The sequence below is a fragment of the Scyliorhinus torazame genome, chromosome 4 (assembly GCF_047496885.1).
Source record: "Scyliorhinus torazame isolate Kashiwa2021f chromosome 4, sScyTor2.1, whole genome shotgun sequence".
NCBI lineage: Eukaryota > Metazoa > Chordata > Chondrichthyes > Carcharhiniformes > Scyliorhinidae > Scyliorhinus > Scyliorhinus torazame.
Genome location: NC_092710.1, coordinates 54,040,313 through 54,184,491, shown reverse-complemented (window position 1 = coordinate 54,184,491; position 144,179 = coordinate 54,040,313). Strand labels below are relative to the sequence as shown.

General features: G+C 51.9%; 2 long non-coding RNA genes across 5 annotated transcripts; both read right to left on the bottom strand.

Annotated features, from left to right (window-relative positions):
• Positions 1-26,999: 26,999 nt before the first annotated feature.
• Positions 27,000-137,888, bottom strand: LOC140410216 (uncharacterized). 4 transcript variants are annotated; one of them, XR_011940569.1, is made up of 5 exons: positions 137,780-137,888; positions 121,957-122,007; positions 48,940-48,990; positions 39,438-39,512; positions 27,000-27,105 (listed from the first exon to the last, which is right to left on the bottom strand). It is a non-coding gene; the product is annotated as an uncharacterized lncRNA (long non-coding RNA). The 4 variants fall into 4 exon arrangements; XR_011940567.1 differs by lacking the exon at positions 27,000-27,105 and adding an exon at positions 31,393-31,596; XR_011940568.1 differs by lacking the exons at positions 27,000-27,105; positions 121,957-122,007; positions 137,780-137,888 and adding exons at positions 31,393-31,596; positions 64,775-64,883.
• Positions 109,387-112,516, bottom strand: LOC140410215 (uncharacterized). Its single transcript, XR_011940566.1, has 2 exons — positions 112,341-112,516; positions 109,387-109,590 (listed from the first exon to the last, which is right to left on the bottom strand). It is a non-coding gene; the product is annotated as an uncharacterized lncRNA (long non-coding RNA).
• Positions 137,889-144,179: the final 6,291 nt, after the last annotated feature.

Below are 144,179 nucleotides of genomic sequence, written 5' to 3'. Positions count from 1 at the left end.
CAGTGTGAAACCCCGTACACAGCGGGTAGGATCCTGATACACTGCTGTTGTCATTTTACAGATAAATATGATCCAATCGAGTTAACGCACAACATGTTTTGTTGCAAAACATTTGCCAGTTATTCAAAAACAGTTTCAAGATATGTTTGCTGCATTCGGTGAAAACTCATTTTTATAGTTTGTTCAGTTTCAAACAGAAATTGGTTATTTAATGTGCTGGATATGGAATTTACTGTAGCTCACATTCAACCATGAATTAGATTTATCTCATAACTGGAATTATTCTTCACAAGAACAACTTGCGTGTATAGTGCCTTTAAACTGCCCCAAGGTTCTTCCCGTGAAGGTTATCAACATTTAAATGATCTGGAGAACGATTGACTCTTTGAAATCTGTGCTGTCTCGTGGAAAGAGCTGTCAGTTTTATTCCACAGTCCAACTTCCTCCACCGCCCTGTAAATAAATTCTCTTTAAGCTCCTGTGGAATTTGATTGTACCACCCTGTCAGATTGAAAAGTAAAACAACGTGAATACTGGAAGGGAAAGAAATGCTGGAAATTCTCAGAAGGTCAGCAAAATCTGGGGAGACAAACAGAATGAAGAATTCAGACCCATGGGGTTGCATCTGAATTGAAGAAAGATAGAAATATAACAGGTTTTAAACCAGTGGAGTGAAGCAGGGAGCAGGATGTGCAAAAGCTGGACATTTGTAAGTGAGGAGGGAATAAGAGTAGGTTTAATTATACAAATTCCAAACTATCAAATTCCCACACTGCAGGAGGCCATTTGGCCCATCGAGGCTGCACGGACACTTTGAAAGAGCACCCTATCTAGGCCCACTCCCCTGCCCTATCCAGTAACTCTACCTAACCTTTGGGGACTTGGGGGTAATTTAGAATGGATTATCCATCTAAGCTGCACATCTTTGGACTGTGGGATGAAACCGGAGAGCCCGGAGGAAACCCACGCAGACACAGGAAGAAATTTGCAAACTCCACACAGACAGTTCCCCAAGGCCGGAATTGAACGCAGGTCCCTGGCGCTGTGAGGCTGCAGTGCTAACCACGGTGCCACCGTGCTGTCTCTTGTTAGAATGTTTATAGTAAATAAACAAAGGATGTGTCCAACCGTCCCAATGTAACATGAAGGAATAAAAAAATGGCAAAATCAAACCAGCAAAAAACAACATGGAAGCAGCAGAAATTGTTTATTTAATGTGCTGGATATGGACTTTACTGTAGCTCACATTCAACCATGAATTAGATTTATCTCATAACTGGAATTATTCTTCACAAGAACAACTTGCGTGTATAGTGCCGTTAAACTATCCCAAGGTTCTTCCCGTGAACGTTATCAATGGAAAATGGTGTTAAAATGTTGGCTCTGCCCCATGGAAAGAGTTATTACGACAAAAGCTTGGTCAAAGACAAAGTTTTAAATGGTCATCTTAAAGGGAAGAGGCAGTGATAGATAAGGGAATTTTAGGCCAAGTCAGCTGAAAGCTCGGATGTCGATGTTCTTGAGACTAAAATTCAAAACCTCCAGGATATCAGATGGTCAAACCAGATGGTCAAACGGTAAACTGGACACGAATTCAGACAACCTCCATCCGATAAAATCAATTTCAATGGATGAAGCAACTTGTGCACATGGTTGGAAACTGTCCAGGTCCTTATCTGAAATCTCAAATAATCAATGTCCCAGGTGAGGTGAAGGATATGCTTCAAAGTAACTCTGAAGTTCTCTCTTTGAAGCTCGGCAGCATTGAGATCAATAAATGGCAGGAGCTTGATGCCAATTGTTCAGAATAATACAAATTGTCCATCAATCTGCCTGAAGCTTTAGGTCTCAATGTCTTCCTGCTGAGGCAGAACAGCAGCAGAGAAATACATTAAAAATAAACTAATATGTTCTTCAAGTATCTGCGGATCAAGGAGAGCCAAGTCAGTCACATAGAGGACCATGGCAGAAAAACATTAACCTGAATAGAGGTCAATCTTGGAATCGAAGGACATCTGACGATGCAATTACTGAGTCAAGAATGAAATATTGTGACCCTTGTTGAATTGAGTAAATGCCGAGCCAATTATCTTCTTGGTAGCCACCCAGTCAAATCCCCTTGGGATTTTATACTTTCCAATATAGATAATGTCTCCTTCTTCAGATTGGGCTATAGTTCCAATCTGTTCGATCCTCAGTGGGATGCAAAATAGGTGATGGCCCATTGGTGAACCTGAGTTACATTAACTCAACTGGTGTATGACCACGCCCCCTCCAACAAACACAACACACATTTCAGCATTTCAGGAAGTATCGATCTTCAATTCCTAACGTATTCGGAGTTAGCTGACCCCACCAACTTGTGCATTGATTCCCATATGGACATTGCAGAAAGGAGCTTTATTCAATCTCCAGTCATATTTCATTAAGTTAACGGTTCTCATCTGGCTTTGTGCCAAGCTCTACACATGCGGTCAATACTGACAGAGTTCACGGCTCTCGCCCACTGTAAGGCCAATTCCTCACATAGAGCAAGGAGTCACAGACTCAGCACCGTAGCAATGCTGTTCACTAATTTCATCTGTGGAAGTTGGTACAAATGCAAAGTTTTCCCTTTATAAACAAGAAATTACAGATAATTGACAGACTAGCGGGATTTCATGCAAATTCATTAAAAAGACACTGATTTGAGCCCACAGTTTAGGAACATGGTTTGCATGTCACATATTACAATAGTTCTCAGCAGTCTATTAAATCTTGGATATAATTCCACTCGCACACAGCAAACTCTAAGCAAACTTCCAATAGATCATGAATCGCCTTCATAAATCTACAAGATGCTCAGTCACTTTGGGAGTGGAACTGGCTGTCAGGTGGAGTACCAAACGGGCGACACAATTAACATCACCAATATTGTGTTGCAGCAGACCTAATTTAATCCCAGCAATATATGCCGAACAATATATGCCTGACAACAAAGTTAATCTGGGAACTTTTTACCCTGTATGTGAATGCTGTATATTGACCTGTAGGCTGACTCTGCCTTGACTCAGTGATGCTGCCGCTCATGCCTCACAATCATTATTCAAACTGGGTAGAGGGATGGCAATAAATATTTTTGAACAAGACTTCCAACAGACATATATGTACCACACACGGTACCTCAAAATTTGTGTTACAGTTCAGAAGTGTGGAAATTGAGCTCATTTTGCACTGCTGTTGAAGAGAAATGTATAACCCATGATGCTTTGTACTTGAATGCACAGCTTGTGAAACTAGATCAGAATGACAGGAATTTATGTAATCATAGAATTTACAGTGCAGAAAGAGGCCATTCGGCCCATCGAGTCTGCACCAACCCTTGGAAAGAGCACCCCACTTAAGCCCACACCGCCACCCCATCCCCGCAACACAGTAACTCCACCCAACCTTTTTGGACAATTAAGGGCAATTTAGCATGGACAATACACCTAACCTGCACACCTTTGGACTGTGGGAGGAAACCGGAGCACCCGGAGCAAACCTACGCCACACGGGGAGAACGTGCAGACTCTGTACAGACAGTGACCCAAGCTGGGAATCGAACCTGGGATCCTGGAGTTGTGAAGCAACTGTGCTAACTACTGTGCTACCGTGCTGCCTGGAATAATTTTAGCCCTGGGGTAATGGTAGATTATAATCAACCATTGGTTTCCCACCTCACCGATTATATTCATCATTGACTTTAGTGGAATAAAACTGGTCGGAAAGTTGCTTTTTAGTGTGTGTCTGGTTCCATGTTTTACCTTAAACCAACATTTTTATTCATCAAGTCATAGAATTAAGCTGCACATAATGAGGTCATTCGGCCAATTGAGACGGTACTGGCTCTTTTGAGTGCCTATTCAATTTGACCGTCTCCCCACCTCTCCCCAAGTGTTTGTCCTTCAGGTGTTTACCCAATTCTCTTGAAAGTTGAGATTGAATTTGCTTCCAACAGTCTTTCAGCCTGTTAATCCTCGGTCATAACAACTTGCTGTATAAAATATATTTTAAAAACTCCTCGTCTCATCTTTCGCTTATGTCATTTGTCCAAAACCTATGCTCTTTACACAGGGTCCCTTTGGTATATAACATAATTGTAAAGATAAAGGTCATCCATTCATTCAGTGGCGATTTCAGAAAACACGTCTTCACACCAGAGTATTGCAAATATGGGAATTGTCAACCACAAAAGCTGTTGAGACTAGGGGTCAATTGGCTATTTAAAATAGAGATTGGTACATTCTAGATTAGGTGAATTGGACATTGAATTCTCCCTCAGTGCACCCAAACAGGCGCCGGAATGTGGCGACTAGGGGCGTTTCACAGTAACTTCATTGCAGTGTTAATGTAAGCCTACTTGTGACAATAAAGATTATATAAAAAAGATAGAGATAGGCTATCACCCAGGTTAAGGAATGAACACATGTTGATGGAGCCAAGGTAGATTATTCCTTGTCAAGTTGAATGACAAAAGCAGCGGAAGGGCCCAAGTCCTTTTTATATCTATGTATTCATTATTTTCTTCCTGATGCAAAACATTACTACTTTTTTGACTAAATTCTGAATTGAAATATTTACCATCAGTTTGCAGGACAGCAATCTGACACCTGCTTGCATTGAGGTCGGCATTCAGTGTGAACTAATCTTTTTTCTTTCTACAGATGCTGTCAGACCAGATTTTCCAGCATTTTCTGTTTTTGTTTCAGATTCCAGGATCCGCAGTAATTTGCTTTTATCTTCGTATTTGACAATACTCTACCTGGACAGAAATAAATTCACAGGCTATTGTGTTCCTGGTTTGCGACATCTCTTACTGAGCAGCAAAAACAGGGAGCTGTTTCAGTGAGTACAGCTGTTAGTGTTCAGTTACTAAATATAGCAATCGTGTTATGGACAGCGATCCTGTTATGGACAATGTTAGGAATTAATATGAACAACACATTCTTCTGCGGTGCTTCGCCAATAGGATGATATGTTGCACCTAGTGCCTGTGTATTCCTCTTGCGCGATATTCAGATCCTATTGATTTACACAGAACAATGTTAACATAATACACTGGCTGCATATCCAATGAATAAATGAAACATACCGCCACATCTAATATTGCTCTCCACCAAAAGCAACATCTAAACTTGCGTTGGATATCAAATCAACATTGCCTTTAATTACACCGATTGTACAGTTAATTTTGCTGACAGTGGAACTGAATTTCGGGTGGAGCATCTCATTGGCGCCATTGTACCTCTATCAATGATTTCATGGCTTGTGGGCACTGCTGGCAAGTTAATTTGTGTTGACTTTGTTCCCATTTAGATTGGCCCTTCGTTAATTCCCTTTAGATTGACCCATTTAGGGGCTGTTTAGCACAGGGCTAAATCGCTGGCTTTGAAAGCAGACCAAGGCAGGCCAGCAGCACGGTTCAATTCCCGTAACAGCCTCCCCGAACAGGCGCCGGAATGTGGCGACTAGGGGCTTTTCACAGTAACTTCATTTGAAGCCTACTTGTGACAATAAGCGATTTCCATTTCATTTCATCTCATTTTTCAGATTGTGTAGAACCGCCTTCCTTGAAAAGTCCATCTGGTGTATATACACCCAAATTTCTGTGAGAAATTCTGTGAGAAGGGAGTTCAAGACATGAGATCCAGTGGCAGTGAAGGGACGCAATATAGTTCTGAATTAGGATCTTGTGTGACTTGGTTATACATGAAGGCCCTCATGGTTATACATGAATGCCTTCTCAACCTTGCCCATCGCCTGAGGCATGGTGATCCTCAGGTTAAATCACCAACAGTCAACTCTCCCCCTCAATGGGGAAAACAGCCTATGGTCATGAGGAACGATGGCAACTTTACCTGTGTGACTTGGAGTGGAGCTTCCAGGTGGTGTTGTTCCTATGCGTTTTGCTGCCCTTGGCCTCCCAGTGGTAGCGGTCACATATTTGGAAGGTATTATCAAATAAAGCTCGGGGAGTTGCTTGTATACATCACACAATGCTGCTCTGCCACTTTGAGCCGGCGGTGGGGGTGGGGGAAATTAATTCTTGAAGTGCAGCATTGGATGCCAATCAAATGGGCTACTGTGTTCATACATGTTGCTACATCGGCACTCATCCAGACGAGTGGAGACTGTGCTATCGCACTGCTGCATGATGCTTTGTAGATCAAGGAAAGACTTTGTGGAGTCAGGACATGAATTACTCGCCACAAAATTTCCAGCCTCTGAATAGCGCTTGTAGCGATAGAACTTATAAAACTAGTCCAGCTACGTTTTCTGGTTTATGGTGACTCTCGGGATCCATATTTTGGACACTTCAGTGATGGTTAAGTTGTTAACTGTCAAGGGGGATGGTTAGATTTTATTTGGTTGGAGATGACTGGCATTTGTTTAGCATGAATGCTACTTATCAGCCCAAACCTGAATATTGTCCAGGTGCTGCTGAGAATGGCACAGAGGGCTTCAGTTTCTGAGGAGTTGAGAATGGAACTGAACATAATGCAATCATCAGTGAAAATTCAGGCTCCTGATCTGTGATGGAGGGAAGGTCATTGATGATGCACCTGAACATGGTTGAGAAGGATACTACCCTAATAAATGCATGCAGCTTAGATAGTTGGACGCAAACAAGCACAACTATCATGCTTTGTGCTCGGTATCACAACAACCAATGGAGATTTTCTGTCTTTCCTCCCCCTTCCCCCCCGCACTTTGAGTGGACCAAGGTGAATATGACCCTGCTAATTTGACTACCTGAATGACAGTTCTTCCAAATTTAGCACAAATCCCTGGATGTTAGTAAGGAGGACTTGCAGATACACAGTCCATTTGGACTCTGCATGGAGCACAAGAGGACAGATCAGAGTCAACTAGATATCAGGTTCTGGAGTCACTTAGAGGTCAGACTGGGTAAGATTGGCAGCTTTTCTTCCAAATAGGACATTTGTGAATCAGATTTTTTATGACAATCAAGGATGGCTTTGAGGTCATCATTTCTGAGACTATCTTTACATTCCAGATTTATTAATTAATGTAATTTAAGTTCCACTGTATTGTGGGATTTGAATTCTTGGCCTCTGGATTACTACTCAGTGAGATTACTACCATGCCTTCATATTGTACACCCATCCATGAATGTGAGTCCGTGAATGTCGACCTATGAGGTTCTGGCAGCGCTGATTTGAAGGCAGAAGTTTAAATCAGTTTGATCCCCGTCTGCTGTTTTCCTATAGCCCTTTAGATTGAGTTTCATTAGGAAAATATAACATTGCTTTTTCTTTGCAATGTTACACATGGCTTTGTCAATTTGGGCTATGAATTAGTTGTCTATTTAGTTATTTATCTCTGTCTCCGCTGATGGAGGAACAAGTTCAGTTCAGATTGACAAAAGCAGCTCAGATCACTGAGAGAATCAAGGGCTGGACTACGAATTTTTGTTTGATCACAGGCTCAAGGAAATTATTGTTGTTTAGACCCACTATCAAAGTCTGAAATGTATTTTCTAAAGTTCATTGTAAATAAAATGTGATATTAAATTGAATCTAAAAAGCAATTTATTGAAATCCAAAATAAAACTTGAAATCTTCGAAGTAGAAGTGGAGCAATAATGATTATCAAAGAGATAAAAGCAATATTAATCTAACACTTCCTGCTGGAAAATGAGAATAAGGCACATTTTACAACCGTCGGATTTTACTCCACATTATGGGAAAGAAAATGGGCAAAATATAAAACCTGTGCTCCAGTTGATCTTTTCAGGATCCTGTCCATTGATTTACCTTAACATTAGAATCATTTCCATACACATTTTGGATTTGTATCCTTCAAAAATTTCAGACAATTACATGCTTTGATACTGGACCAGGCCCCTCCCCACCTGCACGTTCTTGGTGTGATTCAGTTGATTTTTGTTTCAAGTAGACATTAAAGTTTTAGATTCAAGATATTTCCTAAGAGAATAAAGCTATAAGATTCCAAAGTTTTTCAACACACAATCTAAACTTTACTATACAAGTTCATAAAGATACAACAATTTACATCTATCTTGAACTCCAATATTCAGGGTTAACATGAGGCAAATATGAATTAACAGGCAAACTGTGGTCTAACACCCACATTATGCATTTAATAGCAGACGTGACCAAAACCAATCCCATGAATTTCTAAGCAAACAATCCAGACGTTCCAGTAAACACAGTCACTAATCTCACTAAAACTCTGTCGCTCTCAAGAATGATTCCAGTCTCCAGCTTTGAAGATCAAATTTGGAATTCTCTCTGAATCGGGTTGCCTCAATAGCTACTCAGCTCGTAGGGTTTTATTTTCTCCTCTGGAGACTCTGATCTCCTGGATTCCCAAACCTGCATTCCAGCACCAATTCACAGGCATGACTTTAGCGCCCTAGCTGAACTGATCAGAACAGTATTGCTTCAAACTCTGCTCTGCAGCACAGAGTCACCAACCTTCTGCTACTTTCTTCAATCTCCTGGGCTTCTAACTTGAACGGCAGGGTAGCACAGTGGTTAGCACTCTTGCTTTGTAGAACCAGGGTCCCACGTTCGATTTCCAGCTTGGGTCACTGTCTGTGCAGAGTCGACACATTCTCCCGTGTCTGTGGGTTTCCTCCGGGTGCTCTGGTTTGCTCCCACAATTCCCGAAATACGTGCTAAGTGAATTGGACAAGCTGAATTGTGATGACTAGGGGAGTTTCACAGCAACTTCATTGCAATGTATGTAAGTCTTGTGATAATTATAAAGATTATGATTACTAGAACCATCACTTCTTATCGTTTGCCAACCGCTGTCCTTTTTCTGCTCGGAGCCTCTCTCTCTTCCTCTCTTTCTTCTGAACTTGGACTTCTTCCTGTCCTCTTTCCCCACCCAATGTCTGGCACTCATGTCAATTATGGCATGCTGCTGGGGACAATGATTATGATTTTCACATCATATTTAAATTTTTATACAAGCAGATTGGGCCTGACCTCCAGCCCAAAGAAATATAAAATGACAGATTGTGCGTGCACCATGCACTCCCGACCCACACGGCACAACAACTCTCCATGTGAGGACTGAATAAGGACTGGATTTCCCAGCCCCTCCGTGCTATGTTTGGATCTTGTAACAAATGTCTTCTATGATGAACATGCAGAAACATTCCCTTGTTTGCACGTTCTCCCCGCGTCTGCGTGGATCTCACCCCCACAACACAAAGATGTGCAGGGCAGGTGGATTAGCCACCCTAAATTGCCCCTTCATTGAAATAATTAATTTGTTACTCTAAATTTTTTTAAAAATATTCATTGACTGACGGTGAATACATTTATTAAAGAATGCACGGCCTCTGTGTAGCCGTTAAATGAGCCCCAGTCCTGCCTCATTCCCTGTAAATTCAAATTATTATTCTGGTCCTGCTGCTCCTTAAATCCTATATTGTGTGGGAATGGGGTTCAATTCCTGTAATTAAAAAATAATGTGTGGCAATTTCCTTCACTTTATATCCTGTACTATTTCTTAATCTGTATAAAAACTCAGGGTGAGTAATATTGCGAAACAGTGTTAAATGCTGTTGTAAACTCTGCACCTCACACCAAGGATTTCATGTGACAAGGGGAGCTGATTTTGTCCCATTCAAAGTTTCCCATGTACCTGCTCCCTTAGTTCATAGGGATTAGTGAGCTTCTCAGTTTGCTGCTCATTAAATGGGCTCTTCACTACAGTGATTTCAGGTTGAATTGTCTGGGAGGTTTTTGTAAAATTTCTGGAAATTACTTTTCCAGCAGTACCTCAAACATAGAACGGACCATAAGTTGTTCCTTGGTTCACTGCCCCTGCTTTACTCAGGAGCCGCTTGCTGTCTGCGCAAGGCCTTCCCACTGACTGGTGTGTGTGTGAGCATCTTCCTGATGATGGCGCGTGTGTGTGAGGCTTCACCACTGACTGATGGTGTGTGTGTGTGAGCTTTCACCTCTGATGGTGTGTGTGTGTGAGGCTTCACCACTGATTGGTGTGTGTGCGTGTGAACGACTTCACCACTGACTTGTGTGTGTGTATGAGGCTTCACCACTGACTGGTGTGTGCATGTATGTGAGGCTTCATCACTGATTGGTGCTTGTGCGTGTGAGCGACTTCACCACTGATGGTGTGTGTGTGAGAAGCTTCCCGCTGACTCGTGTGTGTGTGTGTGAGAAGCTTCCCGCTGACTGGTGTGTATGTATGTGTGTATATGTGTGTGAGGTTTCACCACTGACTGGTGTGTGTGTGAGGCTTCATCATTGACTGGGGGGGGGTGTTTGTGAGAGACTTCACTGACTGGTGTGTGTCTGTGTGTGAGGCATCACCACTGACTGGTGTGTGTGTGAGGATTCACCACTGACTGGTGTGTGTGTGAGAGGCTTCACCACTGACTGGTGTGTGTGTGTGAGAGGCTTCACCACTGACTGGTGTGTGTGTGTGTGAGGCTTCACCTCTGACTGGTGTGTGTGTGAGAGGCTTCACCAATGACTGTTGTGTCTGTGTGAGAGACTTCAGCACTGACTGGTGTGTGTGTGAGGCTTCACAATTGACTGATGTTTGTGTGTGTGTGTGGCGTCGCCACTGACTGGTGTGTGTGTGAGGCTTCACCACTGACTGGTGTGTGTGTGAGGATTCACCACTGACTGGTGTGTGTGTGTGAGAGGCTTCACCACTGACTGGTGTGTGTGTGTGTGAGGCTTCACCACTGACTGGTGTGTGTGTGAGGATTCACCACTGACTGGTGTGTGTGTGTGTGAGGCTTCACCACTGACTGGTGTGTGTATGAGAGGCTTCACCACTGACTGGTGTGTGTGTGGCTTCACCACTGACTGGTGTGTGTATGAGAGGCTTCACCACTGACTGGTGTGTGTGTGGCTTCACCACTGACTGGTGTGTGTGTGAGAGGCTTCACCACTGACTGGTGTGTGTGTGTGAGGATTCACCGCTGACTGATGTGTGTGTGTGAGGATTCACCGCTGACTGATGTGTGTGTGTGTGTGAGACTTCATCACTGACTAGTGTATGTGTGTGAGGCTTCACCACTGATGGTGTGTGTGAGACTTCACCACTGACTGATGTGTGTGTGAGGTTTCACCACTGATGGTGTGTGTGCGACTTCACCACTGACTGATGTGTGTGTGAGGTTTCACCACTGACTATTGTGTGTGTGTGTGTGTGCAAAGCTTCACCACTGACTGGTGTGGGTGTGTTACTTTTTTTTTCATAGAATTTACAGTGCAGAAGGAGGCCATTCGGCCCATCGAGTCTGCACCAGCTCTTGGAAAGAACACCCTACCCAAGGTCCACACCTCCACCCCATCCCCATAACCCAGTAACCCCACCCAACATTAAGGGCAATTTTGGACACTAAGGGCAATTTATCATGGCCAAACCACCGAACCTGCACATCTTTGGACTGTGGGAGGAAACCGGAGCACCCGGAGGAAACCCACGTAGACACGGGGAGGATGTGAAGACTCCGCACAGACAGTGACCCAAGCCGGGAATCGAACCTGGGACCCTGGAGCTGTGAGCAATTGTGCTATCCACAATGCTACCGTGCTGCCCACTGACGCTTCACCACTGACTTGTGTGTGTATGTCTGTGTGAAACTTCACCATTGACTGCTGCGTGTGTGTTTGAGGCTAAACCACTGACGTGTGTGTGTGTGTGAGAGAGGGTTCACCACTGACTGGTACATGTGTGTGTGTGTGTGAGGCTTCACTGAGAAATGTGTGTGTGAGGCTTCACCACTGACTGGTGTGTGTGTGTGTGTGAGGCTTCACCACTGACTGGTGTGTGCGTGTGTGTGGTGGCATGTATTAGGGGTAATACGGTACCTGTGAAGCCGAGAGGCTATTGGCTGACGGGTCCCGGGTCCTGGTTGGATCTGTCGCCTGCTGGCTCCGCCCAGAAGGCGGAGTATAAGAGCTCGAGTTCTCCCAGCAGCCTCATTCTGTAACTGAGCTGCTGGGGAACAAGTCTTGCTTAATAAAGCCTCGATTGACTTCATCACTTCTCGACTTGAGTGAGTAATTGTTGCGCTACAATTTATTAAGCAAGCTTAAAAAGACAATGGAGCTCTGGATCGCCCCGGTGTGTCTGCGAATCAGCCCCCATGCAGCAAACTCGGCGGCCGTGTTTAAACACTGGCTAGCATGGTTCGAAGGTTACCTTCGAACGGCCCCCGGCCGGACATCGGAAGATCAGAAAATGCAGGTCCTGCATTCCAGGGTGAGCCCGGAGATCTACACGCTCATCGAAGACTCGGAGGATTTCCTGACGGCGCTCGCCATGCTGAAAGGAGTCTACATTCGGCCCATAAACCAGGTCTACGCACGCCACCAACTCGCGACGAGACGGCAAATCACCGGAGAATCGCTCGACGAGTTCTACAGCGCACTGTTGATTTTGGGAAGGAACTGCAACTGCCCGTCGGTGAGCGCGATCGAGCACACGGAGCTACTAATCAGAGTTACGTTTGTGGCAGGTATGACCTCTTCTCAAATTCGCCAAAGACTGTTAGAGAGAGACTCGTTAGGACTCACAGAGGCACGGGGCCCTTGCGGCCTCCTTCGACGTGGCCTCCCAAAATGCCCGCGCCTACGGCCCCGACCGCGCGGCAGCCCCTTGGGCTCCGTGGACCCCCGTTGCGACCGACCCCCCCGGCACCCCCCACCTGCAAGGCTAGAGCACCAGACCATCCCGGTGGGGCCCGCTGCTATTTTTGTGGGCAGGCGAAACACCCCCGGCAGTGCTGCCCGGCCCGCTCAGCTATTTGTAAAAGCTGCGGCAAAAAAGGGCATTACGCAGCTGTGTGCCAGTCCCGGGGGGTCTCCGCAATCCCCGGGGGAGAACGGGGACAGCAGACTCAACCCCCCCCCAACGATCCCCCCCGCGAGCCATTTTGGGTCCCGGACACCACGGGGGGGGGATGGGCGCCGCCATCTTGTGACCCCCCGGCCACGTGCGATTCATGGGGGCGGCCATTTTGTCCACACCAGACCGCGTGCAATCCATGGACGCCGCCATCTTGGCTGATAGCCAAGGACCCCAGCATAGACGGCTCCACGGGGTCTGAAAAAAACGCTGCGATGCTACAACCACGACTGGCTTCGGTGACCCTGGACCAATCGCGGCCCTGGACCTCCAAACGGCAACAACAACGGTGCTGATCAACGGGTACGAGACGCCATGCTTGATCGACTCTGGGTGCACGGAAAGTTTTATCCACCCGGATACGGTAAGACGCTGTTTTCTTTCCATTCGTCCGAGCACCCAAAAGATTTTCCTGGCAGCGGGATCCCATTCCGTGGAGATCAAAGGGTTCTGTATCACGAACCTAACGGTGCAAGGGAGGGAGTTTAAAAATTATAGGCTTTACGTCCTCCCCCAACTCTGCGCTCCCACTCTATTGGGGTTAGATTTCCAGTGTAACCTCCAGAGCCTAACGTTCCAATTCGGCGGCCCAATACCCCCACTCACTATCTGCAGCCTCGCAACCCCCAAGGTTGAACCGCCTTCTTTGTTTGCGAACCTCACCCCGGATTGCAAACCCGTCGCCACTAGGAGCAGACGATATAGAGCCCAGGATCGGACGTTTATCCGGTCCGAAGTCCAGCGGCTGCTGAAGGAAGGCATAATCCAGGCCAGCAATGGGGGGAAGGAAATAGTGGTGAGGGGATTGGGGGAAGGAATGGTGGTGAGGGAAAGGGGGAAGGAATGGTGGTGAGAGGGGATTGGGAAGGAATGGTCGTGAGGGGATTGGGGGAAGGAATGGTGGTGAGAGGGGATGGGGGAAGGAAATAGTGGTGAGGGGATTGGGGAAGGAATGGTGGTGAGGGAACGGGGGAAGGAATGGTGGTGAGAGGGGATTGGGAAGGAATGGTCGTGAGGGGATTGGGGGAAGGAATGGTGGTGAGAGGGGATGGGGGAAGGAATGGTGGTGAGGGGATTGGGGGAAAGACTGGTGGTGAGGGGGGTTTGGGGGAAGGAATGGTGGTGAGAGGGGATTGGGGGAAGGAATAGTGGTGAGCGGATTGGGGGAAAGAATGGTGGTGAGAGGGGATTGGGAAGGAATGGTGACGAGAGGGGATTGGGGGAAGGAATGGTGATGAGATGGGATTGGGGGAAAGAATGGTGGTGAGAGGGGATGGGGGAAGGAATGGTGGTGATGGGGGATGGAATGGTGGTGAGAGGGGATTGGGAAGGAATGGTGGTGAGAGGGGATTGGGAAGGAATGGTGGTGAGGGGATGGGGGGAAGGAATGGTGGTGAGGGAATGGGGGGAAGGAATGGTGGTGAGAGGGGATTGGGAAGGAATGGTGGTGAGGAGATTGGGGGAAGGAATGATCGTGAGAGGGGTTGGGGGGGAAGGAATGGTGGTGAGAGGGGATTGGGAAGGAATGCTGGTGAGGAGATTGGGGGAAGGAATGGTGGTGAGGGGATGGGGGGGAAGGACTGGTGGTGAGGGGGGATTGGGATGGCATGGTGGTGAGGGGATGGGGGAAGGAATGGTGGTGAGAGGGGATGGGGGGAAGGAATGGTAGTGAGGGGATGGGGGGAAGGAGTGGTGGTGAGGGGATTGGGGGAAGGAATGGTGGTGAGAGGGGGTTGGGGGAAGGAATGGCGGTGCGGGGATTGGGGGAAGAAATGATGGTGAGAGGGGATTGGGGGAAGGAAATAGTGGTGAGGGGATTGGGGGAAACAATGGTGGTGAGGGGATTGGAGGGAACTGGTGGTGAGAGGGGATTGGGGGAAGGAAATAGTGGTGAGAGGATTGGGGGAAACAATGGTGGTGAGAGGGGATGGGGATGGAATGGTGGTGAGTGGGGATTGGGAAGGAATGGTGGTGAGAGGGGATGGAATGGTGGTTAGAGGGGATTGGGAAGGAATGGTGGAGAGAGGGGATTGGGAAGGAATGGTGGTGAGAGGGGATGGGGGGGAAGGAATGGTGGTGATAAGGGATTGGGGGAAGGAATGGTGGTGAGAGGGGATTCGGAATGAATGATGGTGAGAGGGGATGGGGGAAGGAATGGTGGTGAGAGGGGATGGGGGGAAAGAATGGTGGTGAGAGGGGATTGGGGAAGGAATGGCGGTGAGGGGATTGGGAAGGAATGGTGGTGAGAGGGGATGGCGGGATGGAATGTTTGTGAGAGGGGATTGGGAAGGAATGGTGGTGAGAGGGGATGGGAGAAGGAATGGTGGTGAGAGGGGATGGGGGGAAGGAATGGTGGTGAGGGGGATTGGGAAGGAATGGTGGTGAGAGGGGATGGGGGGAAGGAATGGTGGTGAGAGGGCATTGGGGGAAGGAATGGTGGTGAGAGGGGATTGGGAAGGAATGGTGGTGAGGGGATGGGGGGAAGGAATGGTGGTGAGAGGGGATTGGGAAGGAATGGTGGTGAGGGGATGGGGGGAAGGAATGGTGGTGAGAGGGGATGGGGGGGAAGGAATGGTAGTGAGGGGATGGGGGAAGGAATGGTGGTGAGAGGGGATGGGGGGAAGGAATGTTGGTGAGGGGATTGGGGGAAAGAATGGTGGTGAGAGGGGGTTGGGGGAAGGAATGGCGGTGAGGGGATTGGGGGAGGAAATGATGGTGAGAGGGGATTGGGGGAAGGAAATAGTGGTGAGGGGATTGGGGGAAACAATGGCGGTGAGGGGATTGGGGGAAACTGGTGGTGAGAGAGGATTGGGGGAAGAAAATAGTGGTGAGGGGATTGGGGGGAAACAATGGTGGTGAGAGGGGATGGGGGACGGAATGGTGGTGAGAGTGGATTGGGAAGGAATGGTGGTGAGAGGGGATTGGGGGAAGGAATGGTGGTGAGAGGGGATTGGGAAGGAATGGTGGTGAGAGGGGATTGGGGGAAGGAATGGTGGTGAGAGAGGTTTGGGGTAAAGAATGGTGGTGAGAGGGGATGGGGGATGGAATGGTGGTGAGAGGGGATTGGGAAGGAATGGTGGTGAGAGGGGATTGGGTGAAGGAATGGTGGTGAGAGGGGATTGGGAAGGAATGGTGGTGAGAGGGGATTGGGAAGGAATGGTGGTGAGAGGGGATTGGGAAGGAATGGTGGTGAGAGGGGATTGGGGGAAGGAATGTTTGTGAGAGGGAATTGGGAAGGAATGGTGGTGAGAGGGGATGGGGGATGGAATGTTTGTGAGAGGGAATTGGGAAGGAATTGTGGTGAGAGGGGATGGGGGGGAAGGAATGTTTGTGAGAGGGAATTGGGAAGGAATGGTGGTGAGAGGGGATGGGGGATGGAATGCTTGTGAGAGGGAGTTGGGAAGGAATGGTGGTGAGAGGGGATGGGGGGAAGGAATGGTGGTGAGAGGGAGTTGGGGAAGGAATGGTGGTGAGAGGGGATTCGGAAGGAATGGTGGTGAGAGGGGATGGAGGGAAGGAATGGTGGTGAGAGGGGATTGGGGGAAGGAATGTTTGTGAGAGGGGATTGGGAAGGAATGGTGGTGAGAGGGGATGGGGGATGGAATGTTTGTGAGAGGGAATTGGGAAGGAATGGTGGTGAGAGGGAGTTGGGAGAAGGAATGGTGGTGAGAGGGGATTGGGGGAAGGAATGGTGGTGAGAGGGATGGGGGGAAGGAAATAGTGGTGAGGGGATTTGGGGAAGGAATGGTGGTGAGGGAAAGGGGGAAGGAATGGTGGTGAGAGGGGATTGGGAAGGAATGGTCGTGAGGGGATTGGGGGAAGGAATGGTGGTGAGAGGGGATGGGGGAAGGAAATAGTGGTGAGGGGATTGGGGAAGGAATGGTGGTGAGGGAACGGGGGAAGGAATGGTGGTGAGAGGGGATTGGGAAGGAATGGTCGTGAGGGGATTGGGGGAAGGAATGGTGGTGAGAGGGGATGGGGGAAGGAATGGTGGTGAGGGGATTGGGGGAAAGACTGGTGGTGAGGGGGGTTTGGGGGAAGGAATGGTGGTGAGAGGGGATTGGGGGAAGGAATAGTGGTGAGGGGATTGGGGAAAAGAATGGTGGTGAGAGGGGATTGGGAAGGAATGGTGACGAGAGGGGATTGGGGGAAGGAATGGTGGTGAGGGGATGGGGGGAAGGAATGGTGGTGAGGGAATGGTCATCGGCAACAACATCATTTTATTAGACAAGGGGGTTCAATGGGATTTTTCACTGAAATCCTCTGATGTCAATTCCTGAGATTGGAATTTATAAAGAAACAATTTGGATTCTATGAAAACGGTCAGTTTGATAACCCCAATGTCCTGACTGCCTCACGTCCTGGCACCCTCACACCATCACACCCTCATGTCCCCTAACCCTCACATCCTGCCCACTCACGTCCCCAAAACCTCACATCCTGACCCGCTGTGTAACTCTTTCTCTGTGTGTCCCTCACTCTCTCTGTGTGCCCGCCTCTCTCTGCCCCTCTCTGTATCCCTCTCTCCCTCTGTGCCCCTCTCTCTCGCTGTATCCCTCGCTCTGCCTCGCTCGCTGTGTCCCTCTCTGGCTGTGTCCCTCTCTCTGGCTGTGTCCCTCTCTCTGGCTGTGTCCCTCTCTCGCTGTGTCCCTCTCTCTGGCTGTGTCCCTCTCTCTGGCTGTGTCCCTCTCTTTCACTGTGTACCTCTGTCTATCTGTGTCACTCTCTCTGTGTCCCTCTCCCTCTATGTGTGCCCCTCTCTCTGTGTCCCTCTCCCTCTATGTGTGCCCCTCTCTCTGTCCCTCTCTGTATCCCTCTCTCCCTCTGTGTCCCTCTCTCTCGCTGTGTCCCTCGCTCTGCCTCGCTCGCTGTGTCCCTCTCTGGCTGTGTCCTCTCTCTGGCTGTGTCCCTCTCTCTGGCTGTGTCTCTCTCTTGCTGGGTCCCTCGCTCTGTGCGCCTCCCTCTCTCGCTGTGTCCCTCGCTCTGTGCGCCTTCCTCGGTCTGTGCGCCTCCCTCGCTCTGTGCGCCTCCCTCCCTCTGTGCGCCTCCCTCGCTCTGTGCGCCTCCTTCGCTCTGTGCGCCTCCCTCGCTCTGTGCGCCTGCCCTCGCTCTGTGCGCCTCCCTCGCTCTGTGCATGACCCTCGCTCTGAGCGCCTCCCTCGCTCTGTGCGCCTTCCTCGCTCTGTGCGCCTCCCTCGCTCTGTGCGCCTCCCTCGCTCTGTGCCCCTCCCTCGCTCTGTGCATGACCCTCGCTCTGTGCGCCTTCCTCGCTCTGTGCGCCTCCCTCGCTCTGTGCGCCTCCCTCGCTCTGTGCGCCTCCCTCGCTCTGTGCGCCTTCCTCGCTCTGTGCGCCTCCCTCGCTCTGTGGGCCTCCCTCGCTCTGTGGGCCCCCCTCGCTCTGTGCGCCTCCCTTGCTCTGTGCGCCTCCCTCGCTCTGTGCGCCTCCCTCGCTCTGTGCGCCTCCCTTGCTGTGTGGGCGTCCCTCGCTCTGTGCGCCTCCCTCGCTCTGTGAGCCTCCCTCGCTCTGTGCCCCTCCCTCGCTCTGTGCGCCTCCCTCCCTCTGTGCGCCTATCCTCGCTCTGTGCGCCTCCTTCGCTCTGTGCGCCTCCCTCGCTCTGTGCGCCTGCCCTCGCTCTGTGCGCCTCCCTCGCTCTGTGCATGACCCTCGCTCTGAGCGACTCCCTCGCTCTGTGCGCCTCCCTCGCTCTGTGCCCCTCCCTCGCTCTGTGCATGACCCTCGCTCTGTGCGCCTTCCTCGCTCTGTGCGCCTCCCTCGCTCTGTGCGCCTCCCTCGCTCTGTGCGCCTCCCTCGCTCTGTGCGCCTCCCTCGCTCTGTGCGCCTCCCTCGCTCTGTGCGCCTCCCTCGCTCCGTGCGCGCCTCCCTCGCTCTGCGCGCCTCCCTCGCTCTCTGAGTGAGTGTGTAAAGCAGTGAATGAGTGTGTCATAGAGTAAGTGTAAGAGTGAGAACTAGTGTGTGTGAGTGTAAGAGTGAGAGTGAGTGAGTACGAGTGAGTGTGTGAACAGTGTGTTTGTAAAAGAGTGACTGAGTGTGTAAGACTGAGCGTGTGAGTGAATGTGAATGAGTGTGAGTCTGTGGGAGTGAGTGTGGGAGTGTGTATGTGAGTGTGAGTGATTGCAAGTGTGGGTGAGTGTGCAACAGTGAGTGAGTTAATGTGTAAAAGTGAGTAAGTGTGTGTGTAAGAGTGTGTGCGTATGTAAGAATGTGTGAGTAATAGTGAGTGTGAGTGAGGGTGTGAGTGAGTATGTAAGAGTGAGTGTGAGTGTGTCAGATCATGTGTGTCAGTCAGTGTGAAAGAATGAGTGAGTGTTTGTGTAAGTGTGAGTGTAAGAGGAGTGTGCAAGCGTGAGTGAGTGAGTAATTGTGTGTAAGTGAGTGTGAATGATTGTGTCTGTGTCTGAGAGAGAGTGATTGAGTGTGTAAGAGTGAGTGAGTGTGTGTGAATGTGTAAGAGTGAGTGAGCGTGTGAGTGTATGAGTGAGGATGTGAGTGTCTGAGTATGTGTGAGTGAGTGTGAGTGAGAGAGTGTGTAAGAGTGAGTGAGTGTGAGTGAGAGAGTGTGTAAGTGAGTGTGAATGAATGAGTCAGTCTGTGTCTGAGAGTGATTGAGCGTGTAAGAGTGAGTGTGTGTGAGTGTGTAAGAGTGAGTGAGCGTGTGAGTGTATGAGTGAGGATGTGAATGTCTGAGTATGTGTGAGTGAGAGAGTGTGAATGAGAGAGTGTGTAAGAGTGAGTGAGTAATTGTGTGTAAGTTAGTGTGAATGAGTGAGTCAGTCTGTGTCTGAGAGAGAGTGATTGAGCGTGTAAGAGTGAGTGTGTGTGAGTGTGTAAGAGTGAGTGAGCGTGTGAGTGTATGAGTGAGGATGGGAGTGTCTGAGTATGTATGAGTGAGTGTGAATAAGAGAGTGTGTAAGAGTGAGTGAGTAATTGTGTGTAAGTTAGTGTGAATGAGTGAGTCAGTCTGTGTGTGAGTGAGAGTGAGTGAATTCAAACTGAATTCAAATGACCTCCTGCGAATTTAATTTCACCCTCCATATTTATGTCTCGGCCTAAAACACAGGCTTCATTCCAGAATTAAACCCGCTTCAAGTTCAGGGACTTTAATTCCAGGCAATCGAGATTACTTTACAGTCAATGGATTCATTTTAAAAGTGACCACACTATCGTTAATTTTGTGAATTCTGCAGGCAACCTGGGCACAGGGAGAGCCCAACAAATGATGACCACTTTCAAAATTGAGTTCAGAGTTTCTGATCTGAGATTTCTCTCTCTCTCTGCCAGATTGCAGAGTGAGTATGTGTTAGCGTGTGGGAGTGAGTGTGTCAGAGTGACAGTGTGTAAGAGTCTGTGTGAGAGTGAGTTTGTGAGAGTCAGTGAGTGTGTGAGAGTCAGTGAGTGTGTGAGAGTCAGTGAGTGTGAGAGTCAGTGAGTGTGTGAGAGTCAGTGAGTGTGAGAGTCAGTGAGTGTGTGAGAGCCAGTGAGTGTGAGAGTCAGTGAGTGTGTGAGAGTCAGTGAGTGTGTGAGAGTCAGTGAGTGTGAGAGTCAGTGAGTGTGTGAGAGTCAGTGAGTGTGAGAGTCAGTGAGTATGAGAGAGTCAGTGAGTGTGTGAGAGTCAGTGAGTGTGTGAGAGTCAGTGAGTGTGAGAGCCAGTGAGTGTGAGAGTCAGTGAGTGTGAGAGTCAGTGAGTGTGTGAGAGTCAGTGAGTGTGTGAGAGTCAGTGAGTGTGTGAGAGTCTGTGAGTGTGAGAGTCAGTGAGTGTGTGAGAGTCAGTGAGTGTGAGAGTCAGTATGTAATAATGAGTCTGTGTGGAAGAATGAGCGAGTGAGAGTTTGTGTTAGTGTGTGATTGTGTAAGGTTGTCAGTGAGTGTGTAAGAGTATGTGCATATGAGTGTGTGCAAGTGAGTGTGTAAGAATGAGTTAAATCTAACCCCTCGATTAGATTGCACATTGTATCGCACTGCAGTGTATCTGTAAACAGCGAGTGTGTGTAAGGGTGAGTGTGTCTAAGAGTGAGCGAGTCAGTGTGTGAGTATGTCAATGTGAGTGACTGTGTAAGTGAGTTTGAGTGTGTGAGCGAGTTAGTGTGTAAGAATGAGTGAGTAGGTGAGTGAGTGTGCAAGTATGTAAGATCGTGTGTGTGTGTGAGTCAGTGTGAAAGAATGAGTGAGTGTTTGTGTAAGTGTAAGAGGAGTGTGTGAGTGAGTAATTGTGTGTAAGTGAGTGTGAATGACTGAGTCAGTCTGTCTGAGAGAGATATATAAACCATCCTGAACCCCTCGATTAGATTCATGTCTGTAACTCACTCCAGGGTATCTGTTATTCTATATATAAACCATCCTGAACCCCTCGATTAGATTCATGTCTGTAACTCACTCCCGGTTATCTGTTATTCTATATATAAACCATCCTGAACCCCTCGATTAGATTCCAGTCTGTAACTCACTCCTGGGTATCTGTTATTCTATATATAAACCATCCTGAACCCCTCGATTAGATTCATGTCTGTAACTCACTCCCGGGTATCTGTTATTCTATATATAAACTATCCTGAACCCCTCGATTAGATTCCAGTCTGTAACTCACTCCTGGGTATCTGTTATTCTATATATAAACCATCCTGAACCCCTCGATTAGATTCCAGTCTGTAACTCACTCCTGGGTCTCTGTTATTCTGTATATAAACCATCCTGAACCCCTCGATTAGATTCCAGTCTGTAACTCACTCCTGGGTATCTGTTATTCTGTATATAAACCATCCTGAACCCCTCGATTAGATTCCAGTCAGTAACTCACTCCTGGGTATCTGTTATTCTGTATATAATCTATCCCGAAGCCCTCCATTAGATTGCAGTCTGTAACTCACTCCCGGGTATCTGTTTTTCTATATATAAACCATCCTGAACCCCTCGATTAGATTCTAGTCTGTAACTCACTCCTGGGTATCTGTTATTTTGTATATAAACCATCCTGAACCCCTCGATTAGATTCCAGTCAGTAACTCACTCCTGGGTATCTGTTATTCTGTATATAATCTATCCCGAAGCCCTCCATTAGATTGCAGTCTATAATTCATTCCCAGATATCATTTCTTGTATGTATTAACCAACGATATGCCGGACTGAGATGAGGAGGAATTTTGTCACTCAGATGGTGGTGAATCCTGGGAATTCTCTATCCCAGAGGGATGTGGAGACTCCGTCATTGAACCGGCTCTAGACTGCGATTGATGGGTCAGTAAGAGGCACGGGGATAGGGCAGGAACACGGGGTTGAAATGGAAGAAGCTCCATGATCATATTGACTGGTGGAGTGAGCTCGAAGGGCTGAATGGTTCAGTCCTGCTCCTATTCCTTGTGGTCCGTTATTGCTAATTATTTCTATGTTTATCTATTTAAGATTATCCGGAAAAGTGGGATGGGAATGAATTCTGCAATGTTTTTGATTTGGATATTGGAGTAATCATTATTTGGGGTAAGTTATGCTATGTTGATAATTCCCTATCTTCTTTAAAAATAAAACCCTTCCTTTGGAAACATTGCCTCATTCCCTCGACTTGCTGTAAATAGCCTGGCAGCTTCTGTTCTGGAAATTGTAGAGGAACATTTATTCCGTCTGTAACCCCATGCTGAACCTGACCTGGGAGTGTTTGCTGGGGACAGTGTAGAGGGAGCTTTACTCTGTATCTAACCCCGTGCTGTACCTGTCCTGGGAGTGTTTGATGGGGACAGTGTAGAGGGAGCTTTACTCTGTATCTAACCCCGTGCTGTACCTGTCCTGGGAGTGTTTGATGTGGACAGTGTAGAGGGAGCTTTACTCTGTATCTAACCCCGTGCTGTACCTGTCCTGGGAGTGTTTGATGGGGACAGTGTAGAGGGAACTTTACTCTCTATCTCACCCTGTGTTGTACCTGTCCTGGGAGTGTTTGATGGGGACAGTGTAGAGGGAGCTTTACTCTGTATCTAACCAGCACTGTACCTGTCCTGGGTGTGTTTGATGGGGACAGTGTAGAGGGAGCTTTACTCTGTATATAACCCCGTGATGTCCCTGTCCTGGGAGTGTTTGATGTGGACAGTGTAGAGGGAGCTTTACTCTGTATCTAACCCCGTGCTGTACCTGTCCTGGGTGTGTTTGATGGGGACAGTGTAGAGGGAGCTTTACTCTGTATCTAACCCCGTGATGTACCTGTCCTGGGAGTGTTTAATGTGGACAGTGTAGAGGGAGCTTTACTCTGTATCTAACCCAGCACTGTACCTGTCCTGGGTGTGTTTGATGGGGACAGTGTAGAGGGAGCTTTACTCTGTATCTAATCCCGTGCTGTACCTGTCCTGGGAGTTTTTGATGGGGACAGTGTAGAGGGAGCTTTACTCTGTATCTAACCCAGCACTGTACCTGTCCTGGGTGTGTTTGATGGGGACAGTGTAGAGGGAGCTTTACTCTGTATCTAACCCAGCACTGTACCTGTCCTGGGTGTGTTTGATGGGGACAGTGTAGAGGGAGCTTTACTCTGTATCTAACCCAGCACTGTACCTGTCCTGGGAGTGTTTGATGGGGACAGTGTAGAGGGATGTGTGATCTGTATCTAACCCCATGATGTTCTTTTGATAACAGTGTTTGAAGGAGATTCTGAATCTTGAATTAATGTAGTCAGTTATTCTCCCCATCTTCTCTATCTCTGCATCTCTCTATCTCTCTCCTGGGAATCTGTCTAAACAAATCCACGATCAGCAGTCAGCCATTTTAAGTTACTTAATGGTGGCGATTAGACATGGAACTACTGGCGGACGAGGGTGTATGCGGAAGGGTGTGGGGATGTATCGAATGATGCCTGGAGGTTAATGACGATGGGGAGGTCCAGGTGGGGGTAGTATGGGAAGCGCTGAAGTCGGTGGTTAGAGGAGAGCTGATTTCCATCAGAGCCCACAAGGGGAAGCAAGAAGGTAAAGAAAGAAAGAGATTAGTGGGGGAAATTTTGAGGTTGGATAAGAAGTATGCGGAGGCCCCAGTCGAAGGGCTATACAGGGAGAGACGAAGATTACAGACGGAGTTTGACCTGCTGACCACGGGAAAGGCAGAGGCACAGTGGAGGAAGGCACAGGGGATACAATATGAATATGGGGAAAAGGCGAGCCGGCTGCTGGCCCAACAACTTCGGAAGAGTGGGGCAGCGAGAGAGATCGGAGGAGTTAGGGACGAAACGGGAAAGATGGAGCAGAGAGCAGGGAAAGTGAACGAGGTGTTCAAGACATTTTATGAGAGGCTATATAGGTCCCAACCCCCGGAGGGGAAAGAAGGAATGATACACTTTTTGGATCAGCTAGAGTTCCCGAGGGTGGAGGGGCAGGAGGTGGCAGGTCTGGGGGCGCAGATTGAGGTGGATGAGGTGATCAAAGGAATAGGGAACATGCAGGCAGGGAAGGCCCCGAGACCAGATGGGTTCCCGGTGGAATTTTATAACAAGTATATGGACCTGCTGGCCCCGCTTTTGGCGAGAACCTATAATGAGGCTAAGGAAAGGGGGATATTACCCCCGACAATGTCGGAGGCGACGATATCGCTAATTCTGAAACGAGACAAAGACCCGCTGCAGTGCGGGTCATACAGGCCCATCTCCCTCCTAAATGTAGACGCCAAACTGCTGGCCAAAGTGATGGCGACAAGGATAGAGGATTGTGTCCCAGGGGTGGTACATGACGACCAGACAGGGTTTGTAAAGGGGAGACAATTGAATGCCAATATACGAAGGTTGCTGGGGGTGATGATGACGCCCCCACCGGAGGGGGAGGCAGAGATAGTGGTGGCGATGGATGCCGAGAAGGCATTCGATAGGGTGGAGTGGGACTATCTGTGGGAGGTGCTGAAGAAATTTGGGTTCGGGGAGGGGTTTATTAGATGGGTCAGACTCTTGTACCGGGCCCCAGTGGCAAGCGTCGTTACAAACAGGCAAAGATCGGGATACTTTCGACTACATAGGGGTACAAGACAGGGATGCCCCCTGTCCCCGTTACTGTTCGCGTTGGCAATTGAACCATTGGCCATAGCGCTGAGGGACTCTAAGAAGTGGAGGGGGGTGCTTAGAGGGGGAGAGGGACATCGAGTGTCACTATACACAGATGATTTACTGTTATATGTGGCGGACCCCGTGGAGGGGATGCCAGAGGTAATGCAGATACTCAGGGAGTTTGGAGAGTTCTCGGATACAAATTAAATATGGGAAAGAGTGAGCTTTTTGTGATGCACCACGGGGAACAGGGCAGGGGGATAGATGCTCTGCCGCTGAGGAGAGTGGCAAGGAATTTTCGATACCTGGGGATTCAGGTGGCCAGGAACTGGGGAACCCTGCATAAACTTAACTTGACGCGACTGGGAGAGCAGATGGAGGAGGACTTTAAGAGGTGGGACATGGTGCCCCTGTCATTGGCGGGTAGAGTACAGGCGGTTAAAATGGTGGTCCTCCCGAGGTTTCTTTTCGTGTTTCAGTGCCTCCCCATACTGATTACAAAGGCCTTTTTCAAGAAAGTGGACAGGAGCATTATGAGCTTTGTGTGGGCTGGAAAGCCCCCGAGGGTAAAGAGGGGGTTCCTGCAGCGCAGTAGTCTGAGTGACTATTATTGGGCCGCCAACGTGTCTATGATATGTAAGTGGATGAGGGAAGAAGAAGGGGCGGCGTGGAAAAGGCTGGAGATGGCGTCCTGTAAGGGAACAAGTTTAAAAGCACTGGCGACGGCGCCGTTACCGTTCTCCCCCAAAAAATACACCACAAACCCATTGGTGGTGGCGACTTTGAAGATTTGGGGGCAGTGGAGACGACATAGGGGAGTGACGGGTGCCTCGGTGTGGTCCCCGATAAGGAACAATCACAGGTTCGTCCCGGGGAGGAAAAATGGGGGATTTCAATCTTGGCAGCGAGCAGGAATTGGGAAGTTGAAGGACTTGTTCTTAGACGGGACATTCGCAAGTCTGGGAGCATTGGTAGAAAAATACGAGTTGCCACCTGGGAATGCCTTCCGATATATGCAAGTGAGGGCATTTGCGAGGCAACAGGTGAGGGAATTTCCGCAGCTCCCGGCGGAAGGGACCAAGGCCAGAGTGATTTCGGGAGCATGGGTCGGTGAAGGTAAAGGCACCGATATATACAGGGAAATGAGAGACGAGGGGGAGACGATGGTAGAGGAGCTGAAGGGTAAATGGGAGGAAGAGCTGGGGGAAGAGATTGAGGAGGGGCTGTGGGCAGATGCCCTAAGCAGGGTAAATTCCTCGTCCTCGTGTGCCAGGCTTAGCCTGATCCAATTCAAGGTTCTACACAGGGCGCATATGACGGGAGCAAGGCTGAGTAGATTTTTTGGAGTGGAGGATAGGTGCGCGGGAAGCCCGGCGAACCACACCCACATGTTTTGGTCATGCCCGGTATTGCATGGGTTCTGGGTGGGTGTGGCAAGAGTGATCTCAAAGGTGGTGGGGGTCCGGGTCGAACCAAGCTGGGGGTTAGCTATATTTGGGGTTGCAGAAGAGCCGGGAGTGCAGGAGGCGAGAGAGGCCGATGTTTTGGCCTTTGCGTCCCGAGTAGTCCGGCGAAGGATTCTACTTATGTGGAAAGAAGCTAAACCCCCGGGCGTGGAGGCCTGGATAAACGACATGGCAGGGTTTATAAAATTGGAGCGAATCAAATACGCACCAAGAGGTTCGGCTCAGGGGTTCACCAGGCGGTGGCAACCGTTCCTTGACTATCTCGCAATGCGATAAGGGAAAACAGGAAAGACAGCAGCAGCAACCCAGGGTGGAGGAGGGGGGGGGGGGGGGGGTGTATTCTGTATTTGGGGTTTTTTGTTTTTTTCTTTCTATGCTAGTTGTTTATATTTATTGTTTCAGTATTATTATTGCTTTTTTCTTGTTCTTTTTCTGCACTTGTTGTTAGTTTAATATATTGTTTAAATAACGGTCAATGTACATTTTGTTACTAAGTTGTAAAAATGGAAAATTCTTTTTGATCGAAAAACTTTAGTAAAATGTATTTTTTTTTTAAAAGGAATCTTCTCGTAAAATGGAGGCAGAAATGAAGTTGTGTTTAACTCACATTCTGCGATTTCTTGCTGGTTTTTACTCATTCTATGGAAAGCCTTCCTAAGGCGACAGACGAATGGTCATTCCAAACATGTCAGAAACTCAGAGGGAAACATCTGTCAAACAAAGACAGAAATAATGACAGGACATTGCTGAATCTCTTGTTGACTGCTGAATTAACATAACCATAGACAGGACAAGTGTCTTCCTTAGCAGACACAGGAACCACACCGAGGGGGACATTCCTGACAGAAAGTCGGGGGTAGGGTCTGCACACAGGTCACTGAGGAGATCTCAGTCCAAACTGTTTCCAATCATTTCCCAAACGTTTGACATTTGTGGCTCTTCCAACATTTAAGATACTTTGCTGTCTCTATTCTGTGAATCCAGCTGTGAAATATCTTCACTTCAATGTCTTTTCCCCAACACTATCCCCATGTCCCTTTATGTCTTGGGATTTAGAAATCAGTCAATCTCTGCTTTAAACTTGGTCAATATCTTTCCATCTTTGAGAGTGGAGAAATCACCAGGAATGTGGGATTTGATCTCCAGGGTTAGGTTGGAGAAACAGGGCTCGTTCAGGCCCTATTGAACCAATCTCTCCTCCTAGGACAGTCCGGCAATCTCACTATCAGCCAATTGACCCTCCGCTGCACCCCCCTCTCTACTTTCAGTGACTGGTGTACAAGCTCCCTTTGTACATCCACATTGCCCAACATATCACCATTTAAATTTGACTCTTTCCTTCAGTTTTTGTTTGACACTAACTTGGACAACTGTCCGAATTGTCTCAGTGTTGTGCTCACATAAAATGGCCACCATTAAGTAACTTAAAATGGCTGACTGCTGATCGTGGATTTGTTTAGACAGATTCCCAGAGAGAGAGATAGAGAGATGCAGAGACAGAGAAGATGGGGAGAATACAGAATACATTAATTCAATATTCAGAATCTCCATCAAACACTGTTAGCAAAAGTACATCATGGAGTTAGATACAGATTACACATCCCTCTACACTGTCCCCATTCCCAGGGCAGCTACAGTACGATGATGTATACAGAGCAAAGCTCCCTCTACACTGTCCCCATCAAACACTCCCAGTACAGGTACAGCACGGGGTTAGATACTGGGTAAAGTTTCCTCTACACTGTCTCCATGATCACTCCCAAGACATGGCAGAGGCAGTACAACGTGGAAATCACCATCCCTCTGTATAGTCTGAACAGCGCTGTCGGAATGTAATACATTTCAATCAGAGCTCACAGAATCATAGAATATACATTGCAGGAGTAGGCCATTTGGCCCATCGAGTCTGCACTGGCCCTCGGAGAGAGCACCCTACCTATGCCCACGCCTCCAGCCTCTCCAAATAACCCCAGTAACACCACCTAACCTTTGGGTCACTAAGGGGCAATTTAGCACGGCCAACATCTCCTCTCATCCTTCTCGGCTCTAGTGAATACAGGCACAATCATAGAATCCCTACAATGCAGAGGGAGGCCATTCTGCCCATCGAATCTACACCTACCCTCTGACACAGCATTCTATGTAAACTCAGTCACCCGCCCTATCCCAATAACTCCTTAACCTAATCTAAACAATCTTTCTTGGACACTAAGGGGTAATTTAGCAGGACCATTCCACCTGGCCTGCACATCTTTGGACTGTGGAAGGAAACCGGAGCACCCGGAGGAAACCCACGCACACACGGGGAGAAACTGCCAACTCCACATAATCAGTCACACAAGGCCGGAATTTAACTCGGGTCACTGTGAGGCAGCAGTGCTAACCACTGTGCCACAGTCAAACCAATCTCTCCTTGTAGGACAGTCCGGCAACCTCCCTATCAGCCGATTGACCCTCCGCTGCACTCCCTCTCTGGCAACTATATCCTTTCTTAGTTAGGGCGACCGAAACTGTACGCAATACTCCAGGTATGCTCTCACCAAGGCCTTGTGTAACTGCAGTAAGACATCTCCACTTATGAACTCAAATCCCTCTTTCAATGAAGGCCAACATATCATTGGCCTTCTTAACTGCTTGCTGCACCCCCCTCTTCACTTTCAGTGACTGGTGTACAAGGACAACCAGCTCCCTTTCTATATCCACATTCCCCAACAAATCACTGTTTAAATCAGACACTTTCCATCAGTATTTTGTTATACCAGTGTGTACAAATGTCAGAAATGACTGTGCTGTGCTCACCTAAAATGGCCACCATTAAGTAACTTAAAATGGCTGACTGCTGATCGTGGATTTTGTTTTGACAAAATTCCCAGGCAGACAGAGAGAGAAGCAGAAACAGAGAGATGGAGAAACTAATAGAAGACATTTATTTGAGATTTTGAAATTCCGTCAAACACGACCAGCAAAGGTACATCATGGGGTTAGACACAGATTCCTCTACACTGTCCCTGGCAAACACTCCCAGGACAGGTACAGCACAGGGTTAGATACAGAGTAAAGCTCCCTGTATACTCTCCCCATCAAACACTCCCAGGACAGGTACAGCACGGGGTTAGATACAGAGTAAAGCTCCCTCTACACTGCCCCATCAACCACTCCCAGGAGAGGTACATAGGAACAGTAATGGGCCATTCAGCTGATCGAGCCTGCCTTAGCGACTAGACCACCTTAATCAATAACCTATTTTAATAATCCGATACAAAGCCCTGGATCAATTTATTTCCTGGCAGCATCAGTTGCTGTAAATGCTGCTCTACACTATGTCTGAAATATTATTGCATTAGAGAATGTCATTGTGAATATTATCTTGTAATATATAACCGTTCTCATCTCTATTTAAACACATTAGCTCCTTTCCCAGTGATCACTGCAGTTAACCCAGTCACTGTTTATACTATAAGCTCTTGTCCCAGTTAATACTACATTACACCATACTGCTGTGGACACTACAATTAACCCTTTTGGAGAGCTGACTACCATGTAGCCAGGGTAAGAGCCTGTGGGACTACCATGTATAATAAGCTTTATTGTCACAAGTAGGCTTACATTAACACTGCAATGAGGTTACTGTGAAAAGCCCCTAGTCGCCACATTCCGCCGCCTGTTCGGGTACACGGAGGGAGAATTCAGAATGCCCAAATTACCCAACAGCACGTGTTTCAGACTTGTGGGAGCAAACCGGAGCTCCCGGAGGAAACCCACGCAGACACAGGGAGAACGTGCCAGGAATCGAACCCGGGACCCTGGAGCTGCGAAGCCACAGTGCTACCCACTGTGCTATCGTGCCGCACAAAGAGTCACACAAACAACGCCCCCCCCCCCCCCCCCCCCCCCCCCACCCCAGACACACAAACACGTATACAGACAAACACAAACTCACACACAGACACAAACTCAGACAGGCTGGGTCAATACATCTTTCAAATACATATTTCAGGGCAGCACGGTAGCATTGTGGATAGCACAATTGCTTCACAGCTCCAGGGTCCCAGGTTCGATTCCGGCTTGGGTCACTGTCTGTGCGGAGTCTGCACATCCTCCCCGTGTCTGCATGGGTTTCCTCTGGGTGCTCCGGTTTCGTCCCACAGTCCAAAGATGTGCGGGTTAGGTGGATTGGCCATGATAAATTGCCCTTAGTGTTCAAAATTGCCCTTGGTGTTGGGTGGGGTTACTGGGTTATGGGGATAGGGTGGAGGTGTTGACCTTGGGTAGGGTGCTCTTTCCAAGAGCCGGTGCAACTTAATGGGCCGAATGGCCTCCTTCTGCACGGTAACAGCCTCCCCGAACAGGCGCCGGAATGTGGCGACTAGGGGCTTTTCACAGTAACTTCATTTGAAGCCTACTTGTGACAATAAGTGATTTTCATTTCATTTTTTCATTTTCATTTTTCAAATTCGATGATGATCTATGAAATGGAGCGAGATCCATTCTCCACCTTTAACTTGGAGAGGTGTATCTGGCCTGTGTGTGACCCAAGTCACACGCTGACTCTGAACATCCTCACAACAGCTTGCGGACAGACTTTTCTAAAGCACTTTTCATAACCTTTGGGTATCACAAACTGCTACACAGGCAATGGAACCCTTTTGAAATCTAGTCAGTGGTTATTTAGGAAATGGACCAGCTAATTTCAGAGAGAGAGAGACACACAGAAACAGGATGAGATTGTGCTGTGCATGTTTCACAGCTGACACTGAGACACACACGAGACGTACAATATCAATTATTGTTCTGAAGCATGTGATTAAATCACCCCTTAAACTAAATTCCAGTGTTTCAGAGTGAAGCTTCTTCTATACTGTCCATCAAACACTCACAACCCAAATACTGTCTGGGCTTAAATACAGAGTCAAAATCCCTCTGTCCTGTCCAAGGAATTTTTCATTGCAGATAGTTATTTTTATTTTTTGGAAAAACAGAACTCAAATTGCACCGAATCCCAGGGTGGACTCATGTTTATTTCAGCCCTTCACATTTAAACATGAAGTTTAAGCTCCGATTACAGGTGTCTGCTTGTCTCTGTTTGTATATTCTCTGTTACTGTTGTTTTGTTACTTGTCTGAAGTATTTGAATAATAGGCCTTGGTTAATCAATCCTTTTTCTCAGCACATGGAAGTTGTGAATCTTCAAGGCTGTCAGTCTGATGAAGATAACAAAAAACGACATGCTTTGATCATCAATCCATTCCCCAACCCTAAATAGACCTCACACATTTCCATAATGCAGGATTATCTCCATCAAAATTTCTAATCAGTTCCCAATACTCTTGTTAACACTTGCCTGTATAACCTAAATTCCACTGACAGATTCCAAAAGCTGCACAGAAAAATGACAGGTTATTTTAAACTTTGAAACAAAACTATTTGAACTTATGCTTCAATCCTATTATACAGAAATGTTGTCCTGTGGGCTGACAGTTTCTCAGTAAGACTGAAACATTGAGGTACGCCTTGCACTGCACTGGACAACATTTGTGGCACTTCCAAAATCTACGACACATTGATGTCTGTATTGTGTGAATCCAGCTGTGAAATATCTGTCCAGTTTAAACTTCCACTGTTTCTGTCTCCTCATCATTTATAAAGATCACGGTTCTATTCTTTTTAAGTCTAAAATACATCATCTTGTCATGATATTCAAACACACACATCATGATGGACACACTAACAGGCAAATCAGAGTACACAACACCACAACCAATCACAGACAAGAACACCAACCACATAAAAAGCACGAGCACGACACCTGGAGGTCAGTAGGTCTGGGGAGAAGGAAGCATGAAAGAGCTGTTGAAACACCACAAGCAGGGAGCCCCCCACGTGCAGAGTGCAAAGACCAAGTTGTAAATAGTGAGTTTAAATAAACAAGCGTTGTACCATATGCAACTGTGTTGGCTCTTCTGTGTGTTAGAACACCCAACACCACATGGTACAGGAGTGGATCGATACCTGCCTACCAACCTGCCATTCTGGACATGGACCACACCGGCAAACCGCAGCCGATGCAAGTCACGGGGAACCTAGGCACCAACTGGAAGCTCTACAGGCAGCGATTTGACCTGTACATCCGTGCCACCGAAAAACAGAATGTCTCGGATGATTCGAAGATTGCAATGCTCCTCTTCTACGCAGGCCCCCACCCAAATGATGTCTTTAATTCACTGGTGTTCGAGGAAGGCGAAAACCAGGCCAAATATGACACGGTCATCCTCAAAATGGACCAGCACTTTCAAACTGAAGTAAACGAAACTTTCGAAAGATACATCTTTCAGCAACGCCTGCAAGGTAAGGAGGAGCTTTTTCAACCCTTTTTGACGCACCTCCGGATTCTGGCGCAGTCCTGCGGTTACGGCACCACCACAGAGTCCATGATCAGGGACCAGATTGTTTTTGGCGTTGCCTCCAGTGGCCTACGCCAGCAGCTTCTTAAAATAAAGAGCCTCACCTTAGCGTCTGCTGTGGAAGCCTGTGTCCTCCATGAGAATGCTGCCTGCCGTTTTGCCCGATTTCAGGCGTCCGAGTTGGCACGGAGGGGGTCCCCAGCCGTCGAATCGGCAAGCCAGGCCGCCCACGACGTTGAACGCATCCAGGCCGTCGATTTCCTCCCGCCCCACGGCCCGGACGACAGCGGCCGCTTCCCGCGCTTTTCGCGGTCTCCCGCGCAGGTGCGCGCCAAGAATAACGGCCACAACGAGGGACGCACTGCGCAGGCGCGCCCACCGCAAGATCGCACTGCGCATGCGCAGTGGCGCAACGAACGCCGTGACGTCATGACGTGCAGCAAGTGTGGAGGTCTACACTTAAAAGGGCAATGTCCTGCAAAATACCAACAGTGCAACAGATGTGCCATGATAGGCCACTACGCAGCCCGCTGTCGTGCGGCTCAACCCATGGATCCGGCGCATCCTCGACAACCTCGCACACGAGTCAGGACCGTCCAGCCCACGCATCAAGACTTCCAGTTAAGTGATGCAGATGACCAGGATGACTTCAGAGTTGCCGTCATTGATGTCAACAAGGTCAATGCCATCAATCCAGACGATGAGTGGTGTGCCACCCTGACGGTCAACCGATCGCGCGTCGCCTTCCGTCTGGACACCGGCGCATCCGCCAACCTGATTGCTTACTCTGCAGTCCAGGCCATGAAGGTCAAACCACTCATCACACCATCCCGGCTTAAGATGGTTGACTATAACGGGAACGTTATCCCGTCCGTAGGATCTTGCCAGCTACAGGTGACTCACAAGAGGTACACGGCCACACTCCCCTTCGAAGTTGTGGGCTCATCAAAGGACTCGTTACTGGGCGCACAAGCGTGTAAGGTCCTTCACCTGGTACAGCGCATCATGTCTCTCTCTCCAGATGAGATATCCGACTTCCCGGATGCTGAGTTCCACGCGAATCTCCATTCCCTCCTCGCTCACAACCAGGAGGTTTTTGAAGGCATGGGGACATTGCCACACACGTACAAGATTCGACTCAGACCGGACGCCATCCCTGTCGTTCACGCACCTCGCAGGGTTCCTGCGCCTCTCAAAGACCGCCTCAAGGCACAACTGCAGATTCTTCAGGACCAAGGGGTCCTATCCAAGGTCACGGAGCCCACGCCATGGGTCAGCTCCATGGTCTGTGTAAAGAAGCCCTCTGGCGAGCTCCGTATATGTATAGATCCAAAAGATCTGAACAACAACATCATGCGGGAACACTATCCCATCCCGAAACGAGAAGACCTCACCAGCGAGATGGCGCGAGCCAACATATTCACTAAATTGGATGCGTCCAAAGGATTCTGGCAGATCCAACTGGACCCGGCCAGCCGAAGACTATGCACATTCAACACCCCTTTTGGCAGATTCTGCTACAACCGGATGCCATTCGGCATCATTTCGGCATCTGAAGTATTCCACCGCATTATGGAGCAGATGATGGAAGGCATCGAAGGGGTACGTGTATATGTGGACGATATCATCATTTGGTCCACCACTCCGCAGGAACACATGCATCGTCTTCGACGTGTCTTCACCCGCATACGGCAAAATGGCCTGCGTCTCAACCGTGCGAAGTGTGCTTTCGGCCAGACGGAGCTGAAATTCCTCGGGGACCACATCTCAAGGTCCGGGGTCCGTCCCGATGCAGACAAGGTTAGCGCCATCACAGCCATGCCACGACCGGCTGACAAGAAGGCTGTCTTAAGATTCCTGGGCATGGTCAACTTCCTTGGGAAGTTCATTCCCAACCTGGCTTCTCATACAACAAACATGCGCCATCTCGTAAAAAAATCGACGGAATTCAACTGGCACCAGTCGCATCAGCAGGAATGGGAGGAGCTCAAGCACAAACTGGTCACGGCACCAGTGCTGGCCTTCTTTGACGCGACTCGCCCTACAAAGATCTCAACAGACGCCAGCCAATCTGGTATTGGAGCGGTACTCCTGCAAAAAGACAGCACGTCATCATGGGCCCCGGTTGCGTATGCCTCACGAGCCATGACCCCTACCGAACAGCGCTACGCGCAAATCGAAAAAGAATGCCTGGGCTTGTTAACTGGACTGGACAAGTTCCACGACTATGTGTATGGCCTGCCACGATTCACGGTCGAAACTGACCACCGCCCCCTGGTCAACATCATTAACAAAGACCTGAACGACATGACTCCTCGCCTCCAGCGCATCTTACTCAAACTCAGGAGGTACGATTTTGAACTGATCTACACTCCGGGGAAGGAACTCATAGTGGCGGACACTCTTTCCCGAGCAGTGAGCACACCACCAGATGCGGAGGGGTTCGTGCGTCAAATTGAGGCACACGTGACTCTGACAGCAGCAAATATGCCAGCTGATGATCCTTGTCTGGCCCACATACGCGCAGAGACGGCGACTGACCCTCTGCTGCAGCGAGTGATGCGCCACATGACGGAAGGGTGGCTAAAAGGGCAGTGCCCCCAGTTTTATAATGTGCGAGATGATCTCACCAATATAGACGGGGTCCTTATGAAATCGCATAGGATCGTCATTCCACACAGTGTGCGCCAGATGATTCTTCGTCAACTACACGAAGGCCACTTGGGTGTCGAAAAATGCAGACGAAGGGCCCGGGCGGCGGTATATTGGCCGGGTATTAATGAAGACATAGCCAACATGGTGCTCAACTGCACAACCTGTCAGAGGTTTCAGCCGGCGCAACCTCCGGAAACACTTCTACCACACAAGATGGTGACGTCCCCCTGGGCGAAGGTGGGTGTTGACCTATTTCACGCGCTCGGCAGAGATTACATTGTTATTATAGACTACTTCTCAAACTACCCGGAAGTCATGCCTCTCCATGATCTGACGTCGTCCGCAGTCATTGGGGCCTGCAAGGAAACGTTTGCTCGCCATGGCATTCCAAGGACTGTCATGTCAGACAATGGACCTTGTTTTGCCAGCCGTGAATGGTCGTCCTTTGCCGCAGCATATGGTTTCACTCATGTGACATCCAGCCCTCTGCATCCACAATCGAACGGGAAGGCTGAAAAGGGTGTCCACATCGCAAAGCGGCTCCTGTGCAAGGCGGCTGATGCCGGATCGGACTTTAACCTTGCCTTGCTGGCCTATCGATCGGCCCCGTTATCCACGGGCCTCTCGCCAGCGCAGCTACTAATGGGTCGCTCCCTCAGGACGACGGTACCTTCCGTCCTGGCACCGACAACAGACCATGAGGCGGTTCTTCGGGACATGCAACTGCAGCGTGATCGCCAGAAAGGTCGGTACGACACACGAGCGACGGACCTGCCCCCCCTGTCCTCCGGAGACAAAGTACGCGTCCATCAACCGTATGGTGGCTGGTCAGCACCGGCCGAAGTCCTCCGACAAGTGGCTCCCCGCTCGTTCCTGGTTCGCATGCCGGATGGTTCCGTGCGTCGCCGCAATCGGCGCGCCCTTCGCCGACTTCCACGTTCACAGCCACACAACACGCCAGATCCTCAACAGGCTTCCGAGGATGACTTTGTGGAGCTGCCGCACATCACGCCCTTTCCATCGCCACCCATGGCCATGCCTGCACAGCAGCCGGTGGTTCTTGATCCACCCTTAAGGCGGTCAACCCGAATTCGTCGCAAACCCATTAGAATGGACTTATAATACAGTTCATATGTTTAATAAGTTGGACAATTTTACATGATAACCTGTTGTTGTTTATCGTTCCAGATGTCGTCTGACTGGACAACTGTTCAAAAATTTTTTTCTTCTTCTCTCGTTCGCATTTCTGTTATGTTATGGTACAACTGGATTCATGTGACGCACTCGACATCGCCCCATGTACATAGTTCCGTCATAGACACATGCTGCACACGACACACACACACTCTTAGATGCACTCACGTCACGATCATATTTATTACCACGTAGGCACATATCTTTGTAAAAAGGGGGGATGTCATGATATTCAAACACACACATCATGATGGACACACTAACAGGCAAATCAGAGTACACAACACCACAACCAATCACAGACAAGAACACCAACCACATAAAAAGCACGAGCACGACACCTGGAGGTCAGTAGGTCTGGGGAGAAGGAAGCATGAAAGAGCTGTTGAAACACCACAAGCAGGGAGCCCCCCACGTGCAGAGTGCAAAGACCAAGTTGTAAATAGTGAGTTTAAATAAACAAGCGTTGTACCATATGCAACTGTGTTGGCTCTTCTGTGTGTTAGAACACCCAACACCACACATCTTACATTTCCCGACACAGAAACACGTCCACAGTTCAGTCAACTGCCAAAGCGATAATATTTCCCTGCAATTTGATGTTTCCAGCTGTGCTGTTTACAACGCTGTCTAATGTTTGGTGTCATCGGCAAACTAGGATGTGTAGCATTCTATCAAATTGTCTTAAATGGCTAATATATATGTGTCTATGCACGCATGTGTGTGTGTGTGTGTATGTATCTGTTGCCGTGTATGTATCAGTCAGTGTGTGCACGCGCATGTGTGTGTGTATCTGTGAACTTGTGTCTGTGTACGCATTTAAGTCTCAAAGGAAAATATGAGCAGGTGTAGGCGATTTGGCCCATCGAGTCTGCTCCACCATTCAAACAGATCCTGGCACGCACAGACGCACGCACACTCACACACACATTCCTATTTTATTATACACAGTCGAGTTGTGTCTGGAACATGCTCAACGATTGAGCTTCCACAACCCTCTGGATCAGAGAATTCCAAAGATTCTCCACCCTCTGAATTAAGAAATTCCCCCTCATCTCAGTCTGCAATGGTCCACTCCTGATTCTGAGCATTCGCGTCAAGAGGGCGACAATACAAGACCGGGGATGTACTTCTGAGGCTGTATAAGGCTCTGGTCAGACCCCATTTGGAGTATTGTGAGCAGTTTTGGGCCCGGTATCTAAGGAAGGATGTGCTGGCCTTGGAAAGGGTCCAGAGGAGGTTCACAAGAATGATCCCTGGAATGAAGAACTTGTCGTATGAGGAATGGTTGAGGACACTGGGTCTGTACTCGTTGGAGTTTAGAAGGATGAGGGGGGGATCTTATTGAAACTTACAGGATACTGCAAGGCCTGGATAGAGTGGACATGGAGAGGATGTTTCCACTAGTAGGAAAAACTAGAAGCAGAGGACACCATCTCAGAGTAAAGGGACGATCCTTTAAAACAGAGATGAGGAGGAATTTCTTCAGCCAGAGGATGGTGAATCTGTGGAACTCTTTGCCGCAGAAGGGTGTGGAGGCCAAATCACTGAGTATCTCAAAGACAGAGATAGATAGGTTCTTGATCAATAAGGGGATATGGGGTTATGGAGAGAAGACAGGAGAATGGGAATTAGAAAAATATTTCATAGAATTTACAGTGCAGAAGGAGGCCACCCGGCCCATCGAGTCTGCACCGGCTCTTGGGAAGAGCACCCTACCCAAGGTCAACACCTCCACCCTATCCCCATAACCCAGTAACCCCACCCAACACTAAGGGCAATTTTGAACACTAAGGGCAATTTATCATGGCCAATCCACCTAACCTGCACATCTTTGGACTGTGGGAGGAAACCAGAGCACCCGGAGGAAACCCACGCACACACGGGAGGATGTGCAGACTCCGCACAGACAGTGACCCAAGCCGGAATCGAACCTGGGACCCTGGAGCTGTGAAGCATTTGTGCTATCCACAAGGCTACCGTGCTGCCCTAATTCTGGCATATCAGCCATGATTGAATGGCGGAGCAGACTCGATGGGCCGAGTGGCCTAATTCTGCTTCTATGTTTATGGTCTTATGGTTTGAGACTGTGCCCCCTCCCCCTGGTTCTAATCTCACCAGTCGGAGATCATCCAACCGACATCTATCTTGTGATGCCCCGTGTGAATTGTGTATGTTTCAAGATCACCTCTCATTTTTCGGCACTCTCGGGAACACAGGTACATTTTCCTCAATCTCTCCTCATCAGACAACTTCACCATCCCAGGGATTCGTCTGGTGAATCTCCATTACACTCCTTCTACAGCAAGTATATCCTTCCTTAGATATGGAGAACAAAACTCTACACAATGGTCCAGGTGTGTTGTGACCAAGGCTCTGTACAATTGCAGCAAGTCATCTTAAACCCTGTACTAATAACCCCGAGCGATGAAAGTTAACGTACCATTGGCCTTCCTGATTGCTTAATGGACCCACACGCTAGCGTTTAGTGACCCATGAATAAGGAGTTAGATACAGAGTAAAGCTCCCTCTACACTGTCCCCAGCAAACACTCCCAGGACAGGTACAGCACGGGGTTAGATACAGAGTAAAGCTCCCTCTACACTGTCCCTATCAAACACTCCCAGGACAGGTACAGCGTGGGGTTACAAATGGAATAAATGTTCCTCTACAATTTCCACAACAGAAGCTGCCAGGATATTTACAGCAAGTCGAGGGAATGAGGCAATGTTTCCAAAGGAAGGGTTTAATTTTTAAAGAAGATAGGGAATTATCAACATAACAGAACTTACCCCAAATGATGATTATTCCAATATCCAAATCAAAAACGATGCAGAATTCATTCGCATCCCACTTTTCCGGATAATCTTAAATAGATAAACATAGAAATAATTAGCAATAACAGACCACAAGGAAGAGGAGCAGGCCTGAACCATTCAGCCCTTCCAGCTCGCTCCACCAGTCAATATGATCATGGAGCTTCTTCCATTTCAACACCGTGTTCCTGCCCTATCCCCGTGCCTCTTACTGACCCATCAATCGCAGTCTAGAGCCGGTTCAATGACGGAGTCTCCACATCCCTCTGGGATAGAGAATTCCCAGGATTCACCACCATCTGAGTGACAAAATTCCTCCTCATCTCAGTCCGGCATATCGTTGGTGAATACACAGATTAAATTATATCTGGGAATGAATTATAGACTGCAATCTAATTCGGGATAGATTATATACAGAATAAGAGATACCCAGGAGTGAGTTACAGATTGCAATCTAATCGAGGGGTTCAGGATAGTTTATATATAGAATAACAGATACCCAGGAGTGAGTTACAGACTGGAATCTAATCGAGGGGTTCAGGATAGTTTATATATAGAATAACAGATACCCGGGAGTGAGTTACAGACTGGAATCTAATCGAGGGGTTCAGGATGGTTTATATATAGAATAACAGATACCCAGGAGTGAGTTACAGACTGGAATCTAGTCGAGGGGTTCAGGATAGTTTATATATAGAATAACAGATACCCGGGAGTGAGTTACAGACTGGAATCTAATCGAGGGGTTCAGGATGGTTTATATATAGAATAACAGATACCCAGGAGTGAGTTACAGACTGGAATCTAATCGAGGGGTTCAGGATGGTTTATATATAGAATAACAGATACCCGGGAGTGAGTTACAGACTGGAATCTAATGGAGGGCTTCGGGATAGATTATATACAGAGTAACAGATACCCAAGAGTGAGTTACAGACTGGAATCTAATCGAGGGATTCAGGATAGTTTATATATAGAATAACAGATACCCGGGAGTGAGTTACAGACTGGAATCTAATCGAGGGGTTCAGGATGGTTTATATATAGAATAACAGATACCCGGGAGTGAGTTACAGACTGGAATCTAATGGAGGGGTTCAGGATGGTTTATATATAGAGTAACAGATACCCGGGAGTGAGTTACAGACTGGAATCTAATCGAGGGGTTCAGGATGGTTTATATATAGAATAACAGATACCCGGGAGTGAGTTACAGACTGGAATCTAATCGAGGGGTTCAGGATGGTTTATATATAGAATAACAGATACCAAGAGTGAGTTACAGACTGGAATCTAATCGAGGGGTTCAGGGTAGTTTATATATAGAATAACAGATACCCGGGAGTGAGTTACAGACTGGAATCTAATCGAGGGGTTCAGGATGGTTTATATATAGAATAACAGATACCCGGGAGTGAGTTACAGACTGGAATCTAATCGAGGGGTTAGATTTAACTCACTCATACACACTCACTCACACTCTTACAAATATACTCTTACGCACTCACTCACTCTTACACAATCACTCACTCACACACACTCACTCACACTTACACACCCTCATTCACTCTTCCACACTCACCTGTACACAGAAACTCACTCGTACACAGGCACTCACTCATTCCTACACTCCCTCAGTCTCCCACTCACTCACACTCTTCCACACTCACTCACACTTAAACACTCACTCTTACACATTCGCTCACACACACTCACTCTTACATACTCTTACTCACCTTCACACTCACTCACATGCACTGTCACTCACACACTCATTCACTCACTCTGATACACTCACTCCCATACGCTAACACACACTCACTCTCAGATATTCACTCACTCACTTACACATTCAGTTACTCACACTTACATGCCCACTCACACACTAACTCGCTCACTCTTACACACTCACTCAGGCTCACTCACTGATTCAAACTCACTCTTCCACACACACGCACACTAACACATACTCACTATCATTCACACTCACTCTTACACACTTCCACATTCAGTCACTCTTATACTCACTCTTACGCACACATTTTCACACATTCACTCTCACTCTTACACTCACCTACTCTCACTTTTGGACACACATACTCACTCGCACACTCGTACTCACTAAATCTCACTCTTACACTCACTCAATTACACACTGACTCTGTCACACACACACACATCCTTACACACACTCACTAACTCATTCACTCACACTCATGCACTAACTCGAACACTCACTACCTCATGCTCACTCAATCACACACTCAATGGCACACACTCATTCATGCACACCGTCTCCCTCTTACAAACTCACTCTCTTACCCACTCACATACTCAACCACACACTAAATCACTTACTCTTCCATACTCACTCTTACACTCTCACAGACTTAATCACTCATTCACACTCTTACACAATCACTCACTAACACACTCTCACTCACTTACTAACTAACTGACCCTGACTCACACTCGCTCACTATTATACAGTTACTCACTCATACACACTCATTTACACACTGAAACTCACTTATTCCTACACACTCACTCATTATTAAACACTCACTCTCACACTTAAACACTCACTCGCACACTCACTCACACTCCTGCACTCACTCTTACACATTCAATCACACACACACTCGCCCTCTTACACACTCACTCACGTGCACACTTATTCTTATACATTCACTCACACACACTCCTACACTCGCACTCACACTCCCTCACACACACACACTCACTCTTACAAAATCACTCACACCCACTCTTGCACACACACTTGCACACTCACTCACCTACTCACTCATTCTTACACACTAACTCGCTCACACACTCAAACTCACTTACACAGTCACTCACATTGACATACTCACACACTGACTCGCTCACTCTTAGAGACACTCACCCTTACACACACTCGCCGTTTACAGATACACTGCAGTGCGATACAATGTGCAATCTTATCGAGGGGTTAGATTTAACTCATTCTTACACACTCACTGCAGAATTCACAAAATTAACGATAGTGTGGTCACTTTTAAAATGAATCCATTGACTGTAAAGTAATCTCGATTGCCCAGAATTAAAGTCCCTTAACTTGAAGCGGGTTTAATTCTGGAATGAAGCCTGTGTTTTAGGCCAAGACATAAATATGGAGGGTGAAATTAAATTCGCAGGAGGTCATTTGAATTCAGTTTGAATTCACTCACTCTCACTCACACACAGACTGACTCACTCATTCACACTCACTTACACACAATTACTCACTCACTCTTACACACTCTCTCACTCACACTCACTCACTCTTACACACTCTCTCACTCACACTCACTCACACATACTCAGACACTCACTTCCTCACTCATACGCTCACACGCTCACTCATTCTTACACATTCACACACTAACTCACTCTTACACGCTCAATCACTCTCTCTCAGACAGACACAGTCATTCACACTCATTTACACACAATTACTCACTCACTCACGCTTACACACTCCTCTTACACTCACACTTACACAAACACTCACTCATTCTTACACACTGACTCACACACATGATCTGACACACTCACACTCACTCTTACATACTCACACCCTCACTCACACTCACTATTACTCACACATTCTTACATACGCACACACTCTTACACACACACTCACTCACTTTTACACATTAACTCACTCACTGTTGCACACTCACCCACACTTGCAATCACTCACACTCACATACACACTCCCACACTCACTCCCACAGACTCACACTCATTCACATTCACTCACACGCTCAGTCTTACACACTCAGTCACTCTTATACAAACACACTGTTCACACACTCACTCATACTCACTCACTCTCACTCTTACACTCACACACACTCGTTCTCACTCTTACACTTACTCTATGACACACTCATTCACTGCTTTACACATTCACTCACAGAGTGAGGGAGGTGCACAGAGCGAGGGAGGCGTGCAGAGCGAGGGACGCAGCGAGAGAGCCAGAGAGCGAGGGACACATCGAGAGCGAGGGACACGGAGATCGAGGGACACGGCGAGAGCGAGGGACAGGGCGAGAGCGAGGGACACACAAAGCGAGGGACAGGGCGAGAGCGAGGGACAGGGCGAGAGCGAGGGACACACAGAGCGAGGGACAGGGCGAGAGCGAGGGACACACAGAGCGAGGGACAGGGCGAGAGCGAGGGACAGGGCGAGAGCGAGGGACAGGGCGAGAGCGAGGGACAGGGCGAGAGCGAGGGACAGGGCGAGAGCGAGGGACAGGGCGAGAGCGAGGGACAGGGCGAGAGCGAGGGACAGGGCGAGAGCGAGGGACAGGGCGAGAGCGAGGGACAGGGCGAGAGCGAGGGACAGGGCGAGAGCGAGGGACAGGGCGAGAGCGAGGGACAGGGCGAGAGCGAGGGACAGGGCGAGAGCGAGGGACACACAGAGCGAGGGACACACAGAGCGAGGGACACACAGAGCGAGGGACACACAGAGCGAGGGACACACAGAGCGAGGGAAACACAGAGCGAGGGACACACAGCGAGGGACACACAGAGCGAGGGACACACAGAGCGAGGGACACACAGAGCGAGGGAAACACAGAGCGAGGGACACACAGAGCGAGGGACACACAGAGCGAGGGACACACAGAGCGAGGGACACACAGAGCGAGGGACACAGCGAGAGCGAGGGACACAGCGAGAGCGAGGGTCACAGCGAGAGCGAGGGACACAGCGAGAGCGAGGGACACAGCGAGAGCGAGGGACACAGCGAGAGCGAGGGACAGAGGGAGCGAGGGACACAGAGGGAGCGAGGGACACAGAGGGAGCGAGGGACACAGATGGAGCGAGGGACACAGAGGGAGCGAGGGACACAGAGGGAGCGAGGGACACAGAGGGAGCGAGGGACACAGAGGGAGCGAGGGACACAGAGGGAGCGAGGGACACAGAGGGAGCAAGGGACACAGAGGGAGCGAGGGACACAGAGAGCGAGGGACACAGAGAGCGAGGGACACAGAGAGCGACACAGAGAGAGCGACACAGAGAGAGCGACACAGAGAGAGCGACACAGAGAGAGGGACACAGAGCGAGGGACACAGAGCGAGGGACACAGAGAGAGAGGGACACAGAGAGCGAGGGACACAGAGAGCGAAGGACACAGAGAGCGAGGGACACAGAGAGCGAGGGGGACAGAGAGCGAGGGACACAGAGAGCGAGGGACACAGAGAGCGAGGGACACAGAGAGCGAGGGACACAGAGAGCGACACAGAGAGAGCGACACAGAGAGAGCGACACAGAGAGAGCGACACAGAGAGAGGGACACAGAGAGAGGGACACAGAGCGAGGGACACAGAGATCGAGGGACACAGAGAGCGAGGGACACAGAGAGCGAGGGACACAGAGAGTGAAGGACACAGAGAGCGAGGGACACAGAGAGCGAGGGACACAGAGAGCGAGGGACACAGAGAGCGAGGGACACAGAGAGCGAGGGACACAGAGAGCGAGGGACACAGAGAGCGAGGGACACAGAGAGCGACACAGAGAGAGCGACACAGAGAGAGCGACACAGAGAGAGAGAGAGGGACACAGCGAGAGAGAGAGGGTCACAGCGAGAGAGCGAGGGACGCACAGAGAGAGAGAGGGACACAGCATGTGAGAGAGGGACACAACGAGAGAGAGAGGGACACAGCGAGAGAGAGAGGGCCACAGCGAGAGAGAGGGGACACAGCGAGAGAGACGGGGAGACAGCGAGAGAGAGAGGGACACTGCGAGAGAGAGAGGGACACAGCGAGAGAGAGAGGGACACAGCGAGAGAGAGAGGGACACAGCGAGAGAGAGAGGGACACAGCGAGAGAGAGAGGGACACAGCGAGAGAGAGAGGGACACAGCGAGAGAGAGGGACACAGCGAGAGAGAGAGGGACACAGCGAGAGAGAGAGGGACACAGCGAGAGAGAGAGCGACACAGCGAGAGAGTGAGGGACACAGCGAGAGAGAGGGTCACAGTGAGAGAGAGAGGGACACAGCGAGAGAGAGAGGGTCACAGCGAGAGAGAGAGGGACACAGTGAGAGAGAGAGGGACGCAGTGAGAGAGGGACACAGCGAAAGATAGAGGGACGCAGCGAGAGAGAGAGGGACGCAGCGAGAGAGAGAGGGACGCAGCGAGAGATAGAGGGACGCAGCGAGAGAGCCAGAGAGCGAGGGACACATCGAGAGCGAGGGACACATCGAGAGCGAGGGACACATCGAGAGCGAGGGACACATCGAGAGCGAGGGACACGGAGATCGAGGGACACGGCGAGAGCGAGGGACACAGCGAGAGCGAGGGACACAGCGAGAGCGAGGGACACAGCGAGAGCGAGGGACACAGCGAGAGCGAGGGACACAGCGAGAGCGAGGGACACAACGAGAGCGAGGGACACACGCAGAACGAGGGAGGCCGCAGAGCGAGGGAGGCCCGCAGAGCGAGGGAGGCTCACAGAGCGAGGGAGGCGCACAGAGCGAGGGAGGCGCACAGAGCGAGGGAGGGGCACAGAGCGAGGGAGGCGCACAGAACGAGGGAGGCGCACAGAACGAGGGAGGCGCACAGAACGAGGGAGGCGCACAGAGCGAGGGAGGCGCACAGAGCGAGGGAGGCGCACAGAGCGAGGGAGGCGCACAGAGCGAGGGAGGCGCACAGAGCGAGGGAGGCGCACAGAGCGAGGCAGGCGCACAGAGCGAGGCAGGCGCACAGAGCGAGGGAGGCGCACAGAGCGAGGGAGGCGCACAGAGCGAGGGAGGCGCACAGAGCGAGGGAGGGACACAGCGAGAGAGGGACACAGCGAGAGAGGGACACGGCGAGAGAGGCAGAGAGAGGGATACAGCGAGAGCGAGGGACACAGCCAGAGAGAGGGACACATAGTGGGAGAGGGACACAGAGCGAGTGACACCGATAGAAAGAGGTACGCAGTGAAAGAGAGGGATAGAGTGAGATAGGAGGACTCAGCGAGAGAGCGGGACACAGGGGGAGAGAGGGATACAGAGAGGAACAGAGAGAGGCGGGCACACGGAGAGAGAGAGGGACACACACAGAAAGAGGTACACAGCGGGTCTGGATCAGAGGTTTCGGGGACGTGAGTGGGTCAGGATGTGAGGGTTAGGGGACATGAGGGTGTGATGGTGTGAGGGTGCCAGGACGTGAGGCAGTCAGGACATTGGGGTTATCAAAATGACCGTTTTCATTGAATCCAAATTGTTTCTTTATAAATTCCAATCTCAGGAATTGACATCAGAGGATTTCAGTGAAAAATCCCATTGAACCCCCTTGTCTAATAAAATGATGTTGTTGCCAATGACCGTGTATTGATTCAGGAATAAACTTTACATCTCACAGTGTGAAAAAGTCAAATTGAATCCAAATTTATAGAGCAGCTCATTGAAGAAATCTGTCTGTGAACAACACGTAAAATATGAAGTGAAACTTTGCAATGAGCTTTGTTTATGTGGCCAGGAATCTTCTCTTAAAATGGAGGCAGAAATGAAGTTGTGTTTAACTCACATTCTGTGATTTCTTGCTGGTTTTTACTCATTCTATGGAAAGCCTTCCTAAGGCGACAGACGAATGGTTATTCCAAACAGGTCAGAAACTCAGAGGGAAATATTTGTCAAACAAAGACAGAAATAATGACAGGACATTGCTGAATCTCTTGTTGACTGCTGAATTAACATAACCATAGACAGGACAAGTGTCTTCCTTAGCAGACACAGGAACCACACCGAGGGGGACATTCCTGACAGAAAGTCGGGGGTGGGGTCGGCACACAGGTCACTGAGGAGATCTCAGTCCAAATTGTTTCCAATCATTTCCCAAACGTTTGACGTTTGTTGCTCTTCCAAAATTTAAGATACTTTGCTGTCTCTATTCTGTGAATCCAGCTGTGAAATATCTTCACTTCAATGTCTTTTCCCCAACACTATCCCCATGTCCCTTTATGTCAATGGGATTTAGAAATCAGTCAATCTCTGCTTTAAACTTGGTCAATATCTTTCCATCTTTGAGAGTGGAGAAATCACCAGGAATGTGGGATTTGATCTCCAGGGTTAGGTTGGAGAAACAGGGCTCGTTCAGGCCCTATTGAACCAATATCTCCTCCTAGGACAGTCCGGCAATCTCACTATCAGCCAATTGACCCTCCGCTGCACTCCCTCTCTGGCAACTATATCCTTTCTATGTTAGGGAGACCGAAACTGTACACAGTACTCCAGGTGTGGTCTCACCAAGGCCCAGTGTAACTGCAGTAAGACATCTCCACTTCTGAACTCAAATCCCTCTTGCAATGAAGGCCAACATGTCATTGGTCTTCTTAACTGCTTGTTGCACCTCCTTCTCCACTTTCAGTGACTGGTGTACAAGCTCCCTTTGTACATCCACATTGCCCAACATACCACCATTTAAATTTGACTCTTTCCTTCAGTTTTTGTTTGACACTAACTTGGACAACTGTCCGAATTGTCTCAGTGTTGTGCTCACATAAAATGGCCACCATTAAGTAACTTAAAATGGCTGACTGCTGATCGTGGATTTGTTTAGACAGATTCCCTGAGAGAGAGAGAGAGAGATGCAGACAGAGAAGATGGGGAGAATACAGAATACATTAATTCAAGATTCAGAATCTCCATCAAACACTGTTAGCAAAAGTACATCATGGGGTTAGATTCAGGTTACACATCCCTCTACACTGTCCCCATCAAACATTCCCAGGGCAGCTACAGTACGATGATGCAGAGTGAAGCTCCCTCTACACTGTCCCCATCAAACACTCCCAGGACAGGTACAGCACTGGGTTAGATACAGAGTAAAGCTCCCTCTACACTGCCCCAACAAAAACTCCCGGACAGGTACATCACGGGGTTAGATACAGAGTAAAGCTCCCTCTACACTGACCCCATCAAAAACTCCCGGACAGGTACATCACGGGGTCAGATACAGAGTAAAGCTCCCTCTACACTGTCCCCATTCCCAGGGCAGCTACAGTACGATGATGCAGAGTAAAGCTCCCTCTACACTGTCCCCATCAAACACTCCCGGACAGGTACATCACGGGGTCAGATATCGAGCAGGGCTCTCTCTACACTATACGGTTTCCATTTTCTCTCATCATATTTGCTTCTTTGCCAATTCACTTTAATTCTGTGTCTTCTCGTTCTTGAGCTTCTTAATAGTGGGAACAGTTTCTCCCTGTCTACTCTGTCCAGCACCCCCATGAATTTGAACACCTCTATCTAATCTCCTCTTGGACAGTTCTCTGCGTGGAGAACAGACCCAACCTCTCCAATCTAACCTCATCACTGAAGTTTCTCATCCCTGAACCATTCTTGTGAACCTCCTCTGCACTCGCTCCAGTGTGTTCACATCCTTCCTATAGTGTGGTGCCCAGAACTGTCCACAATATTCCAGCTGAGGTCTAACTAGTGTCTTGTATAAGTTCAGCATTACCTCCTCGCTCTTGTACCAATGCGGGAAAATACTGAGCAGGTCAGGCAGCATCTGTGGAGAGAGAAACAGAATCTTGGACCAGGGCAACTGGCAGATAGACAGATAGAGAAAAGTCCACACACACAGTAACACACTTACCCTCACACAGACACCCTGCTCTAAACAGATAGAAAATACGGCAGATCACTTCTCCATCAGTCAATGGAAGGAGATTAATTGGATTTCTCTTCAAAAGGTCCAGCACAATTTTAAAAGAATGGGTGGGTGGGAGAGTTGGTGCTTCCCAATCTTTTGTACTGGGCTGTGAATTTGGAGAAGATTGGGCAATGGTGGGGAGAGGAAGAAGCGGAATGGGTACAGGTGGAGGAAGCATCGTGTAAGGTGCTAGTTTGCAGACTTCCGCTGCGGCTCCACTCCCATTTCCCCCGGGGAGGTTTACAGAAAGCCCGGTGCTGGCATCTTCCTTCAGCATCTGGAGCAAGCGGAGACGCCATTTTGCTTTGGTAAACTTGACGGTGCGAGCCCCTATTTATGGAAACCACCGATTCACCCTGGCGGCAAGTTTGATACAATATTATCACAGTGGCATAAAGCTGGGTTGAGACAGGTTAAAGACTTGTTGTTGGAAAGTAGATTTGAAGAATTGAGGGAGAAACATAAAATGCAGAGGGAGGTGAAGTTTAATTATCTTCAATGATGAAACTTGGTGAAAAAGGAGTTGTCCTCTTTCGTTTGCCTACCAGAGAACAAGCTGCTGGAGAAATTGCTCCTCCCAGCTGAGTTGGTGATGGGAGAATTACTAACATTTACAGGTGGCTGATGGACAGAAAGAAAGCAGCGATTGAAGAGATGAAACAAAAGTGGAAGGAAGAGTTGGATGTGGAGTTGGAATGAGGACTATGGGGTGAGATTATACACAGGGTCAATGCGACATCTTCATGTGCTCGGATGGGCTTGATACAATTCAAGGATGTACACAGGGGCCCATATGACACAGGAACGAATGAGCAGATTCCTCACAGAGGAAGAAGATAAATGTGAGAGTGTAAAGGAGGACCAGTTAACCATGTCCACATCGTCTGGTCACGTCCACGATTAGTGGGCTTCTGGCTCTCGCTATTTAAAACACGAACAAAAATTGTGGAGGTGGAAATATTACTGGGATCACATGAGGCAATTTCTGGGGTGTCGGAAGTACCGGGACTAATAGATGGGGACGGGGCCGATGTGGTGGCCTTTGCCACATTGATCGCCCGGAGGCTAATTTTATTGGAAGGGAAGTCAGAAGATCCGCCAAAAATATCGACATGGTTGAGGGATATTGCGGAATTCCTTAAACTTGAGAAAGTAAAGTTAGCCCTTTGTGGCTCAGATGGGGGTTTCTGGACGAGATGGAAGCTGTTCTTGTCTCTATTTGCAGATCTGTTTGTTACCAGTGGGCAAGGGGAGGGAAGAGAGGAAAGGTTTAATGGAAATAAAGGAATAAATCTCAAATGAGGAGAATAGTATTTTGTTTGTGTTGTGACTGACTGAATGTTTGTATGTTGTTAAGTCCGTTCTCATCGGAATGAAAATATTTTCAAAAAACACAGCAACAGTGACCACACTTTTTAAAAAGTAGCTCTCTGACTGCAGAATGGGTTTGAAGGTCACGAGTTAAAAGTCTTAAACTTAAACGTGGGAATGAGGGAGTTAATTCATCCTTTCCACAGGGGACGTGGGGGAATTTTCCACCATGATCACATTTCTGGGGCGGGATTCTCCGATATCGGCGCGATGTCCGCCGACCGGCGCCAAAAACGGCGCGAATCAGTCCAGCATCGCGCTGCCCCAAAGGTGCGGAAGTCTCCGCATCGTGAGGGGCCGAGCCCACATCTTGAGGGGCTAGGCCCGCGCCGGATTGATTTCTACCCCGCCAGCTGGCGGGAAAGGCCTTTGGTGCCCCGCCAGCTGGCGTGGAAATGACTTTGCCGGGCGGCGCATGCGCGGGAATGTCAGCGGCCGCTCACGGCATCCCCGCGCATGCGCAGTGGAGGGGGTCTCTTCCGCCTCCGCCATGGTGGAGACCATCCGGATCGGTGGGCCCCGATCGCGGGCCAGGCCACCGTGGGGGCACCCTGCGGGGCCAGATCGCCCCGCGCCCCCCCCCCGGAGCCTGCCTGCGCCGCCGTGTCCCGCCGTCCCAAAGGTGGTTCAATCCACGCCGGCTGGCATGGGTTGACAGCAGCGGGACTTCGGCCCATCGCGGACCGGAGAATCGCCGGGGGGGTTCCTGCCGAACGGCGCGGTGCGATTCCCACCCCCGCCGAATCTCTGGTGGCGGAGAATCCGCGACACGGCGGGGGCGGGATTCATGCCGGTCGGTGGGGGGTCGGAGAAACGCGCCCCAGATTGTGGAATCTTACTGTGCAATCAATATGCCCGCTGTCAGTTTGTACATGTTCAACTAGAAAGAGAGAAAGAAATCCATCTTCAGAGACTCTGAACTGAATTTTGAAAGTGCCCCATTTCTGGGCTCTTCCTGTGCACAAGCTGCCTGCAGAATTCCCCAAATTAAAAACAAGGTGAGGAGAGTGAGGGGCGAGTTAACAGAAAGCAGTTGGGGTTACCAAACTAACCGTTTTCACTGAATCCAAATTGATTCATTATTAATTCCAATCTCAGGAATTGGCATCAGAGGATTGAACCCCCTTGTCTAATAAAATGATGTTGTTGCCGGTGACCGTGTATTGATTCAGGAATAAACTTTACATCTCACAGTGAGAAATCAAATCGAATCCAAATTTATAGCGCAGCTCATTAAAGAAATCTGTCTGTGAACAACACGTAAAATATGAAGTGAAACTTTGCAATGAGCTTTGATCTTGAGGCCAGGAATCTTCTCGTAAGACTTCCGGTTGTGGCGATGACCAGCTAAGTCGCACGTTTCGGCACCTCCCGTTTTAACGGACTTTTGGGCTCTTATCGGGAGCCCCAACGGAAATTATTTACGGCCAAACCCAGTGTGAGGCGACAAAGGAAGGAGTCCCCCCGGGTGTGGATGGAAAGAAGCGATAGTAGTGGCCAGATTGCGGAGGATCCTCTGGAGCAGCGGCAGAGAAGAGAAGGGAGAAGCAAGATGGCGGCTGAGGGAGCCCAGATGGTATGGGGCCCGGAACAGCAGGAGTTCCTCCGACGATGTGTGGAGGAGCTCAAGAAAGAGGTTCTGCGCCGATGTTGCTGGCAATCGAGGGATTGAAGGAGACGCAAAAGACCCAGGCGATGGAGCTCCGTGGAGTGAAGGCAAAGGCAGCCGAGAATGAAGACGAGATACAGGGCTTGGTGGTGAAGACGGAGACGCACGAGGCACTACATTTTGGGTCTCCCCGAAGGGACAGAGGGAGCTGATGTTGGGGCGTATGTGAGTACGATGCTCCATACTTTAATGGGAGCTGAGGCCCCGACGGGCCCCCTGGAAGTGGAGGGAGCATACCGGGTCCTCGTGAGAAGACCAAAGGCAGGGGAAATACCGCGAGCAATAGTGGTGAGGTTCCACCGCTACAAGGACAGGGAGATGGTCCTGAGATGGGCTAAGAAGACACGGAGTAGCAGGTGGGAGAACGCGGTGATCCGCGTGTATCAGGATTGAAGTGCGGAGGTGGCGAGAAGGAGGGCGAGTTTCAATCGGGCCAAGGCGGTGCTCCACAGGAAGAAAGTAAAATTTGGAATGCTGCAGCCGGCAAGACTGTGGGTTACACACCAGGGCAAACACCACTACTTCGAGACGGCAGAGGAGGCGTGGACATTTATTCAAGAAGAGAAGTTGGACTAGATTTGAGGAATTGATGTTTGGAAAGAAGTAGCGAGGTGGTGGCAAAGAAATGTAAAGGGGGGAGAGGGGGAGGGCTTATCTGTAAAAATGTTAGACGGGAGACACGAAGAAATGTGGGCGCCGGTGGGGAAGGGGACAGGGAAGGGGAGAGGGAGCTGCGCCACTAGGGGCGGGGCCGAGAGGGAAGCGTGGGTTTTTTCCCGCGCTATGGAAATTGCGGCGGGAAATGTGGGTGCAGGAAGGAAGGGGGCCTCACACGCAGGGAGGCCAAGGGTAAACGGGGGTAGCCGAGGTCAGCCAGAGTTTGCTGACTCCCGGAAGCAATATGGGGGGAGCAATCAAGCTAGAAGGGAATCTAGCGGGGGGGGGGGGGGGGGGGGGGGGAGAATTAACTGGGTTGCTGCTGCTGAGGGTAAGGGGGAGCTGATACGGGATGGGATGGTCGGGGCGGGAGGGCGCCGTCTGGGGGACAAACGGGTGCGTGGGACCCGGGTGAGGAGCTGGTTTAAAAAGGGGATGGCTAGTTGACGATGGGGGGGGCGGGGGGTGAAGGGCCCCCCAACGCGATTGATCACGTGGAACGTGAGAGGGTTGAACGGGCCGATTAAGAGGGCAAGGGTGTTTGTGCACCTAAAGAGACTGAAGGCGGATGTGGTTATGCTTCAGGAGACGCACCTGAAATTGGCGGATCAGGTCAGATTAAGGAAAGGATGGGTGGGACACATATTCCACTCAGGCTTAGATGCGAAAAATAGAGGGGTGGCAATACTGGTGGGGAAACGGGTATCGTTTGAGGCTAAGACCATAGTGGTGGACAGTGGGGGCAGGTACGTGATGGTGAGTGGCAGATTGCAAGGTGAGGCGGTGGTGCTGGTGAACGTATATGCCCCGAACTGGGATGACGCGGGTTTTATGAAGCGTATGTTGGGGCGCATCCCGGACCTAGAGATGGTAATTTGGTAATGGGGGGGGCACTTCAACACGGTGCTGGACCCAGAGCTGGACCGGTCCAGATCAAGGACCGTGAGAAGGCCGGCAGCGGCCAAAGTGCTTAAGGGATTTATGGAGCAGATGGGAGGAGTGGATCCCTGGAGATTTGCTAGACCGAGGAGTAAAGAGTTTTCCTTCTTCCCCCACGTCCATAAAGTATACTCCCGGATAGACCTTTTTGTCCTAGGAAGGGCGCTGATCCCGAAAGTGGCAGGAACGGAATACTCGGCTATAGCCGTTTCAGATCACGCCCCACATTGGGTGGATCTGGATCTAGGAGAGGAGAAGGAGCAGCGCCCACTTTGGAGATTCGACATGGGACTGTTGGAGGACGAGGGGCTATGTGGAAGGGTGAGGGGATGTATTGAAAGATACCTAGAGGTCAATGATGATGGAGAGGTCCAGGTGGGAGTAGTATGGGAGGCGCTGAAGGCAGTGGTTAGGGGGGAGCTGATTTCCATAAGAGCCCACAAGGGGAAACAAGAGGGTAAAGAAAGGGAGAGACTGATTGGGGAGATTCTGAGGGTGGATAGGCAGTATGCGGAGGCCCCGGATGAAGAGCTATACAGGGAAAGACGGAGACTACAGACGGAGTTTGACCTGCTGACCACGGGTAAGGCGGAGACGCAGTGGAGGAAGGCACAGGGAATACAACACGAATATGGGGAAAAGGCGAGCCGATTGTTGGCCCAACAACTTAGGAAGAGGGGGGCGGCGAGAGAGATCGGAGGTGTTAGGGACGGGGAGGGAAGGATGGAGCAGAGAGCGGTGAGGGTGAACGGGGTGTTTAAGTCATTTTATGAGAGGCTGTATAAGTCCCAACCCCCGGAGGGGAAAGAGGGAATGATACACTTCCTGGACCAGCTGGAGTTCCCGAGGGTTGAGGAGCAGGAGGTGGCAGGTCTGGGAGCGCAGATTGAGGTGGAGGAGGTGGTTAAAGGAATCGGGAACATGCAGGCAGGAAAGGCCCCGGGACCAGATGGGTTCCCGGTGGAATTTTACAGGAAATATGTGGACCTACTGGCCCCACTCCTGACGAGAACCTTCAATGAGGCTAAGGAAAGGGGGACACTACCCCCGACAATGTCGGAGGCGACAATATCGTTGATCCTGAAACAAGACAAAGATCCGCTGCAGTGCGGGTCATACAGGCCCATCTCCCTCCTAAATGTAGATGCCAAGTTACTGGCCAAAGTGATGGCGACAAGGATAGAGGACTGTGTCCCAGGGGTAGTACATGACGACCAGACAGGATTTGTTAAAGGGAGGCAATTGAATGCCAATATACGAAGGTTGCTGGGGGTGATGATGATGCCCCCACCGGAGGGGGAGGCGGAGATAGTGGTGGCGATGGATGCAGAGAAGGCATTTGATAGAGTGGAGTGGGACTACCTGTGGGAGGTACTGAAGAGATTTGGATTTGGAGAGGGGTTCATCAGATGGGTTCAGCTCCTGTACGGGGCCCCGGTGGCAAGCGTGGTTACAAATAGGCAACGATCCGACTATTTCCGATTACATAGGGGCACAAGACAGGGGTGCCCCCTGTCCCCGTTACTGTTCACGTTGGCAATCGAGCCATTGGCCATAGCGCTGAGGGGCTCTAAGAAGTGGAGGGGGGTGCTCAGAGGAGGAGAGGAACATCGGGTGTCATTATATGCGGACGATTTGCTGCTACATGTGGCGGACCCAGTGGAGGGGATGCCAGAGGTAATGCAGACACTCAGGGAGTTTGGGGAGTTCTCGGGATACAAATTGAATATGGGAAAGAGTGAACTTTTTCTGATGCACCCCGGGGAACAGGGCAGGGGGATAGACGATCTGCCGCTGAGGAGAGTAGCAAAGGATTTTCGATATCTAGGGATCCAGGTGGCCAGGAACTGGGGAACCTTGCATAAACTTAACTTGACGCGACTGGTAGAGCAGATGGAGGAGGACTTTAAGAGGTGGGACATGGTGCCCCTGTCATTGGCGGGTAGAGTACAGGCGGTTAAAATGGTGGTCCTCCCGAGGTTTCTTTTCGTGTTTCAGTGCCTCCCCATACTGATTACAAAGGCCTTTTTCAAGAAAGTGGACAGGAGCATTATGAGCTTTGTGTGGGCTGGAAAGCCCCCGAGGGTAAAGAGGGGGTTCCTGCAGCGCAGTAGGGACAGAGGGGGATTGGCACTGCCGAGTCTGAGTGACTATTATTGGGCCGCCAACGTGTCTATGATATGTAAGTGGATGAGGGAAGAAGAAGGGACGGCGTGGAAAAGGCTGGAGATGGCGTCCTGTAAGGGAACAAGTTTAAAAGCACTGGCGACGGCGCCGTTACCGTTCTCCCCGAAAAAATACACCACAAACCCATTGGTGGTGGCGACTTTGAAGATTTGGGGGCAGTGGAGACGACATAGGGGAGTGACGGGTGCCTCGGTGTGGTCCCCGATAAGGAACAATCACAGGTTCGTCCCGGGGAGGAAAAATGGGGGATTTCAATCTTGGCAGCGAGCAGGAATTGGGAAGTTGAAGGACTTGTTCTTAGACGGGACATTCGCGAGTCTGGGAGCATTGGTAGAAAAATACGAGTTGCCACCTGGGAATGCCTTCCGATATATGCAAGTGAGGGCATTTGCGAGGCAACAGGTGAGGGAATTTCCGCAGCTCCCGGCGGAAGGGACCAAGGCCAGAGTGATTTCGGGAGCATGGGTCGGTGAAGGTAAAGGCACCGATATATACAGGGAAATGAGAGACGAGGGGGAGACGATGGTAGAGGAGCTGAAGGGTAAATGGGAGGAAGAGCTGGGGGAAGAGATTGAGGAGGGGCTGTGGGCAGATGCCCTAAGCAGGGTAAATTCCTCGTCCTCGTGTGCCAGGCTTAGCCTGATCCAATTCAAGGTTCTACACAGGGCGCATATGACGGGAGCAAGGCTGAGTAGATTTTTTGGAGTGGAGGATAGGTGCGCGGGAAGCCCGGCGAACCACACCCACATGTTTTGGTCATGCCCGGTATTGCATGGGTTCTGGGTGGGTGTGGCAAGAGTGATCTCAAAGGTGGTGGGGGTCCGGGTCGAACCAAGCTGGGGGTTAGCTATATTTGGGGTTGCAGAAGAGCCGGGAGTGCAGGAGGCGAGAGAGGCCGATGTTTTGGCCTTTGCGTCCCGAGTAGTCCGGCGAAGGATTCTACTTATGTGGAAAGAAGCTAAACCCCCGGGCGTGGAGGCCTGGATAAACGACATAGCAGGGTTTATAAAATTGGAGCGAATCAAATACGCACCAAGAGGTTCGGCTCAGGGGTTCACCAGGCGGTGGCAACCGTTCCTTGACTATCTCGCAATGCGATAAGGGAAAACAGGAAAGACAGCAGCAGCAACCCAGGGTGGAGGGGGGGGGGGTGTATTCTGTATTTGGGGTTTTTTGTTTTTTTCTTTCTATGCTAGTTGTTTATATTTATTTTTTCAGTATTATTATTGCTTTTTTCTTGTTCTTTTTCTGCACTTGTTGTTAGTTTAATATATTGTTTAAATAACGGTCAATGTACATTTTGTTACTAAGTTGTAAAAATGGAAAATTCTTTTTGATCGAAAAACTTTAGTAAAATGTATTTTTTTTTAAAAGGAATCTTCTCGTAAAATGGAGGCAGAAATGAAGTTGTGTTTAACTCACATTCTGTGATTTCTTGCTGGTTTTTACTCATTCTATGGAAAGCCTTCCTAAGGCGACAGACGAATGGTCATTCCAAACATGTCAGAAACTCAGAGGGAAACATTTGTCAAACAAAGACAGAAATAATGACAGGACATTGCTGAATCTCTTGTTGACTGCTGAATTAACATAACCATAGACAGGACAAGTGTCTTCCTTAGCAGACACAGGAACCACACCGAGGGGGACATTCCTGACAGAAAGTCGGGGGTAGGGTCTGCACACAGGTCACTGAGGAGATCTCAGTCCAAACTGTTTCCAATCATTTCCCAAACGTTTGACATTTGTGGCTCTTCCAACATTTAAGATACTTTGCTGTCTCTATTCTGTGAATCCAGCTGTGAAATATCTTCACTTCAATGTCTTTTCCCCAACACTATCCCCATGTCCCTTTATGTCTTGGGATTTAGAAATCAGTCAATCTCTGCTTTAAACTTGGTCAATATCTTTCCATCTTTGAGAGTGGAGAAATCACCAGGAATGTGGGATTTGATCTCCAGGGTTAGGTTGGAGAAACAGGGCTCGTTCAGGCCCTATTGAACCAATCTCTCCTCCTAGGACAGTCCGGCAATCTCACTATCAGCCAATTGACCCTCCGCTGCACCCCCCTCTCCACTTTCAGTGACTGGTGTACAAGCTCCCTTTGTACATCCACATTGCCCAACATATCACCATTTAAATTTGACTCTTTCCTTCAGTTTTTGTTTGACACTAACTTGGACAACTGTCCGAATTGTCTCAGTGTTGTGCTCACATAAAATGGCCACCATTAAGTAACTTAAAATGGCTGACTGCTGATCGTGGATTTGTTTAGACAGATTCCCAGAGAGAGAGATAGAGAGATGCAGAGACAGAGAAGATGGGGAGAATACAGAATACATTAATTCAAGATTCAGAATCTCCATCAAACACTGTTAGCAAAAGTACATCATGGGGTTAGATACAGATTACACATCCCTCTACACTGTCCCCATTCCCAGGGCAGCTACAGTACGATGATGTATACAGAGTAAAGCTCCCTCTACACTGTCCCCATCAAACACTCCCAGTACAGGTACAACACGGGGTTAGATACTGGGTAAAGTTTCCTCTACACTGTCTCCATGATCACTCCCAAGACATGGCAGAGGCAGTACAACGTGGAAATCACCATCCCTGTGTATAGTCTGAACAGCGCTGTCGGAATGTAATACATTTCAATCAGAGCTCACAGAATCATAGAATATACATTGCAGGAGTAGGCCATTTGGCCCATCGAGTCTGCACTGGCCCTCGGAGAGAGCACCCTACCCAAGCCCACGCCTCCAGCCTCTCCAAATAACCCCAGTAACACCACCTAACCTTTGGGTCACTAAGGGGCAATTTAGCACGGCCAACATCTCCTCTCATCCTTCTCGGCTCTAGTGAATACAGGCACAATCATAGAATCCCTACAATGCAGAGGGAGGCCATTCTGCCCATCGAATCTACACCAACCCTCTGACACAGCATTCTATGTAAACTCAGTCACCCGCCCTATCCCAATAACTCCTTAACCTAATCTAAACAATCTTTCTTGGACACTAAGGGGTAATTTAGCAGGACCATTCCACCTGGCCTGCACATCTTTGGACTGTGGAAGGAAACCGGAGCACCCGGAGGAAACCCACGCACACACGGGGAGAAACTGCCAACTCCACATAATCAGTCACACAAGGCCGGAATTTAACCCGGGTCACTGTGAGGCAGCAGTGCTAACCACTGTGCCACAGTCAAACCAATCTCTCCTTGTAGGACAGTCCGGCAACCTCCCTATCAGCCGATTGACCCTCCGCTGCACTCCCTCTCTGGCAACTATATCCTTTCTTAGTTAGGGCGACCGAAACTGTACGCAATACTCCAGGTATGCTCTCACCAAGGCCTTGTGTAACTGCAGTAAGACATCTCCACTTATGAACTCAAATCCCTCTTTCAATGAAGGCCAACATATCATTGGCCTTCTTAACTGCTTGCTGCACCCCCCTCTCCACTTTCAGTGACTGGTGTACAAGGACAACCAGCTCCCTTTCTATATCCACATTCCCCAACAAATCACTGTTTAAATCAGACACTTTCCATCAGTATTTTGTTATACCAATGTGTACAAATGTCAGAAATGACTGTGCTGTGCTCACCTAAAATGGCCACCATTAAGTAACTTAAAATGGCTGACTGCTGATCGTGGATTTTGTTTTGACAATATTCCCAGGCAGACAGAGAGAGAAGCAGAAACAGAGAGATGGAGAAACTAATAGAAGACATTTATTTGAGATTTTGAAATTCCGTCAAACACGACCAGCAAAGGTACATCATGGGGTTAGACACAGATTCCTCTACACTGTCCCTGGCAAACACTCCCAGGACAGGTACAGCACAGGGTTAGATACAGAGTAAAGCTCCCTGTATACTCTCCCCATCAAACACTCCCAGGACAGGTACAGCACGGGGTTAGATACAGAGTAAAGCTCCCTCTACACTGCCCCATCAACCACTCCCAGGAGAGGTACATAGGAACAGTAATGGGCCATTCAGCTGATCGAGCCTGCCTTAGCGACTAGACCACCTTAATCAATAACCTATTTTAATAATCCGATACAAAGCCCTGGATCAATTTATTTCCTGGCAGCATCAGTTGCTGTAAATGCTGCTCTACACTATGTCTGAAATATTATTGCATTAGAGAATGTCATTGTGAATATTATCTTGTAATATATAACCGTTCTCATCTCTATTTAAACACATTAGCTCCTTTCCCAGTGATCACTGCAGTTAACCCAGTCACTGTTTATACTATAAGCTCTTGTCCCAGTTAATACTACATTACACCATACTGCTGTGGACACTACAATTAACCCTTTTGGAGAGCTGACTACCATGTAGCCAGGGTAAGAGCCTGTGGGACTACCATGTATAATAAGCTTTATTGTCACAAGTAGGCTTACATTAACACTGCAATGAGGTTACTGTGAAAAGCCCCTAGTCGCCACATTCCGCCGCCTGTTCGGGTACACGGAGGGAGAATTCAGAATGCCCAAATTACCCAACAGCACGTCGTTCAGACTTGTGGGAGCAAACCGGAGCTCCCGGAGGAAACCCACGCAGACACAGGGAGAACGTGCCAGGAATCGAACCCGGGACCCTGGAGCTGCGAAGCCACAGTGCTACCCACTGTGCTATCGTGCCGCACAAAGAGTCACACAAACAACCCCCCCCCCACCCCAGACACACAAACACGTATACAGACAAACACAAACTCACACACAGACACAAACTCAGACAGGCTGGGTCAATACATCTTTCAAATACATCTTTCAGGGCAGCACGGTAGCATTGTGGATAGCACAATTGCTTCACAGCTCCAGGGTCCCAGGTTCGATTCCGGCTTGGGTCACTGTCTGTGCGGAGTCTGCACATCCTCCCCGTGTCTGCATGGGTTTCCTCTGGGTGCTCCGGTTTCGTCCCACAGTCCAAAGATGTGCGGGTTAGGTGGATTGGCCATGATAAATTGCCCTTAGTGTTCAAAATTGCCCTTGGTGTTGGGTGGGGTTACTGGGTTATGGGGATAGGGTGGAGGTGTTGACCTTGGGTAGGGTGCTCTTTCCAAGAGCCGGTGCAACTTAATGGGCCGAATGGCCTCCTTCTGCACGGTAACAGCCTCCCCGAACAGGCGCCGGAATGTGGCGACTAGGGGCTTTTCACAGTAACTTCATTTGAAGCCTACTTGTGACAATAAGTGATTTTCATTTCATTTTTTCATTTTCATTTTTCAAATTCGATGATGATCTATGAAATGGAGCGAGATCCATTCTCCACCTTTAACTTGGAGAGGTGTATCTGGCCTGTGTGTGACCCAAGTCACACGCTGACTCTGAACATCCTCACAACAGCTTGCGGACAGACTTTTCTAAAGCACTTTTCATAACCTTTGGGTATCACAAACTGCTACACAGGCAATGGAACCCTTTTGAAATCTAGTCAGTGGTTATTTAGGAAATGGACCAGCTAATTTCAGAGAGAGAGAGAGACACAGAAACAGGATGAGATTGTGCTGTGCATGTTTCACAGCTGACACTGAGACACACACGAGACGTACAATATCAATTATTGTTCTGAAGCATGTGATTAAATCACCCCTTAAACTAAATTCCAGTGTTTCAGAGTGAAGCTTCTTCTATACTGTCCATCAAACACTCACAACCCAAATACTGTCTGGGCTTAAATACAGAGTCAAAATCCCTCTGTCCTGTCCAAGGAATTTTTCATTGCAGATAGTTATTTTTATTTTTTGGAAAAACAGAACTCAAATTGCACCGAATCCCAGGGTGGACTCATGTTTATTTCAGCCCTTCACATTTAAACATGAAGTTTAAGCTCCGATTACAGGTGTCTGCTTGTCTCTGTTTGTATATTCTCTGTTACTGTTGTTTTGTTACTTGACTGAAGTATTTGAATAATAGGCCTTGGTTAATCAATCCTTTTTCTCAGCACATGGAAGTTGTGAATCTTCAAGGCTGTCAGTCTGATGAAGATAACAAAAAACGACATGCTTTGATCATCAATCCATTCCCCAACCCTAAATAGACCTCACACATTTCCATAATGCAGGATTATCTCCATCAAAACTTCTAATCAGTTCCCAATACTCTTGTTAACACTTGCCTGTATAACCTAAATTCCACTGACAGATTCCAAAAGCTGCACAGAAAAATGACAGGTTATTTTAAACTTTGAAACAAAACTATTTGAACTTATGCTTCAATCCTATTATACAGAAATGTTGTCCTGTGGGCTGACAGTTTCTCAGTAAGACTGAAACATTGAGGTACGCCTTGCACTGCACTGGACAACATTTGTGGCACTTCCAAAATCTACGACACATTGCTGTCTGTATTGTGTGAATCCAGCTGTGAAATATCTGTCCAGTTTAAACTTCCACTGTTTCTGTCTTCTCATCATTTATAAAGATCACGGTTCTATTCTTTTTAAGTCTAAAATACATCATCTTACATTTCCCGACACAGAAACACGTCCACAGTTCAGTCAACTGCCAAAACGATAATATTTCCCTGCAATTTGATGTTTCCAGCTGTGCTGTTTACAACGCTGTCTAATGTTTGGTGTCATCGGCAAACTAGGATGTGTAGCATTCTATCAAATTGTCTTAAATGGCTAATATATATGTGTCTATGCACGCATGTGTGTGTGTGTGTGTATGTATCTGTTGCCGTGTATGTATCAGTCAGTGTGTGCACGCGCATGTGTGTGTGTATCTGTGAACTTGTGTCTGTGTACGCATTTAAGTCTCAAAGGAAAATATGAGCAGGTGTAGGCGATTTGGCCCATCGAGTCTGCTCCACCATTCAAACAGATCCTGGCACGCACAGACGCACGCACACTCACACACACATTCCTATTTTATTATACACAGTCGAGTTGTGTCTGGAACATGCTCAACGATTGAGCTTCCACAACCCTCTGGATCAGAGAATTCCAAAGATTCTCCACCCTCTGAATTAAGAAATTCCCCCTCATCTCAGTCTGCAATGGTCCACTCCTGATTCTGAGCATTCGCGTCAAGAGGGTGACAATACAAGACCGGGGATGTACTTCTGAGGCTGTATAAGGCTCTGGTCAGACCCCATTTGGAGTATTGTGAGCAGTTTTGGGCCCGGTATCTAAGGAAGGATGTGCTGGCCTTGGAAAGGGTCCAGAGGAGGTTCACAAGAATGATCCCTGGAATGAAGAACTTGTCGTATGAGGAATGGTTGAGGACACTGGGTCTGTACTCGTTGGAGTTAAGAAGGATGAGGGGGGGATCTTATTGAAACTTACAGGATACTGCAAGGCCTGGATAGAGTGGACATGGAGAGGATGTTTCCACTAGTAGGAAAAACTAGAAGCAGAGGACACCATCTCAGAGTAAAGGGACGATCCTTTAAAACAGAGATGAGGAGGAATTTCTTCAGCCAGAGGATGGTGAATCTGTGGAACTCTTTGCCGCAGAAGGGTGTGGAGGCCAAATCACTGAGTATCTCAAAGACAGAGATAGATAGGTTCTTGATCAATAAGGGGATATGGGGTTATGTAGAGAAGACAGGAGAATGGGAATTAGAAAAATATTTCATAGAATTTACAGTGCAGAAGGAGGCCACCCGGCCCATCGAGTCTGCACCAGCTCCTGGAAAGAGCACCACACCCAAGGTCAACACCTCCACCCTATCCCCATAACCCAGTAACCCCACCCAACACTAAGGGCAATTTTGAACACTAAGGGCAATTTATCATGGTCAATCCACCTAACCTGCACATCTTTGGACTGTGGGAGGAAACCGGAGCACCCGGAGGAAACCCACGCACACACGGGAGGATGTGCAGACTCCGCACAGACAGTGACCCAAGCCGGAATCGAACCTGGGACCCTGGAGCTGTGAAGCATTTGTGCTATCCACAAGGCTACCGTGCTGCCCTAATTCTGGCATATCAGCCATGATTGAATGGCGGAGCAGACTCGATGGGCCGAGTGGCCTAATTCTGCTTCTATGTTTATGGTCTTATGGTTTGAGACTGTGCCCCCTCCCCCTGGTTCTAATCTCACCAGTCGGAGATCATCCAACCGACATCTATCTTGTGATGCCCCGTGTGAATTGTGTATGTTTCAAGATCACCTCTCATTTTTCGGCACTCTCGGGAACACAGGTACATTTTCCTCAATCTCTCCTCATCAGACAACTTCACCATCCCAGGGATTCGTCTGGTGAATCTCCGTTACACTCCTTCTACAGCAAGTATATCCTTCCTTAGATATGGAGAACAAAACTCTACACAATGGTCCAGGTGTGTTGTGACCAAGGCTCTGTACAATTGCAGCAAGTCATCTTAAACCCTGTACTAATAACCCCGAGCGATGAAAGTTAACGTACCATTGGCCTTCCTGATTGCTTAATGGACCCACACGCTAGCGTTTAGTGACCCATGAATAAGGAGTTAGATACAGAGTAAAGCTCCCTCTACACTGTCCCCATCAAACACTCCCAGGACAGGTACAGCACGGGGCGAGATACAGAGTAAAGCTCCCTCTACACTGTCCCCATCAAACACTCCCAGGACAGGTACAGCACGGGGTTAGATACAGAGTAAAGCTCCCTCTACACTGTCCCTATCAAACACTCCCAGGACAGGTACAGCGTGGGGTTACAAATGGAATAAATGTTCCTCTACAATTTCCACAACAGAAGCTGCCAGGATATTTACAGCAAGTAGAGGGAATGAGGCAATGTTTCCAAAGGAAGGGTTTTATTTTTAAAGAAGATAGGGAATTATCAACATAACAGAACTTACCCCAAATGATGATTATTCCAATATCCAAATCAAAAACGATGCAGAATTCATTCGCATCCCACTTTTCCGGATAATCTTAAATAGATAAACATAGAAATAATTAGCAATAACAGACCACAAGGAAGAGGAGCAGGCCTGAACCATTCAGCCCTTCCAGCTCGCTCCACCAGTCAATATGATCATGGAGCTTCTTCCATTTCAACACCGTGTTCCTGCCCTATCCCCGTGCCTCTTACTGACCCATCAATCGCAGTCTAGAGCCGGTTCAATGACGGAGTCTCCACATCCCTCTGGGATAGAGAATTCCCAGGATTCACCACCATCTGAGTGACAAAATTCCTCCTCATCTCAGTCCGGCATATCGTTGGTGAATACACAGATTAAATTATATCTGGGAATGAATTACAGACTGCAATCTAATGGAGGGCTTCGGGATAGATTATATACAGAATAAGAGATACCCAGGAGTGAGTTACAGATTGCAATCTAATCGAGGGGTTCAGGATAGTTTATATATAGAATAACAGATACCCAGGAGTGAGTTACAGACTGGAATCTAATCGAGGGGTTCAGGATAGTTTATATATAGAATAACAGATACCCGGGAGTGAGTTACAGACTGGAATCTAATCGAGGGGTTCAGGATGGTTTATATATAGAATAACAGATACCCAGGAGTGAGTTACAGACTGGAATCTAATCGAGGGGTTCAGGATAGTTTATATATAGAATAACAGATACCCGGGAGTGAGTTACAGACTGGAATCTAATCGAGGGGTTCAGGATGGTTTATATATAGAATAACAGATACCCAGGAGTGAGTTACAGACTGGAATCTAATCGAGGGGTTCAGGATAGTTTATATATAGAATAACAGATACCCGGGAGTGAGTTACAGACTGGAATCTAATCGAGGGGTTCAGGATGGTTTATATATAGAATAACAGATACCCGGGAGTGAGTTACAGACTGGAATCTAATGGAGGGCTTCGGGATAGATTATATACAGAGTAACAGATACCCAAGAGTGAGTTACAGACTGGAATCTAATCGAGGGATTCAGGATAGTTTATATATAGAATAACAGATACCCGGGAGTGAGTTACAGACTGGAATCTAATCGAGGGGTTCAGGATAGTTTATATATAGAATAACAGATACCCGGGAGTGAGTTACAGACTGGAATCTAATCGAGGGGTTCAGGATGGTTTATATATAGAATAACAGATACCCGGGAGTGAGTAACAGACTGGAATCTAATTGAGGGGTTCAGGATGGTTTATATATAGAATAACAGATACCCGGGAGTGAGTTACAGACTGGAATCTAATCGAGGGGTTCAGGATGGTTTATATATAGAATAACAGATACCCGGGAGTGAGTTACAGACTGGAATCTAATCGAGGTGTTCAGGATGGTTTATATATAGAATAACAGATACCCGGGAGTGAGTTACAGACTGGAATCTAATCGAGGGGTTCAGGATGGTTTATATATAGAATAACAGATACCCGGGAGTGAGTTACAGACTGGAATCTAATCGAGGGGTTAGATTTAACTCACTCATACACACTCACTCACACTCTTACAAATATACTCTTACGCACTCACTCACTCTTACACAATCACTCACTCACACACACTCACTCACACTTACACACCCTCATTCACTCTTACACACTCACCTGTACACAGAAACTCACTCGTACACAGGCACTCACTCATTCCTACACTCCCTCAGTCTCCCACTCACTCACACTCTTCCACACTCACTCACACTTAAACACTCACTCTTACACATTCGCTCACACACACTCACTCTTACATACTCTTACTCACCTTCACACTCACTCACATGCACTGTCACTCACACACTCATTCACTCACTCTGATACACTCACTCCCATACGCTAACACACACTCACTCTCAGATATTCACTCACTCACTTACACATTCAGTTACTCACACTTACATGCCCACTCACACACTAACTCGCTCACTCTTACACACTCACTCAGGCTCACTCACTGATTCAAACTCACTCTTCCACACACACTCACACTAACACATACTCACTATAATTCACACTCACACTTACACACTTCCACACTCAGTCACTCTTATACTCACTCTTACGCACACATTTTCACACATTCACTCTCACTCTTACACTCACCTACTCTCACTTTTGGACACACATACTCACTCGCACACTCGTACTCACTAAATCTCACTCTTACACTCACTCAATTACACACTGACTCTGTCACACACATCCTTACACACACTCACTAACTCATTCACTCACACTCATGCACTAACTCGAACACTCACTACCTCATGCTCACTCAATCACACACTCAATGGCACACACTCATTCATGCACACCGTCTCCCTCTTACAAACTCACTCTCTTACCCACTCACATACTCAACCACACACTAAATCACTTACTCTTCCACACACACTCTTACACTCACACAGACTTAATCACTCATTCACACTCTTACACAATCACTCACTAACACACTCTCACTCACTTACTAACTAACTGACCCTGACTCACACTCGCTCACTATTATACAGTTACTCACTCATACACACTCATTTACACACTGAAACTCACTTATTCCTACACACTCACTCATTATTAAACACTCACTCTCACACTTAAACATCACTCGCACACTCACTCACACTCCTGCACTCACTCTTACACATTCAATCACACACACACTCGCCCTCTTACACACTCACTCACGTGCACACTTATTCTTATACATTCACTCACACACACTCCTACACTCGCACTCACACTCCCTCACACACTCACACACTCACTCACTCTTACAAAATCACTCACACCCACTCTTGCACACACACTTGCACACTCACTCACCTACTCACTCATTCTTACACACTAACTCGCTCACACACTCAAACTCACTTACACAGTCACTCACATTGACATACTCACACACTGACTCGCTCACTCTTAGACACACTCACCCTTACACACACTCGCCGTTTACAGATACACTGCAGTGCGATACAATGTGCAATCTTATCGAGGGGTTAGATTTAACTCATTCTTACACACTCAATGCAGAATTCACGAAATAACGATAGTGTGGTCACTTTTAAAATGAATCCATTGACTGTAAAGTAATCTCGATTGCCCAGAATTAAAGTCCCTTAACTTGAAGCGGGTTTAATTCTGGAATGAAGCCTGTGTTTTAGGCCAAGACATAAATATGGAGGGTGAAATTAAATTCGCAGGAGGTCATTTGAATTCAGTTTGAATTCACTCACTCTCACTCACACACAGACTGACTCACTCATTCACACTCACTTACACACAATTACTCACTCACTCTTACACACTCTCTCACTCACACTCACTCACTCTTACACACTCTCTCACTCACACATACTCAGACACTCACATCCTCACTCATACACTCACACGCTCACTCACTCTTACACATTCACACACACTCACTCTTACACATTCACACACACTCACTCTTACACACTAACTTACACACAATTACTCACTCACTCTTACACACTCTCTCACTCACACTCACTCACTCTTACACACTCTCTCACTCACACTCACTCACACATACTCAGACACTCACTTCCTCACTCACACACTCACACGCTCACTCACTCTTACACATTCACACGCTAACTCACTCTTACACGCTCAATCACTCTCTCTCAGACAGACACAATCATTCACACTCATTTACACACAATTACTCACTCACTCACGCTTACACACTCCTCTTACACTCACACTTACACAAACACTCACTCATTCTTACACACTGACTCACACACATGATCTGACACACTCACACTTACATACTCACACCCTCACTCACACTCACTATTACTCACACATTCTTACATACGCACACACTCTTACACACACACTCACTCACTTTTACACATTAACTCACTCACTGTTGCACACTCACCCACACTTGCAATCACTCACACTCACATACACACTCCCACACTCACTCCCACAGACTCACACTCATTCACATTCACTCACACGCTCAGTCTTACACACTCAGTCACTCTTATACAAACACACTGTTCACACACTCACTCGTACTCACTCACTCTCACTCTTACACTCACACACACTCGTTCTCACTCTTACACTTACTCTATGACACACTCATTCACTGCTTTACACATTCACTCACAGAGTGAGGGAGGTGCACAGAGCGAGGGAGGCGTGCAGAGCGAGGGACGCAGCGAGAGAGCCAGAGAGCGAGGGACACATCGAGAGCGAGGGACACGGAGATCGAGGGACACGGCGAGAGCGAGGGACAGGGCGAGAGCGAGGGACACACAAAGCGAGGGACAGGGCGAGAGCGAGGGACAGGGCGAGAGCGAGGGACACACAGAGCGAGGGACAGGGCGAGAGCGAGGGACAGGGCGAGAGCGAGGGACAGGGCGAGAGCGAGGGACAGGGCGAGAGCGAGGGACAGGGCGAGAGCGAGGGACAGGGCGAGAGCGAGGGACAGGGCGAGAGCGAGGGACAGGGCGAGAGCGAGGGACAGGGCGAGAGCGAGGGACAGGGCGAGAGCGAGGGACAGGGCGAGAGCGAGGGACAGGGCGAGAGCGAGGGACAGGGCGAGAGCGAGGGACAGGGCGAGAGCGAGGGACAGGGCGAGAGCGAGGGACAGGGCGAGAGCGAGGGACAGGGCGAGAGCGAGGGACAGGGCGAGAGCGAGGGACACACAGAGCGAGGGACACACAGAGCGAGGGACACACAGAGCGAGGGACACACAGAGCGAGGGACACACAGAGCGAGGGACACACAGAGCGAGGGAAACACAGAGCGAGGGACACACAGAGAGAGGGACACACAGAGCGAGGGAGACAGCGAGAGCGAGGGACACAGCGAGAGCGAGGGTCACAGCGAGAGCGAGGGACACAGCGAGAGCGAGGGACACAGCGAGAGCGAGGGACACAGCGAGAGCGAGGGACACAGCGAGAGCGAGGGACACAGCGAGAGCGAGGGACACAGCGGGAGCGAGGGACACAGCGGGAGCGAGGGACACAGAGGGAGCGAGGGACACAGAGGGAGCGAGGGACACAGAGGGAGCGAGGGACACAGAGGGAGCGAGGGACACAGAGGGAGTGAGGGACACAGAGGGAGCGAGGGACACAGAGGGAGCGAGGGACACAGAGGGAGCGAGGGACACAGAGGGAGCGAGGGACACAGAGAGCGAGGGACACAGAGAGCGAGGGACACAGAGAGCGACACAGAGAGAGCGACACAGAGAGAGCGACACTGAGAGAGCGACACAGAGAGAGCGACACAGAGAGAGGGACACAGAGAGAGGGACACAGAGCGAGGGACACAGAGCGAGGGACACAGAGCGAGGGACACAGAGCGAGGGACACAGAGAGAGAGGGACACAGAGAGAGAGGGACACAGAGAGAGAGGGACAGAGAGAGCGAGGGACACAGAGAGCGAGGGACACAGAGAGCGAAGGACACAGAGAGCGAGGGACACAGAGAGCGAGGGACACAGAGAGCGAGGGGCACAGAGAGCGAGGGACACAGAGAGCGAGGGACACAGAGAGCGAGGGACACAGAGAGCGACACAGAGAGAGCGACACAGAGAGAGCGACACAGAGAGAGGGACACAGAGAGTGAGGGGCACAGAGAGCGAGGGACACAGAGAGCGAGGGACACAGAGAGCGAGGGACACAGAGAGCGACACAGAGAGAGCGACACAGAGAGAGCGACACAGAGAGAGGGACGCACAGAGAGCGAGGGACACAGCGATAGCGAGGGACACAGCGAGAGCGAGGGACACAGCGAGAGCGAGGGACAGAGCGGGAGCGAGGGACACAGCGGGAGCGAGGGACACAGTGGGAGCGAGGGACACAGAGCGCGAGGGACAGTGAGAGCGAGGGACGCACACAGAGCGAGGGACACAGCGAGAGCGAGGGACACAGCGAGAGCGAGGGACACAGCGAGAGCGAGGGACACAGCGAGAGCGAGGGACACAGCGAGAGCGAGGGACACAGCGAGAGCGAGGGACACAGAGCGCAAGGGACAGAGAGAGCGAGGGACTCACAGAGAGCGAGGGACGCAAAGGGAGCGAGGTACACACAGAGAGCGAGGGACGCACAGAGAGCGAGGGACACAGCGAGAGAGCGAGGGACACAGCGAGAGAGAGAGAGGGACACAGCGAGAGAGAGAGAGGGACACAGCGAGAGAGAGAGGGTCACAGCGCGAGAGAGAGGGACACAGCGAGAGAGAGAGGGTCACAGCGAGAGAGAGAGGGACACAGCGAGAGAGAGGGACACCGAGAGAGAGAGGGACACAGCGAGAGAGAGAGGGACACAGCGAGAGAGGGGCGCAGCGAGAGAGAGTGGGACGCAGCGAAAGATAGAGGGACGCAGCGAAAGAGCCAGAGAGCGAGGGACACATCGAGAGCGAGGGACACATCGAGAGCGAGGGACATGGAGATCGAGGGACACGGCGAGAGCGAGGGACACGGCGAGAGCGAGGGACACAGCGAGAGCGAGGGACACAGCGAGAGCGAGGAACACAGCGAGAGCAAGCAACACAGCGAGAGCGAGGAACACAGAGAGCGAGGGACACAGAGAGCGAGGGACACAGAGAGCGAGGGACACAGAGAGCGAGGGACACAGAGAGCGAGGGACACAGAGAGCGGGGGACACAGAGAGCGAGGGACACAGAGCGAGGGACACAGAGCGAGGGACACAGCGAGAGCGAGGGACACATCGAGAGCGAGGGACACATCGAGTGCGAGGGACACGGAGATCGAGGGACACGGCGAGAGCGAGGGACACAGCGAGAGCGAGGAACACAGCGAGAGCGAGGGACACAGAGAGCGAGCGACACAGAGAGCGAGGGACACAGAGAGCGAGGGACACAGCGAGAGCGAGGGACACAGCGAGAGCGAGGGACACAGCGAGAGCGAGGGACACAGCGAGAGCGAGGAACACAGCGAGAGCGAGGGACACAGAGAGCGAGCGACACAGAGAGCGAGGGACACAGAGAGCGAGGGACACAGCGAGAGCGAGGGACACAGCGAGAGCGAGGGACACAGCGAGAGCGAGGGACACAGCGAGAGCGAGGGACACAGCGAGAGCGAGGGACACAGAGCGCAAGGGACAGAGAGAGCGAGGGACTCACAGAGAGCGAGGGACGCAAAGGGAGCGAGGTACGCACAGAGAGCGAGGTACGCACAGAGAGCGAGGGACACAGCGAGAGAGCGAGGGACACAGCGAGAGAGAGAGAGGGACACAGCGAGAGAGAGAGGGTCACAGCGCGAGAGAGAGGGACACAGCGAGAGAGAGAGGGTCACAGCGAGAGAGAGAGGGACACAGCGAGAGAGAGGGACACCGAGAGAGAGAGGGACGCAGCGAGAGAGAGAGGGACACAGCGAGAGAGGGGCGCAGCGAGAGAGAGGGACACAGCGAGAGAGAGAGGGACACACCGAGAGAGAGAGGGACACAGCGAGAGAGAGGGACACAGCGAGAGAGTGGCGCAGCGAGAGAGAGTGGGACGCAGCGAAAGATAGAGGGACGCAGCGAAAGAGCCAGAGAGCGAGGGACACATCGAGAGCGAGGGACACATCGAGAGCGAGGGACACATCGAGAGCGAGGGACACGGCGAGAGCGAGGGACACATCGAGAGCGAGGGACACGGAGATCGAGGGACACGGCGAGAGCGAGGGACACAGCGAGAGCGAGGGACACAGCGAGAGCGAGGAACACAGCGAGAGCAAGGAACACAGCGAGAGCGAGGGACACAGAGAGCGAGGGACACAGAGAGCGAGGGACACAGAGAGCGAGGGACACAGAGAGCGAGGGACACAGAGAGCGAGGGACACAGAGAGCGAGGGACACAGAGAGCGAGGGACACAGAGAGCGGGGGACACAGAGAGCGAGGGACACAGAGAGCGAGGGACACAGAGAGCGAGGGACACAGAGAGCGAGGGACACAGAGCGAGGGACACAGAGCGAGGGACACAGAGCGAGGGACACAGCGAGAGCGAGGGACACATCGAGAGCGAGGGACACATCGAGTGCGAGGGACACGGAGATCGAGGGACACGGCGAGAGCGAGGGACACAGCGAGAGCGAGGAACACAGCGAGAGCGAGGGACACAGAGAGCGAGCGACACAGAGAGCGAGGGACACAGAGAGCGAGAGACACAGAGAGCGAGGGACACAGACAGCGAGGGACACAGAGATCGAGGGACACAGAGAGTGAGAGACACAGAGAGCGAGGGACACAGTGAGAGCGAGGAACACAGCGAGAGCGAGGGACACAGAGAGCGCGAGGGACACAGAGAGCGAGGGACACAGCGAGAGCGAGGGACACAGCGAGAGCGAGGGACACAGCGAGAGCGAGGGACACAGCGAGAGCGAGGGACACAGCGAGAGCGAGGGACACAGAGAGCGAGGGACACAGAGAGCGAGGGACACAGCGAGAGCGAGGGACACAGAGAGAGCCAGGGACACAGAGAGAGCGAGGGACAAAGAGCGCAAGGGACAGAGAGAGCGAGGGACTCACAGAGAGCGAGGGACGCAAAGGGAGCGAGGTACGCACAGAGAGCGAGGGACGCACAGAGAGCGAGGGACACAGCGAGAGAGCGAGGGACACAGCGAGAGAGAGAGAGGGACACAGCGAGAGAGAGAGGGTCACAGTGCGAGAGAGAGGGACACAGCGAGAGAGAGAGGGTCACAGCGAGAGAGAGAGGGACACAGCGAGAGAGAGGGACACCGAGAGAGAGAGGGACGCAGCGAGAGAGAGAGGGACACAGCGAGAGCGAGGGACACAGAGAGCGAGCGACACAGAGAGCGAGGGACACAGAGAGCGAGGGACACAGAGAGCGAGGGACACAGAGAGCGAGGGACACAGAGAGCGAGGGACACAGAGAGCGAGGGACACAGAGAGCGAGGGACACAGAGCGAGGGACACATCGAGTGCGAGGGACACGGAGATCGAGGGACACGGCGAGAGCGAGGGACACAGCGAGAGCGAGGAACACAGCGAGAGCGAGGGACACAGAGAGCGAGCGACACAGAGAGCGAGGGACACAGAGAGCGAGGGACACAGAGAGCGAGGGACACAGAGAGCGAGGGACACAGAGAGCGAGGGACACAGAGAGCGAGGGACACAGAGAGCGAGGGACACAGAGCGAGGGACACAGAGAGCGAGGGACACAGAGAGCGAGGGACACAGAGAGCGAGGGACACAGAGAGCGAGGGACACAGAGAGCGAGGGACACAGAGAGCGAGGGACACAGAGCGAGGGACACAGAGCGAGGGACGCAGAGCGAGGGACACAGAGCGAGGGACACAGAGCGAGGGACACAGCGAGAGCGAGGGACACAGCGAGAGCGAGGGACACAGAGATCGAGGGACACAGAGATCGAGGGACACAGAGAGTGAGAGACACAGAGAGCGAGGGACACAGGGAGAGCGAGGAACACAGCGAGAGCGAGGGACACAGAGAGCGCGAGGGACACAGAGAGCGAGGGACAGCGAGAGCGAGGGACACAGCGAGAGCGAGGGACACAGCGAGAGCGAGGGACACAGCGAGAGCGAGGGACACAGAGAGCGAGGGACACAGAGAGCGAGGGACACAGCGAGAGCGAGGGACACAGAGAGAGCCAGGGACACAGAGAGAGCGAGGGTCAAAGAGAGAGAGGGACAGAGAGAGCGAGGGACACAGCGAGAGCGAGGGACACAGCGAGAGCGAGGGACACACAGCTAGGGACACACCGAACGAGGGACACACAGAGCGAGGGACACACAGAGCGAGGGACTCACAGAGCGAGGGACACACAGAGCGAGGGACACACAGAGCGAGGGACACACAGAGCGAGGGACACAGAGCGAAGGACACAGCGAGAGCGAGGGACACAGCGAGAGAGAATGGGACACAGCGAGAGAGAGGGGAACACAGCGAGAGGGGGACACAGCGAGAGAGAGAGCGGGACACAGCGAGAGAGAGAGAGCGGGACACAGCGAGAGAGAGGGGGACACAGCGAGAGAGAGCGGGACACCACGAGTGAGAGGGGGACACAGCGAGAGAGCGGGGGACACAGCGAGAGAGAGGGGGACACAGCGAGAGAGAGGGGGACACAGCGAGAGCGAGGGACACAGCGAGAGCGAGGGACACAGCGAGAGCGAGGGACACAGCGAGAGCGAGGGACACAGCGAGAGCGAGGGACACAGAGCGCGAGGGACAGAGAGAGTGAGGGACGCACAGAGAGCGAGGGACACAGCGAGAGCGAGGGACACAGCGAGAGCGAGGGACACAGCGAGAGCGAGGGACACAGCGAGAGCGAGGGACACAGAGCGCAAGGGACAGAGAGAGCGAGGGACTCACAGAAAGCGAGGGACGCAAAGGGAGCGAGGTACGCACAGAGAGCGAGGGACGCACAGAGAGCGAGGGACACAGCGAGAGAGAGAGAGGGACACAGCGAGAGAGAGAGGGTCACAGCGCGAGAGAGAGGGACACAGCGAGAGAGAGAGGGCCACAGCGAGAGAGAGAGGGACACAGCGAGAGAGAGGGACACCGAGAGAGAGAGGGACGCAGCGAGAGAGAGAGGGACACAGCGAGAGAGGGGCGCAGCGAGAGAGAGTGGGACGCAGCGAAAGATAGAGGGACGCAGCGAAAGAGCCAGAGAGCGAGGGACACATCGAGAGCGAGGGACACATCGAGAGCGAGGGACACATCGAGAGCGAGGGACACAGCGAGAGCGAGGGACACAGCGAGAGCGAGGAACACAGCGAGAGCAAGCAACACAGCGAGAGCGAGGGACACAGAGAGCGAGGGACACAGAGAGCGAGGGACACAGAGAGCGAGGGACACAGAGAGCGAGGGACACAGAGAGCGAGGGACACAGAGAGCGAGGGACACAGAGAGCGGGGGACACAGAGAGCGGGGGACACAGAGAGCGGGGGACACAGAGAGCGAGGGACACAGAGCGAGGGACACAGAGCGAGGGACACAGCGAGAGCGAGGGACACATCGAGAGCGAGGGACACATCGAGTGCGAGGGACACGGAGATCGAGGGACACGGCGAGAGCGAGGGACACAGCGAGAGCGAGGAACACAGAGAGCGAGCGACACAGAGAGCGAGGGACACAGAGAGCGAGGGACACAGAGAGCGAGGGACACAGAGAGCGAGGGACACAGAGAGCGAGGGACACAGAGAGCGAGGGACACAGAGCGCGAGGGACACAGAGAGCGAGGGACAGCGAGAGCGAGGGACACAGCGAGAGCGAGGGACACAGCGAGAGCGAGGGACACAGCGAGAGCGAGGGACACAGCGAGAGCGAGGGACACAGCGAGAGCGAGGGACACAGCGAGAGCGAGGGACACAGAGAGCGAGGGACACAGAGAGCGAGGGACACAGCGAGAGCGAGGGACACAGAGAGAGCCAGGGACACAGAGAGAGCGAGGGACAAAGAGAGAGAGGGACAGAGAGAGCGAGGGACACAGCGAGAGCGAGGGACACACAGCGAGGGACACACAGAACGAGGGACACACAGAGCGAGGGACACACAGAGCGAGGGACACACAGAGCGAGGGACACACAGAGCGAGGGACACACAGAGCGAGGGACACACAGAGCGAGGGACACACAGAGCGAGGGACACACAGAGCGAGGGACACAGAGCGAAGGACACAGCGAGAGCGAGGGACACAGCGAGAGAGAATGGGACACAGCGAGAGAGAGGGGAACACAGCGAGAGAGAGGGGGACACAGCGAGAGACAGAGCGGGACACAGCGAGAGAGAGAGAGCGGGACACAGCGAGAGAGAGGGGGACACAGCGAGAGAGAGCGGGACACCGCGAGTGAGAGGGGGACACAGCGAGAGAGAGGGGGACACAGCGAGATATAGGGGACACAGCGAGAGAGAGGGGGACACAGCGAGAGAGAGGGGGACACAGCGAGAGAGGGGGACACAGCGAGATAGAGGGGGACACAGCGAGAGAGAGGGGGACACAGCGAGAGAGAGGGGGACACAGCGAGAGAGAGGGGGACACAGCGCGAGAGAGAGGGACACAGCTCGAGAGTGAGGGACACAGCTCGAGAGTGACACAGCGCTAGAGAGAGGGACACAGCGCTAGAGAGAGGGACACAGCGCGAAGAGAGGGACACAGCGCGAAGAGAGGGACACAGCGCGAAGAGAGGGACACAGCGCGAGAGAGAGGGACACAGCGCGAGAGAGAGGGACACAGCGCAAGAGAGAGGGACACAGCGCAAGAGAGAGGGACACAGCGCTAGAGAGAGGGACACAGCGCTAGAGAGAGGGACACAGCGAGAGCGAGGGACACACAGCTAGGGACACACCGAACGAGGGACACACAGAGCGAGGGACACACAGAGCGAGGGACACACAGAGCGAGGGACACACAGAGCGAGGGACACACAGAGCGAGGGACACACAGAGCGAGGGACACACAGAGCGAGGGACACACAGAGCGAGGGACACAGAGCGAAGGACACAGCGAGAGCGAGGGACACAGCGAGAGAGAATGGGACACAGCGAGAGAGACGGGAACACAGCGAGAGAGAGGGGGACACAGCGAGAGAGAGAGCGGGACACAGCGAGAGAGAGAGAGCGGGACACAGCGAGAGAGAGGGGGACACAGCGAGAGAGAGCGGGACACCACGAGTGAGAGGGGGACACAGCGAGAGAGAGGGGGACACAGCGAGAGAGAGGGGGACACAGCGAGAGCGAGGGACACAGCGAGAGCGAGGGACACAGCGAGAGCGAGGGACACAGCGAGAGCGAGGGACACAGCGAGAGCGAGGGACACAGCGAGAGCGAGGGACACAGAGCGCGAGGGACAGAGAGAGTGAGGGACGCACAGAGAGCGAGGGACACAGCGAGAGCGAGGGACACAGCGAGAGCGAGGGACACAAAGCGCAAGGGACAGAGAGAGCGAGGGACTCACAGAGAGCGAGGGACGCAAAGGGAGCGAGGTACGCACAGAGAGCGAGGGACGCACAGAGAGCGAGGGACACAGCGAGAGAGAGAGAGGGACACAGCGAGAGAGAGAGGGCCACAGCGAGAGAGAGAGGGACACAGCGAGAGAGAGGGACACCGAGAGAGAGAGGGACGCAGCGAGAGAGAGAGGGACACAGCGAGAGAGGGGCGCAGCGAGAGAGAGTGGGACGCAGCGAAAGATAGAGGGACGCAGCGAAAGAGCCAGAGAGCGAGGGACACATCGAGAGCGAGGGACACATCGAGAGCGAGGGACACAGCGAGAGCGAGGGACACAGCGAGAGCGAGGAACACAGCGAGAGCAAGCAACACAGCGAGAGCGAGGGACACAGAGAGCGAGGGACACAGAGAGCGAGGGACACAGAGAGCGAGGGACACAGAGAGCGAGGGACACAGAGAGCGGGGGACACAGAGAGCGGGGGACACAGAGAGCGGGGGACACAGAGAGCGAGGGACACAGAGCGAGGGACACAGAGCGAGGGACACAGCGAGAGCGAGGGACACATCGAGAGCGAGGGACACATCGAGTGCGAGGGACACGGAGATCGAGGGACACGGCGAGAGCGAGGGACACGGCGAGAGCGAGGAACACAGAGAGCGAGCGACACAGAGAGCGAGGGACACAGAGAGCGAGGGACACAGAGAGCGAGGGACACAGAGAGCGAGGGACACAGAGAGCGAGGGACACAGAGAGCGAGGGACACAGAGAGCGAGGGACACAGAGAGCGAGGGACACAGAGAGCGAGGGACACAGAGAGCGAGGGACACAGAGCGAAGGACACAGAGCGAGGGACACAGCGAGAGCGAGGGACACAGCGAGAGCGAGGGACACAGCGAGAGCGAGGGACACAGAGATCGAGGGACACAGAGATCGAGGGACACAGAGAGTGAGAGACACAGAGAGCGAGGGACACAGTGAGAGCGAGGAACACAGCGAGTGCGAGGGACACAGAGAGCGCGAGGGACACAGAGAGAGCGAGGGACAGCGAGAGCGAGGGACACAGCGAGAGCGAGGGACACAGCGAGAGCGAGGGACACAGAGAGCGAGGGACACAGAGAGCGAGGGACACAGCGAGAGCGAGGGACACAGAGAGAGCCAGGGACACAGAGAGAGCGAGGGACAAAGAGAGAGAGGGACAGAGAGAGCGAGGGACACAGCGAGAGCGAGGGACACACAGCGAGGGACACACAGAACGAGGGACACAGAGAGCGAGGGACACAGAGAGCGAGGGACACAGAGAGCGACACAGAGAGAGCGACACAGAGAGAGCGACACTGAGAGAGCGACACAGAGAGAGCGACACAGAGAGAGGGACACAGAGAGAGGGACACAGAGCGAGGGACACAGAGCGAGGGACACAGAGCGAGGGACACAGAGAGAGAGGGACACAGAGAGAGAGGGACACAGAGAGAGAGGGACACAGAGAGCGAGGGACACAGAGAGCGAGGGACACAGAGAGCGAAGGACACAGAGAGCGAGGGACACAGAGAGCGAGGGGCACAGAGAGCGAGGGGCACAGAGAGCGAGGGACACAGAGAGCGAGGGACACAGAGAGCGAGGGACACAGAGAGCGAGGGACACAGAGAGCGACACAGAGAGAGCGACACAGAGAGAGCGACACAGAGAGAGGGACACAGAGAGTGAGGGGCACAGAGAGCGAGGGACACAGAGAGCGAGGGACACAGAGAGCGAGGGACACAGAGAGCGACACAGAGAGAGCGACACAGAGAGAGCGACACAGAGAGAGCGACACAGAGAGAGCGACACAGAGAGAGGGACGCACAGAGAGCGAGGGACACAGCGAGAGCGAGGGACACAGCGAGAGCGAGGGACACAGCGAGAGCGAGGGACAGAGCGGGAGCGAGGGACACAGCGGGAGCGAGGGACACAGTGGGAGCGAGGGACACAGAGCGCGAGGGACAGTGAGAGCGAGGGACGCACACAGAGCGAGGGACACAGCGAGAGCGAGGGACACAGCGAGAGCAAGGGACACAGCGAGAGCGAGGGACACAGCGAGAGCGAGGGACACAGCGAGAGCGAGGGACACAGCGAGAGCGAGGGACACAGCGAGAGCGAGGGACACAGAGCGCAAGGGACAGAGAGAGCGAGGGACTCACAGAGAGCGAGGGACGCAAAGGGAGCGAGGTACACACAGAGAGCGAGGGACGCACAGAGAGCGAGGGACACAGCGAGAGAGCGAGGGACACAGCGAGAGAGAGAGAGGGACACAGCGAGAGAGAGAGAGGGACACAGCGAGAGAGAGAGGGTCACAGCGCGAGAGAGAGGGACACAGCGAGAGAGAGAGGGTCACAGCGAGAGAGAGAGGGACACAGCGAGAGAGAGGGACACCGAGAGAGAGAGGGACACAGCGAGAGAGAGAGGGACACAGCGAGAGAGAGAGGGACACAGCGAGAGAGAGAGGGACACAGCGAGAGAGAGAGGGACACAGCGAGAGAGAGAGGGACACAGCGAGAGAGGGACACAGCGAGAGAGAGAGGGACACAGCGAGAGAGGGGCGCAGCGAGAGAGAGTGGGACGCAGCGAAAGATAGAGGGACGCAGCGAAAGAGCCAGAGAGCGAGGGACACATCGAGAGCGAGGGACACATCGAGAGCGAGGGACATGGAGATCGAGGGACACGGCGAGAGCGAGGGACACGGCGAGAGCGAGGGACACAGCGAGAGCGAGGGACACAGCGAGAGCGAGGAACACAGCGAGAGCAAGCAACACAGCGAGAGCGAGGAACACAGAGAGCGAGGGACACAGAGAGCGAGGGACACAGAGAGCGAGGGACACAGAGAGCGAGGGACACAGAGAGCGAGGGACACAGAGAGCGAGGGACACAGAGAGCGGGGGACACAGAGAGCGAGGGACACAGAGCGAGGGACACAGAGCGAGGGACACAGCGAGAGCGAGGGACACATCGAGAGCGAGGGACACATCGAGTGCGAGGGACACGGAGATCGAGGGACACGGCGAGAGCGAGGGACACAGCGAGAGCGAGGAACACAGCGAGAGCGAGGGACACAGAGAGCGAGCGACACAGAGAGCGAGGGACACAGAGAGCGAGGGACACAGCGAGAGCGAGGGACACAGCGAGAGCGAGGGACACAGCGAGAGCGAGGGACACAGAGCGCAAGGGACAGAGAGAGCGAGGGACTCACAGAGAGCGAGGGACGCAAAGGGAGCGAGGTACGCACAGAGAGCGAGGGACGCACAGAGAGCGAGGGACACAGCGAGAGAGCGAGGGACACAGCGAGAGAGAGGGACACAGCGAGAGAGAGAGGGTCACAGCGCGAGAGAGAGGGACACAGCGAGAGAGAGAGGGTCACAGCGAGAGAGAGAGGGACACAGCGAGAGAGAGGGACACCGAGAGAGAGAGGGACGCAGCGAGAGAGAGAGGGACACAGCGAGAGAGGGGCGCAGCGAGAGAGAGTGGGACGCAGCGAAAGATAGAGGGACGCAGCGAGAGAGAGAGGGACGCAGCGAAAGATAGAGGGACGCAGCGAAAGAGCCAGAGAGCGAGGGACACATCGAGAGCGAGGGACACATCGAGAGCGAGGGACACATCGAGAGCGAGGGACACGGAGATCGAGGGACACGGCGAGAGCGAGGGACACAGCGAGAGCGAGGGACACAGCGAGAGCGAGGAACACAGCGAGAGCAAGCAACACAGCGAGAGCGAGGGACACAGAGAGCGAGGGACACAGAGAGCGAGGGACACAGAGAGCGAGGGACACAGAGAGCGAGGGACACAGAGAGCGAGGGACACAGAGAGCGGGGGACACAGAGAGCGAGGGACACAGAGAGCGAGGGACACAGAGAGCGAGGGACACAGAGCGAGGGACACAGAGCGAGGGACACAGCGAAAGCGAGGGACACATCGAGAGCGAGGGACACATCGAGTGCGAGGGACACGGAGATCGAGGGACACGGCGAGAGCGAGGGACACAGCGAGAGCGAGGAACACAGCGAGAGCGAGGGACACAGAGAGCGAGCGACACAGAGAGCGAGGGACACAGAGAGCGAGGGACACAGAGAGCGAGGGACACAGAGAGCGAGGGACACAGAGATCGAGGGACACAGAGAGTGAGAGACACAGAGAGCGAGGGACACAGTGAGAGCGAGGAACACAGCGAGAGCGAGGGACACAGAGAGCGCGAGGGACACAGAGAGCGAGGGACACAGCGAGAGCGAGGGACACAGCGAGAGCGAGGGACACAGCGAGAGCGAGGGACACAGCGAGAGCGAGGGACACAGAGAGCGAGGGACACAGAGAGCGAGGGACACAGCGAGAGCGAGGGACACAGAGAGAGCCAGGGACACAGAGAGAGCGAGGGACAAAGAGCGCAAGGGACAGAGAGAGCGAGGGACTCACAGAGAGCGAGGGACGCAAAGGGAGCGAGGTACGCACAGAGAGCGAGGGACGCACAGAGAGCGAGGGACACAGCGAGAGAGCGAGGGACACAGCGAGAGAGAGAGAGGGACACAGCGAGAGAGAGAGGGTCACAGCGCGAGAGAGAGGGACACAGCGAGAGAGAGAGGGTCACAGCGAGAGAGAGAGGGACACAGCGAGAGAGAGGGACACCGAGAGAGAGAGGGACGCAGCGAGAGAGAGAGGGACACAGCGAGAGAGGGGCGCAGCGAGAGAGAGTGGGACGCAGCGAAAGATAGAGGGACGCAGCGAAAGAGCCAGAGAGCGAGGGACACATCGAGAGCGAGGGACACATCGAGAGCGAGGGACACATCGAGAGCGATGGACACGGAGATCGAGGGACACGGCAAGAGCGAGGGACACAGCGAGAGCGAGGGACACAGCGAGAGCGAGGAACACAGCGAGAGCAAGCAACACAGCGAGAGCGAGGGACACAGAGAGCGAGGGACACAGAGAGCGAGGGACACAGAGAGCGAGGGACACAGAGAGCGAGGGACACAGAGAGCGAGGGACACAGAGAGCGAGGGACACAGAGAGCGGGGGACACAGAGAGCGAGGGACACAGAGAGCGAGGGACACAGAGCGAGGGACACAGCGAGAGCGAGGGACACAGCGAGAGCGAGGGACACATCGAGTGCGAGGGACACGGAGATCGAGGGACACGGCGAGAGCGAGGGACACAGCGAGAGCGAGGAACACAGCGAGAGCGAGGGACACAGAGAGCGAGCGACACAGAGAGCGAGGGACACAGAGAGCGAGGGACACAGAGAGCGAGGGACACAGAGAGCGAGGGACACAGAGAGCGAGGGACACAGAGAGCGAGGGACACAGAGAGCGAGGGACACAGAGCGAGGGACACAGAGCGAGGGACACAGAGCGAGGGACACAGAGCGAGGGACACAGAGCGAGGGACACAGAGCGAGGGACACAGAGCGAGGGACACAGAGCGAGGGACACAGCGAGAGCGAGGGACACAGCGAGAGCGAGGGACACAGAGATCGAGGGACACAGAGATCGAGGGACACAGAGAGTGAGAGACACAGAGAGCGAGGGACACAGGGAGAGCGAGGAACACAGCGAGAGCGAGGGACACAGAGAGCGCGAGGGACACAGAGAGAGCGAGGGACAGCGAGAGCGAGGGACACAGCGAGAGCGAGGGACACAGCGAGAGCGAGGGACACAGCGAGAGCGAGGGACACAGAGAGCGAGGGACACAGAGAGCGAGGGACACAGCGAGAGCGAGGGACACAGAGAGAGCCAGGGACACAGAGAGAGCGAGGGACAAAGAGAGAGAGGGACAGAGAGAGCGAGGGACACAGCGAGAGCGAGGGACACAGCGAGAGCGAGGGACACACAGCTAGGGACACACCGAACGAGGGACACACAGAGCGAGGGACACACAGAGCGAGGGACACACAGAGCGAGGGACACACAGAGCGAGGGACACACAGAGCGAGGGACACACAGAGCGAGGGACACACAGAGCGAGGGACACAGCGAGAGCGAGGGACACAGCGAGAGAGAATGGGACACAGCGAGAGAGAGGGGAACACAGCGAGAGAGAGGGGGACACAGCGAGAGAGAGAGCGGGACACAGCGAGAGAGAGAGAGCGGGACACAGCGAGAGAGAGGGGGACACAGCGAGAGAGAGCGGGACACCACGAGTGAGAGGGGGACACAGCGAGAGAGAGGGGGACACAGCGAGAGAGAGGGGGACACAGCGAGAGAGAGGGGGACACAGCGAGAGTGAGGGACACAGCGAGAGCGAGGGACACAGCGAGAGCGAGGGACACAGCGAGAGCGAGGGACACAGCGAGAGCGAGGGACACAGAGCGCGAGGGACAGAGAGAGTGAGGGACGCACAGAGAGCGAGGGACACAGCGAGAGTGAGGGACACAGCGAGAGCGAGGGACACAGCGAGAGCGAGGGACACAGCGAGAGCGAGGGACACAGCGAGAGCGAGGGACACAGAGCGCAAGGGACAGAGAGAGCGAGGGACTCACAGAAAGCGAGGGACGCAAAGGGAGCGAGGTACGCACAGAGAGCGAGGGACGCACAGAGAGCGAGGGACACAGCGAGAGAGAGAGAGGGACACAGCGAGAGAGAGAGGGTCACAGCGCGAGAGAGAGGGCCACAGCGAGAGAGAGAGGGCCACAGCGAGAGAGAGAGGGACACAGCGAGAGAGAGGGACACCGAGAGAGAGAGGGACGCAGCGAGAGAGAGAGGGACACAGCGAGAGAGGGGCGCAGCGAGAGAGAGTGGGACGCAGCGAAAGATAGAGGGACGCAGCGAAAGAGCCAGAGAGCGAGGGACACATCGAGAGCGAGGGACACATCGAGAGCGAGGGACACAGCGAGAGCGAGGGACACAGCGAGAGCGAGGAACACAGCGAGAGCAAGCAACACAGCGAGAGCGAGGGACACAGAGAGCGAGGGACACAGAGAGCGAGGGACACAGAGAGCGAGGGACACAGAGAGCGAGGGACACAGAGAGCGAGGGACACAGAGAGCGGGGGACACAGAGAGCGGGGGACACAGAGAGCGAGGGACACAGAGCGAGGGACACAGAGCGAGGGACACAGAGCGAGGGACACAGCGAGAGCGAGGGACACATCGAGAGCGAGGGACACATCGAGTGCGAGGGACACGGAGATCGAGGGACACGGCGAGAGCGAGGGACACAGCGAGAGCGAGGAACACAGAGAGCGAGCGACACAGAGAGCGAGGGACACAGAGAGCGAGGGACACAGAGAGCGAGGGACACAGAGAGCGAGGGACACAGAGAGCGAGGGACACAGAGAGCGAGGGACACAGAGAGCGAGGGACACAGAGCGAGGGACACAGAGCGAGGGACACAGCGAGAGCGAGGGACACAGCGAGAGCGAGGGACACAGCGAGAGCGAGGGACACAGCGAGAGCGAGGGACACAGAGATCGAGGGACACAGAGATCGAGGGACACAGAGAGTGAGAGACACAGAGAGCGAGGGACACAGTGAGAGCGAGGAACACAGCGAGAGCGAGGGACACAGTGAGCGCGAGGGACACAGAGAGCGAGGGACACAGAGCGAGGGACACAGAGCGAGGGACACAGAGCGAGGGACACAGCGAGAGCGAGGGACACAGCGAGAGCGAGGGACACAGCGAGAGCGAGGGACACAGAGATCGAGGGACACAGAGATCGAGGGACACAGAGAGTGAGAGACACAGAGAGCGAGGGACACAGGGAGAGCGAGGAACACAGCGAGAGCGAGGGACACAGAGAGCGCGAGGGACACAGAGAGCGAGGGACAGCGAGAGCGAGGGACACAGCGAGAGCGAGGGACACAGCGAGAGCGAGGGACACAGCGAGAGCGAGGGACACAGAGAGCGAGGGACACAGAGAGCGAGGGACACAGCGAGAGCGAGGGACACAGAGAGAGCCAGGGACACAGAGAGAGCGAGGGACAAAGAGAGAGAGGGACAGAGAGAGCGAGGGACACAGCGAGAGCGAGGGACACAGCGAGAGCGAGGGACACACAGCTAGGGACACACCGAACGAGGGACACACAGAGCGAGGGACACACAGAGCGAGGGACACACAGAGCGAGGGACACACAGAGCGAGGGACACACAGAGCGAGGGACACACAGAGCGAGGGACACACAGAGCGAGGGACACACAGAGCGAGGGACACAGCGAGAGCGAGGGACACAGCGAGAGAGAATGGGACACAGCGAGAGAGAGGGGAACACAGCGAGAGAGAGGGGGACACAGCGAGAGAGAGAGCGGGACACAGCGAGAGAGAGAGAGCGGGACACAGCGAGAGAGAGGGGGACACAGCGAGAGAGAGCGGGACACCACGAGTGAGAGGGGGACACAGCGAGAGAGAGGGGGACACAGCGAGAGAGAGGGGGACACAGCGAGAGAGAGGGGGACACAGCGAGAGTGAGGGACACAGCGAGAGCGAGGGACACAGCGAGAGCGAGGGACACAGCGAGAGCGAGGGACACAGCGAGAGCGAGGGACACAGAGCGCGAGGGACAGAGAGAGTGAGGGACGCACAGAGAGCGAGGGACACAGCGAGAGTGAGGGACACAGCGAGAGCGAGGGACACAGCGAGAGCGAGGGACACAGCGAGAGCGAGGGACACAGCGAGAGCGAGGGACACAGAGCGCAAGGGACAGAGAGAGCGAGGGACTCACAGAAAGCGAGGGACGCAAAGGGAGCGAGGTACGCACAGAGAGCGAGGGACGCACAGAGAGCGAGGGACACAGCGAGAGAGAGAGAGGGACACAGCGAGAGAGAGAGGGTCACAGCGCGAGAGAGACGGCCACAGCGAGAGAGAGAGGGCCACAGCGAGAGAGAGAGGGACACAGCGAGAGAGAGGGACACCGAGAGAGAGAGGGACGCAGCGAGAGAGAGAGGGACACAGCGAGAGAGGGGCGCAGCGAGAGAGAGTGGGACGCAGCGAAAGATAGAGGGACGCAGCGAAAGAGCCAGAGAGCGAGGGACACATCGAGAGCGAGGGACACATCGAGAGCGAGGGACACAGCGAGAGCGAGGGACACAGCGAGAGCGAGGAACACAGCGAGAGCAAGCAACACAGCGAGAGCGAGGGACACAGAGAGCGAGGGACACAGAGAGCGAGGGACACAGAGAGCGAGGGACACAGAGAGCGAGGGACACAGAGAGCGAGGGACACAGAGAGCGGGGGACACAGAGAGCGGGGGACACAGAGAGCGAGGGACACAGAGCGAGGGACACAGAGCGAGGGACACAGCGAGAGCGAGGGACACATCGAGAGCGAGGGACACATCGAGTGCGAGGGACACGGAGATCGAGGGACACGGCGAGAGCGAGGGACACAGCGAGAGCGAGGAACACAGAGAGCGAGCGACACAGAGAGCGAGGGACACAGAGAGCGAGGGACACAGAGAGCGAGGGACACAGAGAGCGAGGGACACAGAGAGCGAGGGACACAGAGAGCGAGGGACACAGAGAGCGAGGGACACAGAGAGCGAGGGACACAGAGCGAGGGACACAGAGCGAGGGACACAGCGAGAGCGAGGGACACAGCGAGAGCGAGGGACACAGCGAGAGCGAGGGACACAGCGAGAGCGAGGGACACAGCGAGAGCGAGGGACACAGAGATCGAGGGACACAGAGATCGAGGGACACAGAGAGTGAGAGACACAGAGAGCGAGGGACACAGTGAGAGCGAGGAACACAGCGAGAGCGAGGGACACAGAGAGCGCGAGGGACACAGAGAGCGAGGGACAGCGAGAGCGAGGGACACAGCGAGAGCGAGGGACACAGCGAGAGCGAGGGACACAGCGAGAGCGAGGGACACAGAGAGCGAGGGACACAGAGAGCGAGGGACACAGCGAGAGCGAGGGACACAGAGAGAGCCAGGGACACAGAGAGAGCGAGGGACAAAGAGAGAGAGGGACAGAGAGAGCGAGGGACACAGCGAGAGCGAGGGACACACAGCGAGGGACACACAGAACGAGGGACACACAGAGCGAGGGACACACAGAGCGAGGGACACACAGAGCGAGGGACACACAGAGCGAGGGACACACAGAGCGAGGGACACAGAGCGAAGGACACAGCGAGAGCGAGGGACACAGCGAGAGAGAATGGGACACAGCGAGAGAGAGGGGAACACAGCGAGAGAGAGGGGGACACAGCGAGAGACAGAGCGGGACACAGCGAGAGAGAGAGAGCGGGACACAGCGAGAGAGAGGGGGACACAGCGAGAGAGAGCGGGACACCGCGAGTGAGAGGGGGACACAGCGAGAGAGAGGGGGACACAGCGAGATATAGGGGACACAGCGAGAGAGAGGGGGACACAGCGAGAGAGAGGGGGACACAGCGAGAGAGGGGGACACAGCGAGATAGAGGGGGACACAGCGAGAGAGAGGGGGACACAGCGAGAGAGAGGGGGACACAGCGAGAGAGAGGGGGACACAGCGCGAGAGAGAGGGACACAGCGCGAGAGAGAGTGACACAGCGCTAGAGAGAGGGACACAGCGCTAGAGAGAGGGACACAGCGCGAAGAGAGGGACACAGCGCGATGAGAGGGACACAGCGCGAAGAGAGGGACACAGCGCGAGAGAGAGGGACACAGCGCGAGAGAGAGGGACACAGCGCAAGAGAGAGGGACACAGCGCAAGAGAGAGGGACACAGCGCTAGAGAGAGGGACACAGCGCTAGAGAGAGGGACACAGCGAGAGCGAGGGACACACAGCTAGGGACACACCGAACGAGGGACACACAGAGCGAGGGACACACAGAGCGAGGGACACACAGAGCGAGGGACACACAGAGCGAGGGACACACAGAGCGAGGGACACACAGAGCGAGGGACACACAGAGCGAGGGACACACAGAGCGAGGGACACACAGAGCGAGGGACACACAGAGCGAGGGACACAGAGCGAAGGACACAGCGAGAGCGAGGGACACAGCGAGAGAGAATGGGACACAGCGAGAGAGAGGGGAACACAGCGAGAGAGAGGGGGACACAGCGAGAGAGAGAGCGGGACACAGCGAGAGAGAGAGAGCGGGACACAGCGAGAGAGAGGGGGACACAGCGAGAGAGAGCGGGACACCACGAGTGAGAGGGGGACACAGCGAGAGAGAGGGGGACACAGCGAGAGAGAGGGGGACACAGCGAGAGAGAGGGGGACACAGCGAGAGCGAGGGACACAGCGAGAGCGAGGGACACAGCGAGAGCGAGGGACACAGCGAGAGCGAGGGACACAGCGAGAGCGAGGGACACAGCGAGAGCGAGGGACACAGCGAGAGCGAGGGACACAGAGCGCGAGGGACAGAGAGAGTGAGGGACGCACAGAGAGCGAGGGACACAGCGAGAGCGAGGGACACAGCGAGAGCGAGGGACACAGAGCGCAAGGGACAGAGAGAGCGAGGGACTCACAGAGAGCGAGGGACGCAAAGGGAGCGAGGTACGCACAGAGAGCGAGGGACGCACAGAGAGCGAGGGACACAGCGAGAGAGAGAGAGGGACACAGCGAGAGAGAGAGGGTCACAGCGCGAGAGAGAGGGACACAGCGAGAGAGAGAGGGCCACAGCGAGAGCGAGGGACACATCGAGTGCGAGGGACACGGAGATCGAGGGACACGGCGAGAGCGAGGGACACGGCGAGAGCGAGGAACACAGAGAGCGAGCGACACAGAGAGCGAGGGACACAGAGAGCGAGGGACACAGAGAGCGAGGGACACAGAGAGCGAGGGACACAGAGAGCGAGGGACACAGAGAGCGAGGGACACAGAGAGCGAGGGACACAGAGAGCGAGGGACACAGAGAGCGAGGGACACAGAGAGCGAGGGACACAGAGCGAAGGACACAGAGCGAGGGACACAGCGAGAGCGAGGGACACAGCGAGAGCGAGGGACACAGCGAGAGCGAGGGACACAGCGAGAGCGAGGGACACAGAGATCGAGGGACACAGAGATCGAGGGACACAGAGAGTGAGAGACACAGAGAGCGAGGGACACAGTGAGAGCGAGGAACACAGCGAGTGCGAGGGACACAGAGAGCGCGAGGGACACAGAGAGAGCGAGGGACAGCGAGAGCGAGGGACACAGCGAGAGCGAGGGACACAGCGAGAGCGAGGGACACAGAGAGCGAGGGACACAGAGAGCGAGGGACACAGAGAGCGAGGGACACAGCGAGAGCGAGGGACACAGAGAGAGCCAGGGACACAGAGAGAGCGAGGGACAAAGAGAGAGAGGGACAGAGAGAGCGAGGGACACAGCGAGAGCGAGGGACACACAGCGAGGGACACACAGAACGAGGGACACAGAGAGCGAGGGACACAGAGAGCGAGGGACACAGAGAGCGACACAGAGAGAGCGACACAGAGAGAGCGACACTGAGAGAGCGACACAGAGAGAGCGACACAGAGAGAGGGACACAGAGAGAGGGACACAGAGCGAGGGACACAGAGCGAGGGACACAGAGCGAGGGACACAGAGCGAGGGACACAGAGAGAGAGGGACACAGAGAGAGAGGGACACAGAGAGAGAGGGACACAGAGAGCGAGGGACACAGAGAGCGAGGGACACAGAGAGCGAAGGACACAGAGAGCGAGGGACACAGAGAGCGAGGGGCACAGAGAGCGAGGGGCACAGAGAGCGAGGGACACAGAGAGCGAGGGACACAGAGAGCGAGGGACACAGAGAGCGAGGGACACAGAGAGCGACACAGAGAGAGCGACACAGAGAGAGCGACACAGAGAGAGGGACACAGAGAGTGAGGGGCACAGAGAGCGAGGGACACAGAGAGCGAGGGACACAGAGAGCGAGGGACACAGAGAGCGACACAGAGAGAGCGACACAGAGAGAGCGACACAGAGAGAGCGACACAGAGAGAGCGACACAGAGAGAGGGACGCACAGAGAGCGAGGGACACAGCGAGAGCGAGGGACACAGCGAGAGCGAGGGACACAGCGAGAGCGAGGGACAGAGCGGGAGCGAGGGACACAGCGGGAGCGAGGGACACGGTGGGAGCGAGGGACACAGAGCGCGAGGGACAGTGAGAGCGAGGGACGCACACAGAGCGAGGGACACAGCGAGAGCGAGGGACACAGCGAGAGCAAGGGACACAGCGAGAGCGAGGGACACAGCGAGAGCGAGGGACACAGCGAGAGCGAGGGACACAGCGAGAGCGAGGGACACAGCGAGAGCGAGGGACACAGCGAGAGCGAGGGACACAGAGCGCAAGGGACAGAGAGAGCGAGGGACTCACAGAGAGCGAGGGACGCAAAGGGAGCGAGGTACACACAGAGAGCGAGGGACGCACAGAGAGCGAGGGACACAGCGAGAGAGCGAGGGACACAGCGAGAGAGAGAGAGGGACACAGCGAGAGAGACAGAGGGACACAGCGAGAGAGAGAGGGTCACAGCGCGAGAGAGAGGGACACAGCGAGAGAGAGAGGGTCACAGCGAGAGTGAGAGGGACACAGCGAGAGAGAGGGACACCGAGAGAGAGAGGGACACAGCGAGAGAGAGAGGGACACAGCGAGAGAGAGAGGGACACAGCGAGAGAGAGAGGGACACAGCGAGAGAGAGAGGGACACAGCGAGAGAGAGAGGGGCACAGCGAGAGAGGGACACAGCGAGAGAGAGAGGGACACAGCGAGAGAGGGGCGCAGCGAGAGAGAGTGGGACGCAGCGAAAGATAGAGGGACGCAGCGAAAGAGCCAGAGAGCGAGGGACACATCGAGAGCGAGGGACACATCGAGAGCGAGGGACATGGAGATCGAGGGACACGGCGAGAGCGAGGGACACGGCGAGAGCGAGGGACACAGCGAGAGCGAGGGACACAGCGAGAGCGAGGAACACAGCGAGAGCAAGCAACACAGCGAGAGCGAGGAACACAGAGAGCGAGGGACACAGAGAGCGAGGGACACAGAGAGCGAGGGACACAGAGAGCGAGGGACACAGAGAGCGAGGGACACAGAGAGCGAGGGACACAGAGAGCGGGGGACACAGAGAGCGAGGGACACAGAGCGAGGGACACAGAGCGAGGGACACAGCGAGAGCGAGGGACACATCGAGAGCGAGGGACACATCGAGTGCGAGGGACACGGAGATCGAGGGACACGGCGAGAGCGAGGGACACAGCGAGAGCGAGGAACACAGCGAGAGCGAGGGACACAGAGAGCGAGCGACACAGAGAGCGAGGGACACAGAGAGCGAGGGACACAGCGAGAGCGAGGGACACAGCGAGAGCGAGGGACACAGCGAGAGCGAGGGACACAGAGCGCAAGGGACAGAGAGAGCGAGGGACTCACAGAGAGCGAGGGACGCAAAGGGAGCGAGGTACGCACAGAGAGCGAGGGACGCACAGAGAGCGAGGGACACAGCGAGAGAGCGAGGGACACAGCGAGAGAGAGGGACACAGCGAGAGAGAGAGGGTCACAGCGCGAGAGAGAGGGACACAGCGAGAGAGAGAGGGTCACAGCGAGAGAGAGAGGGACACAGCGAGAGAGAGGGACACCGAGAGAGAGGGACACAGAGAGCGAGGGACACAGAGAGCGGGGGACACAGAGAGCGAGGGACACAGAGCGAGGGACACAGAGCGAGGGACACAGCGAGAGCGAGGGACACATCGAGAGCGAGGGACACATCGAGTGCGAGGGACACGGAGATCGAGGGACACGGCGAGAGCGAGGGACACAGCGAGAGCGAGGAACACAGCGAGAGCGAGGGACACAGAGAGCGAGCGACACAGAGAGCGAGGGACACAGAGAGCGAGGGACACAGCGAGAGCGAGGGACACAGCGAGAGCGAGGGACACAGCGAGAGCGAGGGACACAGAGCGCAAGGGACAGAGAGAGCGAGGGACTCACAGAGAGCGAGGGACGCAAAGGGAGCGAGGTACGCACAGAGAGCGAGGGACGCACAGAGAGCGAGGGACACAGCGAGAGAGCGAGGGACACAGCGAGAGCGAGGGACACAGCGAGAGCGAGGGACACAGCGAGAGCGAGGGACACAGCGAGAGCGAGGGACACAGCGAGAGCGAGGGACACAGAGCGCAAGGGACAGAGAGAGCGAGGGACTCACAGAGAGCGAGGGACGCAAAGGGAGCGAGGTACACACAGAGAGCGAGGGACGCACAGAGAGCGAGGGACACAGCGAGAGAGCGAGGGACACAGCGAGAGAGAGAGAGGGACACAGCGAGAGAGACAGAGGGACACAGCGAGAGAGAGAGGGTCACAGCGCGAGAGAGAGGGACACAGCGAGAGAGAGAGGGTCACAGCAAGAGTGAGAGGGACACAGCGAGAGAGAGGGACACCGAGAGAGAGAGGGACACAGCGAGAGAGAGAGGGACACAGCGAGAGAGAGAGGGACACAGCGAGAGAGAGAGGGACACAGCGAGAGAGAGAGGGACACAGCGAGAGAGAGAGGGACACAGCGAGAGAGGGACACAGCGAGAGAGAGAGGGACACAGCGAGAGAGGGGCGCAGCGAGAGAGAGTGGGACGCAGCGAAAGATAGAGGGACGCAGCGAAAGAGCCAGAGAGCGAGGGACACATCGAGAGCGAGGGACACATCGAGAGCGAGGGACATGGAGATCGAGGGACACGGCGAGAGCGAGGGACACGGCGAGAGCGAGGGACACAGCGAGAGCGAGGGACACAGCGAGAGCGAGGAACACAGCGAGAGCAAGCAACACAGCGAGAGCGAGGAACACAGAGAGCGAGGGACACAGAGAGCGAGGGACTCAGAGAGCGAGGGACACAGAGAGCGAGGGACACAGAGAGCGAGGGACACAGAGAGCGAGGGACACAGAGAGCGGGGGACACAGAGAGCGAGGGACACAGAGCGAGGGACACAGAGCGAGGGACACAGCGAGAGCGAGGGACACATCGAGAGCGAGGGACACATCGAGTGCGAGGGACACGGAGATCGAGGGACACGGCGAGAGCGAGGGACACAGCGAGAGCGAGGAACACAGCGAGAGCGAGGGACACAGAGAGCGAGCGACACAGAGAGCGAGGGACACAGAGAGCGAGGGACACAGCGAGAGCGAGGGACACAGCGAGAGCGAGGGACACAGCGAGAGCGAGGGACACAGAGCGCAAGGGACAGAGAGAGCGAGGGACTCACAGAGAGCGAGGGACGCAAAGGGAGCGAGGTACGCACAGAGAGCGAGGGACGCACAGAGAGCGAGGGACACAGCGAGAGAGCGAGGGACACAGCGAGAGAGAGGGACACAGCGAGAGAGAGAGGGTCACAGCGCGAGAGAGAGGGACACAGCGAGAGAGAGAGGGTCACAGCGAGAGAGAGAGGGACACAGCGAGAGAGAGGGACACCGAGAGAGAGAGGGACGCAGCGAGAGAGAGAGGGACACAGGGAGAGAGGGGCGCAGCGAGAGAGAGTGGGACGCAGCGAAAGATAGAGGGACGCAGCGAGAGAGAGAGGGACGCAGCGAAAGATAGAGGGACGCAGCGAAAGAGCCAGAGAGCGAGGGACACATCGAGAGCGAGGGACACATCGAGAGCGAGGGACACATCGAGAGCGAGGGACACGGAGATCGAGGGACACGGCGAGAGCGAGGGACACAGCGAGAGCGAGGGACACAGCGAGAGCGAGGAACACAGCGAGAGCAAGCAACACAGCGAGAGCGAGGGACACAGAGAGCGAGGGACACAGAGAGCGAGGGACACAGAGAGCGAGGGACACAGAGAGCGAGGGACACAGAGAGCGAGGGACACAGAGAGCGGGGGACACAGAGAGCGAGGGACACAGAGAGCGAGGGACACAGAGAGCGAGGGACACAGAGCGAGGGACACAGAGCGAGGGACACAGCGAAAGCGAGGGACACATCGAGAGCGAGGGACACATCGAGTGCGAGGGACACGGAGATCGAGGGACACGGCGAGAGCGAGGGACACAGCGAGAGCGAGGAACACAGCGAGAGCGAGGGACACAGAGAGCGAGCGACACAGAGAGCGAGGGACACAGAGAGCGAGGGACACAGAGAGCGAGGGACACAGAGAGCGAGGGACACAGAGATCGAGGGACACAGAGAGTGAGAGACACAGAGAGCGAGGGACACAGTGAGAGCGAGGAACACAGCGAGAGCGAGGGACACAGAGAGCGCGAGGGACACAGAGAGCGAGGGACACAGCGAGAGCGAGGGACACAGCGAGAGCGAGGGACACAGCGAGAGCGAGGGACACAGCGAGAGCGAGGGACACAGAGAGCGAGGGACACAGAGAGCGAGGGACACAGCGAGAGCGAGGGACACAGAGAGAGCCAGGGACACAGAGAGAGCGAGGGACAAAGAGCGCAAGGGACAGAGAGAGCGAGGGACTCACAGAGAGCGAGGGACGCAAAGGGAGCGAGGTACGCACAGAGAGCGAGGGACGCACAGAGAGCGAGGGACACAGCGAGAGAGCGAGGGACACAGCGAGAGAGAGAGAGGGACACAGCGAGAGAGAGAGGGTCACAGCGCGAGAGAGAGGGACACAGCGAGAGAGAGAGGGTCACAGCGAGAGAGAGAGGGACACAGCGAGAGAGAGGGACACCGAGAGAGAGAGGGACGCAGCGAGAGAGAGAGGGACACAGCGAGAGAGGGGCGCAGCGAGAGAGAGTGGGACGCAGCGAAAGATAGAGGGACGCAGCGAAAGAGCCAGAGAGCGAGGGACACATCGAGAGCGAGGGACACATCGAGAGCGAGGGACACATCGAGAGCGATGGACACGGAGATCGAGGGACACGGCAAGAGCGAGGGACACAGCGAGAGCGAGGGACACAGCGAGAGCGAGGAACACAGCGAGAGCAAGCAACACAGCGAGAGCGAGGGACACAGAGAGCGAGGGACACAGAGAGCGAGGGACACAGAGAGCGAGGGACACAGAGAGCGAGGGACACAGAGAGCGAGGGACACAGAGAGCGAGGGACACAGAGAGCGGGGGACACAGAGAGCGAGGGACACAGAGAGCGAGGGACACAGAGCGAGGGACACAGCGAAAGCGAGGGACACAGCGAGAGCGAGGGACACATCGAGTGCAAGGGACACGGAGATCGAGGGACACGGCGAGAGCGAGGGACACAGCGAGAGCGAGGAACACAGCGAGAGCGAGGGACACAGAGAGCGAGCGACACAGAGAGCGAGGGACACAGAGAGCGAGGGACACAGAGAGCGAGGGACACAGAGAGCGAGGGACACAGAGAGCGAGGGACACAGAGAGCGAGGGACACAGAGAGCGAGGGACACAGAGCGAGGGACACAGAGCGAGGGACACAGAGCGAGGGACACAGAGCGAGGGACACAGAGCGAGGGACACAGAGCGAGGGACACAGAGCGAGGGACACAGCGAGAGCGAGGGACACAGCGAGAGCGAGGGACACAGCGAGAGCGAGGGACACAGAGATCGAGGGACACAGAGATCGAGGGACACAGAGAGTGAGAGACACAGAGAGCGAGGGACACAGGGAGAGCGAGGAACACAGCGAGAGCGAGGGACACAGAGAGCGCGAGGGACACAGAGAGCGAGGGACAGCGAGAGCGAGGGACACAGCGAGAGCGAGGGACACAGCGAGAGCGAGGGACACAGCGAGAGCGAGGGACACAGAGAGCGAGGGACACAGAGAGCGAGGGACACAGCGAGAGCGAGGGACACAGAGAGAGCCAGGGACACAGAGAGAGCGAGGGACAAAGAGAGAGAGGGACAGAGAGAGCGAGGGACACAGCGAGAGCGAGGGACACAGCGAGAGCGAGGGACACACAGCTAGGGACACACCGAACGAGGGACACACAGAGCGAGGGACACACAGAGCGAGGGACACACAGAGCGAGGGACACACAGAGCGAGGGACACACAGAGCGAGGGACACACAGAGCGAGGGACACACAGAGCGAGGGACACAGCGAGAGCGAGGGACACAGCGAGAGAGAATGGGACACAGCGAGAGAGAGGGGAACACAGCGAGAGAGAGGGGGACACAGCGAGAGAGAGAGCGGGACACAGCGAGAGAGAGAGAGCGGGACACAGCGAGAGAGAGGGGGACACAGCGAGAGAGAGCGGGACACCACGAGTGAGAGGGGGACACAGCGAGAGAGAGGGGGACACAGCGAGAGAGAGGGGGACACAGCGAGAGAGAGGGGGACACAGCGAGAGTGAGGGACACAGCGAGAGCGAGGGACACAGCGAGAGCGAGGGACACAGCGAGAGCGAGGGACACAGAGCGCGAGGGACATAGAGAGTGAGGGACGCACAGAGAGCGAGGGACACAGCGAGAGCGAGGGACACAGCGAGAGCGAGGGACACAGCGAGAGCGAGGGACACAGCGAGAGCGAGGGACACAGCGAGAGCGAGGGACACAGAGCGCAAGGGACAGAGAGAGCGAGGGACTCACAGAAAGCGAGGGACGCAAAGGGAGCGAGGTACGCACAGAGAGCGAGGGACGCACAGAGAGCGAGGGACACAGCGAGAGAGAGAGAGGGACACAGCGAGAGAGAGAGGGTCACAGCGCGAGAGAGAGGGCCACAGCGAGAGAGAGAGGGCCACAGCGAGAGAGAGAGGGACACAGCGAGAGAGAGGGACACCGAGAGAGAGAGGGACGCAGCGAGAGAGAGAGGGACACAGCGAGAGAGGGGCGCAGCGAGAGAGAGTGGGACGCAGCGAAAGATAGAGGGACGCAGCGAAAGAGCCAGAGAGCGAGGGACACATCGAGAGCGAGGGACACATCGAGAGCGAGGGACACAGCGAGAGCGAGGGACACAGCGAGAGCGAGGAACACAGCGAGAGCAAGCAACACAGCGAGAGCGAGGGACACAGAGAGCGAGGGACACAGAGAGCGAGGGACACAGAGAGCGAGGGACACAGAGAGCGAGGGACACAGAGAGCGAGGGACACAGAGAGCGGGGGACACAGAGAGCGAGGGACACAGAGCGAGGGACACAGAGCGAGGGACACAGCGAGAGCGAGGGACACATCGAGAGCGAGGGACACATCGAGTGCGAGGGACACGGAGATCGAGGGACACGGCGAGAGCGAGGGACACTGCGAGAGCGAGGAACACAGAGAGCGAGCGACACAGAGAGCGAGGGACACAGAGAGCGAGGGACACAGAGAGCGAGGGACACAGAGAGCGAGGGACACAGAGAGCGAGGGACACAGAGAGCGAGGGACACAGAGCGAGGGACACAGAGCGAGGGACACAGCGAGAGCGAGGGACACAGCGAGAGCGAGGGACACAGCGAGAGCGAGGGACACAGCGAGAGCGAGGGACACAGCGAGAGCGAGGGACACAGAGATCGAGGGACACAGAGATCGAGGGACACAGAGAGTGAGAGACACAGAGAGCGAGGGACACAGTGAGAGCGAGGAACACAGCGAGAGCGAGGGACACAGAGAGCGCGAGGGACACAGAGAGCGAGGGACAGCGAGAGCGAGGGACACAGCGAGAGCGAGGGACACAGCGAGAGCGAGGGACACAGAGAGCGAGGGACACAGAGAGCGAGGGACACAGCGAGAGCGAGGGACACAGAGAGAGCCAGGGACACAGAGAGAGCGAGGGACAAAGAGAGAGAGGGACAGAGAGAGCGAGGGACACAGCGAGAGCGAGGGACACACAGCGAGGGACACACAGAACGAGGGACACACAGAGCGAGGGACACACAGAGCGAGGGACACACAGAGCGAGGGACACACAGAGCGAGGGACACACAGAGCGAGGGACACAGAGCGAAGGACACAGCGAGAGCGAGGGACACAGCGAGAGAGAATGGGACACAGCGAGAGAGAGGGGAACACAGCGAGAGAGAGGGGGACACAGCGAGAGACAGAGCGGGACACAGCGAGAGAGAGAGAGCGGGACACAGCGAGAGAGAGGGGGACACAGCGAGAGAGAGCGGGACACCGCGAGTGAGAGGGGGACACAGCGAGAGAGAGGGGGACACAGCGAGATATAGGGGACACAGCGAGAGAGAGGGGGACACAGCGAGAGAGAGGGGGACACAGCGAGAGAGGGGGACACAGCGAGATAGAGGGGGACACAGCGAGAGAGAGGGGGACACAGCGAGAGAGAGGGGGACACAGCGAGAGAGAGGGGGACACAGCGCGAGAGAGAGGGACACAGCGCGAGAGAGAGGGACACAGCTCGAGAGTGACACAGCGCTAGAGAGAGGGACACAGCGCTAGAGAGAGGGACACAGCGCGAAGAGAGGGACACAGCGCGATGAGAGGGACACAGCGCGAAGAGAGGGACACAGCGCGAGAGAGAGGGACACAGCGCGAGAGAGAGGGACACAGCGCAAGAGAGAGGGACACAGCGCAAGAGAGAGGGACACAGCGCTAGAGAGAGGGACACAGCGCTAGAGAGAGGGACACAGCGAGAGCGAGGGACACACAGCTAGGGACACACCGAACGAGGGACACACAGAGCGAGGGACACACAGAGCGAGGGACACACAGAGCGAGGGACACACAGAGTGAGGGACACACAGAGCGAGGGACACACAGAGCGAGGGACACACAGAGCGAGGGACACACAGAGCGAGGGACACACAGAGCGAGGGACACAGAGCGAAGGACACAGCGAGAGCGAGGGACACAGCGAGAGAGAATGGGACACAGCGAGAGAGAGGGGAACACAGCGAGAGAGAGGGGGACACAGCGAGAGAGAGAGCGGGACACAGCGAGAGAGAGAGAGCGGGACACAGCGAGAGAGAGGGGGACACAGCGAGAGAGAGCGGGACACCACGAGTGAGAGGGGGACACAGCGAGAGAGAGGGGGACACAGCGAGAGAGAGGGGGACACAGCGAGAGAGAGGGGGACACAGCGAAAGCGAGGGACACAGCGAGAGCGAGGGACACAGCGAGAGCGAGGGACACAGCGAGAGCGAGGGACACAGCGAGAGCGAGGGACACAGAGCGCGAGGGACAGAGAGAGTGAGGGACGCACAGAGAGCGAGGGACACAGCGAGAGCGAGGGACACAGCGAGAGCGAGGGACACAGCGAGAGCGAGGGACACAGAGCGCAAGGGACAGAGAGAGCGAGGGACTCACAGAGAGCGAGGGACTCAAAGGGAGCGAGGTACGCACAGAGAGCGAGGGACGCACAGAGAGCGAGGGACACAGCGAGAGAGAGAGAGGGACACAGCGAGAGAGAGAGGGTCACAGCGCGAGAGAGAGGGACACAGCGAGAGAGAGAGGGCCACAGCGAGAGAGAGAGGGACACAGCGAGAGAGAGGGACACCGAGAGAGGGACGCAGCGAGAGAGAGAGGGACACAGCGAGAGAGGGGCGCAGCGAGAGAGAGTGGGACGCAGCGAAAGATAGAGGGACGCAGCGAAAGAGCCAGAGAGCGAGGGACACATCGAGAGCGAGGGACACATCGAGAGCGAGGGACACAGCGAGAGCGAGGGACACAGCGAGAGCGAGGAACACAGCGAGAGCAAGCAACACAGCGAGAGCGAGGGACACAGAGAGAGAGGGACACAGAGAGCGAGGGACACAGAGAGCGAGGGACACAGAGAGCGAGGGACACAGAGAGCGGGGGACACAGAGAGCGGGGGACACAGAGAGCGAGGGACACAGAGCGAGGGACACAGAGCGAGGGACACAGCGAGAGCGAGGGACACATCGAGAGCGAGGGACACATCGAGTGCGAGGGACACGGAGATCGAGGGACACGGCGAGAGCGAGGGACACGGCGAGAGCGAGGGACACGGCGAGAGCGAGCGACACAGAGAGCGAGGGACACAGAGAGCGAGGGACACAGAGAGCGAGGGACACAGAGAGCGAGGGACACAGAGAGCGAGGGACACAGAGAGCGAGGGACACAGAGAGCGAGGGACACAGAGCGAAGGACACAGAGCGAGGGACACAGCGAGAGCGAGGGACACAGCGAGAGCGAGGGACACAGCGAGAGCGAGGGACACAGCGAGAGCGAGGGACACAGCGAGAGCGAGGGACACAGAGATCGAGGGACACAGAGATCGAGGGACACAGAGAGTGAGAGACACAGAGAGCGAGGGACACAGTGAGAGCGAGGAACACAGCGAGAGCGAGGGACACAGAGAGCGCGAGGGACACAGAGAGAGCGAGGGACAGCGAGAGCGAGGGACACAGCGAGAGCGAGGGACACAGCGAGAGCGAGGGACACAGAGAGCGAGGGACACAGAGAGCGAGGGACACAGCGAGAGCGAGGGACACAGAGAGAGCCAGGGACACAGAGAGAGCGAGGGACAAAGAGAGAGAGGGACAGAGAGAGCGAGGGACACAGCGAGAGCGAGGGACACAGCGAGAGCGAGGGACACACAGCTAGGGACACACCGAACGAGGGACACACAGAGCGAGGGACACACAGAGCGAGGGACACACAGAGCGAGGGACACACAGAGCGAGGGACACACAGAGCGAGGGACACACAGAGCGAGGGACACAGAGCGAAGGACACATGTACCTCTCCTGGGAGTGGTTGATGGGGCAGTGTAGAGGGAGCTTTACTCTGTATCTAATCCCGTGCTGTACCTGTCCTGGGAGTTTTTGATGGGGGCAGTGTAGAGGGAGCTTTACTCTGTATCTAACCCAGCACTGTACCTGTCCTGGGTGTGTTTGATGGGGACAGTGTAGAGGGAGCTTTACTCTGTATCTAACCCAGCACTGTACCTGTCCTGGGTGTGTTTGATGGGGACAGTGTAGAGGGAGCTTTACTCTGTATCTAACCCAGCACTGTACCTGTCCTGGGAGTGTTTGATGGGGACAGTGTAGAGGGATGTGTGATCTGTATCTAACCCCATGATGTTCTTTTGATAACAGTGTTTGAAGGAGATTCTGAATCTTGAATTAATGTAGTCAGTTATTCTCCCCATCTTCTCTATCTCTGCATCTCTCTATCTCTCTCCTGGGAATCTGTCTAAACAAATCCACGATCAGCAGTCAGCCATTTTAAGTTACTTAATGGTGGCGATTAGACATGGAACTACTGGCGGACGAGGGTGTATGCGGAAGGGTGAGGGGATGTATCGAATGATGCCTGGAGGTTAATGACGATGGGGAGGTCCAGGTGGGGGTAGTATGGGAAGCGCTGAAGTCGGTGGTTAGAGGAGAGCTGATTTCCATCAGAGCCCACAAGGGGAAGCAAGAAGGTAAAGAAAGAAAGAGATTAGTGGGGGAAATTTTGAGGTTGGATAAGAAGTATGCGGAGGCCCCAGTCGAAGGGCTATACAGGGAGAGACGAAGATTACAGACGGAGTTTGACCTGCTGACCACGGGAAAGGCAGAGGCACAGTGGAGGAAGGCACAGGGGATACAATATGAATATGGGGAAAAGGCGAGCCGGCTGCTGGCCCAACAACTTCGGAAGAGTGGGGCAGCGAGAGAGATCGGAGGAGTTAGGGACGAAACGGGAAAGATGGAGCAGAGAGCAGGGAAAGTGAACGAGGTGTTCAAGACATTTTATGAGAGGCTATATAGGTCCCAACCCCCGGAGGGGAAAGAAGGAATGATACACTTTTTGGATCAGCTAGAGTTCCCGAGGGTGGAGGGGCAGGAGGTGGCAGGTCTGGGGGCGCAGATTGAGGTGGATGAGGTGATCAAAGGAATAGGGAACATGCAGGCAGGGAAGGCCCCGAGACCAGATGGGTTCCCGGTGGAATTTTATAACAAGTATATGGACCTGCTGGCCCCGCTTTTGGCGAGAACCTATAATGAGGCTAAGGAAAGGGGGATATTACCCCCGACAATGTCGGAGGCGACGATATCGCTAATTCTGAAACGAGACAAAGACCCGCTGCAGTGCGGGTCATACAGGCCCATCTCCCTCCTAAATGTAGACGCCAAACTGCTGGCCAAAGTGATGGCGACAAGGATAGAGGATTGTGTCCCAGGGGTGGTACATGACGACCAGACAGGGTTTGTAAAGGGGAGACAATTGAATGCCAATATACGAAGGTTGCTGGGGGTGATGATGACGCCCCCACCGGAGGGGGAGGCAGAGATAGTGGTGGCGATGGATGCCGAGAAGGCATTCGATAGGGTGGAGTGGGACTATCTGTGGGAGGTGCTGAAGAAATTTGGGTTCGGGGAGGGGTTTATTAGATGGGTCAGACTCTTGTACCGGGCCCCAGTGGCAAGCGTCGTTACAAACAGGCAAAGATCGGGATACTTTCGACTACATAGGGGTACAAGACAGGGATGCCCCCTGTCCCCGTTACTGTTCGCGTTGGCAATTGAACCATTGGCCATAGCGCTGAGGGACTCTAAGAAGTGGAGGGGGGTGCTTAGAGGGGGAGAGGGACATCGAGTGTCACTATACGCAGATGATTTACTGTTATATGTGGCGGACCCCGTGGAGGGGATGCCAGAGGTAATGCAGATACTCAGGGAGTTTGGAGAGTTCTCGGATACAAATTAAATATGGGAAAGAGTGAGCTTTTTGTGATGCACCACGGGGAACAGGGCAGGGGGATAGATGCTCTGCCGCTGAGGAGAGTGGCAAGGAATTTTCGATACCTGGGGATTCAGGTGGCCAGGAACTGGGGAACCCTGCATAAACTTAACTTGACGCGACTGGGAGAGCAGATGGAGGAGGACTTTAAGAGGTGGGACATGGTGCCCCTGTCATTGGCGGGTAGAGTACAGGCGGTTAAAATGGTGGTCCTCCCGAGGTTTCTTTTCGTGTTTCAGTGCCTCCCCATACTGATTACAAAGGCCTTTTTCAAGAAAGTGGACAGGAGCATTATGAGCTTTGTGTGGGCTGGAAAGCCCCCGAGGGTAAAGAGGGGGTTCCTGCAGCGCAGTAGTCTGAGTGACTATTATTGGGCCGCCAACGTGTCTATGATATGTAAGTGGATGAGGGAAGAAGAAGGGGCGGCGTGGAAAAGGCTGGAGATGGCGTCCTGTAAGGGAACAAGTTTAAAAGCACTGGCGACGGCGCCGTTACCGTTCTCCCCCAAAAAATACACCACAAACCCATTGGTGGTGGCGACTTTGAAGATTTGGGGGCAGTGGAGACGACATAGGGGAGTGACGGGTGCCTCGGTGTGGTCCCCGATAAGGAACAATCACAGGTTCGTCCCGGGGAGGAAAAATGGGGGATTTCAATCTTGGCAGCGAGCAGGAATTGGGAAGTTGAAGGACTTGTTCTTAGACGGGACATTCGCAAGTCTGGGAGCATTGGTAGAAAAATACGAGTTGCCACCTGGGAATGCCTTCCGATATATGCAAGTGAGGGCATTTGCGAGGCAACAGGTGAGGGAATTTCCGCAGCTCCCGGCGGAAGGGACCAAGGCCAGAGTGATTTCGGGAGCATGGGTCGGTGAAGGTAAAGGCACCGATATATACAGGGAAATGAGAGACGAGGGGGAGACGATGGTAGAGGAGCTGAAGGGTAAATGGGAGGAAGAGCTGGGGGAAGAGATTGAGGAGGGGCTGTGGGCAGATGCCCTAAGCAGGGTAAATTCCTCGTCCTCGTGTGCCAGGCTTAGCATGATCCAATTCAAGGTTCTACACAGGGCGCATATGACGGGAGCAAGGCTGAGTAGATTTTTTGGAGTGGAGGATAGGTGCGCGGGAAGCCCGGCGAACCACACCCACATGTTTTGGTCATGCCCGGTATTGCATGGGTTCTGGGTGGGTGTGGCAAGAGTGATCTCAAAGGTGGTGGGGGTCCGGGTCGAACCAAGCTGGGGGTTAGCTATATTTGGGGTTGCAGAAGAGCCGGGAGTGCAGGAGGCGAGAGAGGCCGATGTTTTGGCCTTTGCGTCCCGAGTAGTCCGGCGAAGGATTCTACTTATGTGGAAAGAAGCTAAACCCCCGGGCGTGGAGGCCTGGATAAACGACATGGCAGGGTTTATAAAATTGGAGCGAATCAAATACGCACCAAGAGGTTCGGCTCAGGGGTTCACCAGGCGGTGGCAACCGTTCCTTGACTATCTCGCAATGCGATAAGGGAAAACAGGAAAGACAGCAGCAGCAACCCAGGGTGGAGGAGGGGGGGGGGGGGGTGTATTCTGTATTTGGGGTTTTTTGTTTTTTTCTTTCTATGCTAGTTGTTTATATTTATTGTTTCAGTATTATTATTGCTTTTTTCTTGTTCTTTTTCTGCACTTGTTGTTAGTTTAATATATTGTTTAAATAACGGTCAATGTACATTTTGTTACTAAGTTGTAAAAATGGAAAATTCTTTTTGATCGAAAAACTTTAGTAAAATGTATTTTTTTTTTAAAAGGAATCTTCTCGTAAAATGGAGGCAGAAATGAAGTTGTGTTTAACTCACATTCTGCGATTTCTTGCTGGTTTTTACTCATTCTATGGAAAGCCTTCCTAAGGCGACAGACGAATGGTCATTCCAAACATGTCAGAAACTCAGAGGGAAACATCTGTCAAACAAAGACAGAAATAATGACAGGACATTGCTGAATCTCTTGTTGACTGCTGAATTAACATAACCATAGACAGGACAAGTGTCTTCCTTAGCAGACACAGGAACCACACCGAGGGGGACATTCCTGACAGAAAGTCGGGGGTAGGGTCTGCACACAGGTCACTGAGGAGATCTCAGTCCAAACTGTTTCCAATCATTTCCCAAACGTTTGACATTTGTGGCTCTTCCAACATTTAAGATACTTTGCTGTCTCTATTCTGTGAATCCAGCTGTGAAATATCTTCACTTCAATGTCTTTTCCCCAACACTATCCCCATGTCCCTTTATGTCTTGGGATTTAGAAATCAGTCAATCTCTGCTTTAAACTTGGTCAATATCTTTCCATCTTTGAGAGTGGAGAAATCACCAGGAATGTGGGATTTGATCTCCAGGGTTAGGTTGGAGAAACAGGGCTCGTTCAGGCCCTATTGAACCAATCTCTCCTCCTAGGACAGTCCGGCAATCTCACTATCAGCCAATTGACCCTCCGCTGCACCCCCCTCTCTACTTTCAGTGACTGGTGTACAAGCTCCCTTTGTACATCCACATTGCCCAACATATCACCATTTAAATTTGACTCTTTCCTTCAGTTTTTGTTTGACACTAACTTGGACAACTGTCCGAATTGTCTCAGTGTTGTGCTCACATAAAATGGCCACCATTAAGTAACTTAAAATGGCTGACTGCTGATCGTGGATTTGTTTAGACAGATTCCCAGAGAGAGAGATAGAGAGATGCAGAGACAGAGAAGATGGGGAGAATACAGAATACATTAATTCAATATTCAGAATCTCCATCAAACACTGTTAGCAAAAGTACATCATGGAGTTAGATACAGATTACACATCCCTCTACACTGTCCCCATTCCCAGGGCAGCTACAGTACGATGATGTATACAGAGCAAAGCTCCCTCTACACTGTCCCCATCAAACACTCCCAGTACAGGTACAGCACGGGGTTAGATACTGGGTAAAGTTTCCTCTACACTGTCTCCATGATCACTCCCAAGACATGGCAGAGGCAGTACAACGTGGAAATCACCATCCCTCTGTATAGTCTGAACAGCGCTGTCGGAATGTAATACATTTCAATCAGAGCTCACAGAATCATAGAATATACATTGCAGGAGTAGGCCATTTGGCCCATCGAGTCTGCACTGGCCCTCGGAGAGAGCACCCTACCTATGCCCACGCCTCCAGCCTCTCCAAATAACCCCAGTAACACCACCTAACCTTTGGGTCACTAAGGGGCAATTTAGCACGGCCAACATCTCCTCTCATCCTTCTCGGCTCTAGTGAATACAGGCACAATCATAGAATCCCTACAATGCAGAGGGAGGCCATTCTGCCCATCGAATCTACACCTACCCTCTGACACAGCATTCTATGTAAACTCAGTCACCCGCCCTATCCCAATAACTCCTTAACCTAATCTAAACAATCTTTCTTGGACACTAAGGGGTAATTTAGCAGGACCATTCCACCTGGCCTGCACATCTTTGGACTGTGGAAGGAAACCGGAGCACCCGGAGGAAACCCACGCACACACGGGGAGAAACTGCCAACTCCACATAATCAGTCACACAAGGCCGGAATTTAACTCGGGTCACTGTGAGGCAGCAGTGCTAACCACTGTGCCACAGTCAAACCAATCTCTCCTTGTAGGACAGTCCGGCAACCTCCCTATCAGCCGATTGACCCTCCGCTGCACTCCCTCTCTGGCAACTATATCCTTTCTTAGTTAGGGCGACCGAAACTGTACGCAATACTCCAGGTATGCTCTCACCAAGGCCTTGTGTAACTGCAGTAAGACATCTCCACTTATGAACTCAAATCCCTCTTTCAATGAAGGCCAACATATCATTGGCCTTCTTAACTGCTTGCTGCACCCCCCTCTTCACTTTCAGTGACTGGTGTACAAGGACAACCAGCTCCCTTTCTATATCCACATTCCCCAACAAATCACTGTTTAAATCAGACACTTTCCATCAGTATTTTGTTATACCAGTGTGTACAAATGTCAGAAATGACTGTGCTGTGCTCACCTAAAATGGCCACCATTAAGTAACTTAAAATGGCTGACTGCTGATCGTGGATTTTGTTTTGACAAAATTCCCAGGCAGACAGAGAGAGAAGCAGAAACAGAGAGATGGAGAAACTAATAGAAGACATTTATTTGAGATTTTGAAATTCCGTCAAACACGACCAGCAAAGGTACATCATGGGGTTAGACACAGATTCCTCTACACTGTCCCTGGCAAACACTCCCAGGACAGGTACAGCACAGGGTTAGATACAGAGTAAAGCTCCCTGTATACTCTCCCCATCAAACACTCCCAGGACAGGTACAGCACGGGGTTAGATACAGAGTAAAGCTCCCTCTACACTGCCCCATCAACCACTCCCAGGAGAGGTACATAGGAACAGTAATGGGCCATTCAGCTGATCGAGCCTGCCTTAGCGACTAGACCACCTTAATCAATAACCTATTTTAATAATCCGATACAAAGCCCTGGATCAATTTATTTCCTGGCAGCATCAGTTGCTGTAAATGCTGCTCTACACTATGTCTGAAATATTATTGCATTAGAGAATGTCATTGTGAATATTATCTTGTAATATATAACCGTTCTCATCTCTATTTAAACACATTAGCTCCTTTCCCAGTGATCACTGCAGTTAACCCAGTCACTGTTTATACTATAAGCTCTTGTCCCAGTTAATACTACATTACACCATACTGCTGTGGACACTACAATTAACCCTTTTGGAGAGCTGACTACCATGTAGCCAGGGTAAGAGCCTGTGGGACTACCATGTATAATAAGCTTTATTGTCACAAGTAGGCTTACATTAACACTGCAATGAGGTTACTGTGAAAAGCCCCTAGTCGCCACATTCCGCCGCCTGTTCGGGTACACGGAGGGAGAATTCAGAATGCCCAAATTACCCAACAGCACGTGTTTCAGACTTGTGGGAGCAAACCGGAGCTCCCGGAGGAAACCCACGCAGACACAGGGAGAACGTGCCAGGAATCGAACCCGGGACCCTGGAGCTGCGAAGCCACAGTGCTACCCACTGTGCTATCGTGCCGCACAAAGAGTCACACAAACAACGCCCCCCCCCCCCCCCCCCCCCACCCCAGACACACAAACACGTATACAGACAAACACAAACTCACACACAGACACAAACTCAGACAGGCTGGGTCAATACATCTTTCAAATACATATTTCAGGGCAGCACGGTAGCATTGTGGATAGCACAATTGCTTCACAGCTCCAGGGTCCCAGGTTCGATTCCGGCTTGGGTCACTGTCTGTGCGGAGTCTGCACATCCTCCCCGTGTCTGCATGGGTTTCCTCTGGGTGCTCCGGTTTCGTCCCACAGTCCAAAGATGTGCGGGTTAGGTGGATTGGCCATGATAAATTGCCCTTAGTGTTCAAAATTGCCCTTGGTGTTGGGTGGGGTTACTGGGTTATGGGGATAGGGTGGAGGTGTTGACCTTGGGTAGGGTGCTCTTTCCAAGAGCCGGTGCAACTTAATGGGCCGAATGGCCTCCTTCTGCACGGTAACAGCCTCCCCGAACAGGCGCCGGAATGTGGCGACTAGGGGCTTTTCACAGTAACTTCATTTGAAGCCTACTTGTGACAATAAGTGATTTTCATTTCATTTTTTCATTTTCATTTTTCAAATTCGATGATGATCTATGAAATGGAGCGAGATCCATTCTCCACCTTTAACTTGGAGAGGTGTATCTGGCCTGTGTGTGACCCAAGTCACACGCTGACTCTGAACATCCTCACAACAGCTTGCGGACAGACTTTTCTAAAGCACTTTTCATAACCTTTGGGTATCACAAACTGCTACACAGGCAATGGAACCCTTTTGAAATCTAGTCAGTGGTTATTTAGGAAATGGACCAGCTAATTTCAGAGAGAGAGAGACACACAGAAACAGGATGAGATTGTGCTGTGCATGTTTCACAGCTGACACTGAGACACACACGAGACGTACAATATCAATTATTGTTCTGAAGCATGTGATTAAATCACCCCTTAAACTAAATTCCAGTGTTTCAGAGTGAAGCTTCTTCTATACTGTCCATCAAACACTCACAACCCAAATACTGTCTGGGCTTAAATACAGAGTCAAAATCCCTCTGTCCTGTCCAAGGAATTTTTCATTGCAGATAGTTATTTTTATTTTTTGGAAAAACAGAACTCAAATTGCACCGAATCCCAGGGTGGACTCATGTTTATTTCAGCCCTTCACATTTAAACATGAAGTTTAAGCTCCGATTACAGGTGTCTGCTTGTCTCTGTTTGTATATTCTCTGTTACTGTTGTTTTGTTACTTGTCTGAAGTATTTGAATAATAGGCCTTGGTTAATCAATCCTTTTTCTCAGCACATGGAAGTTGTGAATCTTCAAGGCTGTCAGTCTGATGAAGATAACAAAAAACGACATGCTTTGATCATCAATCCATTCCCCAACCCTAAATAGACCTCACACATTTCCATAATGCAGGATTATCTCCATCAAAATTTCTAATCAGTTCCCAATACTCTTGTTAACACTTGCCTGTATAACCTAAATTCCACTGACAGATTCCAAAAGCTGCACAGAAAAATGACAGGTTATTTTAAACTTTGAAACAAAACTATTTGAACTTATGCTTCAATCCTATTATACAGAAATGTTGTCCTGTGGGCTGACAGTTTCTCAGTAAGACTGAAACATTGAGGTACGCCTTGCACTGCACTGGACAACATTTGTGGCACTTCCAAAATCTACGACACATTGATGTCTGTATTGTGTGAATCCAGCTGTGAAATATCTGTCCAGTTTAAACTTCCACTGTTTCTGTCTCCTCATCATTTATAAAGATCACGGTTCTATTCTTTTTAAGTCTAAAATACATCATCTTACATTTCCCGACACAGAAACACGTCCACAGTTCAGTCAACTGCCAAAACGATAATATTTCCCTGCAATTTGATGTTTCCAGCTGTGCTGTTTACAACGCTGTCTAATGTTTGGTGTCATCGGCAAACTAGGATGTGTAGCATTCTATCAAATTGTCTTAAATGGCTAATATATATGTGTCTATGCACGCATGTGTGTGTGTGTGTGTATGTATCTGTTGCCGTGTATGTATCAGTCAGTGTGTGCACGCGCATGTGTGTGTGTATCTGTGAACTTGTGTCTGTGTACGCATTTAAGTCTCAAAGGAAAATATGAGCAGGTGTAGGCGATTTGGCCCATCGAGTCTGCTCCACCATTCAAACAGATCCTGGCACGCACAGACGCACGCACACTCACACACACATTCCTATTTTATTATACACAGTCGAGTTGTGTCTGGAACATGCTCAACGATTGAGCTTCCACAACCCTCTGGATCAGAGAATTCCAAAGATTCTCCACCCTCTGAATTAAGAAATTCCCCCTCATCTCAGTCTGCAATGGTCCACTCCTGATTCTGAGCATTCGCGTCAAGAGGGCGACAATACAAGACCGGGGATGTACTTCTGAGGCTGTATAAGGCTCTGGTCAGACCCCATTTGGAGTATTGTGAGCAGTTTTGGGCCCGGTATCTAAGGAAGGATGTGCTGGCCTTGGAAAGGGTCCAGAGGAGGTTCACAAGAATGATCCCTGGAATGAAGAACTTGTCGTATGAGGAATGGTTGAGGACACTGGGTCTGTACTCGTTGGAGTTTAGAAGGATGAGGGGGGGATCTTATTGAAACTTACAGGATACTGCAAGGCCTGGATAGAGTGGACATGGAGAGGATGTTTCCACTAGGAGGAAAAACTAGAAGCAGAGGACACCATCTCAGAGTAAAGGGACGATCCTTTAAAACAGAGATGAGGAGGAATTTCTTCAGCCAGAGGATGGTGAATCTGTGGAACTCTTTGCCGCAGAAGGGTGTGGAGGCCAAATCACTGAGTATCTCAAAGACAGAGATAGATAGGTTCTTGATCAATAAGGGGATATGGGGTTATGGAGAGAAGACAGGAGAATGGGAATTAGAAAAATATTTCATAGAATTTACAGTGCAGAAGGAGGCCACCCGGCCCATCGAGTCTGCACCGGCTCTTGGGAAGAGCACCCTACCCAAGGTCAACACCTCCACCCTATCCCCATAACCCAGTAACCCCACCCAACACTAAGGGCAATTTTGAACACTAAGGGCAATTTATCATGGCCAATCCACCTAACCTGCACATCTTTGGACTGTGGGAGGAAACCAGAGCACCCGGAGGAAACCCACGCACACACGGGAGGATGTGCAGACTCCGCACAGACAGTGACCCAAGCCGGAATCGAACCTGGGACCCTGGAGCTGTGAAGCATTTGTGCTATCCACAAGGCTACCGTGCTGCCCTAATTCTGGCATATCAGCCATGATTGAATGGCGGAGCAGACTCGATGGGCCGAGTGGCCTAATTCTGCTTCTATGTTTATGGTCTTATGGTTTGAGACTGTGCCCCCTCCCCCTGGTTCTAATCTCACCAGTCGGAGATCATCCAACCGACATCTATCTTGTGATGCCCCGTGTGAATTGTGTATGTTTCAAGATCACCTCTCATTTTTCGGCACTCTCGGGAACACAGGTACATTTTCCTCAATCTCTCCTCATCAGACAACTTCACCATCCCAGGGATTCGTCTGGTGAATCTCCATTACACTCCTTCTACAGCAAGTATATCCTTCCTTAGATATGGAGAACAAAACTCTACACAATGGTCCAGGTGTGTTGTGACCAAGGCTCTGTACAATTGCAGCAAGTCATCTTAAACCCTGTACTAATAACCCCGAGCGATGAAAGTTAACGTACCATTGGCCTTCCTGATTGCTTAATGGACCCACACGCTAGCGTTTAGTGACCCATGAATAAGGAGTTAGATACAGAGTAAAGCTCCCTCTACACTGTCCCCAGCAAACACTCCCAGGACAGGTACAGCACGGGGTTAGATACAGAGTAAAGCTCCCTCTACACTGTCCCTATCAAACACTCCCAGGACAGGTACAGCGTGGGGTTACAAATGGAATAAATGTTCCTCTACAATTTCCACAACAGAAGCTGCCAGGATATTTACAGCAAGTCGAGGGAATGAGGCAATGTTTCCAAAGGAAGGGTTTAATTTTTAAAGAAGATAGGGAATTATCAACATAACAGAACTTACCCCAAATGATGATTATTCCAATATCCAAATCAAAAACGATGCAGAATTCATTCGCATCCCACTTTTCCGGATAATCTTAAATAGATAAACATAGAAATAATTAGCAATAACAGACCACAAGGAAGAGGAGCAGGCCTGAACCATTCAGCCCTTCCAGCTCGCTCCACCAGTCAATATGATCATGGAGCTTCTTCCATTTCAACACCGTGTTCCTGCCCTATCCCCGTGCCTCTTACTGACCCATCAATCGCAGTCTAGAGCCGGTTCAATGACGGAGTCTCCACATCCCTCTGGGATAGAGAATTCCCAGGATTCACCACCATCTGAGTGACAAAATTCCTCCTCATCTCAGTCCGGCATATCGTTGGTGAATACACAGATTAAATTATATCTGGGAATGAATTATAGACTGCAATCTAATTCGGGATAGATTATATACAGAATAAGAGATACCCAGGAGTGAGTTACAGATTGCAATCTAATCGAGGGGTTCAGGATAGTTTATATATAGAATAACAGATACCCAGGAGTGAGTTACAGACTGGAATCTAATCGAGGGGTTCAGGATAGTTTATATATAGAATAACAGATACCCGGGAGTGAGTTACAGACTGGAATCTAATCGAGGGGTTCAGGATGGTTTATATATAGAATAACAGATACCCAGGAGTGAGTTACAGACTGGAATCTAGTCGAGGGGTTCAGGATAGTTTATATATAGAATAACAGATACCCGGGAGTGAGTTACAGACTGGAATCTAATCGAGGGGTTCAGGATGGTTTATATATAGAATAACAGATACCCAGGAGTGAGTTACAGACTGGAATCTAATGGAGGGCTTCGGGATAGATTATATACAGAGTAACAGATACCCAAGAGTGAGTTACAGACTGGAATCTAATCGAGGGATTCAGGATAGTTTATATATAGAATAACAGATACCCGGGAGTGAGTTACAGACTGGAATCTAATCGAGGGGTTCAGGATGGTTTATATATAGAATAACAGATACCCGGGAGTGAGTTACAGACTGGAATCTAATGGAGGGGTTCAGGATGGTTTATATATAGAGTAACAGATACCCGGGAGTGAGTTACAGACTGGAATCTAATCGAGGGGTTCAGGATGGTTTATATATAGAATAACAGATACCCGGGAGTGAGTTACAGACTGGAATCTAATCGAGGGGTTCAGGATGGTTTATATATAGAATAACAGATACCAAGAGTGAGTTACAGACTGGAATCTAATCGAGGGGTTCAGGGTAGTTTATATATAGAATAACAGATACCCGGGAGTGAGTTACAGACTGGAATCTAATCGAGGGGTTCAGGATGGTTTATATATAGAATAACAGATACCCGGGAGTGAGTTACAGACTGGAATCTAATCGAGGGGTTAGATTTAACTCACTCATACACACTCACTCACACTCTTACAAATATACTCTTACGCACTCACTCACTCTTACACAATCACTCACTCACACACACTCACTCACACTTACACACCCTCATTCACTCTTCCACACTCACCTGTACACAGAAACTCACTCGTACACAGGCACTCACTCATTCCTACACTCCCTCAGTCTCCCACTCACTCACACTCTTCCACACTCACTCACACTTAAACACTCACTCTTACACATTCGCTCACACACACTCACTCTTACATACTCTTACTCACCTTCACACTCACTCACATGCACTGTCACTCACACACTCATTCACTCACTCTGATACACTCACTCCCATACGCTAACACACACTCACTCTCAGATATTCACTCACTCACTTACACATTCAGTTACTCACACTTACATGCCCACTCACACACTAACTCGCTCACTCTTACACACTCACTCAGGCTCACTCACTGATTCAAACTCACTCTTCCACACACACGCACACTAACACATACTCACTATCATTCACACTCACTCTTACACACTTCCACATTCAGTCACTCTTATACTCACTCTTACGCACACATTTTCACACATTCACTCTCACTCTTACACTCACCTACTCTCACTTTTGGACACACATACTCACTCGCACACTCGTACTCACTAAATCTCACTCTTACACTCACTCAATTACACACTGACTCTGTCACACACACACACATCCTTACACACACTCACTAACTCATTCACTCACACTCATGCACTAACTCGAACACTCACTACCTCATGCTCACTCAATCACACACTCAATGGCACACACTCATTCATGCACACCGTCTCCCTCTTACAAACTCACTCTCTTACCCACTCACATACTCAACCACACACTAAATCACTTACTCTTCCATACTCACTCTTACACTCTCACAGGCTTAATCACTCATTCACACTCTTACACAATCACTCACTAACACACTCTCACTCACTTACTAACTAACTGACCCTGACTCACACTCGCTCACTATTATACAGTTACTCACTCATACACACTCATTTACACACTGAAACTCACTTATTCCTACACACTCACTCATTATTAAACACTCACTCTCACACTTAAACACTCACTCGCACACTCACTCACACTCCTGCACTCACTCTTACACATTCAATCACACACACACTCGCCCTCTTACACACTCACTCACGTGCACACTTATTCTTATACATTCACTCACACACACTCCTACACTCGCACTCACACTCCCTCACACACACACACTCACTCTTACAAAATCACTCACACCCACTCTTGCACACACACTTGCACACTCACTCACCTACTCACTCATTCTTACACACTAACTCGCTCACACACTCAAACTCACTTACACAGTCACTCACATTGACATACTCACACACTGACTCGCTCACTCTTAGAGACACTCACCCTTACACACACTCGCCGTTTACAGATACACTGCAGTGCGATACAATGTGCAATCTTATCGAGGGGTTAGATTTAACTCATTCTTACACACTCACTGCAGAATTCACAAAATTAACGATAGTGTGGTCACTTTTAAAATGAATCCATTGACTGTAAAGTAATCTCGATTGCCCAGAATTAAAGTCCCTTAACTTGAAGCGGGTTTAATTGTGGAATGAAGCCTGTGTTTTAGGCCAAGACATAAATATGGAGGGTGAAATTAAATTCGCAGGAGGTCATTTGAATTCAGTTTGAATTCACTCACTCTCACTCACACACAGACTGACTCACTCATTCACACTCACTTACACACAATTACTCACTCACTCTTACACACTCTCTCACTCACACTCACTCACTCTTACACACTCTCTCACTCACACTCACTCACACATACTCAGACACTCACATCCTCACTCATACACTCACACGCTCACTCACTCTTACACATTCACACACACTCACTCTTACACATTCACACACACTCACTCTTACACACTAACTTACACACAATTACTCACTCACTCTTACACACTCTCTCACTCACACTCACTCACTCTTACACACTCTCTCACTCACACTCACTCACACATACTCAGACACTCACTTCCTCACTCATACGCTCACACGCTCACTCATTCTTACACATTCACACACTAACTCACTCTTACACGCTCAATCACTCTCTCTCAGACAGACACAGTCATTCACACTCATTTACACACAATTACTCACTCACTCACGCTTACACACTCCTCTTACACTCACACTTACACAAACACTCACTCATTCTTACACACTGACTCACACACATGATCTGACACACTCACACTCACTCTTACATACTCACACCCTCACTCACACTCACTATTACTCACACATTCTTACATACGCACACACTCTTACACACACACTCACTCACTTTTACACATTAACTCACTCACTGTTGCACACTCACCCACACTTGCAATCACTCACACTCACATACACACTCCCACACTCACTCCCACAGACTCACACTCATTCACATTCACTCACACGCTCAGTCTTACACACTCAGTCACTCTTATACAAACACACTGTTCACACACTCACTCATACTCACTCACTCTCACTCTTACACTCACACACACTCGTTCTCACTCTTACACTTACTCTATGACACACTCATTCACTGCTTTACACATTCACTCACAGAGTGAGGGAGGTGCACAGAGCGAGGGAGGCGTGCAGAGCGAGGGACGCAGCGAGAGAGCCAGAGAGCGAGGGACACATCGAGAGCGAGGGACACGGAGATCGAGGGACACGGCGAGAGCGAGGGACAGGGCGAGAGCGAGGGACACACAAAGCGAGGGACAGGGCGAGAGCGAGGGACAGGGCGAGAGCGAGGGACACACAGAGCGAGGGACAGGGCGAGAGCGAGGGACACACAGAGCGAGGGACAGGGCGAGAGCGAGGGACAGGGCGAGAGCGAGGGACAGGGCGAGAGCGAGGGACAGGGCGAGAGCGAGGGACAGGGCGAGAGCGAGGGACAGGGCGAGAGCGAGGGACAGGGCGAGAGCGAGGGACAGGGCGAGAGCGAGGGACAGGGCGAGAGCGAGGGACAGGGCGAGAGCGAGGGACAGGGCGAGAGCGAGGGACAGGGCGAGAGCGAGGGACAGGGCGAGAGCGAGGGACACACAGAGCGAGGGACACACAGAGCGAGGGACACACAGAGCGAGGGACACACAGAGCGAGGGACACACAGAGCGAGGGAAACACAGAGCGAGGGACACACAGAGCGAGGGACACACAGAGCGAGGGACACACAGAGCGAGGGACACACAGAGCGAGGGAAACACAGAGCGAGGGACACACAGAGCGAGGGACACACAGAGCGAGGGACACACAGAGCGAGGGACACACAGAGCGAGGGACACAGCGAGAGCGAGGGACACAGCGAGAGCGAGGGTCACAGCGAGAGCGAGGGACACAGCGAGAGCGAGGGACACAGCGAGAGCGAGGGACACAGCGAGAGCGAGGGACAGAGGGAGCGAGGGACACAGAGGGAGCGAGGGACACAGAGGGAGCGAGGGACACAGAGGGAGCGAGGGACACAGAGGGAGCGAGGGACACAGAGGGAGCGAGGGACACAGAGGGAGCGAGGGACACAGAGGGAGCGAGGGACACAGAGGGAGCGAGGGACACAGAGGGAGCGAGGGACACAGAGGGAGCAAGGGACACAGAGGGAGCGAGGGACACAGAGAGCGAGGGACACAGAGAGCGAGGGACACAGAGAGCGACACAGAGAGAGCGACACAGAGAGAGCGACACAGAGAGAGCGACACAGAGAGAGGGACACAGAGCGAGGGACACAGAGCGAGGGACACAGAGAGAGAGGGACACAGAGAGCGAGGGACACAGAGAGCGAAGGACACAGAGAGCGAGGGACACAGAGAGCGAGGGGGACAGAGAGCGAGGGACACAGAGAGCGAGGGACACAGAGAGCGAGGGACACAGAGAGCGAGGGACACAGAGAGCGACACAGAGAGAGCGACACAGAGAGAGCGACACAGAGAGAGCGACACAGAGAGAGGGACACAGAGAGAGGGACACAGAGCGAGGGACACAGAGATCGAGGGACACAGAGAGCGAGGGACACAGAGAGCGAGGGACACAGAGAGTGAAGGACACAGAGAGCGAGGGACACAGAGAGCGAGGGACACAGAGAGCGAGGGACACAGAGAGCGAGGGACACAGAGAGCGAGGGACACAGAGAGCGAGGGACACAGAGAGCGACACAGAGAGAGCGACACAGAGAGAGCGACACAGAGAGAGAGAGAGGGACACAGCGAGAGAGAGAGGGTCACAGCGAGAGAGCGAGGGACGCACAGAGAGAGAGAGGGACACAGCATGTGAGAGAGGGACACAACGAGAGAGAGAGGGACACAGCGAGAGAGAGAGGGCCACAGCGAGAGAGAGGGGACACAGCGAGAGAGACGGGGAGACAGCGAGAGAGAGAGGGACACTGCGAGAGAGAGAGGGACACAGCGAGAGAGAGAGGGACACAGCGAGAGAGAGAGGGACACAGCGAGAGAGAGAGGGACACAGCGAGAGAGAGAGGGACACAGCGAGAGAGAGAGGGACACAGCGAGAGAGAGGGACACAGCGAGAGAGAGAGGGACACAGCGAGAGAGAGAGGGACACAGCGAGAGAGAGAGCGACACAGCGAGAGAGTGAGGGACACAGCGAGAGAGAGGGTCACAGTGAGAGAGAGAGGGACACAGCGAGAGAGAGAGGGTCACAGCGAGAGAGAGAGGGACACAGTGAGAGAGAGAGGGACGCAGTGAGAGAGGGACACAGCGAAAGATAGAGGGACGCAGCGAGAGAGAGAGGGACGCAGCGAGAGAGAGAGGGACGCAGCGAGAGATAGAGGGACGCAGCGAGAGAGCCAGAGAGCGAGGGACACATCGAGAGCGAGGGACACATCGAGAGCGAGGGACACATCGAGAGCGAGGGACACATCGAGAGCGAGGGACACGGAGATCGAGGGACACGGCGAGAGCGAGGGACACAGCGAGAGCGAGGGACACAGCGAGAGCGAGGGACACAGCGAGAGCGAGGGACACAGCGAGAGCGAGGGACACAGCGAGAGCGAGGGACACAACGAGAGCGAGGGACACACGCAGAACGAGGGAGGCCGCAGAGCGAGGGAGGCCCGCAGAGCGAGGGAGGCTCACAGAGCGAGGGAGGCGCACAGAGCGAGGGAGGCGCACAGAGCGAGGGAGGGGCACAGAGCGAGGGAGGCGCACAGAACGAGGGAGGCGCACAGAACGAGGGAGGCGCACAGAACGAGGGAGGCGCACAGAGCGAGGGAGGCGCACAGAGCGAGGGAGGCGCACAGAGCGAGGGAGGCGCACAGAGCGAGGGAGGCGCACAGAGCGAGGGAGGCGCACAGAGCGAGGCAGGCGCACAGAGCGAGGCAGGCGCACAGAGCGAGGGAGGCGCACAGAGCGAGGGAGGCGCACAGAGCGAGGGAGGCGCACAGAGCGAGGGAGGGACACAGCGAGAGAGGGACACAGCGAGAGAGGGACACGGCGAGAGAGGCAGAGAGAGGGATACAGCGAGAGCGAGGGACACAGCCAGAGAGAGGGACACATAGTGGGAGAGGGACACAGAGCGAGTGACACCGATAGAAAGAGGTACGCAGTGAAAGAGAGGGATAGAGTGAGATAGGAGGACTCAGCGAGAGAGCGGGACACAGGGGGAGAGAGGGATACAGAGAGGAACAGAGAGAGGCGGGCACACGGAGAGAGAGAGGGACACACACAGAAAGAGGTACACAGCGGGTCTGGATCAGAGGTTTCGGGGACGTGAGTGGGTCAGGATGTGAGGGTTAGGGGACATGAGGGTGTGATGGTGTGAGGGTGCCAGGACGTGAGGCAGTCAGGACATTGGGGTTATCAAAATGACCGTTTTCATTGAATCCAAATTGTTTCTTTATAAATTCCAATCTCAGGAATTGACATCAGAGGATTTCAGTGAAAAATCCCATTGAACCCCCTTGTCTAATAAAATGATGTTGTTGCCAATGACCGTGTATTGATTCAGGAATAAACTTTACATCTCACAGTGTGAAAAAGTCAAATTGAATCCAAATTTATAGAGCAGCTCATTGAAGAAATCTGTCTGTGAACAACACGTAAAATATGAAGTGAAACTTTGCAATGAGCTTTGTTTATGTGGCCAGGAATCTTCTCTTAAAATGGAGGCAGAAATGAAGTTGTGTTTAACTCACATTCTGTGATTTCTTGCTGGTTTTTACTCATTCTATGGAAAGCCTTCCTAAGGCGACAGACGAATGGTTATTCCAAACAGGTCAGAAACTCAGAGGGAAATATTTGTCAAACAAAGACAGAAATAATGACAGGACATTGCTGAATCTCTTGTTGACTGCTGAATTAACATAACCATAGACAGGACAAGTGTCTTCCTTAGCAGACACAGGAACCACACCGAGGGGGACATTCCTGACAGAAAGTCGGGGGTGGGGTCGGCACACAGGTCACTGAGGAGATCTCAGTCCAAATTGTTTCCAATCATTTCCCAAACGTTTGACGTTTGTTGCTCTTCCAAAATTTAAGATACTTTGCTGTCTCTATTCTGTGAATCCAGCTGTGAAATATCTTCACTTCAATGTCTTTTCCCCAACACTATCCCCATGTCCCTTTATGTCAATGGGATTTAGAAATCAGTCAATCTCTGCTTTAAACTTGGTCAATATCTTTCCATCTTTGAGAGTGGAGAAATCACCAGGAATGTGGGATTTGATCTCCAGGGTTAGGTTGGAGAAACAGGGCTCGTTCAGGCCCTATTGAACCAATATCTCCTCCTAGGACAGTCCGGCAATCTCACTATCAGCCAATTGACCCTCCGCTGCACTCCCTCTCTGGCAACTATATCCTTTCTATGTTAGGGAGACCGAAACTGTACACAGTACTCCAGGTGTGGTCTCACCAAGGCCCAGTGTAACTGCAGTAAGACATCTCCACTTCTGAACTCAAATCCCTCTTGCAATGAAGGCCAACATGTCATTGGTCTTCTTAACTGCTTGTTGCACCTCCTTCTCCACTTTCAGTGACTGGTGTACAAGCTCCCTTTGTACATCCACATTGCCCAACATACCACCATTTAAATTTGACTCTTTCCTTCAGTTTTTGTTTGACACTAACTTGGACAACTGTCCGAATTGTCTCAGTGTTGTGCTCACATAAAATGGCCACCATTAAGTAACTTAAAATGGCTGACTGCTGATCGTGGATTTGTTTAGACAGATTCCCTGAGAGAGAGAGAGAGAGATGCAGACAGAGAAGATGGGGAGAATACAGAATACATTAATTCAAGATTCAGAATCTCCATCAAACACTGTTAGCAAAAGTACATCATGGGGTTAGATTCAGGTTACACATCCCTCTACACTGTCCCCATCAAACATTCCCAGGGCAGCTACAGTACGATGATGCAGAGTAAAGCTCCCTCTACACTGTCCCCATCAAACACTCCCAGGACAGGTACAGCACTGGGTTAGATACAGAGTAAAGCTCCCTCTACACTGCCCCAACAAAAACTCCCGGACAGGTACATCACGGGGTTAGATACAGAGTAAAGCTCCCTCTACACTGACCCCATCAAAAACTCCCGGACAGGTACATCACGGGGTCAGATACAGAGTAAAGCTCCCTCTACACTGTCCCCATTCCCAGGGCAGCTACAGTACGATGATGCAGAGTAAAGCTCCCTCTACACTGTCCCCATCAAACACTCCCGGACAGGTACATCACGGGGTCAGATATCGAGCAGGGCTCTCTCTACACTATACGGTTTCCATTTTCTCTCATCATATTTGCTTCTTTGCCAATTCACTTTAATTCTGTGTCTTCTCGTTCTTGAGCTTCTTAATAGTGGGAACAGTTTCTCCCTGTCTACTCTGTCCAGCACCCCCATGAATTTGAACACCTCTATCTAATCTCCTCTTGGACAGTTCTCTGCGTGGAGAACAGACCCAACCTCTCCAATCTAACCTCATCACTGAAGTTTCTCATCCCTGAACCATTCTTGTGAACCTCCTCTGCACTCGCTCCAGTGTGTTCACATCCTTCCTATAGTGTGGTGCCCAGAACTGTCCACAATATTCCAGCTGAGGTCTAACTAGTGTCTTGTATAAGTTCAGCATTACCTCCTCGCTCTTGTACCAATGCGGGAAAATACTGAGCAGGTCAGGCAGCATCTGTGGAGAGAGAAACAGAATCTTGGACCAGGGCAACTGGCAGATAGACAGATAGAGAAAAGTCCACACACACAGTAACACACTTACCCTCACACAGACACCCTGCTCTAAACAGATAGAAAATACGGCAGATCACTTCTCCATCAGTCAATGGAAGGAGATTAATTGGATTTCTCTTCAAAAGGTCCAGCACAATTTTAAAAGAATGGGTGGGTGGGAGAGTTGGTGCTTCCCAATCTTTTGTACTGGGCTGTGAATTTGGAGAAGATTGGGCAATGGTGGGGAGAGGAAGAAGCGGAATGGGTACAGGTGGAGGAAGCATCGTGTAAGGTGCTAGTTTGCAGACTTCCGCTGCGGCTCCACTCCCATTTCCCCCGGGGAGGTTTACAGAAAGCCCGGTGCTGGCATCTTCCTTCAGCATCTGGAGCAAGCGGAGACGCCATTTTGCTTTGGTAAACTTGACGGTGCGAGCCCCTATTTATGGAAACCACCGATTCACCCTGGCAGCAAGTTTGATACAATATTATCACAGTGGCATAAAGCTGGGTTGAGACAGGTTAAAGACTTGTTGTTGGAAAGTAGATTTGAAGAATTGAGGGAGAAACATAAAATGCAGAGGGAGGTGAAGTTTAATTATCTTCAATGATGAAACTTGGTGAAAAAGGAGTTGTCCTCTTTCGTTTGCCTACCAGAGAACAAGCTGCTGGAGAAATTGCTCCTCCCAGCTGAGTTGGTGATGGGAGAATTACTAACATTTACAGGTGGCTGATGGACAGAAAGAAAGCAGCGATTGAAGAGATGAAACAAAAGTGGAAGGAAGAGTTGGATGTGGAGTTGGAATGAGGACTATGGGGTGAGATTATACACAGGGTCAATGCGACATCTTCATGTGCTCGGATGGGCTTGATACAATTCAAGGATGTACACAGGGGCCCATATGACACAGGAACGAATGAGCAGATTCCTCACAGAGGAAGAAGATAAATGTGAGAGTGTAAAGGAGGACCAGTTAACCATGTCCACATCGTCTGGTCACGTCCACGATTAGTGGGCTTCTGGCTCTCGCTATTTAAAACACGAACAAAAATTGTGGAGGTGGAAATATTACTGGGATCACATGAGGCAATTTCTGGGGTGTCGGAAGTACCGGGACTAATAGATGGGGACGGGGCCGATGTGGTGGCCTTTGCCACATTGATCGCCCGGAGGCTAATTTTATTGGAAGGGAAGTCAGAAGATCCGCCAAAAATATCGACATGGTTGAGGGATATTGCGGAATTCCTTAAACTTGAGAAAGTAAAGTTAGCCCTTTGTGGCTCAGATGGGGGTTTCTGGACGAGATGGAAGCTGTTCTTGTCTCTATTTGCAGATCTGTTTGTTACCAGTGGGCAAGGGGAGGGAAGAGAGGAAAGGTTTAATGGAAATAAAGGAATAAATCTCAAATGAGGAGAATAGTATTTTGTTTGTGTTGTGACTGACTGAATGTTTGTATGTTGTTAAGTCCGTTCTCATCGGAATGAAAATATTTTCAAAAAACACAGCAACAGTGACCACACTTTTTAAAAAGTAGCTCTCTGACTGCAGAATGGGTTTGAAGGTCACGAGTTAAAAGTCTTAAACTTAAACGTGGGAATGAGGGAGTTAATTCATCCTTTCCACAGGGGACGTGGGGGAATTTTCCACCATGATCACATTTCTGGGGCGGGATTCTCCGATATCGGCGCGATGTCCGCCGACCGGCGCCAAAAACGGCGCGAATCAGTCCAGCATCGCGCTGCCCCAAAGGTGCGGAAGTCTCCGCATCGTGAGGGGCCGAGCCCACATCTTGAGGGGCTAGGCCCGCGCCGGATTGATTTCTACCCCGCCAGCTGGCGGGAAAGGCCTTTGGTGCCCCGCCAGCTGGCGTGGAAATGACTTTGCCGGGCGGCGCATGCGCGGGAATGTCAGCGGCCGCTCACGGCATCCCCGCGCATGCGCAGTGGAGGGGGTCTCTTCCGCCTCCGCCATGGTGGAGACCATCCGGATCGGTGGGCCCCGATCGCGGGCCAGGCCACCGTGGGGGCACCCTGCGGGGCCAGATCGCCCCGCGCCCCCCCCCCGGAGCCTGCCTGCGCCGCCGTGTCCCGCCGTCCCAAAGGTGGTTCAATCCACGCCGGCTGGCATGGGTTGACAGCAGCGGGACTTCGGCCCATCGCGGACCGGAGAATCGCCGGGGGGGTTCCTGCCGAACGGCGCGGTGCGATTCCCACCCCCGCCGAATCTCTGGTGGCGGAGAATCCGCGACACGGCGGGGGCGGGATTCATGCCGGTCGGTGGGGGGTCGGAGAAACGCGCCCCAGATTGTGGAATCTTACTGTGCAATCAATATGCCCGCTGTCAGTTTGTACATGTTCAACTAGAAAGAGAGAAAGAAATCCATCTTCAGAGACTCTGAACTGAATTTTGAAAGTGCCCCATTTCTGGGCTCTTCCTGTGCACAAGCTGCCTGCAGAATTCCCCAAATTAAAAACAAGGTGAGGAGAGTGAGGGGCGAGTTAACAGAAAGCAGTTGGGGTTACCAAACTAACCGTTTTCACTGAATCCAAATTGATTCATTATTAATTCCAATCTCAGGAATTGGCATCAGAGGATTGAACCCCCTTGTCTAATAAAATGATGTTGTTGCCGGTGACCGTGTATTGATTCAGGAATAAACTTTACATCTCACAGTGAGAAATCAAATCGAATCCAAATTTATAGCGCAGCTCATTAAAGAAATCTGTCTGTGAACAACACGTAAAATATGAAGTGAAACTTTGCAATGAGCTTTGATCTTGAGGCCAGGAATCTTCTCGTAAGACTTCCGGTTGTGGCGATGACCAGCTAAGTCGCACGTTTCGGCACCTCCCGTTTTAACGGACTTTTGGGCTCTTATCGGGAGCCCCAACGGAAATTATTTACGGCCAAACCCAGTGTGAGGCGACAAAGGAAGGAGTCCCCCCGGGTGTGGATGGAAAGAAGCGATAGTAGTGGCCAGATTGCGGAGGATCCTCTGGAGCAGCGGCAGAGAAGAGAAGGGAGAAGCAAGATGGCGGCTGAGGGAGCCCAGATGGTATGGGGCCCGGAACAGCAGGAGTTCCTCCGACGATGTGTGGAGGAGCTCAAGAAAGAGGTTCTGCGCCGATGTTGCTGGCAATCGAGGGATTGAAGGAGACGCAAAAGACCCAGGCGATGGAGCTCCGTGGAGTGAAGGCAAAGGCAGCCGAGAATGAAGACGAGATACAGGGCTTGGTGGTGAAGACGGAGACGCACGAGGCACTACATTTTGGGTCTCCCCGAAGGGACAGAGGGAGCTGATGTTGGGGCGTATGTGAGTACGATGCTCCATACTTTAATGGGAGCTGAGGCCCCGACGGGCCCCCTGGAAGTGGAGGGAGCATACCGGGTCCTCGTGAGAAGACCAAAGGCAGGGGAAATACCGCGAGCAATAGTGGTGAGGTTCCACCGCTACAAGGACAGGGAGATGGTCCTGAGATGGGCTAAGAAGACACGGAGTAGCAGGTGGGAGAACGCGGTGATCCGCGTGTATCAGGATTGAAGTGCGGAGGTGGCGAGAAGGAGGGCGAGTTTCAATCGGGCCAAGGCGGTGCTCCACAGGAAGAAAGTAAAATTTGGAATGCTGCAGCCGGCAAGACTGTGGGTTACACACCAGGGCAAACACCACTACTTCGAGACGGCAGAGGAGGCGTGGACATTTATTCAAGAAGAGAAGTTGGACTAGATTTGAGGAATTGATGTTTGGAAAGAAGTAGCGAGGTGGTGGCAAAGAAATGTAAAGGGGGGAGAGGGGGAGGGCTTATCTGTAAAAATGTTAGACGGGAGACACGAAGAAATGTGGGCGCCGGTGGGGAAGGGGACAGGGAAGGGGAGAGGGAGCTGCGCCACTAGGGGCGGGGCCGAGAGGGAAGCGTGGGTTTTTTCCCGCGCTATGGAAATTGCGGCGGGAAATGTGGGTGCAGGAAGGAAGGGGGCCTCACACGCAGGGAGGCCAAGGGTAAACGGGGGTAGCCGAGGTCAGCCAGAGTTTGCTGACTCCCGGAAGCAATATGGGGGGAGCAATCAAGCTAGAAGGGAATCTAGCGGGGGGGGGGGAGAATTAACTGGGTTGCTGCTGCTGAGGGTAAGGGGGAGCTGATACGGGATGGGATGGTCGGGGCGGGAGGGCGCCGTCTGGGGGACAAACGGGTGCGTGGGACCCGGGTGAGGAGCTGGTTTAAAAAGGGGATGGCTAGTTGACGATGGGGGGGGCGGGGGGTGAAGGGCCCCCCAACGCGATTGATCACGTGGAACGTGAGAGGGTTGAACGGGCCGATTAAGAGGGCAAGGGTGTTTGTGCACCTAAAGAGACTGAAGGCGGATGTGGTTATGCTTCAGGAGACGCACCTGAAATTGGCGGATCAGGTCAGATTAAGGAAAGGATGGGTGGGACACATATTCCACTCAGGCTTAGATGCGAAAAATAGAGGGGTGGCAATACTGGTGGGGAAACGGGTATCGTTTGAGGCTAAGACCATAGTGGTGGACAGTGGGGGCAGGTACGTGATGGTGAGTGGCAGATTGCAAGGTGAGGCGGTGGTGCTGGTGAACGTATATGCCCCGAACTGGGATGACGCGGGTTTTATGAAGCGTATGTTGGGGCGCATCCCGGACCTAGAGATGGTAATTTGGTAATGGGGGGGGCACTTCAACACGGTGCTGGACCCAGAGCTGGACCGGTCCAGATCAAGGACCGTGAGAAGGCCGGCAGCGGCCAAAGTGCTTAAGGGATTTATGGAGCAGATGGGAGGAGTGGATCCCTGGAGATTTGCTAGACCGAGGAGTAAAGAGTTTTCCTTCTTCCCCCACGTCCATAAAGTATACTCCCGGATAGACCTTTTTGTCCTAGGAAGGGCGCTGATCCCGAAAGTGGCAGGAACGGAATACTCGGCTATAGCCGTTTCAGATCACGCCCCACATTGGGTGGATCTGGATCTAGGAGAGGAGAAGGAGCAGCGCCCACTTTGGAGATTCGACATGGGACTGTTGGAGGACGAGGGGCTATGTGGAAGGGTGAGGGGATGTATTGAAAGATACCTAGAGGTCAATGATGATGGAGAGGTCCAGGTGGGAGTAGTATGGGAGGCGCTGAAGGCAGTGGTTAGGGGGGAGCTGATTTCCATAAGAGCCCACAAGGGGAAACAAGAGGGTAAAGAAAGGGAGAGACTGATTGGGGAGATTCTGAGGGTGGATAGGCAGTATGCGGAGGCCCCGGATGAAGAGCTATACAGGGAAAGACGGAGACTACAGACGGAGTTTGACCTGCTGACCACGGGTAAGGCGGAGACGCAGTGGAGGAAGGCACAGGGAATACAACACGAATATGGGGAAAAGGCGAGCCGATTGTTGGCCCAACAACTTAGGAAGAGGGGGGCGGCGAGAGAGATCGGAGGTGTTAGGGACGGGGAGGGAAGGATGGAGCAGAGAGCGGTGAGGGTGAACGGGGTGTTTAAGTCATTTTATGAGAGGCTGTATAAGTCCCAACCCCCGGAGGGGAAAGAGGGAATGATACACTTCCTGGACCAGCTGGAGTTCCCGAGGGTTGAGGAGCAGGAGGTGGCAGGTCTGGGAGCGCAGATTGAGGTGGAGGAGGTGGTTAAAGGAATCGGGAACATGCAGGCAGGAAAGGCCCCGGGACCAGATGGGTTCCCGGTGGAATTTTACAGGAAATATGTGGACCTACTGGCCCCACTCCTGACGAGAACCTTCAATGAGGCTAAGGAAAGGGGGACACTACCCCCGACAATGTCGGAGGCGACAATATCGTTGATCCTGAAACAAGACAAAGATCCGCTGCAGTGCGGGTCATACAGGCCCATCTCCCTCCTAAATGTAGATGCCAAGTTACTGGCCAAAGTGATGGCGACAAGGATAGAGGACTGTGTCCCAGGGGTAGTACATGACGACCAGACAGGATTTGTTAAAGGGAGGCAATTGAATGCCAATATACGAAGGTTGCTGGGGGTGATGATGATGCCCCCACCGGAGGGGGAGGCGGAGATAGTGGTGGCGATGGATGCAGAGAAGGCATTTGATAGAGTGGAGTGGGACTACCTGTGGGAGGTACTGAAGAGATTTGGATTTGGAGAGGGGTTCATCAGATGGGTTCAGCTCCTGTACGGGGCCCCGGTGGCAAGCGTGGTTACAAATAGGCAACGATCCGACTATTTCCGATTACATAGGGGCACAAGACAGGGGTGCCCCCTGTCCCCGTTACTGTTCACGTTGGCAATCGAGCCATTGGCCATAGCGCTGAGGGGCTCTAAGAAGTGGAGGGGGGTGCTCAGAGGAGGAGAGGAACATCGGGTGTCATTATATGCGGACGATTTGCTGCTACATGTGGCGGACCCAGTGGAGGGGATGCCAGAGGTAATGCAGACACTCAGGGAGTTTGGGGAGTTCTCGGGATACAAATTGAATATGGGAAAGAGTGAACTTTTTCTGATGCACCCCGGGGAACAGGGCAGGGGGATAGACGATCTGCCACTGAGGAGAGTAGCAAAGGATTTTCGATATCTAGGGATCCAGGTGGCCAGGAACTGGGGAACCTTGCATAAACTTAACTTGACGCGACTGGTAGAGCAGATGGAGGAGGACTTTAAGAGGTGGGACATGGTGCCCCTGTCATTGGCGGGTAGAGTACAGGCGGTTAAAATGGTGGTCCTCCCGAGGTTTCTTTTCGTGTTTCAGTGCCTCCCCATACTGATTACAAAGGCCTTTTTCAAGAAAGTGGACAGGAGCATTATGAGCTTTGTGTGGGCTGGAAAGCCCCCGAGGGTAAAGAGGGGGTTCCTGCAGCGCAGTAGGGACAGAGGGGGATTGGCACTGCCGAGTCTGAGTGACTATTATTGGGCCGCCAACGTGTCTATGATATGTAAGTGGATGAGGGAAGAAGAAGGGACGGCGTGGAAAAGGCTGGAGATGGCGTCCTGTAAGGGAACAAGTTTAAAAGCACTGGCGACGGCGCCGTTACCGTTCTCCCCGAAAAAATACACCACAAACCCATTGGTGGTGGCGACTTTGAAGATTTGGGGGCAGTGGAGACGACATAGGGGAGTGACGGGTGCCTCGGTGTGGTCCCCGATAAGGAACAATCACAGGTTCGTCCCGGGGAGGAAAAATGGGGGATTTCAATCTTGGCAGCGAGCAGGAATTGGGAAGTTGAAGGACTTGTTCTTAGACGGGACATTCGCGAGTCTGGGAGCATTGGTAGAAAAATACGAGTTGCCACCTGGGAATGCCTTCCGATATATGCAAGTGAGGGCATTTGCGAGGCAACAGGTGAGGGAATTTCCGCAGCTCCCGGCGGAAGGGACCAAGGCCAGAGTGATTTCGGGAGCATGGGTCGGTGAAGGTAAAGGCACCGATATATACAGGGAAATGAGAGACGAGGGGGAGACGATGGTAGAGGAGCTGAAGGGTAAATGGGAGGAAGAGCTGGGGGAAGAGATTGAGGAGGGGCTGTGGGCAGATGCCCTAAGCAGGGTAAATTCCTCGTCCTCGTGTGCCAGGCTTAGCCTGATCCAATTCAAGGTTCTACACAGGGCGCATATGACGGGAGCAAGGCTGAGTAGATTTTTTGGAGTGGAGGATAGGTGCGCGGGAAGCCCGGCGAACCACACCCACATGTTTTGGTCATGCCCGGTATTGCATGGGTTCTGGGTGGGTGTGGCAAGAGTGATCTCAAAGGTGGTGGGGGTCCGGGTCGAACCAAGCTGGGGGTTAGCTATATTTGGGGTTGCAGAAGAGCCGGGAGTGCAGGAGGCGAGAGAGGCCGATGTTTTGGCCTTTGCGTCCCGAGTAGTCCGGCGAAGGATTCTACTTATGTGGAAAGAAGCTAAACCCCCGGGCGTGGAGGCCTGGATAAACGACATAGCAGGGTTTATAAAATTGGAGCGAATCAAATACGCACCAAGAGGTTCGGCTCAGGGGTTCACCAGGCGGTGGCAACCGTTCCTTGACTATCTCGCAATGCGATAAGGGAAAACAGGAAAGACAGCAGCAGCAACCCAGGGTGGAGGGGGGGGGGGGTGTATTCTGTATTTGGGGTTTTTTGTTTTTTTCTTTCTATGCTAGTTGTTTATATTTATTTTTTCAGTATTATTATTGCTTTTTTCTTGTTCTTTTTCTGCACTTGTTGTTAGTTTAATATATTGTTTAAATAACGGTCAATGTACATTTTGTTACTAAGTTGTAAAAATGGAAAATTCTTTTTGATCGAAAAACTTTAGTAAAATGTATTTTTTTTTAAAAGGAATCTTCTCGTAAAATGGAGGCAGAAATGAAGTTGTGTTTAACTCACATTCTGTGATTTCTTGCTGGTTTTTACTCATTCTATGGAAAGCCTTCCTAAGGCGACAGACGAATGGTCATTCCAAACATGTCAGAAACTCAGAGGGAAACATTTGTCAAACAAAGACAGAAATAATGACAGGACATTGCTGAATCTCTTGTTGACTGCTGAATTAACATAACCATAGACAGGACAAGTGTCTTCCTTAGCAGACACAGGAACCACACCGAGGGGGACATTCCTGACAGAAAGTCGGGGGTAGGGTCTGCACACAGGTCACTGAGGAGATCTCAGTCCAAACTGTTTCCAATCATTTCCCAAACGTTTGACATTTGTGGCTCTTCCAACATTTAAGATACTTTGCTGTCTCTATTCTGTGAATCCAGCTGTGAAATATCTTCACTTCAATGTCTTTTCCCCAACACTATCCCCATGTCCCTTTATGTCTTGGGATTTAGAAATCAGTCAATCTCTGCTTTAAACTTGGTCAATATCTTTCCATCTTTGAGAGTGGAGAAATCACCAGGAATGTGGGATTTGATCTCCAGGGTTAGGTTGGAGAAACAGGGCTCGTTCAGGCCCTATTGAACCAATCTCTCCTCCTAGGACAGTCCGGCAATCTCACTATCAGCCAATTGACCCTCCGCTGCACCCCCCTCTCCACTTTCAGTGACTGGTGTACAAGCTCCCTTTGTACATCCACATTGCCCAACATATCACCATTTAAATTTGACTCTTTCCTTCAGTTTTTGTTTGACACTAACTTGGACAACTGTCCGAATTGTCTCAGTGTTGTGCTCACATAAAATGGCCACCATTAAGTAACTTAAAATGGCTGACTGCTGATCGTGGATTTGTTTAGACAGATTCCCAGAGAGAGAGATAGAGAGATGCAGAGACAGAGAAGATGGGGAGAATACAGAATACATTAATTCAAGATTCAGAATCTCCATCAAACACTGTTAGCAAAAGTACATCATGGGGTTAGATACAGATTACACATCCCTCTACACTGTCCCCATTCCCAGGGCAGCTACAGTACGATGATGTATACAGAGTAAAGCTCCCTCTACACTGTCCCCATCAAACACTCCCAGTACAGGTACAACACGGGGTTAGATACTGGGTAAAGTTTCCTCTACACTGTCTCCATGATCACTCCCAAGACATGGCAGAGGCAGTACAACGTGGAAATCACCATCCCTGTGTATAGTCTGAACAGCGCTGTCGGAATGTAATACATTTCAATCAGAGCTCACAGAATCATAGAATATACATTGCAGGAGTAGGCCATTTGGCCCATCGAGTCTGCACTGGCCCTCGGAGAGAGCACCCTACCCAAGCCCACGCCTCCAGCCTCTCCAAATAACCCCAGTAACACCACCTAACCTTTGGGTCACTAAGGGGCAATTTAGCACGGCCAACATCTCCTCTCATCCTTCTCGGCTCTAGTGAATACAGGCACAATCATAGAATCCCTACAATGCAGAGGGAGGCCATTCTGCCCATCGAATCTACACCAACCCTCTGACACAGCATTCTATGTAAACTCAGTCACCTGCCCTATCCCAATAACTCCTTAACCTAATCTAAACAATCTTTCTTGGACACTAAGGGGTAATTTAGCAGGACCATTCCACCTGGCCTGCACATCTTTGGACTGTGGAAGGAAACCGGAGCACCCGGAGGAAACCCACGCACACACGGGGAGAAACTGCCAACTCCACATAATCAGTCACACAAGGCCGGAATTTAACCCGGGTCACTGTGAGGCAGCAGTGCTAACCACTGTGCCACAGTCAAACCAATCTCTCCTTGTAGGACAGTCCGGCAACCTCCCTATCAGCCGATTGACCCTCCGCTGCACTCCCTCTCTGGCAACTATATCCTTTCTTAGTTAGGGCGACCGAAACTGTACGCAATACTCCAGGTATGCTCTCACCAAGGCCTTGTGTAACTGCAGTAAGACATCTCCACTTATGAACTCAAATCCCTCTTTCAATGAAGGCCAACATATCATTGGCCTTCTTAACTGCTTGCTGCACCCCCCTCTCCACTTTCAGTGACTGGTGTACAAGGACAACCAGCTCCCTTTCTATATCCACATTCCCCAACAAATCACTGTTTAAATCAGACACTTTCCATCAGTATTTTGTTATACCAATGTGTACAAATGTCAGAAATGACTGTGCTGTGCTCACCTAAAATGGCCACCATTAAGTAACTTAAAATGGCTGACTGCTGATCGTGGATTTTGTTTTGACAATATTCCCAGGCAGACAGAGAGAGAAGCAGAAACAGAGAGATGGAGAAACTAATAGAAGACATTTATTTGAGATTTTGAAATTCCGTCAAACACGACCAGCAAAGGTACATCATGGGGTTAGACACAGATTCCTCTACACTGTCCCTGGCAAACACTCCCAGGACAGGTACAGCACAGGGTTAGATACAGAGTAAAGCTCCCTGTATACTCTCCCCATCAAACACTCCCAGGACAGGTACAGCACGGGGTTAGATACAGAGTAAAGCTCCCTCTACACTGCCCCATCAACCACTCCCAGGAGAGGTACATAGGAACAGTAATGGGCCATTCAGCTGATCGAGCCTGCCTTAGCGACTAGACCACCTTAATCAATAACCTATTTTAATAATCCGATACAAAGCCCTGGATCAATTTATTTCCTGGCAGCATCAGTTGCTGTAAATGCTGCTCTACACTATGTCTGAAATATTATTGCATTAGAGAATGTCATTGTGAATATTATCTTGTAATATATAACCGTTCTCATCTCTATTTAAACACATTAGCTCCTTTCCCAGTGATCACTGCAGTTAACCCAGTCACTGTTTATACTATAAGCTCTTGTCCCAGTTAATACTACATTACACCATACTGCTGTGGACACTACAATTAACCCTTTTGGAGAGCTGACTACCATGTAGCCAGGGTAAGAGCCTGTGGGACTACCATGTATAATAAGCTTTATTGTCACAAGTAGGCTTACATTAACACTGCAATGAGGTTACTGTGAAAAGCCCCTAGTCGCCACATTCCGCCGCCTGTTCGGGTACACGGAGGGAGAATTCAGAATGCCCAAATTACCCAACAGCACGTCGTTCAGACTTGTGGGAGCAAACCGGAGCTCCCGGAGGAAACCCACGCAGACACAGGGAGAACGTGCCAGGAATCGAACCCGGGACCCTGGAGCTGCGAAGCCACAGTGCTACCCACTGTGCTATCGTGCCGCACAAAGAGTCACACAAACAACCCCCCCCCCACCCCAGACACACAAACACGTATACAGACAAACACAAACTCACACACAGACACAAACTCAGACAGGCTGGGTCAATACATCTTTCAAATACATCTTTCAGGGCAGCACGGTAGCATTGTGGATAGCACAATTGCTTCACAGCTCCAGGGTCCCAGGTTCGATTCCGGCTTGGGTCACTGTCTGTGCGGAGTCTGCACATCCTCCCCGTGTCTGCATGGGTTTCCTCTGGGTGCTCCGGTTTCGTCCCACAGTCCAAAGATGTGCGGGTTAGGTGGATTGGCCATGATAAATTGCCCTTAGTGTTCAAAATTGCCCTTGGTGTTGGGTGGGGTTACTGGGTTATGGGGATAGGGTGGAGGTGTTGACCTTGGGTAGGGTGCTCTTTCCAAGAGCCGGTGCAACTTAATGGGCCGAATGGCCTCCTTCTGCACGGTAACAGCCTCCCCGAACAGGCGCCGGAATGTGGCAACTAGGGGCTTTTCACAGTAACTTCATTTGAAGCCTACTTGTGACAATAAGTGATTTTCATTTCATTTTTTCATTTTCATTTTTCAAATTCGATGATGATCTATGAAATGGAGCGAGATCCATTCTCCACCTTTAACTTGGAGAGGTGTATCTGGCCTGTGTGTGACCCAAGTCACACGCTGACTCTGAACATCCTCACAACAGCTTGCGGACAGACTTTTCTAAAGCACTTTTCATAACCTTTGGGTATCACAAACTGCTACACAGGCAATGGAACCCTTTTGAAATCTAGTCAGTGGTTATTTAGGAAATGGACCAGCTAATTTCAGAGAGAGAGAGACACACAGAAACAGGATGAGATTGTGCTGTGCATGTTTCACAGCTGACACTGAGACACACACGAGACGTACAATATCAATTATTGTTCTGAAGCATGTGATTAAATCACCCCTTAAACTAAATTCCAGTGTTTCAGAGTGAAGCTTCTTCTATACTGTCCATCAAACACTCACAACCCAAATACTGTCTGGGCTTAAATACAGAGTCAAAATCCCTCTGTCCTGTCCAAGGAATTTTTCATTGCAGATAGTTATTTTTATTTTTTGGAAAAACAGAACTCAAATTGCACCGAATCCCAGGGTGGACTCATGTTTATTTCAGCCCTTCACATTTAAACATGAAGTTTAAGCTCCGATTACAGGTGTCTGCTTGTCTCTGTTTGTATATTCTCTGTTACTGTTGTTTTGTTACTTGACTGAAGTATTTGAATAATAGGCCTTGGTTAATCAATCCTTTTTCTCAGCACATGGAAGTTGTGAATCTTCAAGGCTGTCAGTCTGATGAAGATAACAAAAAACGACATGCTTTGATCATCAATCCATTCCCCAACCCTAAATAGACCTCACACATTTCCATAATGCAGGATTATCTCCATCAAAACTTCTAATCAGTTCCCAATACTCTTGTTAACACTTGCCTGTATAACCTAAATTCCACTGACAGATTCCAAAAGCTGCACAGAAAAATGACAGGTTATTTTAAACTTTGAAACAAAACTATTTGAACTTATGCTTCAATCCTATTATACAGAAATGTTGTCCTGTGGGCTGACAGTTTCTCAGTAAGACTGAAACATTGAGGTACGCCTTGCACTGCACTGGACAACATTTGTGGCACTTCCAAAATCTACGACACATTGCTGTCTGTATTGTGTGAATCCAGCTGTGAAATATCTGTCCAGTTTAAACTTCCACTGTTTCTGTCTTCTCATCATTTATAAAGATCACGGTTCTATTCTTTTTAAGTCTAAAATACATCATCTTACATTTCCCGACACAGAAACACGTCCACAGTTCAGTCAACTGCCAAAACGATAATATTTCCCTGCAATTTGATGTTTCCAGCTGTGCTGTTTACAACGCTGTCTAATGTTTGGTGTCATCGGCAAACTAGGATGTGTAGCATTCTATCAAATTGTCTTAAATGGCTAATATATATGTGTCTATGCACGCATGTGTGTGTGTGTGTGTATGTATCTGTTGCCGTGTATGTATCAGTCAGTGTGTGCACGCGCATGTGTGTGTGTATCTGTGAACTTGTGTCTGTGTACGCATTTAAGTCTCAAAGGAAAATATGAGCAGGTGTAGGCGATTTGGCCCATCGAGTCTGCTCCACCATTCAAACAGATCCTGGCACGCACAGACGCACGCACACTCACACACACATTCCTATTTTATTATACACAGTCGAGTTGTGTCTGGAACATGCTCAACGATTGAGCTTCCACAACCCTCTGGATCAGAGAATTCCAAAGATTCTCCACCCTCTGAATTAAGAAATTCCCCCTCATCTCAGTCTGCAATGGTCCACTCCTGATTCTGAGCATTCGCGTCAAGAGGGTGACAATACAAGACCGGGGATGTACTTCTGAGGCTGTATAAGGCTCTGGTCAGACCCCATTTGGAGTATTGTGAGCAGTTTTGGGCCCGGTATCTAAGGAAGGATGTGCTGGCCTTGGAAAGGGTCCAGAGGAGGTTCACAAGAATGATCCCTGGAATGAAGAACTTGTCGTATGAGGAATGGTTGAGGACACTGGGTCTGTACTCGTTGGAGTTAAGAAGGATGAGGGGGGGATCTTATTGAAACTTACAGGATACTGCAAGGCCTGGATAGAGTGGACATGGAGAGGATGTTTCCACTAGTAGGAAAAACTAGAAGCAGAGGACACCATCTCAGAGTAAAGGGACGATCCTTTAAAACAGAGATGAGGAGGAATTTCTTCAGCCAGAGGATGGTGAATCTGTGGAACTCTTTGCCGCAGAAGGGTGTGGAGGCCAAATCACTGAGTATCTCAAAGACAGAGATAGATAGGTTCTTGATCAATAAGGGGATATGGGGTTATGGAGAGAAGACAGGAGAATGGGAATTAGAAAAATATTTCATAGAATTTACAGTGCAGAAGGAGGCCACCCGGCCCATCGAGTCTGCACCAGCTCCTGGAAAGAGCACCACACCCAAGGTCAACACCTCCACCCTATCCCCATAACCCAGTAACCCCACCCAACACTAAGGGCAATTTTGAACACTAAGGGCAATTTATCATGGTCAATCCACCTAACCTGCACATCTTTGGACTGTGGGAGGAAACCGGAGCACCCGGAGGAAACCCACGCACACACGGGAGGATGTGCAGACTCCGCACAGACAGTGACCCAAGCCGGAATCGAACCTGGGACCCTGGAGCTGTGAAGCATTTGTGCTATCCACAAGGCTACCGTGCTGCCCTAATTCTGGCATATCAGCCATGATTGAATGGCGGAGCAGACTCGATGGGCCGAGTGGCCTAATTCTGCTTCTATGTTTATGGTCTTATGGTTTGAGACTGTGCCCCCTCCCCCTGGTTCTAATCTCACCAGTCGGAGATCATCCAACCGACATCTATCTTGTGATGCCCCGTGTGAATTGTGTATGTTTCAAGATCACCTCTCATTTTTCGGCACTCTCGGGAACACAGGTACATTTTCCTCAATCTCTCCTCATCAGACAACTTCACCATCCCAGGGATTCGTCTGGTGAATCTCCGTTACACTCCTTCTACAGCAAGTATATCCTTCCTTAGATATTGAGAACAAAACTCTACACAATGGTCCAGGTGTGTTGTGACCAAGGCTCTGTACAATTGCAGCAAGTCATCTTAAACCCTGTACTAATAACCCCGAGCGATGAAAGTTAACGTACCATTGGCCTTCCTGATTGCTTAATGGACCCACACGCTAGCGTTTAGTGACCCATGAATAAGGAGTTAGATACAGAGTAAAGCTCCCTCTACACTGTCCCCATCAAACACTCCCAGGACAGGTACAGCACGGGGCGAGATACAGAGTAAAGCTCCCTCTACACTGTCCCCATCAAACACTCCCAGGACAGGTACAGCACGGGGTTAGATACAGAGTAAAGCTCCCTCTACACTGTCCCTATCAAACACTCCCAGGACAGGTACAGCGTGGGGTTACAAATGGAATAAATGTTCCTCTACAATTTCCACAACAGAAGCTGCCAGGATATTTACAGCAAGTAGAGGGAATGAGGCAATGTTTCCAAAGGAAGGGTTTTATTTTTAAAGAAGATAGGGAATTATCAACATAACAGAACTTACCCCAAATGATGATTATTCCAATATCCAAATCAAAAACGATGCAGAATTCATTCGCATCCCACTTTTCCGGATAATCTTAAATAGATAAACATAGAAATAATTAGCAATAACAGACCACAAGGAAGAGGAGCAGGCCTGAACCATTCAGCCCTTCCAGCTCGCTCCACCAGTCAATATGATCATGGAGCTTCTTCCATTTCAACACCGTGTTCCTGCCCTATCCCCGTGCCTCTTACTGACCCATCAATCGCAGTCTAGAGCCGGTTCAATGACGGAGTCTCCACATCCCTCTGGGATAGAGAATTCCCAGGATTCACCACCATCTGAGTGACAAAATTCCTCCTCATCTCAGTCCGGCATATCGTTGGTGAATACACAGATTAAATTATATCTGGGAATGAATTATAGACTGCAATCTAATTCGGGATAGATTATATACAGAATAAGAGATACCCAGGAGTGAGTTACAGATTGCAATCTAATCGAGGGGTTCAGGATAGTTTATATATAGAATAACAGATACCCAGGAGTGAGTTACAGACTGGAATCTAATCGAGGGGTTCAGGATAGTTTATATATAGAATAACAGATACCCGGGAGTGAGTTACAGACTGGAATCTAATCGAGGGGTTCAGGATGGTTTATATATAGAATAACAGATACCCAGGAGTGAGTTACAGACTGGAATCTAATCGAGGGGTTCAGGATAGTTTATATATAGAATAACAGATACCCGGGAGTGAGTTACAGACTGGAATCTAATCGAGGGGTTCAGGATGGTTTATATATAGAATAACAGATACCCAGGAGTGAGTTACAGACTGGAATCTAATCGAGGGGTTCAGGATAGTTTATATATAGAATAACAGATACCCGGGAGTGAGTTACAGACTGGAATCTAATCGAGGGGTTCAGGATGGTTTATATATAGAATAACAGATACCCGGGAGTGAGTTACAGACTGGAATCTAATGGAGGGCTTCGGGATAGATTATATACAGAGTAACAGATACCCAAGAGTGAGTTACAGACTGGAATCTAATCGAGGGATTCAGGATAGTTTATATATAGAATAACAGATACCCGGGAGTGAGTTACAGACTGGAATCTAATCGAGGGGTTCAGGATAGTTTATATATAGAATAACAGATACCCGGGAGTGAGTTACAGACTGGAATCTAATCGAGGGGTTCAGGATGGTTTATATATAGAATAACAGATACCCGGGAGTGAGTAACAGACTGGAATCTAATTGAGGGGTTCAGGATGGTTTATATATAGAATAACAGATACCCGGGAGTGAGTTACAGACTGGAATCTAATCGAGGGGTTCAGGATGGTTTATATATAGAATAACAGATACCCGGGAGTGAGTTACAGACTGGAATCTAATCGAGGTGTTCAGGATGGTTTATATATAGAATAACAGATACCCGGGAGTGAGTTACAGACTGGAATCTAATCGAGGGGTTCAGGATGGTTTATATATAGAATAACAGATACCCGGGAGTGAGTTACAGACTGGAATCTAATCGAGGGGTTAGATTTAACTCACTCATACACACTCACTCACACTCTTACAAATATACTCTTACGCACTCACTCACTCTTACACAATCACTCACTCACACACACTCACTCACACTTACACACCCTCATTCACTCTTACACACTCACCTGTACACAGAAACTCACTCGTACACAGGCACTCACTCATTCCTACACTCCCTCAGTCTCCCACTCACTCACACTCTTCCACACTCACTCACACTTAAACACTCACTCTTACACATTCGCTCACACACACTCACTCTTACATACTCTTACTCACCTTCACACTCACTCACATGCACTGTCACTCACACACTCATTCACTCACTCTGATACACTCACTCCCATACGCTAACACACACTCACTCTCAGATATTCACTCACTCACTTACACATTCAGTTACTCACACTTACATGCCCACTCACACACTAACTCGCTCACTCTTACACACTCACTCAGGCTCACTCACTGATTCAAACTCACTCTTCCACACACACTCACACTAACACATACTCACTATAATTCACACTCACACTTACACACTTCCACACTCAGTCACTCTTATACTCACTCTTACGCACACATTTTCACACATTCACTCTCACTCTTACACTCACCTACTCTCACTTTTGGACACACATACTCACTCGCACACTCGTACTCACTAAATCTCACTCTTACACTCACTCAATTACACACTGACTCTGTCACACACATCCTTACACACACTCACTAACTCATTCACTCACACTCATGCACTAACTCGAACACTCACTACCTCATGCTCACTCAATCACACACTCAATGGCACACACTCATTCATGCACACCGTCTCCCTCTTACAAACTCACTCTCTTACCCACTCACATACTCAACCACACACTAAATCACTTACTCTTCCACACACACTCTTACACTCACACAGACTTAATCACTCATTCACACTCTTACACAATCACTCACTAACACACTCTCACTCACTTACTAACTAACTGACCCTGACTCACACTCGCTCACTATTATACAGTTACTCACTCATACACACTCATTTACACACTGAAACTCACTTATTCCTACACACTCACTCATTATTAAACACTCACTCTCACACTTAAACATCACTCGCACACTCACTCACACTCCTGCACTCACTCTTACACATTCAATCACACACACACTCGCCCTCTTACACACTCACTCACGTGCACACTTATTCTTATACATTCACTCACACACACTCCTACACTCGCACTCACACTCCCTCACACACTCACACACTCACTCACTCTTACAAAATCACTCACACCCACTCTTGCACACACACTTGCACACTCACTCACCTACTCACTCATTCTTACACACTAACTCGCTCACACACTCAAACTCACTTACACAGTCACTCACATTGACATACTCACACACTGACTCGCTCACTCTTAGACACACTCACCCTTACACACACTCGCCGTTTACAGATACACTGCAGTGCGATACAATGTGCAATCTTATCGAGGGGTTAGATTTAACTCATTCTTACACACTCAATGCAGAATTCACGAAATAACGATAGTGTGGTCACTTTTAAAATGAATCCATTGACTGTAAAGTAATCTCGATTGCCCAGAATTAAAGTCCCTTAACTTGAAGCGGGTTTAATTCTGGAATGAAGCCTGTGTTTTAGGCCAAGACATAAATATGGAGGGTGAAATTAAATTCGCAGGAGGTCATTTGAATTCAGTTTGAATTCACTCACTCTCACTCACACACAGACTGACTCACTCATTCACACTCACTTACACACAATTACTCACTCACTCTTACACACTCTCTCACTCACACTCACTCACTCTTACACACTCTCTCACTCACACATACTCAGACACTCACATCCTCACTCATACACTCACACGCTCACTCACTCTTACACATTCACACACACTCACTCTTACACATTCACACACACTCACTCTTACACACTAACTTACACACAATTACTCACTCACTCTTACACACTCTCTCACTCACACTCACTCACTCTTACACACTCTCTCACTCACACTCACTCACACATACTCAGACACTCACTTCCTCACTCACACACTCACACGCTCACTCACTCTTACACATTCACACGCTAACTCACTCTTACACGCTCAATCACTCTCTCTCAGACAGACACAATCATTCACACTCATTTACACACAATTACTCACTCACTCACGCTTACACACTCCTCTTACACTCACACTTACACAAACACTCACTCATTCTTACACACTGACTCACACACATGATCTGACACACTCACACTTACATACTCACACCCTCACTCACACTCACTATTACTCACACATTCTTACATACGCACACACTCTTACACACACACTCACTCACTTTTACACATTAACTCACTCACTGTTGCACACTCACCCACACTTGCAATCACTCACACTCACATACACACTCCCACACTCACTCCCACAGACTCACACTCATTCACATTCACTCACACGCTCAGTCTTACACACTCAGTCACTCTTATACAAACACACTGTTCACACACTCACTCGTACTCACTCACTCTCACTCTTACACTCACACACACTCGTTCTCACTCTTACACTTACTCTATGACACACTCATTCACTGCTTTACACATTCACTCACAGAGTGAGGGAGGTGCACAGAGCGAGGGAGGCGTGCAGAGCGAGGGACGCAGCGAGAGAGCCAGAGAGCGAGGGACACATCGAGAGCGAGGGACACGGAGATCGAGGGACACGGCGAGAGCGAGGGACAGGGCGAGAGCGAGGGACACACAAAGCGAGGGACAGGGCGAGAGCGAGGGACAGGGCGAGAGCGAGGGACACACAGAGCGAGGGACAGGGCGAGAGCGAGGGACAGGGCGAGAGCGAGGGACAGGGCGAGAGCGAGGGACAGGGCGAGAGCGAGGGACAGGGCGAGAGCGAGGGACAGGGCGAGAGCGAGGGACAGGGCGAGAGCGAGGGACAGGGCGAGAGCGAGGGACAGGGCGAGAGCGAGGGACAGGGCGAGAGCGAGGGACAGGGCGAGAGCGAGGGACAGGGCGAGAGCGAGGGACAGGGCGAGAGCGAGGGACAGGGCGAGAGCGAGGGACAGGGCGAGAGCGAGGGACAGGGCGAGAGCGAGGGACAGGGCGAGAGCGAGGGACACACAGAGCGAGGGACACACAGAGCGAGGGACACACAGAGCGAGGGACACACAGAGCGAGGGACACACAGAGCGAGGGACACACAGAGCGAGGGACACACAGAGCGAGGGAAACACAGAGCGAGGGACACACAGAGAGAGGGACACACAGAGCGAGGGAGACAGCGAGAGCGAGGGACACAGCGAGAGCGAGGGTCACAGCGAGAGCGAGGGACACAGCGAGAGCGAGGGACACAGCGAGAGCGAGGGACACAGCGAGAGCGAGGGACACAGCGAGAGCGAGGGACACAGCGAGAGCGAGGGACACAGCGGGAGCGAGGGACACAGCGGGAGCGAGGGACACAGAGGGAGCGAGGGACACAGAGGGAGCGAGGGACACAGAGGGAGCGAGGGACACAGAGGGAGCGAGGGACACAGAGGGAGCGAGGGACACAGAGGGAGTGAGGGACACAGAGGGAGCGAGGGACACAGAGGGAGCGAGGGACACAGAGGGAGCGAGGGACACAGAGGGAGCGAGGGACACAGAGAGCGAGGGACACAGAGAGCGAGGGACACAGAGAGCGACACAGAGAGAGCGACACAGAGAGAGCGACACTGAGAGAGCGACACAGAGAGAGCGACACAGAGAGAGGGACACAGAGAGAGGGACACAGAGCGAGGGACACAGAGCGAGGGACACAGAGCGAGGGACACAGAGCGAGGGACACAGAGAGAGAGGGACACAGAGAGAGAGGGACACAGAGAGAGAGGGACACAGAGAGCGAGGGACACAGAGAGCGAGGGACACAGAGAGCGAAGGACACAGAGAGCGAGGGACACAGAGAGCGAGGGACACAGAGAGCGAGGGGCACAGAGAGCGAGGGACACAGAGAGCGAGGGACACAGAGAGCGAGGGACACAGAGAGCGACACAGAGAGAGCGACACAGAGAGAGCGACACAGAGAGAGGGACACAGAGAGTGAGGGGCACAGAGAGCGAGGGACACAGAGAGCGAGGGACACAGAGAGCGAGGGACACAGAGAGCGACACAGAGAGAGCGACACAGAGAGAGCGACACAGAGAGAGGGACGCACAGAGAGCGAGGGACACAGCGATAGCGAGGGACACAGCGAGAGCGAGGGACACAGCGAGAGCGAGGGACAGAGCGGGAGCGAGGGACACAGCGGGAGCGAGGGACACAGTGGGAGCGAGGGACACAGAGCGCGAGGGACAGTGAGAGCGAGGGACGCACACAGAGCGAGGGACACAGCGAGAGCGAGGGACACAGCGAGAGCGAGGGACACAGCGAGAGCGAGGGACACAGCGAGAGCGAGGGACACAGCGAGAGCGAGGGACACAGCGAGAGCGAGGGACACAGAGCGCAAGGGACAGAGAGAGCGAGGGACTCACAGAGAGCGAGGGACGCAAAGGGAGCGAGGTACACACAGAGAGCGAGGGACACAGCGAGAGAGCGAGGGACACAGCGAGAGAGAGAGAGGGACACAGCGAGAGAGAGAGAGGGACACAGCGAGAGAGAGAGGGTCACAGCGCGAGAGAGAGGGACACAGCGAGAGAGAGAGGGTCACAGCGAGAGAGAGAGGGACACAGCGAGAGAGAGGGACACCGAGAGAGAGAGGGACACAGCGAGAGAGAGAGGGACACAGCGAGAGAGGGGCACAGCGA